The sequence below is a fragment of the Leucopleurus acutus genome, assembly GCF_964270905.1.
Source record: "Leucopleurus acutus genome assembly, chromosome: 2".
NCBI lineage: Eukaryota > Metazoa > Chordata > Mammalia > Artiodactyla > Delphinidae > Leucopleurus > Leucopleurus acutus.
In genome coordinates this window covers 147,804,132-147,945,919 of record NC_139143.1, presented here as the reverse complement: position 1 = coordinate 147,945,919, position 141,788 = coordinate 147,804,132, and the positions used below count along the sequence as shown (strand labels likewise).

Here is a 141,788-nt window from a genome sequence, read left to right as displayed (position 1 = left end):
TGCATGTACACAAACACACACACACCAATAATTCAAACATCCCACGATGAAGGTACGCAAAGCTAGGAAACTGGATGGCAGAGGAGGAGTTCATTAACTGCATCAGAGATAATCTGAGAAGCCCTCATAGACAAGGTGGTCCTTGAACTGTGTCGTAAAGATGGGTGAGTTTTAAAAAGCAGGAGATATTGGGAAGAGGCAGGGCAGCCTAGGCCTGCGGCATGGCATGAGGAAAGGCATGGAGGCTGCTATCTTCTGCTGCCTGTGCAAAGGCAGTAGCCCCCTTCCAGGTCTTCAGACCCCAGACTCCTCACCGTTCTACGCATAAACCATACCACTGCCAGAGTGAGTGCTCTGAAATACGACCCTTAGTATATGCCACTGTCCTGCTCAAAGCCCATCAGTAGCTCTCCACTGTCCTCTGGATAATGTCCTGTCATCATAGAACTTGAGTGCTAGAGGTCACTTCAGGCACCCTGTGTCCACTCACACCCATTTTACAGAGAAGTAAACTAAGGCCCAGAGAAGATCACGAGCAAGTCAGGGCCCAAGCCGGAACTAAAATAGTGCCCTTCTAAACCCTAGGCAGGGCTCTTTCCCTGTCACCTCACCCTCTTCGCTTCCCCTACCACCCAGCCGACACTTAAGGAACCTAAGAAAGTTTCGGCAACCTCATCACTGACGAAAGCCTCAGAATATCCTATCAAAGCTGGGAGAGACCCTAGCTAGCACTTAACTCAGGCCCGCATTTTACAGATGAGCAAATTGAGGCCAGGAAGGCAAGAATTGAATCATTGTGACTCATCAGCTTCGCGGTTCATAAAGTCTTGCATAAAGATTCTCACTTAACTCTCACAACTCCGGAGAGTAGACTGGGTTAAAAAGTTATCGTGCCCATCTGATAGACGAGGGAATTGAGTCCCAGAGAGCCAAGCAAAGGCTCACGGTCACATGGTGGCTTCATCTGTTCATTCTGCATGTATACACTGTGCACTCGCTCTGTGGTAGACCCGATGCTGGGGACAAGCAGGCTCAGGACCATTCTGTTCTCTGGGTGCTCACAGCCTACTTGGTGATTCCAGCAGGCTGCAGCTGCGGTACCCTGCAATGAACACCAGCATAGGAAGCCCGGGACCTGGGAAGCCCACGGCAAGACTTTGGGGGCGGGGGCAGGTGGGAGGTAGTCTTTCGGGGGAATTCAGGGTGGGAGCAGAGAGAGAGGGAGTTCCAGGCAGGGCCCTGGCCAGCCTCATGCTTCCCTCCTGCCAACTCCAGCTCCTTCCTGGAGGATTTAAGACTGTGTAGAGCAGTTGTTTTAAATTTCCGGGCAGGGGTCTGTAGGGGGGGAGGGGGCTGCAGGCTGTCTGGGGTGCCGGCTGCTATTTCCCAGGGCCCTTTGTGGGATGCAGCTCTCCAGGCTGGAGGCTCCCACAATTGCTTCCAGCTGGGCTGTCAGCCAGCCTAGAGGAGCTAGAGGTAGGTGAAGGGGAGGGGGCAAGAGAGGAGCACTGCAGCATGAGGGCTCTCCTCCAGCCCCGTGTCCCCTCGCCTCCCTGGGTGGCTGCAGGGGTCTCAGGCCTGGCTGGGCATCCTAGAACATAACTGTATCTATAAACCGGGAATCCATCCAGCCTGGACGTTTCTGAGCCTTATGGCCTTTATGCGCTTAATCTTTCATTTCCTCTCCCCTGCTTCATCTCCCCACTCACTTCCCCTCTTTCCCGGGAGGAATTGCTCCATTCCCCCTCCCCCCTGGCGTGTTGAGGCTCCTTGGGCCCCTTTGTCAGAAGGTACCTGTGTGTGCAGCTGTCCCTTGGTCTCTGTCTGGGCCCCCACCATTCATTCCCTTTACTACAGCAGTGGTGAGCAAATACCTCCGGGTATAAAATCCCCCCTTAGCTACTCAGCACCCAGAGGACAAACTCCTAAGCCGGGCAGCCAAGCCCCCCCAGCCTCCTCTTTCTGCTCTCCTCCGGCAAACCCCAAGCTCCAGCCAAAGGAACCGCAGCAACTTGTGTCAGTGCCTCTCCCTTGCTCATCGGGTCCCTCGACCAGGATATCCATCGCCCATCTCTCCCCACTGGGCTCCGTGCTCAGGCATCACTTCCAGACACCAGCTCCCAGGGCGGGTCAGGGCCTGTCCTCTGTGTGCCTTATTTTCTGTAAGAGGAGAACACTATTCGGTTTGTCTCTCAAGCCTATTGATAGATGAAGGGGCGGGGGTAGCTTGGGAGGTCTTTACAGGACTGTATCAGTTTGAGGGAAGGGAGGCTAGTTCTCCTCTACCATTTGGCAGTGGGGATGAGGGGGTGGGTGGTCCTATTTTCATGGAAACATATTGCTTTTACCTTAAAAGTCATTTTGTGACTCTTGCCGCTGGAATCCTAGGACTAGATTCTGGGGGCATGACTTGTCTTTGGTATTCCAGCACCTGGCCAGGGTCTGGCTAAGGAAATCTCTCATGTGAGAGATCCTCCAGTTCCTTCTCTTCTTTTATACAAGGGAGACCAAGGCCCAGAGAGGGAAAGGAACTCACCCAAGGTCACACAGCAAATCAAGGCAGGGTTGGGACCATTTCCTTTCAAAGATACTAAAAAAAACTGTTTAATGGAAAGAGCCCTTGGGTGGGAGCCAGGAGAAGAGTAGGTTTTAGCCCCAGGTTAGGCCCCTCTCCAATCCCAAACAAGTCACATGCCAGTAATCTCCTTGGACACCTCTCCTGTCCCCCTCCCCCACTTGGTTTCCTTCCTGCCAGTTCTGATGGTGGGGGTGGGGAATACTTTCTGAGAGCAGACTGCTCCTTTAAGGACCCTCCCTCCCTCCCTCCCTCTCCTCTAGACTCTTGGGAGAGCTGGGCCAGGACTGGGGGGGAGGGGGGGTACTTGGGGGAAGTGGGGAGGCGGCAGGTCCCAGCTGCAAGGCCTGGTAGGTCCTACACTCAGAGAATGAGTCTGCACAGGACAAAGAATGTCAAATGTCCCTTTTGTTCTGGGGGTAGGGTGGGACTAGAGCCTGGGCCAGCATGGGGAAGGACAGAGCAGGATGGATGTGTACAGGCCAGGACTGCGTAAGTTCTCTGAGGGTCCAAGAGCATGAAAGGTCAGACAAATGAGTCTCTAGTCTGCCCTCCCAGGTCCAAGAGCGCTTTGGCCTCTTGTGGGGGGAAAGCCACTTGCCTGGTCCCATAGCAAGGAGGTGGGAACTTGGTAGGCCTGGGTCCCACACATCACAGTCACTAGGCTTTCTCACTGGGTTCTCTCCACCCCTCGCCCACCAGCTGAGGAGCCCTCAAAGGTGCTGAGCACTGTGCTCTCCCAATGTTCCCAAAACCCATGCAATGGTCTCATCACTCCATCTCACAGGGGTGGGCAGTGATGGTCAAGGAGGGCAGTGACTTGTCCCTGGCCACTCAACCAGGAAAGAGCAGAACCAGGATTTGAAATCAAGTCCAGTTCCAAAGCCCAGGAACCTATCCCCTTTCCCTTGAGGGCAAAGGTCACTCCAGGACAGATTTTAAATGGACAAAGGGATCTTCCGAAATGTGAAGTAACTTGCCTCAGGTCACCGAGCCTGTTTGGGACAGGGACTGGCCAGTCCAGCCCTCCTGCCTGCTCAGACTGGCTTCAGACCCGAAAGACCTAAGCCTCACAGCCTCAGGATGTGGGAGCTTCTCTTCTTCCTTGGGGTCAGTTGAAGCACCTGGGTTTCACCTTGGAAACCTAGGCTGAAGGCTGGCTCCTTTTCAGCTGTGTGTCTGTCACAACGTTGAGGCTCTTGGAGGCTGAGTTTGCTCCCCTGTACGATAGGTTCTGCCATGTTGGGTGGTTGGAGCCCTAGGAGACGGTGGCGGCAATGGTGAGCTGCGTTGACCGGGGTTCCCTGGAGGCCAACTCCCTCCTTCCCTTCCTTTCTTCCTCCCTCCCTCCCTGCCTCCTCTTGCCTCTTTGGTCTTGAGATCAGATCAGGCCTGACTGATGGGCCACAGGAAGCTAGTTCAGCAGAGGCTGGGAGAGACGGGCCGGGGAGCAGGAACTGGAGGAGAAGGAGGTGGCATGAGAGAGCCTTGTCTTCAGATTCCTGTTCAGAGGCAAGAATTCATTTCATGGCGGCTCATAGCTCTTGAGTTACTCACCGCTGTCTCACCCCCCAGAACCCCAGACTGTCCTGGAAGGGAGCGTCCCTCTCCTTGCCCCAAAGTGTCCTTGGGAAGGCCCTGTCCAAGCACTAGGAGAGCGGGTCCTAGAGCTGGGTGGCCCCGGGGCCTGCCAGGAATTCCCCACCTCTTGAGTCCACCGCTCAAAAGGGGACTGGAATGGCGGTGGGGGGTGAGCTTGTCTTGAAGCCAGTGAGCACCCTGTTCTCACTCAAGCTGCATGTTTATTTGGGGTGGCCTGGGGAGTCCAGAGGAGATTGAGGGAGCTCTAAGGCTGCGAAAGCCCCCCACCTTGGTGTCTGCCTGGACCCAGGTCTCCCAAGTCTGCTCCCCCTACACCCACATGTTCCCTGCCTTCCACTTAGGCTGAAAAATTCCCCTTACCCCCTACCCACAAAGGAGTGGGAGATTGATTGACTTCCACTTGGCCCCCTCTGCTGGGCTGGATTGATTTCTGAGTCTTTCAGGGAAGATGCTCAGGCCCTTTAAAAATAAATAAATAAATAAATTGAAGACCAGATTTAAAGTCTTGCCTGAATGCTCCCAGCCCAGCTTCTCCCTCCCTCCTCCCCCTGGAGCTCCTGCGGCCCCCACTGCTTGAGTCCCTCCTGGGCATTTAGGCCTTCCAACTGAATGGGAAGAGCAGATAGGAACCTGGTGTTCTTTGAGGGCCTCCAAAGTGCCGGCTTTGGCTCTGTGCTGCAGGCCTTACCTCTCTGACCTCTCTGACTTCAACCTCCTAACAACCCTACAGGCAGGCGGCGTGATCTCCACCCCCCCCCCCCTCCTCCATAGAGCCTGGCAGAGGAGAAAAGTCAGGCTGAGAGAGGGTGGGGAACTTGCCTGAGGCGGCAAACAGGCAGAGATGGGGCTGGTCTTCAGGTCTTCCCAGCTGAGTCCAGAGTTGCCCCCTACGCCACCCCTGCCCATGATCTCCAGGGTCAAAGTGCAGGGTGGCCGAAATGGACAGGCATCAGAGCTGGGAGGAGCCTCACAGGCCGTTTTAGAGGAACTTGTCTCATCTGGCTCGAGAGACTGAGGCCCAGAGAAGGCAGTGGGCTTAGCCAGGGTTCCACAGCAGTTATTCTTGGGGCCACACATGGTGCTAGAGGCTGGGGAACACCGTGAACAAAAGGACAAGGTGCTGGTCTCATGGACCTCTTACTGATGGGAGACAGCAGTGCACTTAGGGCTCTGATAAGGGAAGTATGGGGGCCTCTAATTGCACAGAGCAGCCCCTACAACTCTTTGGAAGGCTTCCTGGAGGAGGTGACTTCTGAAAATTGAAAGGTAGCTGAAGGTTGGCAGAGAAGGACCAGTGCGGAAAAAATGCTCCAAACATGGGAGTTTTCTCCATTCTCTGCCCCCAGGACACAACTGGAGAGTTTTAAGTGGTGAAGTACACGCTGGCTTAGGGTTGGCAGGTAAAATACAAGATGCCTGGTAAATTGCAGAATTTCAGATAAGCGACAAATAGTTTGTTTCTAGTATAAATAGGTCCCATGCCATATTTGCGACAACCTTATACTAAAAACATTATTCATTGTTTATCTGAAACTCTAAGTTCACTGAGAGTCCTATATTTTTATTTTCTATATCTGGCAAGTCTGCACTGACTGCCACAGGGAGATGGGTTGGAGGGTCTGAGACTGGAGGCCAGAGTCAGTAAGGAGAGGGTAGAGACGTTAGGAGATTGAGTTTGGATGGAGTGAGGAGGAGAAGGGAGAGGCAAGGCTAGCACCCTGACGTCTGAGCAACCAAGTTGGGGCAGGGAGGTGGCATTCCCAGGGAGGATGGTGGGAAGAAGTCAAGGAGCACAGTGAGTTTATGGCTGAGATTCCCCAGGGCCCTCCAAGTAGAAATGCTTAGGTGACAGTTGGGGACACGGTTAGAGGCATAGCGACTGAGGTGTCATTGGCAAAGTAGGAGAAAGGAGATTCCAACTGAGGTCACAGCAGGGGCAGGGGTATGGCAGTGTCCCCCATCATATGCCCCAGTTGTAACTACTGGCTCAGGGGGCCAGTGCCCGGCTGCAGCTGGCCCTGGTCCCTGGCAGTACCACCCCAGCTCTCCCAGCTCTGCCTCTGCTGGTCTCCTGAGTGCTGGAATTCGACTTTATCTCCCCAGAGGTCACTTTGCCCAGGGCCTGGACCTGGGGGTGGACATTCCTCACATTCCGTGGCCCTCACAGGAGCCTGCAGGCCCAGGTTTCCAGTCAACCTTAGCTCCTCGTGGCAAGACTTACTGAAGGCCTACTATGTATCCCTGGGTCTGGGCTCGGGGGTCTGACCAGTTTGAGTCTGAATTCTCACTCTGCCTCCTACCAACTGGGTGACCCTGGGCTGGTTACCTCTCTTTCCCGAGCCACAGTGTCCTCTCCTGTAAACCGGGGATAATTCTGACAGGGGCATTGGGTGGTCATGTCTTTAAAACACCTACCTCACGCTTGGCATTCAGTAGGTGCTCTATAATACTAGTTGCTCCTTTGCCTTCTCTGATCCTCTGTTTCCTCATTTTTAAAGGAGAACAGGGACTTCCCTGGTGCTTCAGTGGTTAAGCATCCACCTTCCAATGCCAGGGACAAGGGTTTGATCCCTGGTTGGGGAACTAAGATCCCACATGCTGCGGGGCAACTAAGCCCGCGCACCGTAACTACTGAGCCCGTGCGCTTTAGAGCCCAAGTGCCACAACTAGAGAAGTGTGCACACTGCAACGAAGAGCCCACGCACCGCAACTTGAAAAGATCCCACAGGCCACAACGAAGATCCCTTGTGCCACAACTAAAGCCCGACGCAGCCAAATAAATAAAAATAAAAAAAAAAATTTATTTTAATAAAGGAGAACAATAATAGAACCTCCCATGACAAGCCAGGGACTGGTCATGTATAGGCTGTGATGGCCCACAAGGTAGCTATGTGGGAGGCCTCAGAACCCCATACTTCTCAGGGTCAGCAGAGGCTGGAAGCAAAGTCTGAGGGGACCTCAGCTGGGCAGGGAGCAGGCAGATGGACAAATGACTGTAGCCTCCATGATCTGGCTGTTGGGAACCACTGGGCTGGCCAGAGGGCCTTGGTGGGAAAGGTTGATAGAAACTGAGGCAGGGGAGCCCACAGACCTGGGCAGCTGGGCCTCTGCTCTGAACTCTGTTATATAGGGCTCCCCTCTGCCTTCCTCCAGCCCCACTCCTCCCTGCAAGGTGAGGTGTACTTGGGGCCAAGGGGACATGCCCACTTGGGATCTGGAATTCCCTGCCTGAAACATCCTGAGCCCACTCCCAGGACCTGGGTCTGTCCTCCCAGTGGACCGTGCTGCAGGTGTATGCAACCCTAGGCCTGAGGGGTGGACAAGGAACCTGTTTGTGGGGGTGGAGGGGAGGTGCCCCTGCGAGCTTGGACATGGGGCTGAGTCCCCAGGTCTGAACACAAGGACTCTTGCAGAAGGGAGGAAGCAGGTGGGGAGAGGAGGAGGAACGTGGCAGGTGGCCTGCCATTTGAGCTCTTGTCCCAGGCCGCAAGTGTTAGGGGTGGACTGCCCTATGGAGGGACCATTGCCAAGGATGTCCCGGGGTGGTAGTTAGAAGCTTTGACCCAATGATGGGCCAGTTTTGCCTGCCGATTCCCAGACCCAACCCCCCCTCCCCCATAGAAATTCATATTCCTGGGTCTTAGAGAAGTTCCTGGAATTTGCATGTTTAACAAGGATGGCCAGAGGCCACGCTGGGAGCTTTACGTCCAGAAACCTGTTTAGTTCTCACAATAACCCTGCAAGGGAGGTAGCTAGGAGGAAACCCAGCTGGCAAGGAGACTTGCCTAAGACCTCACAGCTGCTATACGACAGAGCTGGGACAGCTCAGCACAACATGCTATCTCCTTGGACTCTCTTGCCCCTCCCAAACCCCACAACCTCAGAAAGAGATAATGGCACACATAGAATTTGGGTCAAAATTCTGAATTTCTTTTGGTCAGATTCTACTTGGTCCCAGGGAAACAAAGCTTAGAATTCAATCATGAAGCGAAAGTCCTCTTCTCTGTGCAAGAGGATGTGGCCTGGTGAGGGTCCTTACCCCCTGCTGCCTCTTTGTTACCATCCAGGCACTGGTGTCTCCTACGCTGGTCTCTCCAGCCCAGGTGTCTTGGCTCCCAAGTCAAATGTTCTCAAGCTCGGCAGTACCTCCTGCGCCCTTGTTCCACACTCACAGCCCATCATCTTCCTCCCCAACCCCAGACCTGCCCCTCTTCTGGCCCTGCTGCCCTCCCAGTGCCCAAAGCAACTGCCTGAGTGTCCATGGCCATCCTTAACTCTGCCCTGTCTAGCCACATCAGTCCACAGGTCACCATCCTGCCATGTCTACTTCCTTAACAGCCATGAATCGGTCCCCACCTTCCATTGACCTTGCATCTCCCCTTGTTCAGGCCTCACCATCTCTCAAAAGGACCACTGGCCCCTCCAAGCCATTGAATGTATGGCAGCCAGAGTGATGTCTAAGAAAACAAGGGACATGTCATGCCTCTGTTCAGACTCCTCAGTGGCTCCTGTCTTAGTGCCCCTAAGACTAAAAGCCAAGCCCCCACCCCAGGCTGGGTTAGGTCCCTTACCCTGGGCTCCAGCTCTCTCTTGCTGTGCTTGCTACCTGCAGTAATAACAACAGCTGATAGTTACTGAGTGCTAACTCCATGTATTTTTCTTTATTGAACCATTTAACCCTCAACACCACGCTCTGAGGCAGGTTCTATGATCACCTCCATTTTTCAGATGGGGAAAAGGTTCAGTAAATTGCTTAGGGTCACACTACTGGGGGATCTGAGCCCAGGGTGGCTGGCTCCAGAAAGCCGTCCTCTAATCCCGTGGCTGTCTCTCCTGCCACACTGGGTGGATATTTTGGGGAGGGTTCTCTCTGGAACGTGAGGTCCTGCAGGGCAGAGTGGCTTCTGACCCATCAGGATGAACCCAGCAGCCAGCCCAGGTGCTGGCATGGGTGGTATGAGTGCTGTCGCTCCAGCCCTGGTCTCCGGCCCCTGGGGTGTTGTGAGGATCCCCGGGCGGCCGAGGCCTCAGGCGACCCAGCTGGGGAAGGCTTGGGGCCAGATGGGCTGCGCCGCGGCAAGGAGGCCAGGGCGGTCGGCCCCGGGGCGCGTGTTGCCATGGGGACGGGGGGAGGGCGGCAGCCCCTCCCGTCGGGCGGGGGAGCAGGTGGCAGGACGGTGCGCAGGCTGGGGGAGGGGCCGGAAGGGGCCCGCGGGGCCGGGGCGGCTGGGCGGCACCCCCAGCTGTTCCTCCTCCTCCGGACCTCCCGACCTCCCGGCTCCTGCTGCCTCTTTGGCGACTCGGGCTCAGCGGAGTAGCTGGAGGAACCCCCTTTGACCAGAGGACCAGGGCTCCAGTCCTGGCTTGGGCTCCCAGTCCCTGTACATCTCGGGCAAATCATTACCTTCATCCTCCACCTCCCAGCCTCAGTTTCCTCCCCTGTGAAATGGAGGAGGTGGACCAGGAAACTTTCAAGGGCACTTAAGTGCACCCTACTTTTTTGTGGTTCTGGGATAGGGCCAGGAGGATTCAGGGCTGGGTAATTTCTGATCCTCTTCCAATGGAGACATGTTCTCATCGCATGATGCCCGTCATAGGACCCAGAACCAGGGAATGTTAGAGCCAGAAGAGCTGGTAGATTCTCTGAACCCAATGTCTGCATTACACAGAGCAGGCAGCGGCTGCCCAGAGAGGGTAGGGGACCTGTCCAGGGTCAGGCAGGGAGTCGGAGGCCAAGGCAGAAACCAGGTCTTAGCCTCTCAATGCTCCACCCATCACCTCCTGCCTTGGAGCCAAAACCCTGTGTGAGCATGGGGGGGAGGGGCAGGTTGCTGTGGGAAGAAAACAAACACCCCTGCTCTTGGTTCTGCACACTCCAGCCGCCAAGATGGCAGGAAGGCTGCCTGACCTGAGAGGGGGCCTTCTCTCCTGCCCTCGAGGGTGTCCTGCCACCACCCATACGCCATGGTCTCCATCCGGGACTGCTGCACAGTTCTGTTAGGAGTCCCCGGCCTGTGAGAGAGTGTGGAGGTTGTGGCCTCCTTCCACCCACCCCACCCTTAGTAAGTGAAGAGCTGGGACCCTTAACCAGGCAGTCTTGGCCCAGAGCTGGGCCTCCTGCCCACACCAGCGCCCCGTGCTCTGGGAGGCCTCCTTTCCTTGGGGATAAAGCCCCTCTCCTCTTCCTCCTGGAGGACCCGTGTCTGAGCTCTCGAAGCCTCAGCCAGGGAGCGGGGCTTGCTTCCCTTCTCTCCGCAGGAGTCACTAGGGACTGGCCGGCTCTGGTTCCCGGCTGATGGTGGTGGGAGGTGTTTCTGGCTGGGGTGGAGGTGGAGTGGAGCAGGGCAGAGGCAGGGTCTGTGCCTTTAAGGTACAGCCTGCTGCTGGAGTGACACACACACACACACAGACACACACACACACACACACACACACACACACACACACACACACACCCTGTCTCTCTTGCACGTAGTCACGCAGTCACACAGCCACACACACACTCCCAGGCTCTGTTCTCTCTCCCTCCCTCTCCCTCTCTCCACACAGACATACACACTCAGTCACACACACAAAAGCATCCACACTCTCCCCTCTCCCTTTCTCCCCAAGGTCTAGTTTTGAAAAACATGGGCTGGGGGAGGAAGGGCAAGGACAAGGCGTTCTGACCTAGAAAATGGGCCCTGCCTCCTTCTGTCCCTCCCTGGCCCAGGAGAGGGGGCTTATTTTCCAATTTGGTATCACTGCCCTGGATCAAGGCTGCAGGGAGAAATGAAGGAGCTAGGCAGTGTGGGGATCAGGCTCTTGGAGAGGGAGGGAAGGGGGCTGCTTGGCCCTGGGCCCAGACTGTTGGCTATAAACCCAGGAATCAGAGGGGAGCCTCCTTCTTCCCCTCCTCACTTAAGGAGGGACTCCCTTCTAGCACAAAGGAAGCAGGTTTAGGGACAAAGTAATTGGGTGGCTTAGCCATAGGGGGATGGACAAGTTGGCCTTTGACTTATGATGAAGGGGCCCTTGACCCTTCTTGGGCCACTTTACACCTTTAGTCAAATCTGGACTAGAATTGTCCCCAAGCTCTGGAGTGAGAAGTCCTTTCTTCTTCTTAACTAAAATTTTTCTTGCTGTAGTTCCATGTAGAGGCTGGGAGTGCTCTCCCTATGTGACACTTTGCCTTTTCATCTCCATTTCCTCTGTTTATGGGGGACTCGTATTCATCCTTCAAAGCCCAACTCAAAAGTCCCCTCAAGTAGAGAGCTTTCCCTGCTTCAGTCCCTTGGGCAGAATGAGTTCCTCCAGATGTCTGGACTTTCTGCACTTTCTACAGTTCTAACACTTCCATGTTTTAATAAGCAAGTGTGTCCCTGACCCGTGGATGTTGCTCTTCTCACATTGTTTCCTGTATTCATCATGCCCGATCTTCCTCTGTGGTAGGGATTAGGATCCCCTCTAACAATACGCTGGTTCAGCTAAATCAGTTGAACAGCAAAGCAGGATTTCAACGCACATCTATCTGATGTTAGATCTTGACCTTTCCCCTGCCTCTCACTACTCTTCACAGGCAGCTTTCCCTTCAGGAGACTCAAGAGAGGAAAAGTAATCCCGTGAAAGGTCCCAGAGAGATTGGAACTAATGTCAGCACCGTGCACACTAAAAAGTGCCCTCTTGGGCTTCCCTGGTGGCGCAGTGGTTGGGAGTCGGCCTGCCGATGCAGGGGATGCGGGTTCGTGCCCCGGTCTGGGAGGATCCCGCGTGCCGCGGAGCGGCTGGGCCCGTGAGCCGTGGCCGCTGGGCCCGCGCGTCTGGAGCCTGTGCTCCGCAGCGGGAGAGGCCGCAGCGGTGAGAGGCCCGCGTACCGCAAAAAAAAAAAAAAAAAAAAAAAAAAAAAGTGCCCTCTTCAATTCAGCAAAGCTTTATTGAGCATCTGCTCTTCCAGACCTTGTGCTGGGCGCTGGAATGTAGAGACAACATAGGCACTGTCTCCCCCCCTATGGGACAGTAGGCACACACACAGGCAATGATGACTTAGGGTGCCTGGGATGCTAAGGAAGCTGGAGTCCCACAGGAGGCCCTGACTCAGGTTGGGGGATACTGGGGGGATTGAGAAAGGGCTCCCCAGCAGGGGAGTGGGAATCAGCCAGGTAGATGGGACACACAGAAAGACAGTTCCCTCCTTAGACCACCCCCAGAATCATGAGAAGGACATTGACAATGGCTCAGGATTGGCTACCTTCCTCATCCCCACCTTCACGGAGGGCATGGTCAGAGTGTTGCAGCTGGCATTGAAGTGTGCTGAGGGAAATTCCTCGGTAAATAGAGTTAATTCCATTGTGAAATGCCCAGTGAAATTCCTACCTTCTCCTTTTTATATTTTTAATTTTTTTTTGGCCGCACACACGTCATGCGGGATCTTAATTCCCTGATCAGGAATCGAACCTGTGCCCCCTGCATTGGGGGTATGGAGTCTTAACCACTGGACCTGCAGGAAAGTCCCATTCTCCCCCTTTTTAAGAAAGATGGGGACTTCCCTGGTGGTCCAGTGGTTGAGAATCCGCCTTCCAGTGAGGGGAACGCGGGTTCAATCCCTGGTCAGGGAACTAAGATCCCACATGCCGTGCGCCACAACTACTGAGCCTGCAATCTGGAGCCCGTGCACCACAACTAGAGAGAAACCTGCGCACTGCAATGAAGAGCCTGCACACTGCAACGAAAGATCCCGCGTGCTGCAACCGAGACCCGACACAGCCAAATAGATAGATAGATAAATAAATAAAATAAAAAGTAAAAAAGATGAACAGGGCTTCCCTGGTGGCGCAGTGGTTGGGAGTCCGCCTGCCGATGCAGGGGACGCAGTTTCGTGCCCCGGTCCGGGAAGATCTCGCGTGCCGCCGAGCGGCTGGGCCCGTGAACCATGGCCACTGAGCCTGCGCGTCCGGAGCCTGTGCTCCGCAACGGGAGAGGCCACAACAGTGAGAGGCCCGCGTACCGCAAAAAAAAAAAAAAAAAAAAAAGATGAACAGGGGACTTCCCTGGTGGTCCAGTGGTTAAGACTGTGCTCTTCCACTGCAGGGGGCGCGGTTTCGATCCGTGGTCCATGATCCCGCATACTGCATGTACCTGAACTTTAAGTTTCCTAGAAAAATGGCTGATGTCAGAACTGAAGAGTCAGAGGTGCCCCAGACAGGATGTCCCTAAAGCCTGGTCATTAGTACCGCCTCCATGACTTTTGCTGTATCTTCTTACCTCATCTGCTTAAATTAACTCACTTTTACCAAACTTTAACAAAAGAAACTATTTGTACTGTTTTGGCTTTCCAAAAACAGAAGGTAAATACAAGAATTAATTCAATGAAAACAAAGCAGTTCTAGCTTAGATAACTTTTGCTTGCTAGGTAGCCTCTCTCTTTGCTATGAAGGGAATTAGCAAGCATCAGGGAGGCGTTAAAGACATTCCAGCCTCAAAATGGGCTTTTCTCCTTCTCCTTGACTTAGTCAGGAGCAAGAATCAAAAAGGAGTAGCTTTCCTGAAACGAGCTGAGGTTCCGTGGTCTGTGGCCAGGTCTGTGTCCTCCCTGACCTCATCCCCCATCCCGCTGGGTGGACCTGACCCACACTTTGGAAGACTCCACGTTAGTCCAAGCCCTTTGGTCCAGAGAGAGGAGGAGAGGTACCCAGAAAGGGAGTTAGCCAACTGCAGCCAGAGACCCAGGATTTTGACTGAGGGTGGGGCTGGACTGGGGGAGAGCTGAGAGACCTGGTACAGGAGGCTGAGCCCTGGGTTGTGGGACTCCAGAGGCCCGGCTCTGCTCCTGCCTACCTAGCTGTCCGTGAGCAAGTGCCAGCAGAGCTCAGAGCCTCAGCCTCCGCATCTGCATGGTAGGACTCCTCCCATGCTCTAGTCCTATATTACCATGATTTCTTCCAGAAGATATCAACCTCCTCAGGGCCCCGCCCCCACCCCGCCCATACCTCACAGGGCAGAGTCCTGACTCCCTTACAAAACACACAAGCCCACCCCCACTCCTACCACTGTGGTCTGGCCCCTGCCTCCTCCTACAGCTCATCCCCTTCCAGTCTGGCCACAGCCATCTGCAGAGCACAATGCCTGGACCGTCACAGGCGCACCATCAATATTTGTTTTTTTTTTTTAACATCTTTATTGGAGTATAATTGCTTTACAATGGTGTGTTAGTTTCTGCTGTATAACAAAGTGAATCAGCTATACATACATGTATATCCCCATATCTCCTCCCTCTTGCGTCTCCCTCCCACCCTCCCTATCCCACCCCTCTAGGTGGACACAAGGCACCGAGCTGATCTCCCTGTGCTATGCGGCTGCTTCCCACTAGCTATCTATTTTACACTTGGTAGTGTATATATGTCCATGCCACTCTCTCACTTCGTCCCAGCTTACCCTTCCCCCTCCCCGTGTCCTCAAGTCCATTCTCTACGTCTGTGTCTTTACTCCTGTCCTGTCCCTAGGTTCTTCAGAGCCATTATTTATTTGTTTGTTTGTTTATTTTAGATTCCATATATATGTGTTAGCATACGGTATTTGTTTTTCTCTTTCTGACTTACTCACTCTGTATGACAGACTCTAGGTCCATCCACATCAATATATATATATATATATTTTTTAAAGAGTCACATATTTATTTATTTATGGCTGCGTTGGGTCTTTTTTGTTGCACGCGGGCTTTCTCTAGTTGCAGCGAGCAGGGGCCCCTCTTCGTTGTGCGCCGGCTTCTCATCGCAGGGGCTTCTCTTTGTTGTGGAGCGTGGCCTCTAGGTGCGCGGGCTTCAGTAGTTGTGTCACACGGGCTCAGCTGCTCCGTGGCATGTGGGATCTTCCTGGACTAGGGCTCAAAGCCGTGTCCCTTGCATTGGCAGGCGGATTCTTAACCACTGTGCCACCAGGGAAGCCCTAATATTTGTTGAATGAGTGAATCAATGAACACTTTGCCACGTGCTCCCTGCTGCCTCATCTCTGCATCAACTATTTCCTTTGCTTGGAATGCCCTTTTTCCCTTTCTTGGACTCCAAGCTTTGATTCATTTCTTAAAACCCTGCTTAGATACATTCCTCTTCTAAGAAGCTTTCCCTGAAATTTCCCAGAACAGTTCATCCATGAATTCAATGACTATCTATTGGGTGCTTTCTCTGTGCCAGACATGATGCTAGGGGCCGGGGACACCAGCATAAACAGGACAGATGAGGCTCTTTCCCTCTTGGATCTTCCATTCTCCTCTGAGCCTCCAGAGCCTTGCTTTTGGTGCTGTTCTGATGTTGGCCACGTGGCACGGCAGTTATGTGTACCCGTCGCTCCTGGACTGTGCACGAGCTCTCAGCTTCAGTCATCTGGGGGCCCCAGGGCCCAGCCCTCAGCTTGCCACGCAGCAGATTGCATCGTCAACCACCGGGCACCCTTCCCCACGCCCAGAGGTGGAACGTGGAGAACAGTGTAAGCATGAACAGAAGCTCTGCTGGCCCCCACTTCCTGGGCCCACAAGAGCCTACTGGGTGCCAGGCACCTGCCCCATGTTCTCCACACCCCTGACAGCACACTGCAAGTTGGCAACCATGAACTGGGACCTCAACCGGGCCCTGGAGGCCAGGCTTCTTCCCCAGCGGGCCCCTCACCCTAAGGGAGCCTCTTCCTACGGCCAGATTCCAGGGGCCTCCTCATTCTGAGCCCTGCTCTGAGCACCCCCCGCCCCCAGCACTGGCCTGGCTTCCTGGAATTTGTCCTCCTAATTGAAACCAAACACCGGGGCTCCTCAGGGCTGTGCCCCAGAGGCCCCGGTGGGTTTCTCTTTCTTTCCCTCCTCCCTTCCTCGGCTGGGGGCGGGGTGCTCAGCCCCGGGCGGCCTTTGGGGGGAGGCATTTCCCCTGCACAGGGTGTGGGGTAGGGGCCCTCCCTACGGCTGGCGTGTGCATTAAACACAGCCTTCTCACAGGCTGGAGACACAGAGGGAAAAGGAGGAGAAAGCAAGTAAAGGGAGGGGGTGAAGAGCAGCCTACTGGGATAGTACCAGGAAAACCCTGCATGAGCCCTGTCTTAGGCCGTAGGCCTGGGGATTGGAGGGTGGATTTGTGAAAGTCAGCTCCGTCCAGACCTACTAGGTGACCTTGGTCTTAGGCAAGTCACCTCACTTCTCTAAGCTTCAAGTTCCTCACCTGTACAAAAATGGGGATATAGGGAATCTATCTCACAGGATTATAGAGAAAATGAAACAGGATAACCTACATAAGTACTGTAACCATGGTCGGTGCTCAGTGAAACCCAGCACCGTCACTGTTCTGGGCAGCAACGTGGGTTCATACGGTTGGTTGGTGGAAGGCACGTTTCAGGATGTGTGGGGTTGTGGAAGGATGTAGTTGGAAAGGTCGCTCAGGGTCAATGGATGTTTGTTGAACGAAGGAATTCATTCAACTTTCAACAAACATTCACTGAGGTCCCCCCCCACCCCTGTGCCAAGCCCTGGGACACCACTGTGAGGATGTGAGGTGCCGCCCGCCCTCAGGCCTGAGTGGGGAGGGTGGGCAGATGGTCACACGCATCAAAGGTGATGACAGCGCAGACTGCTCAGTGCTGTGACCGGGAAGGAAGCAGAGGGGCTGTGGGAGCGCTCAGGAGCACTCACCCAGGCTGGGGCACGGGACAGGGGGGTCAGGGATGGCTTCCAGCGAAGGTGCCTGGGTGGGAGCTGAGTGAGCTCTGAATGTACTCCTTACCTCCCTTTCTGCACTTGCTTCTGCCAGCACTTGTCCTTGTGTGCCAGCTGGACCAGGTGCTGTCTGAGGACACGGCCGTGCTGGCAAGCCTAAACTCACCACCATCGGATGGGGGGCGCTGCCTTCACCTTGGCCTCTAGCACTCTGTGTTTCCCCCCATCGTCACTCCCCAACATCATCATTCGAACCACTGGTTTCCACGTCTGTACTGCTGGCTGCACTGTCTCGCAGACATACCCCTCAAGTCACAAACGGGAGGCGCACCGGTACTTTAGTAGCCACGCTGTAAAAAGTAAAAAGAAACAGATGGAATTACTTTTACTAATATATTTTATTAAGCCCCAAATATCAAAAATATGATAAACATGGAATCAACATAAATTATTAACAGAAAATATTGACATTGCTATTATTATTTTGTAATACGACTTTGAAATCTGGTGTGTATTTTGCACCTACTGCCCACCTCCGTCTGAATTAGCCGCATCTCATAGGCTCAATCGGTCCGCATGGTGAGTGGGTATCATAGCGGAGAGTGCAGCTCTAGAATGTGGGTTCCTCTAGGGCAGGGACCCTGTACTTTTCATCTCTTTCTTCAATGCCGAGAGCGGTGTCCTAGGTGGAGGGCACTGCATGGACAGAGACACCGGCATGCAAGAACAAAGTGTGTTCAGGGAACAGCGCGCCATTCGGTGTGGCTGCGTTGTGAGGTTAATTTGCCGGGAGGAGTGGGTGATGGGATCTCACTGTGTCTGTACCACATCGAGAAAGGCCTTGAATACTGTGCTAAGGAATTTTGGAGTTTGGTCATGTGGGCAACTCAAGTCATCATTTATTTATAAGCAGAGGAGTGTCACATTCAGGTTAAGGGTTTAGAAAGAGCCCGCTGGTAGGCAGCATGGAGGGTAATTTGGATGGGACTAAACAGGAGACAGGGAGACCAGCTGGGAAGCAGGTGCTACCATACAGGTGAGTGATAAGGAGGCAGTGGGGATGAGGAGGTGGGACTGACTGGAGAGACAGTAAGAAGGCTGAATGTCAAGACTTGGGGACTGACTAATTGGAGGGGGAATGAGAAATCAGGAAGAAGTCCTAAGTTTTTAGTTTGTGGTGCCAGTTGCCTGTGCCAGGATACGTGGGAGGAAGTGGAAGAGGACCAGGTCTATCGAGGACAACATCAAGAGTTCAATCCTGGTAACTGCTGGCTGTGAAATACTAGCAGGACCTTGTGGTGGACAGGAGCAGTACGTGGTACACTGTGCTGGGGTTCATAAGTGATAGTGCGTTCCTTGTCACGCGAGGCATTCAAGCAGGGGCTGGACAAACACAACTAGCCTGGGATGTTGTAGAGGGCTTATGTGCAGCCCAGGTGAGCTGGGCTTGGTGACCTATCAGCCTAGATGGTGTCTGAACCTAGGGTTTTGCTGCATCTGCGTGTGGGAGACAGTGTCTATTGGAGCTTGGGCATGTCTACAATTTGGGAACCTTTGTGGTCTCAAGGTGGTTTGTGTTTTTGGACCTTGGCCCACAACTGGAACTGAGGGCAGGATACAGGCATGTTGACTGCATGGAGGCAGAGGTTCCATCCCAACAGACCATGAGAGAAGATAGCCCTGAGGTCCTGTTGGACCCATATCTTGGAAGCAGAGAGCGAGAAGGATCCTTAATCTTCAACCAACCTCCTTTCCCTTCCTCAACTTAATTTGTGGGAAAACTGAGAGCCTTGCTCCAGGTCACACAGCAGGTCATGACACATCCGGTCCAGGGGTATGGGTGGGAAGTGGTGGGGTGGGTTCATGCTGGATCCGGGTACCCCCTCCCCAAATCTCAAGTGCCCATAGCATCTGCATCTCCCCGCCTTTCCTTGGCGCAAGAGACGTCCTTTCACACGTGTGGTGAGGGATCCTGGTTCCTTTTAATTAGGAGGATACAAAGAGAGGAGTCAGACAGCCGCCCCCACCCACAGTTGGGAGAGTCAGTGCTCCCCAAATTACACAGCAGATGCCAGGACTCCGGGAACAAGACCCAGCTTGGTAGCTTTGTGGTAACCTCAGCCAGCACAATTTTATTTTTATGTTTTAACTCCTTGGTGATATATAGACCTCTCACAGACAGGAGAAATGGCATCCAGAACTTCTCCCTTGAAAATAAAATATTTTTGAACTTGCGCAACACACACCCAGTTTAATTAACCCTTTTGTCGCGAAGCTTGGTCTGCCCTGGGCTGGGTGAGAAAACTGTTTCTCTCCTATGAGGTGCGGGTAGTGCAAATTACTTGAGAAGGAGACAAAAAACGTGGAGTGATATGATAGCTGGGCTACGGTCTTGCTGTGGGACCCCCGACTAGCCCCTGATCCTCTTGGGGTCGCTGCGTCCCAAATGGTAATTCCCTGGACAAACAACCTGATGGGCAATTAATTATATGTGCCTCCTCTGGGGTCTCTATTTTTTTCTGTTTTTAAAATTTCAGTCTAAGGTGACTCTTCTATAGCAGTCCTTGCATTTCATCTCTGCACCCTTCAAATCTCTCCTTCTATACAGACTTGCTGTTTAGAACTGGAACCAGAATGTTTTGAATCAAAGCTCACCTCTGATCCCTCCCAGTCCCTCATCTCCATGTGCTAAAGGTAGGAAGCTACCCCCGTATCCTTTTCTCTCTAGCCATACTGACTCTGCCTAATGACGCCTGTATCTTTGCACCTCTCTCTGGTCTCCCTCGCTCAGATCAGTTTTTTAATGCTCAGCTCTGCTCTGTCACTTCCTGGACCAGAAATCTGGAGGGGCAAGCCCGTCCCCCATTGTCTGAGGACTAAAGCCCCAACTTTTATGCCTTCAAGGCATACTGCCCCAAGACCTAGCCCCTGGCCACTGTGCAACCATTCCCCACCCGGGTATGTTCTCCAAGCTCCATTTGTTCAACATGCAAATATTTGTTGAGCCCTTACTATGTGCCAGGAATTGCGCTGGGCACCCAGGAAAAAACTGATGCACAAGTGCGCAGAAACCCAATGTGTTTTGAGAGCTCAGGGGTTTGGGGGCTCTGAGGTGGGGCACGGATTTGGGAGAGGGACTGGGCTGCAGCCAGCTCTCTTCTTGCTGGTTTCCTGTTTACTATTAACAGCTGCCCATCCAGCCTAGCACACAAACGCCCAGGCGAACCCTGGTATGTTTTCAGACCAGCAGCTCAATCACAAACATGAGCAGGCTACTTGAAATTCGCCTTCAGCTGCCTTGAAAATCTGCAAAGGGACCCCCTTTAATCCCTCCCTTTCTTACCCCATGCACTCCCCAACTTCTGCCTTCCTCTCCCCTCCTTGGAGGACATATGGCCCCTTGAAGTTTTTGCTTGCAGGGAGGAAAAAAAAAAAAAAAACCACCAAAATACCCAGCTTCAGTGTGGAGGGTTTTTCCTTTTAAAAAAAAAATATTATTAAGCATCAAGAGACAGAGCAATCTGCTTGCAGATACTATACGTGCATAATTAATAAAATCTCATTATTTATTTATAAAGAGACACGCGAGGAACTGGAGAATTAGGGCTATCCCCATTATATATGAAGAGAGGGAGACAGTCAGTGGGGGAGAGAGGCAAATACTTTTTAAGCGTTAGAGCCTTCCAGAGAAGTGAATCTCTCAGCAGGCAATGAATAAGAAGGCATCTTCTCCTCATCCGAGTGCTGCTCCGAGCTCAGGAGGCACCAGAAAGCAGAAACCTGGTTCAGTTTAAAAAAGGAACGGGACCAGCTCGGTGCTCGTAGTGCCCAGGATACCGGCTTTGGGTAGCTGGCAGGAGAGCAGGAGGCACCGCAGAGGGCCTGGCGGCGGGGAGAGAGGCTCGGGAGCCAGCCCGGGGCTTCTAAAGGAGGGGGACTTGGGCACAGACTCCCTCTGGTAGATGGGGGGAGAAGCGGGCACGGTCGCCTCATGGGCACCACATAAATAACCCAGACGCCGGCCGAGAAGAGCCCCTGGTTCCTCTGGTCCAGTATAAAGCAGGTAACAGTAATTGGAGGGCGACTTTTCTAAATGCCAGCCTTGCCCTTGGACCTCTGCATGCCAGATGCCCGGCCAGGGCCGCCAATATCAATAACCCAACTTATGTAACAGCCCCTGCGGCCAGGCAGGCAGGGGTCAGAGCCTCCCAGGCTTCTTGAGTTGGGGTGGATCTTCGCTCTCCCCGTTCTCTCTCTCTCCTTTCTCCCTCTCTCATTTTTTCTTTTCTATGCTTTAAAATAGAAAACAGGCTTGTGCAGGAACCAACCCCACAGAAAGGGGTAGTTTGGAGGGATTTTTTCCCCCCACCTCCCTCAGCGGCAAGCAACTCAAGCAGCGGAACGCTCAGTCTTCCCGGGGCGGTGGGCTCCGGGAGGGGGGCGGGGAGAAGGGCTGGGGAGGGGGTCGGCCTGGGCAGCAGCCCCCGCAGGGTTACCCGGGCGCGTGCAGGGAAACGTCTCAGCAATTCCAGCGCCCGAGCGGAGCGCGCGGGGGGGTGGGGTGGGAGGGGAGTGGGAGGGGGTGGGGGCGCGCGGCGCGGGGCACCTTGAAACCGCCGGCGGCCGCGCGCTGATTGGCCGAGCCGCCGCCTCGGCGTTCCAGCCAGGCGCCCCTCCCCCCGCGCCGTCCACCCCGGAAGGAATTTCCTCCTCTGGCGGCCGCTATTGTTGTCCGCCTTCGCTGTTTGGGTCGGATCGCGTAACCATAGTATCCAAACTGTGTCCGTGCGGGGCCCCAGCCTGGGACCCCGGTGCCCCCAGCCCCTCCAAGCCACCCCCCCACTTTTTTTTTTGCAGCCTACTTATCATGACTTCATCGGACTCCGGGGAGCAGGAGAGGGGGATGGGGCGGGGGGGGGAGCTGGCCCGCTCCTGGCGGCCCTTACTTCGAGATGTTTTCAATTATAATTTTTTAAAAAGTCTGTTTCGTGGGTTCGGGGCTTTTAAATTCTTCCTACTCCCCCCCCCCCACCTCCATTAAACCGTTGGACCAAACTTGAATGGGGTTTTCCCTGCGTTTCCCCTTTACCGTCTTCACTCCAGACCCTGACTTTGCTGCTCACAGCTGGGGCTGGGGGGTGGGGGTACTTAGCAGCAGAAGTCACCCCCCCCCAAACCAAGCCCCTCAGATGCGGGGGCTGTGTCCCGGCCCCTGGCCCTGGGCTTGAGCTGGGGAAGGCGAAGCTAGTGGTGGGGTCGGGCACATCGGACCCTGCAGCCCCGACCCTCCGCCTCGGGCAGCTTCCTGGCGGGGTTGGGGGATCCTTGCAGAAGAATCTGGGGGAGGAGGTGGATGCCCGCCAACCCCTTATCAAAGGGATACGTGGTTGATGGGGGAAGCAGCTGACAGGTTCTTAGGAGAACAAGCCCCCTCTCCCCACAAATTTCTCCTTCGGATCTCTGAGCAGAGAGACATCCTAGTCCGTGCGAGCAGCCTGAGACCAATACCTGCCCCCCCCCCCCATTCCTGCGAGAAAACAAAAATAAAAGCCCTGTTCTTGCGAAGTGTATTCTGCTGGGAGAGCCAGCAGCTAGTCCGCACCGGGGCTGCAAGCGGCGCGGGAGCCCCCGGGGCTGGGGCTGGCAGCGGGGGGCGGTGTGTGTGCTGGGGGGTGTCAAACATTCCCAGAACTCAAGTATTCTCCCGGCGCCCGTTGGGGCGGGGGCAGCAGCCGCGGCGGCCGAAGTTCGGGGCAACACTGCCCCCTAGGGGCCACCGCTGTAGGCTTGCAGCCGGGGTGGCGAGGGGCCTTGAGGACGGACCCAGTAGTACCTGAGCAGGGGTGGCAGTGATTCCCCCGGTGACCCGTGACAGGCCTGAAGTGGGCTTCCAAGCGCCAGTCTGCGGTCGTGAGGTTTTATGTTGGCTCTAGAATTTTAAACTTCGGCAGACAGTGGGTGCGTCCTACCGGCTTCCAGTGATGGATTGGACCTTTAAGATCAATGAATCTAGCACCCTTTTGAGCAGTTGGGGAAAGTGAGTCCAGGAGAGGGGAGCGACTTGCTAAGGGACATGGCTTTTTGCCCAATCCTCCTGGGGTTCTGTGCTTTTTTGGATTCACAAAGTCTTCCTTCATCCCTCAGTGGCTCCTTGTAGAGAGGTTTATCAGAAGCAGTATAGGGCGTTTTACAGATGAGAAATCAGTCCTACAGCAGAGTGAGAACTCAAGCCCCCTGTCTTTCAGTCCAGCCCTCTATACCATGGGGACTTCAGGGGGACTGAATCATAGGCTCAGCTAGCTGGCCAGCCCTCCACTTGAGGGGTTGGCTGTGGTGCTCTATACCCAGACTAGGGTGGAGGTGGCTGCTCCAGGCTGAGGGATTCCAACAGAAGAGTGTGGGTCTGCTGAAACTTGAGGTCTAGGCTCCTAAACTGTTGCCATCTCTGGGCCTCAGTTTCCCCATCTCTAAAATGGGGGGTGGGCAAGAGGATCAGGAAGGCATCTAGGTGTTTGGTGCTGCTGTACTGCTCCTCCTCTTCTGTCTGTCACGCCCTCTCTTCTTGGCTATTCCTTGCTCCTCAGTTGGGGGTCTGCTGGGCTGGTTTCCTCAGCTCACCCGTCCTCCCTCCCAGCAGGGCCTCTGCAGCCGCCCCTCCCCTCCAGGCAGGCACAGAGCAGACTGCGGGAGGGAACGGTGGGCAAGGAGCCAGCAGAGCGTCCAGTCAACCCCTTGGGAAAATGGGGGGGGGACACTGTCAGAGGCTGCAGCTCGGCGCAGCGGGGGCAGGGTCCCTGGGGGTTATTTGTGTCCAAGGTGACTGGTGTCAGAGCTGGCTGCTAGCCTCCTTCCTCTCTCCCTAGAGATGAGGGGAGCTGCACCAGCAGTCATTGCCACTCCTTCCTCTCCCTTGTCGCCCATCAACAATCAGGCACCAAGTCTGGTCCTTTCTCCCAGTTGTTCTCTCTCCCCGTCCCTCAGCCACCACCTTAATCTACCGGCCTGCTGGTCTACAGGGAGCTCTAAACTGGCCCCTCTGAGCCTTCCTCCACACTGTCCCCTGCACGAAGCCTTCTGAGCCACAAAGCACATCCTCCCCTGCTTTAGTCCATGCCCTGCCTTCCGTTGCCCTGGGGATCAACCCCAGGCTGGTGAGACCCTCTGTGATCTGGGCCTTCCCACCTTGACAGTCTCATTTTGAGCATCTTTTGTGTCCTAGCAATACTGCATGTGACTTCCGGAGCCTGCCCCGCTCCTTGGACTTGCACAGGCTGTCACTGTCAGGTCCTGCCAGGCGTTGGGGATACTGAGGTGAACAAGACCACCCTTCCCTGCAGAAAGCACACAGAAGCACAGTGGTATAATGACTGTTGGGGTCTTAAGAGGACCCTCACCCAACCTGGAGGGAAATCAGGGAAAGCTCCCTGAAGGAGGTGATGCTTGTGCTAAGTCCTAAGGGAGAAGTAGGAATTGGTCAGATACACAGAGGCAAAGGGAGAAGACAGTCCAGGGAGAGGCATGAACAGGCAACAGCATGGGCAAGCACAAGTCTTTTTATTTATTTATTTATTTATTTATTTTGGCTGTGCTGGGTCTCAGTTGCGGCATGTGGACTCTCAGTTGCGCCATACATGTGGGCTGTAGTTCCCTGACCAGGGATTGAACCCAGGCCCCCTGCATTGGGAGCGTGGAGTCTTACCCACCGGACCACCAGGGAAGTCCCAGGCAAGCACGAGTCCTGAGAGAGCATGACCCTTAATGAAACTGAAGATGGTGTAGCTGAAATGTAAGGGGAGAGGGCAGTGGGGAGAGATGTGGCTGGAGAGGAAGCCAGATCCAGGTGGTCCTTGTGTGCTGGCCTAAGGAGCCGTGATTTCCACGTGCAGTCTCTGGGGAGCCCCAAGAGGCTTCTGAGCCCTGGGCTGGACTGCACGTTGCGAACACCCTCCCTCTTGAAACCAGGCCCTGGGAATGCAGAAATGACTACTTTTATTTACCTGCCTCATTCTAGAAAGGATCTAAAGAAAAATCAGATATGGTTCTTGCCTTCAAGGAGTTTGTAGACTGAGGTAGATAAAGAATAAACCGGGGCTTCCCTGGTGGCGCAGTGGTTGGGAGTCCGCCTGCCGATGCAGGGGACACGGGTTCGTGCCCCGGTCCGGGAAGATCCCACATGCCGCGGAGCAGCTGGGCCTGTGAGCCATGGCCGCTGAGCCTGTGCGTCCGGAGCCTGTTGCTCCGCAACGGGAGAGGCCACAACAGTGAGAGGCGCGCATACTGCAAAAAAAAAAGAATAAACCGGGTCAAGGCAGAATGAAGACGGCACAGTGAGGACTTCCTAAAATACACACTTAGTGGCCCTGCTCTTAACCTCTATGTTGGCTCCTGGGTGTCCTGAGGGGCAAGCCCTCTCCTTTGCGTGGCATTCAAGGCCTTTGCTGGCCTCTCCAACTCATCTCAGCCCAACCCTCACACTCCCATTACTCCAGCCCATTGAGTTATTTGCAGTCCCCTCAGTACACTGTGTTCCGTCCAACCATCAGAGCAGTGCCCATACCATTGGCTCTGCCTGGAATCCTATCTTCGTTCAACTGTTAACTTTTTCTTTTTTTGGCCATGCGGCATGCAGGATCCTAGTTCCCTGACCAGGGATCAAACCCATGCCCCCTGCAGTGGAAGCGTGGAGTCTTAACCACTGGACCGCCAGGGAAGTCCAACTGTTAACTTTTTCAAGAGGCCACTCAGGCATTACTCCATCTGGGAAGCCCTATTTGATCCCCCAAACTGAACTGGGTTCCTCCTTTCAAACCCCATTGTCCCTTGTGCTTTTTTTTTTTTTTTGGTGCTTTTTTTTTAATCACAGCACCCATCTCAGGATAGTTTAATAATCCATAGGAGGCTGGTAGCCTCCATTTCTGATTTCCACTGGGTCTCTAGGTCATACATCCCCAGGGCACAGAGTAGATGCTCATTTAAGTTTTTGTGGTTGAAGACTGGGTACAAGCTGCTTGTGAAGAATAGTAGTAACAGACATTTACTGACTGCCTGCTGTGTGCCAGGTACTGTGCTGGCCACTTGTCATATTACTGTTCCCTCTTATTACAACCCTATAAGGTTGACATTACCTCATTTTGTAGATGGGGAAACTGTGCCTCAGGGAGGGAAATATCAAACTGATGAAGGTATTTGTCAAAACTCACTGAATTTTTTGAAGTTAAAATCTGTACATGTAAGTTACACATCAACTTTTAAAAATAAAAAAGAAAGCAGCCAGAGCACATATTTGTCATGTCTGAAAAGACTCTGAGAAATGTTTTGTTGTTGTTGTTGTTATTACCAAAGAGATAGAGGGAGGACACAGTTGGTGAGAGGCAGGGCCATGTGGTCTCTCTCTAAGCCCTGTTGGTCTGCCATCACTCTAGTCCACTAAGCCATCAGGAGGCCCCAGGAAGGCTTACCAGGAGAAGGTGGTTCCTACAGATGGCAGGGTCCCCCTGGCAGAGAAGGGCTGAGCGAAGGCATTGAACGTGGGTGTGAAAGGCCATGGCACGTCAAGGTCAGAAGCTTGGTCCAATGTGGAACCAGCGTCAGAAGCATGTAGGGGAATAATGGGGGATGAGGCTCCCACGTGAGCGGGGTCCGACTGTGGAGGGCTTTGAACACCCGGATAGAGCTGGACTCAGTGTACAGGCAGTAGGAGCCATTGGCTTCTAGAGAGTGCTGACCTGAGCTTTTCTTGGAGGAATGAATACATTCTTGGGGGAGGGGGGCGAGGGGTGTTGTTTGCCGGCTCATGTGAGGCTGGATTTGGAGGGGCCAGAGCTGGAGGGAGGGGGAGTCCCAGGGTATGGAGACACACAGAAGAAAGGCAGGGTCTGAAGGAAGCTGGGGTTTGAATGCCAGCGACCTAGTGCACACCCCCAGGCCACAGCACCAGGTGGAGGAGCAGGGCCGGGCTCATGGAGCTGAATTCAGAGTTCAGCAGAGCGTGGACTGGGGTGAAGGCAGGCAGGGCAGGGAGGAGGTGAACACTATGGCCAAGGCCTGGGGTCCAAACCTGGCCCTTCTACTCGCTTCCACAGCGGTGTGACCTTGGACAATGTAACGATCTCTCTAAGCCTCAGTTTTCCCATCTGAAAAAAATGGTGCTATTAATAGTGCCTATCTCATAGAATATTCCAAAGATAAAATGAGATGATACGTACACAGCTCTGAATACTGGGCCCGGCTCACAGTAAATACAGAACATGTGTTGGGTTTTTCCCTTCTTATCACCCTCTATTCTCAGTCCCCTCCCCCAGACTCTTCTTTCCATGAGCACCCACTCCAGTGAATTCCATATATGACCCTAAATATATATGTATCTTTGTAAAATTTGTAGAGTTGTTTTGGGTGCCAGAGGTCTCATTCTGTGTCTTTCCTTCCCCCCCCCGCCCCCGCACATACTCAACACTACATGTTTGAAGAGCTCTTTGTTGCCTCCTGTTACTCTATAGCTTTCTGAGCATAAATCCACCCCATTTTACTCATTCATTACCCCCTGGTGATGGGCACCTACATTGCCTTGAATTTCTCCCTCTTATAAATAATTCCTTGACAAACACCCTTGCATACATCATGGATGAGTCCCTTGTGGACCTGTGTGAGCATTTCCCTGGCATACCCGGGGGTGCACCAGGGGTGCAGTTGCTACCTTATGGGACACACGCCTACTTAACTTTACTAACTATTGTCAGGCTGCTTTCTAGGATGACCCAGCAGCAGCATGTGAGAGCATCTACCTCCTGCATGCCTGCCAGCACTTGGTATTACCCACCATTCTAATTTTTGCCTCTATGATGAATGTAAGGTGCCCACACTTTAATTTGTGTTTCTTGCGTTGTTAGCGAGGATAAGCAGCTCTTCACGCACTTGTCGGCCATTTGGGCTTCTCCTTCTGGAAATTACTTGTGTCCTTTGCACATGTTTCTGCTGGGTTTCCCGGTCTGTCTTCCTGTCAGGGGCTCCACAACCAGCATTGAGGACAGCCTACAGCACTTGCCTCAGAGCCGGTCTGTCCTCTGGGGATGGGGAGGTCAGGTTGGCGTGAAGGGCCTGAGCTCTGGCAAACCATTGCCCTTGGTCCTGGGTGGCATTGCCATCCAGTTGCTGTCATTTCATAAGTCTTCCTTGAGTGCTTACCCTGTTTGGGCTCCAAGGACCCAAGCAACTTGTGCTGCTCTTGCTTCTAAGGACTCATGGTACAGTGAGGGAAGCAGACTAGGCAGGAGAGACTTATTCCAAAGATTAAATGAGGTGCTGCATATAAAGTCCTTCCCTGTTAGAGCCCCTGTCCCGCTTGATGGTCCTGGCTTGCGTAATGGAGGAAAAATTCATCACTGCGTCATGGAATCCACAGCTACCTTCTAGGGAAGGCAGCTCTGAAAATGGAAGGCCCTTTGGGCCTCCAAAAGGATGCCTGGGGCCAAGTTTAGGGCAAGGGGTCTTGGAGAACGGCTTAGCTTACCTGGGGAAAACTTGGGAGAGGGATGGAGTTGTGAGGAAGGGCTGAGGAAGAGAGAAGAGGGGAGAGGAGAAGGGAAGTCCCTGGTGGCCTAGTGGTTAGGATTCTGGCCTTTCACTGCTGTGACCCAGGTTCAGTCCCTGGTCCGGGAACTAAGATCCTGCAAGCTGCGCGGTGTGGCAGAAAAAAAAAAAAAAGGGAGGAGAGGAGATAAGAGATAGGGTGAGGTCTGTAGAGTGAAGAGGCCCAAGCATAAACCTCAGTTATGCGCAGGGATGTCTAATGTTCAATTTCAAGTCACTGGAACTACTCCTCGGTTTCCTTAACCCTTAGCAAAGCCCACCATGTCCTCATTTGCTGTGGCTGAGTGTTTTGTGGAAATGGAGGCAGCAGGTGAGTTTCTGGCCAAGTTTCATGGCTTATGACAAAAGTCTGCACCCACAGGCCAGTGAGATAGTCCAAAAATTAAGCAAATAGAGCCAAAGCAAGAATTTGGAATCGGGTGATCACGGAAATACAAGTCAGTCCCTGGGTAATGCGCAGAAATGTGAAATGTGGAGGAGTTAACTTCCAAGGGTGAACGGAGGGTGGGAGGCGATCTTATTTAATTCAAAGAGGGTTTTGTAGCAGAGTATTTTCCAGAAATGATTCCAATAATATAATCCCCTCCCATATGCTCCTCTTTTAATATGACTTTGACCCTCCTAATATCAAATCAAGAGATGGGGTCGTCCGCGTGTCCTTTCTTTGAACCTGCGTGGACCTTGATGACTGCCTCGACCTACAGAGTGTGGCAGAAGTGACACTATTGGGGACTTCCCTGGTGGCGTAGTGGATAAGAATCTGCCTGCCAATGCAGGGGACACGGATTCGATCCCTGGTCCGGGATCGAACTAAGTTGCCACGGAGCAACTAAGCCTGTGCGCTACATCTACTGAGCCTGCGCTCTAGAGCTTGCATGCTGCAACCACTGAGCCCACTACTGAAGCCCACGTGCGTAGAGCCCATGCTCCGCAACAAGAGAAGCCACTGCAAGAAGACCGCGCACTGCAACAAAGAGTAGCCCTTGCTCGCCACAACTAGAGAAAGCCCGTGCGTGGCAATGAAAACCCAATGCAGCCAAAAATGAATAAATTTTAAATATTAAAAAAACAAAAAAGTGACACTATTTTTATGACTAAGTCTAGGTCATAAAAATGCCAAGCATGTCTGCTTTGTTCTCTTGGAGAATTCATTGTGGTGCAAGCCAGCTACCATGACTGCCCTAAAACTGCCATGTTGTGAGGAAGCCCAAACTCTTTACGTGGAGGGATCATGTGGAGAAGTCCAGAGAAGGGTGCGTGGCTATCCCCCAGCTGCTCAGCCCTCTGCTCTTCCGTCTTCAGCTGCTGTCTAACTACATCACATGGGGGACCCTGAGCTAGAACAGCCCAGCTGTACCCTTTCCAAATTCCTTGCCCACAGAAGTCACGAGAGGGAAGCCAACGATTGCTGTTATTTTAAGCCAGGAAGGTTTGATATGATTGGTTACACAGCAATAGATAATCCAAATGGGTTTATACTTATTTTATTATCAGTCTTTCCTGGTAGACTGTAGTTTCTGTTTTCTGCTCTATCCCCAGCAGTTAGCCCGTAATGTACTATGCTCCACAGATATTTGTTGTATAAATGAAAGTTAACAGACCATATCAGCATGGTGTTGGGGGAACCAAAGGGGTGTGGGAGCCCAGGGGGGCTCCTAACCCAGACTGGGAGATCTGGGAAGGCTCCCTGGAGGAAGCGATACTGCTCTGAGTCCCTGGGCAGGGCTTGACACACAGGAATATTATTCCTCATCTCTGGTGCTGCTTGTTTGTTCTTGGCCCAAATGAGGCTTCCTGGCTTGATGTGCATCAACTAGGCCGATCCCTGTGTCCATTTGCGGGCTTCCTCTTCCCCCTCCCTGTTGCAGTTGCAGTTCTCTTTTCTCCCTCCCTTGTTGGGCCTGTGGGCTCACTCCTTCTGCCTCCTCTGACTCTGGGTCTGGCTGGAGAAAATTAAGTCAATGGGGAGGGAGGAGTTGACAAATAGGTGGTCTAGTAATTGAATTTTTTTTTTTTTCGGCTCTAGCCCTTTCTCCACCCCACAGAGAGCAGGAGGAATTAGCTCTCTAGACAGTGGTTTTTCCTTGCTGTGGAGCTCTGGTGTTGCCTTCTCTGCCTAGACCAGCAGGGAAGAGAGGGGAGTGGCAAGCAGGAGCCTTCTTAGGGTCGTCTAGGCTAAGCCTTGCACGGAGAAGGAAACTGAGGTCCAGGGAGGGGAGGGATTCTCTGAAGGCCCTAAGTGGGTTAACATCTGAGCTAGGACTAGAAGGGAAGGCAACTGGGGCCAGCCCTTGAACTGCCCCAGGATCGTGGCGGGGAGCAGAGACTGCAAAGGCCTTGGTGCGTAGCAGGGACACAGGGGCAGCAGGCTACAGGAAACCTGGGGCTCCTGGTCCCTGGCAGTCCCTATACCATTGGTTGGGGTTTCCTTGTCTGGGAGGGCGTGGAGTTAGTAGGGTGGTCAGGCTGCTGGGCACCCAGGAGGTGATGCCTGTTGCCCTGCAGGTCCAGCCACCCTGCAGGACCTGGCTACCTTGCAGGGCTCTCTTCATTGTAGAGTACCCTCTATGGGCAGAGGTGGGTGCCAGGGGGTCGGTAGTGACCTTGGGCAGAGGGTTGGCAGGACTGGAAATAACCCGGCCACGTGCTCTAAATCTCACCATTCTGGAAAATGAAATGGCCTCTTGGATCTCACGCAGCTGCAGTGAGTTATGGAGGGCACTGCTCATAGAAGCCCTCCGTCAATAGGGCCCGTTACTGCCTCATTGTCCAGATGATGACACTGAGGCTCCAGGAGGCCCTCCCTGGCTCTGGGTTGCAGGCTACCAAGTGGCAGCCCTGGAATTCAAACCCAGGACTGCCGAGCTCCCAAGCCCTCTGCTCACCCAGGATTCTCAGCTCCTCATCCTCCAACCCTGCGGGGGTGGGCGGCGGGTGGTGGGGTGGGGTGGGGTGGAGGGGGATGGGGGGAGGGCGGGGGGCCCGCCTTGCCCTGCGGCGGCTGCCGGGCTCCGAAGAGCTTGATTTATTAAGCTAATGTTCTAGCGCGTTTACCCCATCCCGTAATGAGCTGTTTCCACCAGGGGGTGTCTGCAGAGCGACTGCAGGATTCCAGCCGCTCCAGGAGGGAGGCAGGGGTGGCTGGCGGTGGGCTGTGCGGGTGTGGGCGTCTGGCAGCCCGGGGAGGGGTGAGATTGGAAAGTCCGGGTTGAAAAATCACCCCGGGGTGCGGGGCGTGCTGAGGGGAGGCGGGAGGCTGGTGCAGTCCGGGAGCAATCCAACATTTCTCCCTGGGTCAGCCTGGTGCACCTCCCAGCGACCCAGGGGCCTGGGAGGGAACCCTGGCCCCAGCATTCTGGCCTGGCTCCTCCCTGCCTGCCCCTCTTCCTCAAACTTCTGAGGATTCTGAGGTTAGCCTGCCTACTGTCTGCTTGTCATCCCTACAGAGCTGGCATTTCTGTGACTCGATGTGACAGTTATGTACTTTGCAGCCAGACAGATCTAGGTTCAAATTTAAGCCCCCCTGTGCCCTTGGGGGGGAATCCCTGACCTCTCTGAGCCTCAATTTCCCATTTTAATATAGGGATAAGAAGCTGTGTTTTGTGGGGTTATCACTAAGGATCAGTGCTAATGCACAAAGAGCTGTGTACAGGGTGATAAACCCTGCCTTGGCCACCTGGCCTGCTGACAGCGGGGCAGACCTACTGGGCCACATAACCCGGACCCGGTATGCCCCGTGCACAGCAGATGCCATGATCCTGAGATGGGCCCCTCACACGCAGCAAATGCCTGCTGACAAGCCCATGCTGCAGGCAGCTCAGAGGCTTTGCTTTCCTCAAGCAGGGCAAGCAGTGCTTGGTATTTGGCTTTAAAAAACCTCATTCCTGGACTTCCCTGGTGGCGCAGTAGTTGAGAATCTGCCTGCCAATGCAGGCGACATGGGTTCGAGCCCCGGTCCGGGAAGATCCCACATGCCAGAGAGCAACAAAGCCCATGTGCCACAACTAATGAGCCCACGTGCCACAACTACTGAAGCCTGTTCACCTACAGCCCGTGCTCGACAAGAGAAGCCACCACAATGAGAAGCCCGTGCACTGCAACGAAGAGTAGTCCACACTCGCTACAACTAGAGAAAGCCCGTGCGCAGCAACGAAGACCCAACACAGCCAAAAATAAATAAATTTATTTTTTAAAAAAAACCCCAAATACCTGATTTGTTTCTCCTTCACCAAAGTCGCAATCCCTCAGAGCCTGGACTCTGTGCCAGATTGGGTGACCCGCTCAGTGGTAAAACTTCCACTTGGCACTCATTCTTTTTTTTTTTCTTTAACGTGTTTATTGCTATTTTTTTTCTTTATCATGTGCCTGGTATCCAGAAGGCACTCATCAACGGGTAGCTATCACTGCTCTTCAGATTGGAGAAGATGCTGTCCCACTGACTCTGTCCCCTAGGAGGGAAAATAGGACGACTAGCATGGGTCTTTTTAGGTGGATACCTTCTGGCATGGTGTGCAAGGCCCGCTCTTCTTCCCCAGGAACTGTCACCCCAATTTTCCACAGCAGGGCAGTTGAGAGACTTGCCCAGGCATCTGGCACACAAGTGGCCAAGCAAAGACTGACACCCAGTCTGCTGGACTCCCAAACCAGTGCCCCTGCCTCTCCTCACTAGAGGTCACTGAGGGAGCAGACCTGCTGAAAACAGGACAAAGGTGAGTTCTCTCAGCTTCTTTCTTTCTTTTTTTTTTGGTGTACACGGGCCTCTCACTGTTGTGGTCTCTCCCATTGCGGAGCACAGGCTCCGGACGCGCAGGCTCAGTGGCCGTGGCTCACGGGCCCAGCCGCCCCGCGGCATGTGGGATCTTCCCGGACCGGGGTACGAACCCGTGTCCCCCGCATCAGCAGGCGGACTCTCAACCACTGCGCCACCAGGGAAGCCCTCAGCTTCTTTCTTGCAGCAGGTTAACCAGACTTGGGCTCTGGGTGAATATGGGATTTTGTGGAGCCTTTTTAGGAAGGGCTGAGTTTGGAGGAAGAGAGTCTTGGAGGGCCCTGCCCCGCTACTGGGTACCTTGCCCCTGTTGCCTTGGTTTCTGTCCCTCGCTCAATTCAGAACCTCCCCTATTTCCTGAAAGAGAACTGAACTGCCCAAAACTGTTCATAAGCAAGTGGGATGGACTGAAGTTTAAGGCAGAGATGGACGAGGCTGTTTCTGTTCCTGCTTTATAGCAAAGAGCCTAACAGAAGCCATACTAGATGTTCTGCTCCCCATGCCCCTGCCCGGCCGCCTGCCCGGGGGCTCTGCCCCGTCTTGCCCTCTCACAGATGGCCTGCTCACCTTCACCAGCCTTGGTACTGCTGTTCCCTCCTTGCCGGCTTCCCTCTTCATGGCCGGTGCCTGGAGTGGTTAGTCCTTTTTCAGTCCCGGCCTGATCCAGGGAAGCCCTCCAGCCACCCAGCTCTAGCCACCCCCCCCCCCCCCCCCACCGCCTTCCTGGCTTCTGTTGTCTTTGTAGTTTTCATCTGCAGGGCCTTTGTTGATTGCCTGTCCCCTTCTAGAATGGAAGCTCTGTGAGAGCAGGGACTTGGGCTGCTCTGTGCGCAGGACACCCCCAGGAACGCAGTGGTGAATAATCCACTTTAAGCTCTTTTTTCCTCAAACTCACCTGTGCCCCAGATCCTGGCTTAAATTTGCACACCTGAGTTTACCTCAGGACTCCAGGCACTTTATAGCCACACCTTCTCCCACTTTTGCTAACACTTGGTGTTTGCCCTAAACAGACACTACCATGTGCTTTCCACATATTAACTTAATTCTCACAAAACCCCCTTGAGGTAGGCACTGTTATTATCAGCACGCCCGTTTTACAGATGAGGAAACTGAAGCTAGAGAGAGCTGGTCCAGTCCTACACCGTGAGTGAGTGGCGGGGCTGGGGTTGAAATGGAGATGGTTGGTTCTCCGGAACCCCTACTGCAGACTGCATCTAGAAGCAGCAAGATGCTCTCACCTGCCGCTCAGGGGGCAGCATCCCCACCACCCCTATCCCTACTGCTCCCTAGATGGCTTTTCAGAGTATTTCTTCCAAATACATAGGATGTTTGTTCCACACTGTACATGTCTGGATGAGCAAACTTTCCTCCATCTTTTACACATTTAACAGAAACCAGCGTGAGAAAAAAGGACAGTGCTTAAGGAGATGGGAGCCTCTGCTGGAACCCAATGGAACTGGGTCTGGGGGAGGGATGGGCGTGGTCTACAAAGCCTCCTGGAATCTTTTTGTGTCTCTGAACCCCTCATCTGCCCCTTCCTCATGCTCCTCCCTTTCATTTGTCCTCTCTGGGCTCCAAGTGGACGATAACCTCCCCATGGCTCTGAAGCACTTATATACCTTTCAGTTCCCAGGGGAAGAGAGAGAATCTAATTGGCTGAGTTTGGACCAGGTAGGTCCAGTGGGGCCCTGTCACCTGTGACTGGGGGAGAGGGTGTGAGGGACACACATGGTGGTCATGGCCTTGGCCTGTGTGTGGAGGTGTAGTCTTCAGAGGAGAGGGGCGGCAGTGAGCTGTTCAGGCAGCACTAAAAGTACCTGCTATGGCCCTGAAGATCCTTGAAGGCTAAACTAAGGGACTTATCCTCCAGGGGTTGTTGAAGCCAAGGAGCAGCAGGCCAGATTCACAGCTGAAGGCTTGCTTTGGTTGCTGGAGGTGGAGGTGGGCTACGGGGAGACCAGGGAGGGGCCCATTACTCCTGCGTTAGGTGGTGAGGGCCTGGGCGTGGGCACAGCACCCCCGAAGAGGAAGCCGTGGCACATGCTGCCTCCTTCTCTGGGCCATTTTTATTTCCTCCCTCCTGGGCCAGCTCTAAGACCCACCCATTGATTCTGAGCCCTCACTCCACGCCAGGCCCTGTGCTGGGTGCTGAGGCCCTGCCCTGAGGTGCTCACTGCTGTGGGAGAGACAGGACATGGACACATACCTCACTTACACTGGGGAGTCGATGTGTGGGAAAGGAGGGTCAGGCGAAGTGCTTCTGAAGATCCCAGGAGGCCAAAATTACTTGGGGTTGGGGCCTGGGGCGGGAGGGAGGATCTGGACCATATCCTGCAGAGTTAGCATGAGGCAGGCCCGGAAGAACAGGAGCAATTGAATGCATGGAGCCATGGGTGAAGGACTTTCTGGGTGGAAGGGACAGCGTGGGCAAAGGCCTGGGGTTGGCAAAGTATGCGGTGTGGCTGACACTTCTATGAGTGGGGTGTGTGGAGCTGAGTAATGGGAGGAAGGCAGGAACCTTCCTTCGTGGAACATTTTAAATGCCAAGCTAAGGGGTTTAGACTTTATGCTGCGGCAGTGAGGAGCCCTTGACCACGAGCAGATAGTGATGTGGTCAGTGTTTCCCTTCAGGACTCTGATAAATTATACCGGTGAGGAAGGCACTCAGGCCTTCGGAGTGCCAGGGTCTGGGGGACACGTTGGTGCCTTGAAATCCTCCTCTGAAATGCCCATCCCCACATCCCAGGGCCTTTGGGAACACAGCAGGGTGGTCGATGAGGCCAGGAGAGGTTTGTGCAGGCACAGGGTGGCCGTGGTAGCCGCCGCATGGCCGAGGGCCTGCAGAAGCTGCTGATGGCTGGAAGGTAATTAACAATTGTAATCACTCCTGTCATGACATCATTAAACTCCGATTGCACCGGCCGCGCAGCTGATGGATGGACTCAGGAGTCACAGCTCGTGGGAAGGGCAGGATCATTTGTCAGTCGGCAGAAGATCAGCAGTGGGGCCCAGGTCTGTGCATGTGAGGTGCTGGTGGGGCCCCGAGGTTCTGGCTGCCATCCTGGGCCAGGTCAGGGCAGGTGAGGCTGGGCCCAGACCCCGAGCAGGTCCAGATTCTAGCATTTGACGTTAGGTGTGAGCTGGGGGATCTTGAGCCATCAGGCAGTGGAGGTGCCCCAAGGCCCTGTGATGGGGGCTGAGTCGGGGCACAGGCTGCGGGGTTCTGGGCGTCCCACTCCTTTTGCTTCAAAGCTTTTCTCTCTCTAAATGGAAGTGTTATTTTTGTTGATTATACATGAGTACTGAGAAAGAAATCCAAACAATATGGAGGAAGTCTGTCTTCCACGATTCTGTTCCCCAGACATCCTCATTCTTAAAAGATTGGCTTACGTTCTGGTTCGAGGCCCCTGCCAAGAGTCTACCTGCTCCGTGGGCTATCCTGGTGACCTCCCAAGAAATCCCCATTTGGGCTTAAAAATAGTTTGATGCTATTCCTTCCAGGTGTGGTCAAACTCAAGGAATAGAAAATTCCTACCCCCTCCCCACCAACCTGCGGCCCCCCCCTCCACAGCCTATCCCCCTCACCCCACTGCCAGGGCTGGTTCCTAGGGTGGTCTGCCACTTTCATTCAGTAAGCTCAGGAACAAGCTGTAATGTCCCAGCTTCTGCTGGTTCGTTGTGTGGCCCAGAGCAGAAGCTGCATGGAAGGCTCTCGTTTAGCCAGGCCCTGCGTATTTGCAGATGCTGTCTCGAGGCCTGGGGCGAGGGTGGAGGGGAGAGGAGGAAGGGCTCAATTGCTTGAAAAAGCAACAGGAATTGGGGTTGTGCATGGGCAGCTGGGCACAGGGGTGGAGAAAAACAAGGCCCAGGTGTGTGGGCGTGGGCTGTAGGAGCGTCTCCTCCTGTCTGCACTTCCCCTTGCAGCTGAGGTTGAAGGTGTGTTGGAACGAACACTCTTGGCCTCCCTCTCCACTCCTCTTGCTTGTTGCACATTGCATGGGAGGAGGGGTGCTCCATCTGAATGATACGATTGCGGGGAGCCTGACATGTGTGGACCTGGTTAGCCTGGGGCAGAATCACCGCTTTAAAATGCAGTGTCTTTGGAGACAGGGGGAGTGGGCTGTTTGACGCTGCATATCAAATTATCCCATAACTAAGTGGCATTAAGCAACCCTGTATTCTGCTCACAGGTTCTCTGCATCACATTCTGGGACGTTCTTGTTCAGGATCTCCTCAGGTGGAACGCAGGCAGCCTCTGGGGCAGATTCTCTCCTTTTTTCCGGTGGTTGTTAGGGGGATGGGAGGGGGATCATCTTGTCAACAAGTAGGGGAAGGTAGAAGCCCCCCCCCCGTTCCCCAATCTTGCCTCCCCAGCAGTAAACTGAGTCTTGCTTCTGGCCCTCCTGGGGCTTCTGGTCCCCACAGGGCAGCAGGTGATAACAGGGCTCCCCTCCCTGCCCCCAGGAGGCCAGTGGGCGTGTAGGAGGAGCACGGGCCCGAGGGAGGAACGCCGAGGGGAGCGGCTGATGAGTGTCAGGACAGCGATGCCTGTCGTGGGCTTTGGAGCCGTTTCCTGCTCTGGCCCGTGTGCCTCTGCTGCCTGAGTACACATTCCTAGACATCACTGTCTCGTGGTCCGGGGACTCGGGGTGCTGGCTGTGGAGGGAGGGGTGCATTGGGGTGGGACCAGAACTCAGGGAGCAGGCAGTGTAGACCGCCTGGGGGTGGATAGGCCTCCAGTGAAGCATCCTGTGGTGGCCAGCCTCCAAGATGGCCTGCTGACCCGTACCTCCTGTGCAGTTCTTTCCACACTGAATCCGGGCTGGCCCCATGTGGCCAACAGAATAAGATGAAAGTGACCATGTGGCTCCCGAGACTGGATCTCAGCAGGCATTGCACCTTCTGCCTTGGGTTCTTGGCTCTTCTGCTCTGGGGAAGCCAGCTGCCGGGCCGTGAGAACACTCGAGCAGCCTGGGGAGAAGCCCACATGGGGCAGAGCTGAGGCCGGGGGCCAACAGCCAGCACTCCCCGCCAGCTGCGGGAGCAGCTCAACTCCAAAGTGGATCCTTGGGCCTGGTCAAGCCTTCAGATGACTGCAGCCACGTGGGAGACCCCAGTGAGCATGGCCCAGCGCCCCAAAATCTTAACCCAGAGAGTCTGGGAGCATAATAAAGTATTGCGTTGGGTCACTAAGTGTGGTGTGATTGGCTACACGGCATATGATAACGGATAACTTCTATCTCCAAATACTCCCTAGGAAGATAGGAAGATGATCCTTGAGAGGGAGAGGGTGGGGAGGCCGATTAAACGAGACAGAAAGATAGAGCTCTCCCATCCCCTCAGGAAGATGGGGGAGAAACCAGCCTGGACCCTTCAGCATGGCGCTCTCTGGGGTAATGTAAGAGGATTTTGTACAGGTTTCCACAGTGAGTGGCACGAGAGTTATTGTAGCATACTTAGGCCAGAGTTATGTTATCAGAAAGAATATGTAGACACAGCGAGGGTTTTCGACAAGAAGCCAATCTACTAAAAACATATTTGACAATCATTGATTTAGCCAAACCCCCTCAGGCGTCCTGTACCCTAATTTTATAGAAGATTGGGGGTACCTTAAGTTGTATTTTCCTGTAAGCAGATCCTGAGACCAGGGTTCGAAGGCAAGCCTGTTTGAGAGGTGACCCCAGGAAGCAGGGAGGGGAGCAGGGGAGTGAGACAGGGTGGGGAAGGCAGCCAGGAAAGGGCATGTTCTGGCCAGAACAGGCCCCACTTTGTCGTGCCCTCCTGGACTGTCCCCTACCACACCTGGGTGGAGAGAAGCCTGGGGAGAGTTGCGCTGAGGCTTTCCGCCTGTCCTGGAGTGAGTGCAAAGGGGCATGGGCGGGGCCCCCATGGATGGAGCAGGTGCCTCTCACGGAGTCCCCAGCCTGGGAGGCCTTTCCCAGGCAGTCGGGAGGCTCTGGTGGCCCAGACTCCTGATTGGTGGACAGCAGAACAGAGGAAGGTGATTCATTGTAGATTGGATGCCTGGAGAGTGCTGCCGCGCGCCTGTTTGTGGGGGAAGGGCTCAAGGAGGAAGTGAGAGGAATTGGTTCAAATCCTGGCTCAATCCCTTACTCACTGGATAATGTTTGTTAGGCTTATCTCCTTTCTCAGCCTCAGTTTCCTTAGCTCCAAAACGAGGCTGATACTTCCTACCCTTCCGACCTTGAATGCTTAGAACGGCGGTCCCCAGCCTTTTTGGCACCGGGGACTGGTTTCGTGGAAGACCATTTTTCCACTGAGGAGGGGTGGGGGATGGTTTCAGGATGATTCAAGTGCATTACATTTATTGTGCGCTTTATTTCTACTATTATTACATTATAATATATAATGAAATAATTATACAACTTACCATAATATTGACTTGAGGTGGAGCTCAGGCAGTAATGCGAGCGATGGGGAGCAGCTGTAAATACAGATGAAGCTCTGCTTGCTTGCCCGCCGCTTACCTCCCGCTGTGTGGCCCCGTTTCCTAACAGGCCATGGACTGGTACCGGTCTGTGGCCCAGGGGCTGGGGACCCTTGGCTTAGAAGAACATTGTAGTGGGTATTGGTAGCTTGCCTCCTAGTCCTCTGTCCATTCCCCCTTCTTCTGACAACATTTGGGGCTCTACCTGTCCCTACTCTGTTCAAGAGGTTTGGCTGGAGCTCCACCCCTGGATCCAGTCAATCTGAGCATGGCATCCCCCTGGCTGTGGAGACTGGTTCAGAGATGGGCATGTGCCTGAGCCCATCCAAGCACAGCCAATCCCAGTGCTTCTGTAGGAGCTCTTGGAAAAGCTTCTCTTTCGTGGAGGACTAGAATCTAAGAGGAAGAGAAGCTTATCACCAAGTGCAGCTTTAGAACAAAGCCAACACAAATGGGAGAGACTAAGAACAAGAGACAAAGAGAGGCAGGTCCTAACGATGTTGCTTGAACCCCTGAATCAAGCTGTGCCTGAAGCTGCGTTACCCCTTGCCTTCTCTGTATCCGAGACAATATATTCCCTCTGCTGAAATTTGTTTGTGTTGGATTTTCTGTCACTTGCAACAGAAAGAGTCTTTTTTAACCATTAAAAAAATATATTTTATTTTATTTATTTATTTTTGTCTGCGTTGGGTCTTCGTTGCTGCGTGTGGGTTTTCTCTAGTTGCGGCGAGCGGGGGATACTCTTTGTTGCAGTGTGCGGGCTTCTCATTGCAGTGGCTTCTCTTGTTGCAAAGCACGGGCTCTAGGAGCTTGGGCTTCAGTAGTTGTGGCGCACAGGCTCAGTGGTTGTGGTGCACGGGCTTAGTTGCTCCGCGGCATGCGGGATCTTCCCAGACCAGGGCTCGAACCCATGTCCCTTGCCTTGGCAGGCAGATTCTTAACCACTGTACCACCGGGGAAGCCTTAACAGAAAGACTTTTAACTGATAGAAATTGCAGAAGCTGCAAGTTTTTGTTTGTTTGTTGGCTTAAAAGAGTGTTTGAAACCATACAGTCCTAGCCCAGAGGAATTCTCTGAAGTGTTTATCGAATAGGTGGATAAATGAATCACCTAACTGTGGTCTCCTATTATTACTTTGGTCAATGGACATCAGAATTGGTAAACGGAGATGCTGGAAGAGGGGTGTTGGAGAATTTTCTTGTTTTTCCCTAAAATTGGAGAAACTTTCATTCTTGTTTTGTGGGGTAGGCCAAACCCTGCCATTATTATGAGGATGACGAAGGGTGTGAAGGGCCAGGGCAGGACCTCAGGGAGAAGGCCTGAGAGAGGAGGCGAGAGTCCTTTGCAGGGAGTCAAGGGGCTCATCTCACGCTTTGGGGCCCAGCCCCTGGAATGCAGGAAGAAAGAGGGAGCGTGGAACATGGGGAAAGCTTGGGCTCTCGATCCAGACAGCCAGGTTGAATGCTTGCTCTTCTGCTGAGAGCCTATGTCCCTCTGTCTGCCTCACCGAGCTGCGAGCTCAGATCTTTACCTTGTGTCCCGAATGCCAGGCTGGGCACAGAGGTGGCCTCAGAGCAGACTCACGGGACGAAGCCGAGGATGACAGGAGATCCCTGTCCCAGTGAGAATGACATTTGTCGTAGAGTCCCAAGCGTGTGCCTCCCTCTCCTCCCATCAATGCTCTTTCTCATCAGTGTTCAATTTTTCTTCTCATCTTTGTGGCACAAACGTTCTCCTCACTCCTTAAGCAGTTGGTCCCCCTAAAAGAGATTGTTTTCCCAAGAAACAATTGGTTGTTTCTACCAACTGCAAACAGATGAAAACCCCCCTTGCCTGGGACTTCCCTGATGGTCCAGTAAGACTCGGCGCTCCCAGTGCAGGGGGGCCAGGGTTCAGTCCCTGGTCAGGGAACTAGATCCAGCATGCATGCCACAACTAAGAAGTCCGCATGCCACAGCTGAAAGATCCTGCGTGCCACAACTAAAGACCCACATGCTGCAACTAAGACACGGAGCAGCCCAAATAAATAAATAAATAAAATTTTAAAAATAAATAAATTTAAAAAATATATGTTAAAAAGAAAGAAAACCCCCCTTTCCCTTCCCCTGACCCCTGCTGCATGTGGTCATGGAGGTGTAGGGATTAGCCTCACCTTTGCTACTTACCAGCTGTGTGGCCTTGGGCAAGTGTCTTGGCTTCTCTGAGCCTCAGTTTCCTCATATGTGAAGTAAAGATAACTCACTCTTTGTGGGGTTATGTGAAGATTAAATGAAATAACTTATGTGGAAGGGCTGAGCACAGTGCTTTCCATTAAAGTTGGGTGCAGTAAGAGAGAATTCCCACCCTCCAGCCTCCAATGAAGGCAGGACTTGAAGAAAATGTCTGTCCATTGATTCCACATGATCCCGAGTGTCCGTGTGTCCACGTGTGTGCATGTGTACTGTGCTTATGGGTATGTGCATGCTGTGTTTGTGAGCACGTAAGTGTGTGTGTAAACAGAAATGTGCATATACGAACGTGTGCTTCTCTGTGCGCATGAGTGTGTGTGGGTGTGCGCATGTGTTTTCCCAGCACTATTAGTGGAAAGTCGTAAGTATGCTTTATGGCAGCGGCAGCAGCAGCTCCGTCCCCCCAGCCATTAAGCTGCCTCCCTCCTCTCATCTGGGGGTGGGGAGCTGCTGCAGCCTTGGTGCCCTCCCTCCCCCACCCCTGCATGCTGAGTGAGCACCGTCGCCCCCCTCTCTCACCATATGCCTGTCTTTTACAGTTCTTTGGTGCGTGGTGCCCATCGAGTGGGTAATTAGCTAAATGAATTAATTGACATCCATACACGTAATTAGCAAATGGTTATAAGCAGCTATTCTCCTTGGGATGTCTAAAATTTCTAGGGGTCAGACGCTGGGGTGGGGGAGGGGAAGGGTTTGTGATGTTTTAAGGAGGAATAAAAGCAGCCAGTGTGAGTGCCAAGGACCAGGACGGGCCTGGGGTGCTCTCCAGGCTCAGTGGCCTGGCTGTGGTGGGAGAGAGGGACCAGGAAGGAGGGGAGAGGGGTCCATGAACTTGGTCAGGGGAAACTGACTCCTAAGGCATTGGGAGTCAGGAGGCCTGGGTTCCCACCCCATCCATGTGACTTTCTCTGTGACCTTGGGTAAGTCTCTTCCCTCTGGGCCACAGTCTCCACTTCCAAGAGAAATGGATGGGACCAGCTGTCTCTTAGGACTCTCCCAGTTCTGACATTCTTCTCTACTTTAAGCCAAACTTTCTAACAGCAAACAGGGTTTTGCAAAGATGGAGCCATGTGCCCCCTTCTTCATTCCAGAGCACGGCGTCACCATGCTCTCTCTCACCTGTAGGTTTGGGTACATGCTGTGCCCTCTGCTCCAAATGCCCTTGTCCACCTTCTCTGCCTTTAAGGTCGTCCAGAGCAGCGCGGTCCAATAGAACTTGCTGAAATGATGGAAATACCCCATACAGTAGCCACGAGCCACATGTAGAGATTGAGCACTTGAAATGTGACTAGTGCAACTGAGGAATTGGATTTTAAATTTATTCACTTTTAATTTATTTACATTTAAATAGCCACAAGCGGTTCGTGGCTATTGTATTGGACAGCACAGCTCTAGGTCTTTTAAGATCTAGTTGATTCATAAGTCATTCATTCATCCAACAAATATTTATTGAGTGCCTGCTGTAGCTAGGCACGGAGGAGACTACCAAGAATAGGCAGTCACGACCCCTGCCCTCATGACGCATTTGTAATGGGAAGGAATAGGAGGGAGAGAAGAGAGAAAAACAAATGGACAAAATAATTGGAAATTATAATAAGAGCTATGAAAGAAATCAACTAGGGGTTGAGACAGAGACTAGAAAGCCCAGGGAAGACCTTCTTTAGTTGGGGTGGTCAGAAAACGTGTTTTGGAGGAGGTGTCATTTAAGCTGGGACCCAAGGGATGAGAATGAGCCCTCCAGGGAGAGAGTGGAGGAGGGATGCTGTAGGCACTGAGGTCAGGAGGCAGGAAGAGCTGGTGAGTCTGCAAAAAATCAGTGGGGTTGGGGTGTGAAGAGTGTCAGGGTGAGGCCAGGAAGTGGGGGCAGGTGCCTGACGGAGAGGCCACAGGAGGGCTGTGGATTTTGTGGTAACAGTGGTGGAGGTCCCTGAGGGGGCCTAGGCAGAGACGTGGCACCACGAATGAGCATCTTCAGAAGCTGACATTGCTGCTCCAAAGGGGCCAGTGGAGGGGGCCCTAAGGGAAGCCAGGGGATGGTCATCTAGAGGAGGGCACCTGGCCAGGGTTGTACAAGGACAGCTCATAGTCACTTCCACCAGGAAGCTTTCCCTGGCTCCCCCAGGCTAGACCAGGCACCTCTCTGTGGTTATGTCACCCCCAGGCCTCACTCTGCCACGGCACTTTCACCACTTGTCATCACCTGTTATGGCCGGACCTCCCCACCATGGGATCACATCTGATTCTGCATCCCCACCTCAACAGAGGGCCTGGTGCAGAGTGGGTGCTCAGGCAGGACAGCCCCTCCCCAGCTCAGCCGGGGTGTCCTCCATCTCCTGGGAAGAGGCCACCTGGGAAGGTGACAGTGGTGGTGGGAGAGATGCCTGAGCCCCTGCCTTCTCTACTACCCCTGCTGCCTCATGTGCTGCATTTTGCGGTTTACAGAGCCTCTTTCCCATCCATGGCCTCAGCTGTCTTTCCAAACAGCCCTGAGAAGTAGGTGGAGCAGTAACCCTCATCTACCCATTTTATAGATGGACAGACAGGAGCCCAGGGGGACCAAGTACCTTAGCCTGGAGCAGAAGTCCTCAACCTCTTTGGAAGTTACAGATTACGGAGGTTCAGTGTATAGCTTTCGGGTCAGACAGCCTGGGTTTGAATGCTGGCCATTAATTTCTTAGCTGTGTGACTTCAGGCAAAGTACTTAACCTCTCTGAGAATTAGTGTCCTTATCCGTAAAATGGGGGAATAACAGCATCTATTTCCCAGGGTGGTTGTGGGACTTGTAAAGTGCTCAGGGGAGTGCCTGGCACGTAAGAAGCATTTAGAACTCTTCGCAATGGTTGTTTGGGAATCTGATGGAAGTTATGTACATCCACAAAATGCATGTACAGTTTCAGAAGTTTCACAGAGCTCCTGGAGCTCAGCCATGCATGCCTTGGTGACCATGGACCCCAGGTTAAGAAAATGTAATAAGAAAGACCCTAGTAGCAAGAGAGATATCTAAGGAATAAAGTGTCTAAGGAAAAAAAGATATGTAAGACTAACATGGAAAAGATTTTTAACACTTAACCAAGGGACATATAAGACTACTTAAATGCAAAGACTTAACATTGATAAGGGTATCAGTTGTCCCCAAATCAATATATTAATATATAAATATATTTAATGCAACTCTAATGTTCAAACAGGGATTTCTATGGAATTATATCTATCTATATCTATCTATCTATATATATATCTCCCTATATATAGATAGATATAGATATAGATATAGATATAGATATAGAAGATCCAAAAAACAGCCAAGCCCTTTCTGAAGAAAAATAAGGGGGTAGACTTGCCCTACCAGGTATCAGTATTTGTTATAAAGCTCTAATAGTTAAAACAGTGTGGGTAGGCTCAGGAATGGACAAATTGACCAGTGAAATAGAATTGAGAGCCTGACATAGAACTCCTCTGCATTTAGTGTGCATGACGGAAGCAAAAGGCAGTTACCAGCGTGGTTCAGACTATGGCAGATTCCAGAGCCAGACTGCCTGGCTTTGAATCCTGGCTTTGACACTTACTAGCTGTGTGATCTTGGGCAAATTGCTGAATCTCTCTGGCCTCAGTTTTCCCAGGGGGGAAAGAGGGGCTATTCAATAAGTGGAAGTGGACAACTTAGTTGTAGATATGGAAAAATGAAACAATTCATACCCAACTTCTTACCAAAATGTCAATTTCAAATGAGTTAAGTACTTAAAGGTCCAAAGCAACACATTGAAACATTGAGAAGAAAATGTAAGTGAACATCATTCTGACTTTGGGGTAGTTTTTTAAAGAGACCTCAAAAGCACTAACCATGGGACTTCCCTGGTGGTGCAGTGGTTAAGAATCCACCTGCCAAAGCAGGGGACATGGGTTCGAGCCCTGGTCTGGGAAGATCCCACATGCCGTGGTGCAACTAAGCCCGTGTGCCACAACTACTGAGCCTGCGTGCCACAACTACTAAAGCCCGCACACCTAGAGCCTGTGCTCCGCAACAAGAGAAGCCACCACAATGAGAAGCCTGTGCACTGCAACAAAGGGTAGCCCCCGCTCGCCGCAACTAGAGAAAGCCTGCACGCAGCAACAAAGACCCAATGCAGTAAAATAAATAAACAAATAAAATTTAAAAAATAAATTAATTAAATAAATTAAAAAAATAATAAATTAAAATTTTTTTTTAAAAAAAAACTAACCATAAAACACTGATGTATTTGGCTATATTAAAACCCAGAACTCCTTTTTCTCAAAAGAAATCTTAAAGGAAGTAAAGTACTACAAACACAAAAACATATTTTCAATACATATAGTAGCTAAAAGATAAGTATTAAGGACATGCAAAATTGGTAAGAAAGAGAAGCAAGACCAATCAAAAAATGGGAAAGAAACACATGCCGCGGAGCAGCTGGGCTCGTGAGCCATGGCTGCTGAGCCTGCGCGTCCGGAGCCTGTGCTCCGCAACGGGAGTGGCCACAGCAGTGATAGGCCCGCGTACCGCAAAAAAAAAAAAAAAAAAGCGAAAGAAATATATGGCTAGGTATTTCTTAGAGAAGGAAACATGTATGGCCAATAAACAACTGAAGAGATGCTCAACTTACTAGTAATCATGGAAACAAAAGTCAAGACAACAACAAAATGTCGTTTTACAACATTTGATTGGCCAAAATCAGAAGTCTGACGATTGGAGTGAGTGTGGATCATGGGATTGCTTACGTGTCACTTGTGAGTACACAAATTGATACAACCACTTTGAAAAACAAGTTATTATTATTTTGTAACTTTGGACATTTTCATACCCTATACCCCAGCAATTCTAGTAGGTGTATACCCACTCCTAGGTATATACTCCTTGTATTGCACCAGGAGTCATGTAGGAGAATATTCATAAAAGCAATCTGTAATAGAAAAACAACAACAAACCTCCTCCCCCAAGCAAGGGAAGGATAAATACAAAATTCAGGGTAGGGACTTCCCTGGTGGTGCAGTGGTTAAGAATCCGCCTGCCAATGCTGGGGACACAGGTTTGATCCCTGGGTCCGGGAAGATCCCCCATGCCACAGAGCAACTAAGCCCGTGAGCCACAACTACTGAGCCACGTGACACAACTACTGAAGCCCGCGTGCCTAGAGCCCATGCTCCACAACAAGAGAAGCCACCGCAATGAGAAGCCTGCACACTGCAACGAAGAGTAGCTCCCACTCGGCCCAACTAGAGAAAGCCTGCGTGCAGCACCAGTGCAGCTAAAAAATAAATTAATTAATTAATAAAAAAAAATTCAGGATAGTGATTCCCTGAGCTGGGGAGGGACATGGGATGAGGAAGACAATATAGATAGATGAAAGTTATCACTAATGTCCTAAAATTTGGGTGGTGGGTTCACAGGTCTTGATTATGTTATTAAAAATAAATTGGTGAGAATTAGAAGGCAAGCCACAGACTGGGAGAAAATATTTGCCAAAGACACATCTGATAAAGGACTTATCCAAAATATACAAAGAGTTCTTAAAATTCAACAATAAGAAAACAATCTCATTATAAAATGGGACAAAGGCCTTAACAGACATCTCACGAAAGAAGAAATACAGATGGCAAATAAGCATGTGAAAAGAATCTCCACATCATATGTCATCAGGGAAATGCAAATTAAAACAACAAGATACTACTGCACATCTATTAGAATGGCAAATCCAAAGACTTTTTTTGATTTGGCAAAATCCAAAACACTGACAACATCAAATATTGGGGAGGATGTGGAGCAACAGGAACTCTCATCAATTGCTGGTGGGAATGCAAAATGGTACAGCCACTGTGGAAGACAGTTTGGTTTCTTACAATACTAAACATACTCTTACTGCATAATTCAGCAATCATGCTCCTTGGTATTTGCTCAAAGGAGCTGAAAACTTATGTTCACACAAAAACCTTCACATTGATGTTTATAGCAGCTTTATTCATAATAGCCAAAACTTGGAAGCAGCCAAGATGTCCCTCAGTAGGTGAGTGGATAAATAAACTGGTACATCAAGACAATGGAATATTATTTAGCACTGAAAAGAAATGAGCTATCAAGTCATGAAGGACATGAAGAATCTTAAATGCACATTACTAACCGAAAGAAGCCAATCTGAAAAGGCTACGTACTGTATGGTTCCAACTATATGACGTTCTAGGAAAGGCAAAACTATGGAGGCAATAAAAAACAGTGGCTGCCAGGGCTGGGGAGTAGGGAGATGAACAGGCAGAGTACAGAGGATTTTTAGGATAGTGAAAATATTCTGTATGATATTTTAATGATGGATATATGTCATCATACTTTTGTCCAAACCCATAGAATGTAAAACACCAAGAGTGAACCCTAAGGTAAACAATGGACTTTGGGTGATTATGATATGTCATTGTAGGTTCATCCTTGGTAAAAATGGTACATTACTAGAATGGTACATTCTGGTGAGTGATGTTGATAATGGAGGGGGCTATGCATGTGTGGGGATAGGGGTGTATGGGAAATCTCTGTACCTCCCTCTCAATTTTGTTGTAAACCTAAAACTGCTCTTAAGAAGTCTTTTTATTTATTTATTTGGTTGAGCCGGGTCTTAGTTGCGGCAGGTGGGCTCCTTAGTTGCGGCTTGCCAGCTCCTTAGTTGTGGCATGCATGTGGGATCTAGTTCCCTGACCAGGGATCGAACCCAGGCCCCCTGCATTGGGAGTGCAGAGCCTTATCCACTGCGCCACCAGGGAAGTTCCCAAGAAGTCTTAAAGTAAATAAATAAGTAAACAAACAGACAAATGGTTGTTTGTCAAAACCCACAGAATGTACAACACAAAGAGTGACCCCTAATGTAAACTGTGGAATTTAGTCAATAATAATTTATCAGTATTAGCTCATCAACTTGTTCTGCTAATGCAGGATGTTAGTAACGGGGGAAAAAAACTGAGGGAGGGAGGGGGCAGGTGGGAATTCTTTGTACTTTTTGCTCAATATTTTTGTAAATCTGAAACTGCTCAAAAAATAGTCTATTAATTAAAAAATAAATAAATGGATGAACAAATGAAGAATAAATGAATAATAAATACGTATAAAAGATAGCCATGGTGTCTTGAGCCAAGTATTATCATTAATCCAGTTCTGCACATCTGAGAGTTATTAAAAAACAAACAAGTTAATCAAAGACAAATAGGTCCTGGACTAGAACCCAGACAAATCCAACATGATGAAATAAAAGTAAAGTCCTATGGTCTGTGCCCAGCTATCAACCTTATAAACAGAATGCAGAGATTAATAGGAATTCAGATAGGGCTAGGAGTTTCTGTTCAAATGGAAACAACAGTGTAATGCCATGTTCTTTTAAGACAACAAAAACATAATCTTAGGATATTTAAATAATATTATTACTAACTCAGGGTTTGAGATGGCGGACTGACCATTTTAATTTATTTTTAAAATGTCCCCTCGTTAACAAGAGTCCATTAAAATGCCAGTAAAGGAAATAAAAAGGTACAAACCCACAATAATGAAAAGGCTGGAAAGAAGGAGCATCAGCACATGTGAAATTTTAGCAATAGACCGATATGAAAGACAATTGACAATATGGTCCTCCTCAGTATCCTCAGAGGACTGGTTCCAGGACTCCTGCGGATAACAAGATTTGTGGATGCTCAGGTCCCTTATATACAATGGCGTAGGATTTTACATTTCGGCACATCCCCCCATATACTTTATAAATTTATTCATTTATTTATTTATTTTTGGCTGTGTTGGGTCTTCGTTTCTGTGCGAGGGCTTTCTCTAGTTGTGGCAAGTGGGGGCCACTCTTCATCGCGGTGCGCGGGCCTCTCACTGTCGCGGCCTCTCTTGCTGCGGAGCACAGGCTCCAGACGCGCAGGCTCAGTAGTTGTGGCTCACGGGCCCAGTTGCTCCGCGGCATGTGGGATCTTCCCGGACCAGGGCTTGAACCAGTGTCCGCTGCATTGGCAGGCAGACTCTCAACCACTGCGCCACCAGGGAAGCCCCCCCCCCATATACTTTAAATCATCTTTAGATTACTTATAATACCTAATACAATATAAATGCTACGTAAATAGCTGTCAGCAGGCAGCAAATTCAAGTTTTGCTTTTTGGAACTTTCTGGAATTTTTTTTGAATATTTTTGATCTGCAGTTGGTTGAGTCTTCAGGTGCAGAATTCACAGATACGGAGCAGCTGACTGTATTTATTAGATATGTGAATAACTCTTATTTAAAACATTTTTTTAACTGTGGTAAAATATACATAACAAAATCTACCAACTTCATGATTTTGTGTTTTTTTGGCCACACCATGCTGTTTGCGTGATCTTAGTTCCCTGACCAGGGATTGAGCCCCCAACCTTGGCAGTGAAAGTGCAGAGTCCTAACCACTGGACGGCCAGGGAATTCCCCAGCTTCACAATTTTTTTTTTTTGCTGTACTTGGGCCTCTCACTGCTGTGGCCTCTCCCGCTGCGGAGCACAGGCTCCGGACGCGCAGGCCCAGCGGCCATGGCTCACGGGCCCAGCCGCTCCGCGGCATGTGGGATCTTCCCGGACTGGGGGACAAACCCGTGTCCCCTGCATCGGCAGGCGGACTCTCAACCACTGCGCCACCAGGGAAGCCCTCACAATTTTTAAGTGTTCAGTTCAGTAGCGTTAATTATATTCACATTGTTGTGCAACCAATCTCCAGAACTTTTCTTCTTGCAAACCTGAAACACTATACTCAGTAAAACAACTCATTTCCCCCTTCCCCAGCCCTTGGCAACCACCATTCTATTTTGCTTCTATGGATTTGACTACTCTAGGTAACTCATAGAGTGGAATCATACAGTATTTGTCTTTTTGTGTCTGGCTTATTTCATAATGTCTTTGTGTCTGGCTTATTTCATAATGTCTTCAAGGTTCATCCATGTTGCAGCATGTGTCGAATTTCCTTCCTTTTTAAGGCTGATTAATATTTCATTGTACGTATATACCACTTCTTGTTTATCCATTCATCAGCTGATGGATATTTGGGTTGCTTCTACATTTTGCTTGTTGTGAATAATGCTGCTGTGAACACGGGTGTACAAGTATCTTTTGGAGAGCCTACTTTCAATTCTTTTGGATATACAAAGAACTCCTATGACTCAATAATAAGACAAGCAATCCAATTTTTTAAAAGGGGGAAAGATTTGAATAGACATTTTACCAAAGAAGATACAAAGATCATGGCGAATACAAATACAGAAAGATCCTTAACAACATCAATGAACAGGAAAATTGAACTCAAACCCACAGTGATACTGCTATGGATCCACTGAAATGACTAAGATTAAACCGACTGACCAAATCAATGCTGGTGAAGACATAGAGGAACTGGAATTCTCATACACTACTGGTGGGAATGTGAAATGATACCACTGTTTTGGAAAAATTTTGGCAGTTTAAAAAAATGTGAAACCTACATCTATCATGTGACCTGGCTATTCCACTCCTAGGTAAATACCTAAGAGAAATGAAAGTATACGTGCACACCTAGATTTGAACATGAATGTCCATACCAGCTTTATCTGTATAATAGTCAGTACCTAGAGACAACTCAAAGTCCATCAATAAGTAAATGAATAACCAAATTGTGGTACATCCATAAGATAATATTCTACTCAGCAATAAGAAGGAACAAATTACTGATGTGTGCAACAGTATATATTCACTGCAAAATAATTATGCCAAGTGAATGAAGCCAGACAAAAAAGAATAGTATATGATTCCATTTATACAGAATTCTGGAAAATGCAAACTAATCTAGAGTGACAGAGGCAGATTATTTGGTGCCTGGGGGGTGTGGGGGAGGGGCAGTGCGGGGCAGAAGGGAGAGATTATAAAGGGTCATCAGGAAACTTCGGGGGTGATGAATATGTTCATTACCTTGATTGTAGTGACGTTGTCATAAATATATATATATTACATATATGACAAAACTCATCAAGTTGTATACTTTAAATATACGCAGTTTATTGTACGTAATATTTCAATAAAGCTTACAAAGCAAGCAGGAAGAGATTAGTTAAATAAATTTGAGTAGGGACTTCCCTGGTGGCGCAGTGATTAAGAATCTGCCTGCCAATGCAGGGGATGCAGGTTCGAGCCCTGGTCTGGGAAGATCCCACATGCCGCAGAGCAACTAAGCCCCTGAGCCACAACTACCGAGCCTGCGTTCTAGAGCCCAAGAGCCACGACTACTGGAGCCCCCGCACCTAGAGCCTGTGCTCTGCAACAAGAGAAGCCACCGCAATGAGAAGCCCGTGCGCCGCAACGAAGAGTAGCCCCCACTTGACGCAACTAGAGAAAGCCCGTGCGCAGCAGTGAAGACCCAACGCAGCCAAAAAAAAAAAAAAAAAAAAAAAAAAAAAACTTAAAAGTGATTAAAAACAATAAATTTGAGTAGACCCATAAGGAAAGAAATACTATGTAGCAATAAAAATTATGGAAAGATGTTTACGATAATTGTTGAAAGAAAAAAAAGCAGATTACAAAACAGTATATCCAGTATGGTCACTTTTTATTTTAGATAACCTGAATATCTACAGGATTCATCATTTGGTTACGAATAATGTCTCATTAAAATTAAACCACGCGGGCTTCCCTGGTGGTGAAGTAGTTAAGAATCTGCCTGCCAATGCAAGGGACATGGGTTCGAGCCCTGGCCTGGGAAGATTCCCACATGCCGCGGAGCAACTAAGCCCGTGCACTACAACTACTGAGCCTGAGCTCTAGAGCCCGCAAGTCACAACTACTGAGCCCATGTGCCACAACTACTGAAGCCTGCGTGCCTAGAGCCCGTGCTCCGCAACAAGAGAAGCCACAACAATGAGAGGCCCGCGCACTGCAACGAAGAGTAGCCCCCACTCACCGCAACTAAAGCAAGCTTGTGCACAGCAATGAAGACCCAACACAGACAGAAAAAAAAAAAATTAAACCACGGTTTATGTCAGCCCAGAGCCATCTTGCCTGTGTGGGAATTCCCTCTCCCTGCAAAGTCCACCTGTCCCATATGTTTCTGGGTGTTCCCTAATGTGTCTCACTGCACTTGGAAAGCAGTCTCGAAGTCATTTGCTGTTGTTGGCACCTGGGGCCCCTGCTGAGTTGAGGCTGCTGCATTAATGCCGCTAGCAGAGCCAGAGGTTGGCCTGTGTTATTGCCCAGGCTGCTGCCAAAGCCCCATGCATGGGGTGCCCACCATTCCTGTCCTGACACTCACACCTCAGGGTGCTCCAAGAGCAGAATGATGAGGGAAGTCCCCCATCTTGTTACCCAGCCAGGGGTCCCCACCAGAGGTCTGCTTGGGCCCCAGGTGTGGTGAGCTCAGCATGACAACTCTCTTTGTTGAGAGAGTCTGGGGCAGGGTGAGTTCAACCACCAGCCCCTGTGAGGTGTCTGGAATGACTGATCCCTCCCACTTTCTGGTCCTGGTGTGGACCAAGTTCCTCTTCCTGTGACAGTTGTCTTTCAGGGACCACCAGCATCCTCTGTCAGGTCTCTTCCAAGTCTGCCAATGAGCCTGTATCCCAAATGTGATTACCGACGGAGATTCTTCTAGGCGGCTCCTTCATGCCTGTGATCACATCATATATCACATCATATTATATAACATAACATATGTACTTACACATGGGGGAGGGGGAGGGGAGTCCCCATCTCTCCCTGTCAGCATATTTTCCTCTTTCAGCTCTAATGTAGCTGGAAGCACATACCCGGAAAATACTAACAGTGATTCTCTCTGAGTGAAGAGATCATCGGTGGTATTCATTTTCTTTGCTCTCTTCTGAACTGTCCATTCTTATTTTTTTCTACCACTGTCCATAGGCCAGGGCCAGTGTGTCCTGCTCAAAACCTCATCCCAGCACCCAGCTCTGTGTTTGGCACACGACAGGTGCTCAATAAGGTGTGAACGACTAGCAGGTATTACTTTTCAAAACTGTGAGGGGCTGGTTTAGCAATGACAGGGAGACGGGTTTTGCACCCCGCCGCCCGCCTGGCTCCACCTCTAGCCTGTCAGGTCCCGCCACCGGCGTTTCCGCCTCTGCCGCCTCGCGGCGCGGAGTGTCTGGCGCCCGTCCTGCAGCCCTGGCGTTCTGCTCGGCAGCCCGGGGCCGCCTCACCCGCACTGGCGAGGGGAGGGGAGGGGACCAGACTCGTCTGGGAACTGGCCTGGGCCGCTCCTGCCTGGGCCTCTGCCCGCTTCCTGCGCCTCCCTCCAGCCTCCCGCAGCCTCCCCCATCAGGGTCTGCTCTGGGACCTCGGATGCCCAGTCGCTGAGCCTCGCCCCACGGACCTGCTTCTCCGACGTCCCCAGCAGGCTCCCCGGCCGCGGCTCTGCGAGCCGTTGGGTCCTGAGCGCCCCACCACTTGGGTAAGACCCGTGCCGCCCGCAGGTCCGCCCCCACCTCCCCATCTCGGAAGGGCCCAATTCCTTGAGATCCTCCTGCTGCTGGCTCTTCCTCGACTCCAGCGCCCTCTCCAGGCAGATCTGCCTCTACTCCAGGGGCGGGCTCCGGATAAGCCAGGTGGTGCCTGGGAGCGCTCTTGCGTGGGCAGGCTGGGGCATGAGGCATCCTGGGATTTGAGCTGGGATGGGCAGGCCTCTCACGAGGATGAGGAGGCTGGCCCTTGGCAGTGCCTAGGGCCACAAGACTCACAGTCCAGAGGGTGCAGCCAATGCTGACTCACTCAGGCCAGGCGTGGGGGTGGGGGGAGCACCAGCCCGTGGGTGAGCCACTCCCTGGCAAGGGTCCAATCCTGGAAGTCGGACTGGGTTCAGACCCGCAGCAGCTGGGCCAAGGAGGGGGTTCAGCTCCTGCAGGAGGAGGTGGTGAGAGAGAGAGAGGGAGAGCACACTCGAGCAGCTAGGCAGGAGAGAGTTCAGGGCTGGCTGGGCAAGTCCAGTGCTCTGCTCACACATCCTGAATCTGGCCTCCACGACTTGTAGGCATTCCCTCCTCTCCATCCCCACCATGCTGTATCTTCTCCCCTCTGGACCATTCACTGGGCTTCTCACTGCTCTCCTTGCCCGGCTTCTCCATAAATGGCTGTGGTTCTAAGGGGGGGTCCTGGCCTTGAAGCAACGATGAAGTCATCTCTACTTCCTCTCTTGCTGGTATCACTACCTACTTCCTTTGTTCCTCCCTTCTGCCCCCTCCCCATTTATCCCACAGCTTCCTTTATTCTGCCATGCCAAGCCCAAGGGGGCCCCCAGAAGGAACTGAGAGTCTTAGCTTGGAGAACAGGAGAGCATGACATTCTTTCATTCACTCATTTGATCATTCATTTACACATGGATTTACTTCCATTCACTCACACATTCCCTTGTTCTTTCCCATTCCATTACTCACTCCCTCATTCTGTAGACGCTTACTGAGCATCTACTGTGTTCCAGTAACTGAGTGTTTGGTGGAAGAGGGGCAGGATGCTCTGAGGAACCAACACCATCCCTTCTACCTGCTTGTTCAAGGTCAAGAAGGAGAAATGGGCACAAGTCAATCCAATTTAAGAGAAAAAGCAATGTGAGAGAGAAATAAAGAGCTGTGAACTGCGGCTGTGTGTTTATGTGTGGGGAATGAAGATACAGAGGCGGAGGATGTAATTTCCACTTAGGAGGAGCCCAGAAGACTTCCTGGAGGTGATGCCATTTGAGTCGGGCCTTGACTGGGGGGAGGGTTTGGATGTTGAGTTATTAGAGGGCATCAGAGTAGATGGAATAGCAGGAACAAGGGAAAATCCAGATGTGTGAGGGAACAGTGGGAAGCTTTGTTCATGACTTGAGAGGATTAGAAGAAATAAGTCTGGGACTTCCTGGCGATTCAGTGGTTCAGACTCCATGCTTCCACTGCAGGGGACTCGAGTTCGATCCCTGGTTACAGAGCTGAGATCCCACATGCTGTGTGGTGCAGCCAAAAATTTTTTAAAAAATTTTAAAGATTAAAAAAAAAAAAGAAGAGGGGCTTCCCTGGTGGCGCAGTGGTTGAGAGTCCGCCTGCCGATGCAGGGGACACGGGTTCGTGCCCCGGTCCGGGAAGATCCCACATGCCGTGGAGTGGCTGGGCCCGTGAGCCATGGCCACTGAGCCTGCGCGTCCGGAGCCTGCTGCTCCGCAACGGGAGAGGCCACAACAGTGAGAGGCCCTTGTACCACAAACAAACAAACAAAAAAAAACAACAAAAAAAGAAGAAATATGAACAGGGAGACTAGGGCCAGTAGAGGATAGGCCATGTGCTCCCATGTCTCTGCCAGCTGTCACAGGCTAGGGGAGCAGCCTTGTTCTGGGTGACACAGAGCCTTGGTCATGAGGTAATGGCCTTATCCTCATGGCTAAGGATAATGGTAACATCCTTGTGGATATTAGAGCTCTTTAATCGTCCAGGCAACCTTAGATGGAGTGAGCTCTTCAATCTTAGAGGTGTGTAAATGGAGGCTGGGACACTTGGCCTGTGTGTGGAGATGGGAGGGCTGCAGGTTCTGGCCCCTGGAGGGGTTCGGCTAGGGCAGTGCTGAAAGTGGGAGTTGGAGTGGATGATGTCAGAGGTCCCCTCCCACCTAGAGAGTCTGTGGTCCTATCTGGGAAGGCTAGAAGGTCCAGCAGAGGGAATTCCTGGGAGTTTGGTCATTTATTCACTCATTTATTCCCTCATTTGCCCCTATACCCAATCATCCATTCATTCATTCATTCATCACTTAGTCGCTAAACCCTTGGTCTGGGCAGATCCTGTGCTGAGGACTCAGATGAGGTCTCTGCCCCTGTGAGTTCCCAGTCTGATGGGGGAGCAGACCCACACTTGACAGTGACAACACAGTATCATCGTAGGAATGGAGATTGTTTTATTGTGTTTTGTCACTGAGTGGGAGGTAGAGCTGGGACATGGACCTGAAGAATTAATGCAGATGTTTGTCCTCCAGCCAGGAAGGCCCCATCAGTGGGGCCAGATGAAGGATGTAATGTGGGAAAAGAAGTGTTTGAGGGAGAAAATACTCTGGGTTCATGGGGCTTAGGAGGCAATCTTCCTCCAGTCACGGGCCACTCGAGAACCAGGCCTTTGGGCTGAGGGCACCACAACCTCATCCCTCACCGGAAATGAGCCTGCTGGATTTGAGAACCTCTAGATAATTCCTTGGTCAGCATAAGCTGTAAGCAGGTTATGTAGAGTGGTGGTTAAGCTTCTGAGCTCTGGACCTAGATCAGAGTGCAAGTTGTGGTGCTAGCTATTATCAATTGTGTGACTTTGGACAGATGACTCTGCCTCTGTTCTTTCCTTTGCAGGAGAATATGAATCATAATATTGTCCTCTTAGAGTGAGGCCCAGAGATGGTAACAAACATGAAGTGCTTGTCCAGTGCTGGGCAGGTGAGAAGGGCTATAATGACAGGGCTAAAATGACAATGATGACGATGACAGTGATTATGATGATGATGATAGTGATATACAGTATAGTGATATACTGTCAACTGCTGCCTTTAAAACCTCTGGGCCTCATTTTCCCCAGCTTAAAGTGGGAGGACTGGCCTAGCTCACTGGTTCTCAAAGTGTGGTCCCCGGACCAGCAGCATCAGTATCACTTGGGATCTTGTTGCAAATTCTTGGGCTCTACTGCAGCTCTGCTGGAGGTAGGTCCTAGAAATCTGTATTTTATTTTTTATTTATTTATTTTTGCGGTACGCGGGCCTCTCACCGTTGTGGCCTCTCCCGTTGCGGAGCACAGGCTCCGGACGCGCAGGCTCAGCGGCCGTGGCTCACGGGCCCAGCCACTCCGCGGCATGCGGGATCTTCCCAGACCGGGGCACGAACCTGCGTCCCCTGCATCGGCAGGCGGACTCTCAACCACTGCGCCACCAGGGAAGCCCTAGAAATCTGTATTTTAATAAGCCCTCTGGGGACTTCCCTGTCAGTCCAGTGGTTAAGACTGCGCTTCCACCGCAGGGGGTGCTGGTTTGATGCCTGGTGAGGGAAGTAGGATCCCACACGCCTCTCGGAGTGGCCAAAAAAAAAAAAAAAAAAAAAAAGCCCTCTGGGTGATTCTGATGCAGGCTGAAGTTGGAGAACCATTGACTAGCTATCGCTTAAGACCTCCCTCTTCTGGATTCGCCTTTCCAGGACTATGATTCATCAGGTGTGTTTCATGCCTTCTGCATTTAGGGCCCTGGTCTGGGGGCTCGTGGTATACGCACAGAGATGAGTAAGATGTGATATCAGCCGTCAGGGGGCTCCCAAGTGAGTTGGAAAGGGGAGACAGACACCCTTGGAAATATTCATTGGAGTAACAGACCAAACAGAGCTGCTAAAGAGACACAAGAGTCAATTCTGTAATAAATAGCAAAGGGGAGGGAGACCTTTGTGGGCTGGAGGGGCCTCTTCAGAAAGATCTAGTTCCTGATAGTATCTTGATTCAGCCTTGCTGGAAGTCTTCTCATAAGTCTAACTGAATGATGTCTTTCATATTTTATGCCTTGTTGTGGTGTGGCGTGGACAAGACTCTAGACTTGAGGCCAGGAGTGGTGATTCTAGACAACTTCCTTGCTCTGTGACTTTGGTTGGCTCACTTTTCATCCCTGTGTCTCGATGTGTTCATCTGTAAGACGGGGACACTAGATTGAGTCCAGTGAGTCTGAGTCCAGACAGCTCTGGAGAGAGGGTAGGGTTGGGGACCAGAAGCTCTCTGGGTTTCTATCCTCTCATCTGCATAGTGAAGACCCTGAAATGGTCCTGACTGCATGCCTTACCCAGTGAGATTGGGGATCCAGTGAGTTGAGCTATCCCCTTTCTAGGCCAGTTTTCTTACCTGTCCAGAAAGGTCTCATGACACCTGTCTTCTTCACCTCACATGACTTTTATCACACTGAGCGTGTTCTTCAACCTCAGAGGCTCCTTGATGCCGAAACCTTGTTGCCTGGCATGCAACGCCCTCCACGATAGACTCCCAGCTTTTTCCTGCAAGATGAGGCCCTCACTGCCTATGACTGCATCCTGTTCTGTTCCCATTAGGCCTCCCACCTCACCCCTCTTGTCAGCCTATTCAGTCCTCAGTCCGGCTCTGGCACTACCTCCTCCACAGAGCCTCCAGCTTGCCCCAATCCTCAGTGCCATCCTTGGATCATCTTGCCATTTTTAAGGCGTGACTTTAATTTTGCATTTGTAGACACTGAAGTACTGACAGGCCATAAACTCTTTGAAGGTAAGGCCTGAGCTCATAGTGATGGACATTAGAGTCCTTGACTCCTAGAACAGGGCGGCCCAGAGAGAGGAGAAAACTTGCCCAAAGTCACATAGCACATTAGTAAAAGAAACAGGCCCAGAAACCAGTTGTCTTAGGCCCAAGAGGAGACATTATTAGGGATGTGGTGAGTGGACTAGAGGGGCAGAGGAAAGGGCAGAGACCTCAGAATTGGACTGACCTCTGTTCCAGCACAGCTCTGCACTCAATAGCTGGGCCACCTGGGGCACCTCACCTACCCTCCCCCAGCGACCTTCAGGTGGGGTTGGAACGAGGACATGGTGAGGCCTGGCACACAGCGGGTGCTGGGTTACTGTGAGGTGCTCATTATTATTTGCCAGCCACTTGTCAGTCCCAGCTCCCCTGCCTGCATTCCACTCCCCTCCTTCTTTTCTTAAACACCAAGCACTTGATTTTATTGCCCTGTCGTGAGAAATCCAATGTGAGTGTCAAAGCTGCCTCGCCATGTGCCTTGCAGAAGTGAGAGGGAGAGGGAAAGTCCTGATGGTCTTTTAGGGGCTGGGGTGGGAGCCCAGGGGGATGAACTCCGTGGAGCAGATGGGTAGAATTTGGCAGGTGTCACTTTTAGAAAAGTCACGCCACCTATTTTAAGGAAGTGAGGGGGGTGTGCCCCATCGCTGGCCAGCAGCTGCTGGATGCCGGTGGGCTGGAGCGTTGGGCGGCACCTCAAGGGTGAAGAGTCCTAGCAGGTGGGTCTGGTATCTCTCTGGGAGGCTGCTGGCAGCTCCCCAGACCAGACTCCTGTCACCTTCCAGCCTGACCCCTTGTGGACGGATGGAAAGCCGGTGCCTGTTTTGCCAGTGTCACTGGCTGGGGCCGGGAGCCATCCCAGAGCCAGAGTCCCTGTGGGGAGGATGTCAGGGGGGGCTGGAAGTGGGGGTGATGAAGTTTGGCTGTGGCTGGAGGTGCAGTGAGTGTCCGGCTGGGTGCGCAGTGGGTGGGCATAGGGGCCCCTGACATGGCTGTGGCCCAGCTGGCAGCCTCCCTCCGTGCTCTGCACTGGGCAGGCAGGCGGGCTGGCGCGGAGCCTCCGTGTGGGGCGCTAGGGGAAGGGCAGCCCGAGGGCAGTCTGAGGAAAGGCCGGGACGCGGTGATAACTGATAACGGCTGGCTCAGGAGGGGCGGGAGCCGGGGAGGAGTGCGAGGAGAGGCGGACCGGCTTCATTTGGAGCTGGAGCCGGGCTGTCGCTCAGGTGACCAGTGTCTCTCCGAGGAGGGTGCGAACAGCTAGCGGGGTGTCGCAGCAATGATCCAGAATGTCGGAAATCACCTGCGAAGGGTATGGAGGGTGGGCTGGGGGTGGGTTGGGGGCAGAGGGGAGGGGACTGGAGGCTGGGGATCCCGAAAGAGAACTGAAGTTTCCATTTTAAGTCAGAAGTCCTACATCTTCTCTCTCATTTTCCATGGGCCATTTTCTAGCTGTCTTTGCAAGGAGAAATCACAGAACTCCTGGGCTGGTTTATTATAAGCAACAATCCCCAAACAAGCCCCAGGGGCCGTTAGGAGGGCTGGCTATGTTGAGTGGAATCATCTTCGGCAAGTTCTTTGCGTCTGGAATTCTATTCTGGGGGTGTGTGTCTCTCCCCATGGAGTTCTGTGCCGGTTTCTGCCTGACGGCTGAGCTCTGTGGCTCTGTAGCGTTTAACTCTTAGAGTTCAGGGCTTGAGGGCCACGGAGCTGCTAGAAGATACAGGCTAGGGGTGTGCGTGTGAGTGAGTGTGACAGGCTGAAGCCAGTGTTCTTGGGGACAATTACCTCTTGGGGAGAGCACGTGCAGGATCAAATGAGGGCTGTTGGAAAGGTGTTCTGCAAGGTGACCTCGCAGAGAACGTTTCCCTGGAACCTCCCAACAGGGACTTTGGAGCTGAGATTAGATGCTGAGGCACCAGACAGACCCAAGTGCTCAGCGGTCCCTGTCGGGAGCCTTTGATCTGGGGAATGGAGAAGCGTTCAGGACAGACTGGCAGACGTGCTATGCTGGTGTAGAGCTACCATCCTCTGAAGACATTTTCGAGAAAAGCCTTTTAAAAGGGGCAGGGGCAAATAAAGACATCTCTTCTCCACCCCCTCCTCTATCTGTATAACTGGCCTTGATCACCACCTTTGGATCATTGCCTGCATGGCAGATCTCCTTGGACTCCCCTTGTTTCCTCCTGAATTCTCCAAATTCCCCTGGAATACAGGAGGAGACCATTTTCTGGGTTGTTACCAAAGCTGCTGTTAATGAAAAGCAAGCAAACCCACCCACCAAACTCTTCACTGGGGACAAAGAAAACCGGGTTAAAGGGGGGCCTCAGATAACCCACACGCCCTGCTTTACAGGGTTTGGGGGCCCTTGTCAGTATCCCATGGCACTGCAGACAGTGAGCATTTTGGAGTCGGATGGTTCTTGCTTTCACCCATTACTGGGTGACCCCGCAAGCACTCGGCACATGTGAATGAATGAATGAGGTGGTGAGCCCCCTGCCAGGCTGGGGTGGTTGGAGGAGCATTGAGTGCCTGTGTGGTGGTGCTGGAAGGGTCACCTGTCCTGTTTCTCTCAGTGGAGACCCTTCTTCTTCCCCACGCAAGCTGTCAGAGTCCCGCACTCCTGGGCTGGTACCCTGTGGGAGGCTGGGAACCTCTGCTTGGGTTCTAGCCTGGTCCGGGCAGCTCCCAAGGGGGCCCAGGAACTTCATTTACTCTGGGAATGAGGATGGAGCTGTTTGTCCCAGTTCCCCCTGAGAAGCTCTGCACCCGGGTAGTGCTGCCAACAGGGTGGCTGAAGGTCAGAAACAGACGTGAGTATCTGTGCATGCGTTCACGCACCCACAGACTTCCACATTGTTCCTGACCCCCTGTGGCGATCCCCCTGCTTCACCTTGAACCCGAGGACAGCTGGAGTTGCTGCTCCCCAGCCCCCCGGCGCCAGCCTCAGTCAGGGTCTAGTTCAGAGTGTGGGGAGGCTTAGGGTATACCATTTGGCCACCTCTGGATTAGAATCTCTTCTTCACCCCATCGTTGACATGTAACCTTGGGCCACGCGCTCCCCCTCCCTGGTTGTTCTCTGAGGTCCCCATCAGCCTCGACATCCTGGGGGTCTGGATGTTTGTGAAGGGTTTGTGTGCCACCTTGAGGTTGGTCCTGACAGTGAAAAGTAGGGGCCCAGCTCCCTCAAGGACCCTGCTGTGTGGTGGAGGAAGGGAGACCCTTAGACGTAAAATAGTGTGCCTCTCATATAGCAGGAACGCAAAAACTTGTGAACAAATGAGCGGCCATGGGAGCTCAGAGTGGGCTGAAGGGGTCCCAGCAGCCTTCCTGGAGGAGGAGATGAGACTCAGACACTTAGCTTCAGCCCGTTTGGGAGCCACATTTGAACCCCAGTCTCAGCCATGGGCAGATAGCCTTGGTGTTCTTAGTCTGGAGGACTCATCTTCATCCTTCAAAACCTGTCTCAGCCATCATTCCCCTTCAAACCCCCATCCTGCTGCTCCCAGAATTAATGGTGCTTCCTCGGGATGTTATACTGGCCTCAGTTTTTCCCTCTACAGGGATTAGCCTGTGTCAGCGCTGAGTACTCTGTGATGAGCCCAGGCTATTGTGTGGAGCTGACGGCTAATGAGGGAGACACAGTGAAAAGGTAGTCAAAGAAACATACAATGAAAATCTGCGATAAGAGCTGTGAATAGTAATAATAAATGTCATATAAATGCTAGCTATGTGCCAAGCATGCATTAATTCATATATTCCTTATAACAACTCTGTGAAGTAGATAGTGGTACCGTGCCCAGATTAAAGATGAAACTGAGACAGAGAGGTTAAGTAACTTGCCCAAGGTCAAACAGCTAGTAAGTGGCACTGCTGAGATTAAACTCAGGCTGTCTGGAGAACAGAGAACTGTTAGAGAATAATGAGAGAGGTCACAAGAGAGCTCTGTGACCAGGTGACAACTGAGCGGAGACCCAGCGGCTGAGAAGGAGGCAGCCGTGGGAGGAGATGGGGGAAGAGCGTTCCAGGCAGAGGGAACAGTATTCATTTATGGGCTCCAAGGTGGGGGGAGCTTGGTGCATCTGAGCTGCCGAACGAAGGCTGGCGTGGCTTGGGGTGGAGTGAGCGAGGGCGGGGCAGCTGGAAGGGGCTGAGACATGGCTACGACGTGCTGCAGGCTGGGGGCCTGGACCCCGGAGGCAGGGTTTGGGGTTTGGAGTGCTGTGGGCCCTATGGTTCTGCCCCCTAGACTGTGTCCTCTTTGGGGACTCTCTGGTCCCCAGTCTCGGTGCCAAGGTGTGCAGTCCCTGCACGCTGAGCTCAGCAACCCGGGAGAACACATCATCAGCGTTCCTCTCCTCCAGCGCCATGAAGGTCCCCGCTGCTTTCCCATCCACCTCTGACCCCTCACAATAGGGAGGTGGGCCATAGGATCAGCGCCCTGGTGCAGACAAGGCACAGAGAAGTGAGAGGATGTGCCTGGGCTTGTACCACTGGCGAGAGACTCGGAACCCCTACCTGCTAGGTTGGGACCCCTTTTCCAGCCCTTGTCTTGGCCACCGAGAAAGTGGCCTCGATCTCACACCCAGACTCACCCCATGCCAGCCTCCTCTGCCCACCTTCACACACTGACAATGCAGATTCAGGGCTGACCTCCTGCCTCTACCTCCTAGGGCCTAGGGGAGGCTGCACCCCTGCCCTTCACCTGTGCCTGGTCCAGGTGGGTCCGAGCTGGACAGTGGTAAGAGTCCAGATAACTGCCTTAGAGACCCTCACACACTTCACTCCCTGTAGACCTGTTTCCTCATCTGTGAACCAGGTCTGTTCCTGCAGATCTTGTTAAAGACAGTGGAGGAGTGTAGATCCTGGCACATACCTGGCCACAGTAAATATTGGTTCTTTTATTTCCGTCTCATCGGACTTTAGTTTCCTCAGTGGGTTAATGACAGGGTCCGTGGGTCAGCTGAGATGGTGAATGCTAGCTTTTTGCTGAGCACCTACGGAGTGTCCGGTGTGTTTAAACTTCCCAACAGCTCTGCAGGGCTGCTGGTATCCAGCTAGCTTTACAGCTAAGAAGACCAAGGCTCTGGCACTGAGTCACTCTGAGCTAGTTAGAGAATTGGAAGTCTCGGCTGACCCTGAGCTGCAGCTGGGCCTTGTCCTGGGCTGACCTGGCTGAGCCGAGGAACTGACACCTCTGCCTTGTGCCTGCTCTGTCCTGTGCCTCCAGGGACAGATGGTGCTGCTGGCTGGGTCCTCTGCCAGCTCCCTGGCTGCAGACCTGTGTGTTCCTGCCACTCCCAGAAGCAGCCTCCTTGTGGGTAGGAGGTAGCACAAGGGCAGTGATGGAAAGGACCAGAGTCTGGCATTTTGGGAACACAGGGATGAGTCAGACTGGACCTGTCCTCAGGTTCCCCCAAGCTGATGGGGAGGCAGAGAGTGGTAAACACCAATGATGAGAGCACAGTGTGGCCAGGCTGTGACAGAGGGAAGCCCAGAGGTGGCCCCTCATAGCCTAGGGGACAGGGCAGTCTCCCTGGAAGAGGTGATGGAGTAGCTCAGCCTTGAACACTTTTCCAGGTTAGGAAGCATGGTCCCGGCAGAGGCACCTGTGTGTGAGATGTGGGAAAAGCTCTTTCCGCAAGGAAGAGGGAGAATATTTGGCAGTAACTCCTTGAGGTGTCTCTCCCTGGCCCCCTTGCCCATGTAACACGTGTATCCTGCCTGGGCCTTCTTCAATAGTAATAACCTTCTCTCAGCAAATCAGACATTAATTAATTAATGGCAGTAGACATTAAGTATTAAGCACCTCTTTTGGAGAGGAAGCCTAGTGAAGGAGTAGAAAGAACTGTGGTAGTGAGAAAAGCAAAATCCCAGCTCTACCACCCAGAGCAACGTGGCCCTCAGATAGCCCGGTTTCAGTTCCCTTTTCTGTGCAAGAGGGATGGTTGTCCTCACAGGGTTTGGTGAGGATTAAATGGTATTATGGATACGAAGCCATTATATAATGTATATAAATGCCTGGAACATAGTAGGTGCTCAAAAAAGTATAGTGGGGTGATGGGGGGTGGGAAAAGGGAGATGTTGGTCAAAGGGTACAAACTTTCAGTTATAAGATGAATAAGTTCTGGAGACCTAAAATACAGCATGGTGACTGTAGTTAACAATAATGCCTTATGTACTGGAAATTTGCTAAGAATGTGGATCTCAAGCATCCTCACCACTCTCCCCAAAAAAGGGTAACTGTGAGCTTCCCTGGTGGCGCAGTGGTTGAGAGTCCGCCTGCCGATGCAGAGGACACGGGTTCGTGCCCCAGTCCGGGAAGATCCCGCATGCCACGGAGCGGCTAGGCCCGTGGGCCATGGCTGCTGAGCCTGCGTGTCCGGAGCCTGTGCTCCGCAACGGGAGAGGCCACAGCAGTGAGAGGCCCGCGTACAGCAAAAAAAAAAAAAAAAAAAATGAGGTGATGGATGTGTTGATTAGCTTGATTGTGGTAATCATTTCACGATATATACGTATATCAAAACATTGTGTTTTGCAACCTGAATGTGTACAACTTTTATTTGTCAACCGTATCTCAATAGAGCTGGAAAAAAAAAATAGTGAGGCCCTGGGACTCTAGAGAGACATGGGCCTGGCTCCTGTTTTCAAGGAGTTTATCTCCTCCTATGTACACCCACTTTACAGTCTAGAAAGTGGTTGTATGTGCTTTACCTTGTCTGGTTGTTCAAAAGTCCAGGGAGTCAGCAGGCTGGCTGGCAGCACCTCTGCGGTGCCACACAGAGGCCCATCATTTGGAATGGGATGCTTACTGCTGGTGGCAATGCTGAACTCCACCTCTGGAACAGGCTGTGATCCGCCCTGGGGGTGCGGCCCAGCCAGGTGTGGCCCTGCTCCTAGGCCTGGAATCTGTTCAGAGATCTGGAAGGGGAGTGGCCTTCAAGTCTTCCTAAAGCAGCCTCAGATTTCCAGCACACTCCAGGGCTGAGCCAAACCAGGTGAGTCTCAATTTCCGTTTGATCCCTTAGGGAGGGTATGGAGAGACCCAGCTCCTCTCCTTCTCTGGGGATGCTGCCCCCAGAGCTGTGAGAGGGATGGTGTCTGGAGTCAGAAGTCTCCGGCTCATTCTGGGCTAGTGGCTAGCGGCTCCCTTTTCCCAGCCTCAGTTTCCTCATCCGAAACATGTGGACACGGGGGTAATAATGGCCCCTGTCATTTGAGCCCGCTTTGTGCCAAGGAGGTTAGTGTCATGATGCATTTACATAGAGATTGGACGGCCTGCCTACAGGCTTTGAGAGCAGTGGGGTACGTGGGACACATGGGCCTGGGGAGAGGAGGGGGCCCAAGGACTGAATGACTTTGGGGCAAGGGAAGGGGCACGTACAGCATTGCTTCCTCCACCCCTACCCTGAGGGCCTCTTGGGACTGAGATTACCTGGTCCCCACCTGCCTGCCCTTACTTTGGAAGATAAAAGTAGAGCTTTCAGGCTGCAAGACTAAGAGAAGGTGTGTCTCACCCCTGCTCAGACTGGTTCTCAGGGAGGCAAACAGGAGACTGGGAGGGACTTCTGAGCCTGCTAGGCCCTCTGCAGAGGCATGGGGGGGGATGGTGATGGTGGGTGGTGGTGAGATCCCCACAGCCCAGTGGGGGATGGACTGGCCAGGGACCCCTCCCGTCCAGCTCTTTCTCTGTATCACCTGGAAGGCAGGAGAGCAGGGAGGAAACCGATGGAGGGTCTCCCAAGTGCCAGGCTCTGTCTCATAAGTCCCGTGGGCTGGGGGATCTGATCTCCCTCCAGGACTGGTCCCCCTGCAGCACCCCTGCCAGGCTCTGGAGTCAGAAGAGCCCACGTCCAGTCTCTGCTCTACCTTTTACTGGTCATGTGTCTTTGAGTGGATCTTTCCCTGTTCCCTGAGTTTCCTTTTCCTCAGCCGTAAAATGAGGGCTCCTGCTTCAGGGCGGACTTGAGAATTAAAGGACCCTCAAGAACCAGGCCTGGCACGTAGTATGTGCACAGTAAATGGCAGCCACAGATTTCTAAAAAGGGATTTTCTGAGCTTCTGGGAGAGCAATTCTTGGGCAGTCCCTGTGCTGTAGGCGGTTCTCAGGCACACAACTGGCTCTGTCCCATTAGCAGACAAACGAGCTCTTTGTTCTCCTGCCTCTAGGCAAACAGAACCCCTCCCTTGTCCCCATGTCCCCTCCCAGATACTCCCTTGTTTCTTTGCTCCCCATTCCCACAAGAATCTGAAAGAGTTTTCTGTGGTCCCTGCTTCCACTTCTTTCCTCTCATCCTTTTCCTAATACACTCTAATGGGCTCTTCTCTCGCCCTTCCTCCCGCCCCCTTAGAGCTTCTCTGACCTTGGACCCACAGGCGCCCCTCCTCCTGAAGATCCTCCCACCTCAGGGCTCCTTCTCTGGCTCCCTTGCAGGCTTCTCCTTCCCAGCCGACCTCTTTTGCTCTCTCCTTGGATGATGTCTGTTCTATTACTATGACTGTGTGACAAACTATCCCCAAACTTAGTGGCCTAAAACAAGAACCGTTTTATTTTATCTTGAGATTTTTGTGGGTCAGGGATTTGGGCAGGGCTTGGCTGGGTGACTCTTCTGCTCTATGTGGTGTTGATGGAGGTTACTTGGTGGTGTTCAGCCAGTGGATGGGCTGGACTATGGAGTCCACCATGGCTTCACTGGTATTTGGCCCCTTGGTGGGAATGGCCGGAAGGTTGGTTCTAGCTGGGACTGTCATTCTGAGCCGCCACATGGGGCCTTTTCCATATGAAGGTCTCAGTGGGAAGTCAGACTTCCCACCTGGCAGTGGGCTCCATCAGAGCAAGAGTTCCAAGAGGTCTGGGTGGAAGCTGCCAGGCTTCTCATGGTCTGGTCTCAGAAGTCACCAGTTGAGGACTTCCCTGGTGGCACAGTGGTTAAGAATCCGCCTGCCAATGCAGGGGACACAAGTTCGATCGCTGCTCTGGGAAGATCCCACATGCCACGGAGCAACTAAGCCCATGTGCCACAACTACTGAAGCCCATGTGCTCTAAGACCTGGGTGCTGCAACTACTGAAGCCCGCGTGTCTAGAAGCCACCGCAATAAGCCCGCGCACCGCAACGAAGCGTAGCTCCTGCTTGCCGCAACTAGAAGAAAGCCCACGTGTAGCAACAAAGACCCAACACATATAAAAAAAAAGTCACCAGTTGAAATGTCACTAAGGGGGATCCAGATTCCAGAGGAGGGGATTAGACCCACCCTGGGGTCTAGGGAGGAGTAGGAAAGAATTGCAGCCACCTTTGACCCACCACAAGGTTGCAGAGTCCTGTGGATTCTAAAGCCCAAGCATTCTCATGTCCCCAGGTGCAGCCTTTTCTCCAGCAGACTCCAAACTTGAACATTCATCCTCCTTGACATCTCTCTTTAAGTGTTTCATAGGATCTCAAAAATTTTTGATTCCACCCCTACTTATTTCTCCCCTGGTCTCTCCCAACTCAGTAACCATCACCACCGTCTACCAGCCATTTGTCCAAAGTCTGGATCCTCCCCACGACCTCCTGTTCTCTCGCTCTCACACGGGGAAGGCTTCAGCATGCTGCGCTGGCTCCACCTCCCATACTCCTGGGTCCATCATCTCTCTCCAGACTGCAGGGGCCCACGGAGGAGTCTCGCTGCTTCTCTCTCACCCTGCAATCCGCCCCCGCACAACAGCAGAGTGATCTTTTTTATTTTTTAAAGATATTTTATTTATTTATTTATATTACTATTTCTATTTATTTTTTGGCTGCGTTGGGTCATCATTGCTGCGCGTGGGCTTTCTCTAGTTGCAGCGAGCGGGGGTTACTCTCCGTTGCGGTGCACGGGCTTTGCATTGCTGTGGCTTCTCTTGTCACGGAGCATGGGCTCCAGGGGCGCAGGTTCAGTAGTTGTGGCTTGCAGGGCTCTAGAGCGCAGGATCAGTAGTTGTGGAGCACGGGCTTAGCTGTTTCGTGGCGTGTGGGATCTTCCTGGACCAGGGCTCGAACCCGTGTCCCCTGAATTGGCAGGTGGATTCTTAACCACTGCGCCACCAGGGAAATCCCCGGCAGAGTGATCTTAAAATGCAGGTCAGATCACTCTCCCCACTCATAGACTTCAGTTTTTCCCATCACACCTCGAGTAAAATCCAAACTCCACTGAGACCTTAGGCCTTGGGTGACATAGGACTCTTCCCGGTCTCTTCCCTTCTCCCTGACACTGCCCTGGCTACTCTGGCCCCCCTGCCGGTCCTCTGGCAGCCAAGCTTGTTCCCATTCCTCCTTGCGCTCTTTGCACCCTCTGCTCGCCTGCCTGGGACCCTGTGCCCCCAGAACCTTGCCCAATCTCTCCTGCTTGTCATTCATTCAGATCTTGGCCACGAGTCTCCTTGATTACTCAACCTAAATTAGTTCCTTCAGGTCCACCACCTTCTCTCTCTCTCACATATGCTGTTTTTCTTCTTTCTAAAAAATTCTTTTAAATTGAAGTATAGTTAATTTACAATGTTGTGTTACTTTCAAGTGTACAGCAATGGGATTGTTATACATATATATATATATTCTTTTTCAGATTCTTTTCCATTATAAATTATTACAAGATATTGAATTTAGTTCCCTGTGCTATACAGTAGGACCTTGTTGTTTATTTTATATATAGTAGTGTGTATATGTTAATCCCAAACTCCTAGTTTATCCCCACCCCCTCCCCCATCCCTGTTGGTAACCATAGGTTTGTTTTCTATGTCTGTGAGTCTATTTCTGTTTTGTAAATAAGTTCATTTGTATCATTTTTTTTTTTTAGATTCTACATATAAGTGACATCATATGATATTTGTCCTTCTCTGTCTGACTTACTTCACTTAGTATGATAATCTCTAGGTCCGTCCATGTTGCTGCAGATGGCATTCTTTTTTTCCTTTTTATGGCTAACATTCCATTGTATATATGTACCATATCTTCTTTTTTTTTTTTTTTTTTTTTTTGCTGTACGCGGGCCTCTCACGGTTGTGGCCTCTCCTGTTGCGGAGCACAGGCTCCAGACGTGCAGGCTCAGCGGCCATGGCTCACAGGCCCAGCCGCTCCGCGGCATGTGGGATCTTCCCAGACCGGGGCATGAACCCGTGTCCCCTGCATCGGCAGGCGGACTCTCAACCACTGCGCCACCAAGGAAGCCCCCTTTCTGTTCTTAGGATAAGTCCCACTAAGGATATACAGTCAAAATCATGAGTTTTAAAGTCAGTTTCTTATTTTTCCATGCAGTTATGCCAGTAACTTGAAATATACTTTGATTCATGACTTTCTTTTTCTTTTAGGAAATACTTTGCATTTTCTTTTAAAAAATAATTATGTAAAGTACTTAATTGATTTTTATTGGAGTATAGTTGCTTCACAATGTTTTGTTGGAAAAATATGGAACGCTTCACGAATTTGCATGTCATCCTCGCGCAAGGGCCATGCTAGTCTTCTCTGTATCATTCCAATTTTAGTATATGTGCTGTACCGCAGTACCACATCTTCTTTATCCATTCCTCTGTCGATGGACATTTAGGTTGCTTCCATGTCTTGGCTATTGTGAATAGTGCCACTGTTTTCCTTCTTACAGTACTTCTCACTCTAAAACAATCTCGTTCCTTTGTTTACTGTCTATTCCCGAGTGGAGAGCCTGGGTCTTTAAAAATGTTGATGCTGATCCCGGGCCAGAATTAGCCTCTTTCTAACCTTGTCCACTCCTGTTTGGTCTTGGTTTTATTCCTTACCAGGACCCTCCTGTCCTCTGACCCCGCCAGCCCTCACATTTGCAGCCAGAGGGCTGTCACCCAAGCCACAAGTAGCCTGGCCCCCTCGCTGTCGCCCCTACTCCCTGGCTGTCCATCCTGTGCCACTCCCTGTCCGCTCTGTCTCCCCCTTACAGAGCTGGGCCTCACACTGCCTGCCGTGCCTCAGCTAGAGGCTGTCTCTTCCCTGCCACCCAATCCCTCCTGCCCTAAACACGTCCCCACCGCTCACCTCCTCAGAGGCCTTCAGCAACCACAGGGCGCCCTTTGGATGCAGCAGGAGTTGCCACTGTTGTGCTTGTGGTTAGGGGAAACCATGAGGCCATTTTTGCATAAACAACCATTAAGCTAGAGCCACGCCAGCACACATAGAATGAAGTGATGGCAACAGAAAAACTTGAATGCAGCCTGACAGTGTGAATCGTGTTCATTTTCATCTGCTTGGTTTTATGTTTAAAAGTTACAACCTTTCAGGTGGCCATCCATGACCGGGTGTGTCTTCATTCAAGCCCTCTGACCAAAAGTTGAACAGAGCAGACAAATGTGGGAGACAGCTCCCAGGTTCAATTTAACTCATGTCTACTGAGCACCCGCAATGTTCTGGATCTGTGCAAACGCAAAATATGTCTATTCCTGCCCCAGTGAGCTCTTCCCTTGTGCCTGGAATGCCTTGTTCCCTGTGAACCCGAGCTGGTTTCTTGCGATCACTGCCTTCTATTCCAAGAAGCCATTTCCTTAGTGAGGCGTCTTGAGACTTTCGGGGGCCAGGGAGATGAGAAGTTGCTGAGTCTGGCTAGACTGTGAGTGATCGTCCGTGGGAGGCCTCCTTGGAGTGCCACAGACTCCAGCCTGTTCCACATCTTGATCCATGGATGAAACGAAGCCCTGGTGGCAGACAGTTGGCGTGTTTACCTGCAAGTGTCTGTCCTGGAATTGGGTAGAAAGGCCTGTCTGCCACCACTGGGAGCTTCCCGCAGCTCTCTTGTCCACCCGAAGCCTGGGTCCTCGTCCTCAAGCTTGGCGTGGGCTCTGCCAGGGCCGCCTGGCCAGTCACGGCGGGGACCTCTTACCCCAGGGACCAGTGCAGGCCCTTCCAGGTTAGGATGATTCCCTGTGTCCTTCAACAATGCCTTGGCTTTTTTTTTTTTTTAATTGAAGTATAGTTGATTTACAATGTTGTGTTAGGTTCAGGTGTACAGCAAAGTGACTCAGTGATGTATATATATATATATGTATTCTTGTGTGTATATATATATATATATATATATATATATATATATATATATGTATTCTTTTAGATTCTTTTCCATTATAGGTTATCACAAGGTATTGAATATAGTTCCCTGTGCTATATAGTAGGTCCTTGTTGTTTATCTATTTTATATATAGTAGTGTGTATCTGTTCATCCCAAATTCCTAAGTTATCCCTCCCTCTCCCACCCTTTCCCCTTTGGTAACCATAAGTTTGTTTTCTATGTCTACGAGTCTATTTATGTATTGTATGGAATCTAAAAGAATGATATGAATGTCTCAGCTCTTTTTTTAAAGATTTATTTTTATTTATTTAGGCTGTGCCATGTCTTAGCTGCAGCACACGGGATCTTTGTTGCAGCATGCAGGACTTTTAGTTGTAGCATGTGGGCTTCTTAGTTGCGGCATGCGACTCTTAGTTGCGGCATGCATGCGGGATCTAGTTCCCCAACCAGGAATTGAACCCGGGCCCCTTCCATTGGGAGCGTGGAGACTTACCCACTGGACCAGCAGGGAAGTCCCCATGCCTTGGCTTTTTAACAACATGGAGAGCTGACACTTTTCAAGCATTTTCTATAGGTCAGATCCTGGTCTAAGCACTTTGTATATAATCTCATTGAATACTCACTATGATATTATTATTCCCATGTTACAGATGTGGAAAGTGAGGTTCAGAGTGGCTTAAGTAAGTGACTAAGTTTATCCAGGGAGACAGAGGTGGTGCCAGGATTCCAATGCAGGCTGTGTCCTGCTTGCCAGCCCCCTATGCCTTCCTGTTTTTCTTTCTTCTCTGTCTGCCCTGCTCATCACCTCTTCAACAATCCTTTCTTGCGGGCTCAGATTCCTCTGAGACAGTTTAGGGCACATGGGGGGTGGGAGTGGGACTAGGGCAGGAATGATAAGGCCACCTTGCAGCCAGAGAGCTTGAGGCCGAGGAAGGCCCTGGAACATGGTGAGTGCCCAGCAGAGAACCACTGGCACATCTGCTCAGCTCAGCAGCCCCTGCCAGGGAGCAGGCCAGGCCCAGCTCTGGGTCCCAGCCTTCTACCTGGCAACTCGGGGCCTTAGAAGCAGCCCCTCGAGGGCTGGTTTCCCCTTGCTGGGCCTCCTGAGGCCCACTCTTCCTGTGGAGCAAGGAAATGCGTTCTGTGGGTGAAGTCACACCCACTCTCGCCACTCTGCTCTGCTTAGGAATGATTTCTTGAACACTTTGGAGGAAAGAAGTTGGTGTGTTGTATGAGGGGAGGGGAACTGGGCGAGAGGATGGGAGAACTGGTGACCGGTGACCAGCTGGGGTCTTGGGGGAGTGTGGGGACCAAGCAGGGGACTGAGCCTCTAGGTGCTGCCTGAGGGGTTGGGGCAGGGGCCCCACCTGCTGGGGAGGGCAGACACCGTCCCTCAGTGGAGGGGACTGCAGGGACTGGAGCAGCGACTGGGGCCTCCAAGGGGCCACGGGGCTGCCAGCTTCCTGGGGCAGGAAGTCCCAGCTGTGGCCAGAATCCCAAAGGGCTGAGAGCAGCTCCAACCTGAGGAATGTGAGCAGTGGGGGAGCTTGGGAGGGGGCCCCTTTCCTGCCTCCTCACTTCTCTCTCTCTCTCTCTGGTGTGTGTGTGTGTGTGTGTGTGTGTGTGTGTGTGTGTGTGTGTGTGTGTGTGTGTGTCCTCTTCCACTTGCTCTGTTCCCTACCAGCGTCTATTCTTTGACCTCATGGTTTTTCTATTCCCTTTCTCTCTTTCCCTTCTTTCCCTCTTTCTCTCTCTGTAACCCCTCTCTCCTCCCCCCTCCCCTTTTCTCTTTCTCTCTCCCTCTCCCCTGTGCTCTCCTGTGGTCCCTGTAACTGTTTCTAGCTCCAAGGTAAATGGACTTGCTTGCAGGATGGCCAGACCTGGCCCATCGCCTAGCCACCCGTTGCCATGGTGTCTCAGATGTGGTGTCAGGCAGCAGCCTTGGCTGTCTGGCAGGCAGGGCATGAAGGGCTCTGATGAAGAGAGAGGCTGGCCCTATTCTTCACAGATCCTGAAGGGCTCACCCCACTGCCACGGGCTCGCATGGCGGGGGGTTTCCTGTGAATGTGGGTTCCATGCTGGATACTATCAGAGGGGCTTGCCCGAGGGGCCAGTCACACTTGGGGTCAGACTGCCTGTGTGCAGACCCCTCCTGCCCCTTTCTGGGGTCTGCTGGACGTAGGGGGTGAGAGGTGGCAAACAGCTCCAAGGAAGGAAGCTGCAGGGAGGCAGCTGTCAGTGGTGGAGGGGCAGGGGTAGCTGGACATGCCTGCGTCTGAGAGGGACCTATCTAGCTGTCCATGAGGCTTCCTCCCACTCCCCAAAGTTAAGGATTTAGAAAGTACGGTTTTCCGCTGACAGACAGCTTGCAGTTTCTGCACTGGTGGCGGCACCTCACTCCCTCGCAGGCTGCTGGCCTTGAGCATGCAGTAGGACAAGTGCCCGGACCCTGGACTGTGCTGGGAGGAGCTCCTGATACCATCACTGTTTCCTGCAGAGGATGTGAGGGTCGATGGGGAGGAGAGCTTCCCTGAGGGCCCTGCCTGGCATGTGTGGGTAAGGAAGGGCCTGTGACTGGCACTAATGCCTGGGATGCAGCAATAGCTATCCTGCCGGTCAGACAAGAGAGAGGCAGTTACAGCAAAGTGCCCAAGCAGACTCAGCCCTTGAGGTAAACACACCTGGGTTCAAGTCCCAACTCTGCGCTTTACTGGCTGTGTGTGTGTGTGTGTGTGTGCGCATGGGTGTGGGTGTGTATGTGTGTACGCGCACACGCGCGTGCACCATACCCTTTCTGAGCCTCTGTTTTCCCATCTGTAAAATGGGAATAACAACAACATTTGACTGTTAGGGCTGTGTGAGGATTGAAAGAGAAAAGGCACAGAAAATGCTTAGCACCACACCTGGCACATGTTCAATAATTAAACAAGGGAGCGCGATTGTTTTCATTCTCACTTGCATACCTACCCTTTCAGTTTTATAAAGGAGGAAGCTGGGGCCAGAGACATTTAAAAACTTGCTCACGTCCCATCGGTCACAGTTCTGCAACACTCTGCGGGGACAGTGCCCAAACAATGCAGAGAAGCAGAGCTGAGGATGAGGCTACTTTGAACCCCAGTCCCACACGGCCAGTCCCTGCAGGTTCCGCCTCATTTTCAGGCCCCTGCTGCGCCCGCTCTGCATAGCAGTGTCTCCCAGGTAACCCCTGTCTTGCTCTGTGCGGGGATCCACTCGGGCTGTCCTGTCCCTGTGGGCAGGCCCTTCGCAGACTCAAGAAGTGCTGGAATAAAAGGAGGGCTGAGCCACTGCGGTTTACAAGGCACTTTCCATACACTTCCTCCCATCTCCACATTCTGGTTTCCAGGAGTGAGAAGGCTGCTGGGGGAAAGACAAGTCTGGTCCTGCCCAACTGCTTCGTCATCTCCAGCCTCCCTCACATCTGGCAGCACTTCACAGTTAGTCGGGTGCCCTCAGTTTCGGGATCTCCTTTAACCCTCACAAGTCTTGGATGGAGATGGGATGGGGATTGTCCTCACCTTCTCAATTACTTACTCAAGGTCTGCCCCACTTCAGGCCCTTTCACTTAAGACCTTGGACAGATGGTACCCACTGCCTCAGTTTCCCCGTTCATACCAGCAGGCAGTTGTATTCAATCTCTAAGCCCTTTTCAGTCTTGTGGTGAGGAGGCAAGAGCTACCTTGTAGATGGAAGCAGGAGGCCTGCACTTAAGCCCTGGCTCTGTGGTTTAGAGCTGCGGGACCTTGGACTTGGGACTTCTCTGGGTCCCCTGTGTACCTTGCCAATGATAACACCGCAAATGTTTCCTGTGTATCAGATGAGATAGGAATGGTTAAGCATTCAGGAAATGCCCTCCCTGCCCTCTCTGGCCCCTGGCTGGCTCTTCAGTGGGGCAGGAGGAATTCTCCAGATGACCCAGCTGAGGGCAGGTATCAGATTTCAGACAAGCTATTTTTACCTTCGGGGAGTGGCTGGAGGCAGGTGATGTTCAGACTGTCTGTTCTAGAATGGGGTGAAGGGGGGAAAAAAGAGAGGGAGAAACAGAACTTCTTTGGTGGTCCAGTGGTTGACTCCGTGCATCCACTGCAGGGGCCACAGGTTCGATCCCTGGTCGGGGAACTAAGGTCCCACGTGCCTTGCGGCGTGGCCAAAAAGAGAAAAAAAAAAAAATAGAATGGGGTGAAGGGGCAGGGCCTCTAGTGGAGAACTTCTCCTGACCTCATGGCCTGTATTCTCCCTGCCTACATAGGGTGACATCAGTGGGAATTGGAGACCCTCTGAACAAACTCATTCATTTGGTCCACGGTGAGCCAGGCTCCGTGCTGGGCCTGGTGGACACCAGGTGTAGAGAGAGAAGTGGATCTTCGCATCGATGTCCACCAAATACTCCCACAATTAAATGAATGTTGTCACAATGGAGAGCATTTAGACCAGAGGTTCATGGGGCCAGGAGCATGAGGATGGCGGGAGAGAGAATGGAGCTGAGGGATGAGAAGGCCTTACGGAGGTGGAGAGGAGAGGGAAGACTGCTCCAGGCAGAGGGGATGCCGTGAGAAGAGTCCAGAAGTGGGCAGTGGCCTGATGGGTATGAGGAACTGAGAGACGGCCAGTGTGGCTGGCGGTACGGGTGTGATCAAGACTGGAGGCGTGGCCAGCGATCTGCCGGGGGGCCTCGTGGGTCTTGTCAAGAAAGTCCTCCCATAAGCCAAACACCTTCATGGTTGAAAAGAGTCTTGGAGACTCTCTAGTTAAATGCTCCATTTGACAGATGAGGAAACTGAGGCACAGAAAGGTAAAATAACTCATCCAACGTCTCCTGGGGGTGATGAGCTGATACAAATTCCACTTATATTCAGTTTTATAGGAAGGCACTGAACTGGAAATGCCTCATGAAGCTCTACGTCCAAAGTAGGCAGGCTTAGCTCAGAATTTCAATTATGCCCCCAACCCCACTTCCCTTCTTTAACAGATTTAGGGTCAGGGGCAAGATGAGAAGGTTGGAGACCCTCCCATCCCCCTCTGTCCACACTGGGAGAGCACAAGAGCTGGCTGTCAGAAGGGGAGTGCCCACCGCCTGAGCAGCCTACCCCAGGCTGTGGGCTCTGGGTGGGGACTCAGGGCACTGGCCTCTGTTCTCTCCAACGTCACTGACTGGCTGTGTGACGTGGGGTAGTTTACGTCCCCTCTCTGAGTTTCGGATGGAAGAATTTCTTCCATCTTCTCCATCTCTGAGGCCTATGGAAGTGCTATAGAGATATAAATGTGGGCTTTGGCTGGTAGGTCTGGGATTGTTTGTGGGTTGTTTTGGGTCGTGCTGCGTGGCTTGCAGAATCTCAGTTCTCTGACCGGGGATTGAACCCGGGTGACGGCAGTGAAAGCCCAGAATCCTAACCACTAGGCCACCAGGGAACTGCCCTGGGATTGTCTTAGACTCTGTCACTTCTCAGGTGTTTAGAAGCAATGTACTGGCTCTCAGCCTTGGTTTCCTCATCAGTAAAATGGGTAGAATAACAGTGCGTTGTAGGATAGATATGAGAATTACTGAAATAATACATATGGAAGCTCCTAGCATAGAACTTGGTACATAGTAGGTTTCAATAAGTGCTAACCAAATGAATGGCATACAGGAGGTGCTTAGTAAAAAATAATGGTTTAATTCTCTACCTTCCTCACCCCCAAATCTTGAAAAATGTCAAGTGCCAACACACCCTGTAGCTAGAAGTAGAATGAGGATGTGTGCCTAGGGTGCTGGAGACCATTATTTATCTTCTAGAATGAAGGTATGATCTGATATGTATGACTATCAAAAGCCTATGGAACAGGCCACCGCCGTCCTCCCAGTCCTCTAGCTGGTGTCACGGCCAAGTGCATCCACTACTGTCCTTTATAGCCTTGTCTACTGGGAATCTCAAGGCCGAATGCAGTTCTCTATGGCAGCATCTTTGTGCACCTGGATTCCTAACGTAATTGCTCCTCCCTTATTTTGTTCCTTAGCTCTGTTTGCATTATGGAGCCCTGTGTGTGTGCAGTCTGTGTGCATGCGCAGGCTACCTCAGAGCCTTTTCTGGGAAGAAGACAGGGAATAGACTTGAAGGGGTGTTTAGGAGGTTGACAGATGCTCCTGCCTTGCTGGTGAGAAAACCACTGGGAAGCGGCTGGTCGCTCTGAGAGCCTGGAGCCACCTTTGTGGGGACAGGGCACCAGCTGAGGCAGCTCCCTCATGCTGCAGGAGTGCCTGGTTTTCATGAGGCCTGGCTGGTGGTGGGCCAAGGCACTTCTCCCTGCTGCCTGCCTGCCTTCCAGTCCCCACCCCCTGGGGAGAGGCCAGGCGGGACAGTGGGGCGGGGCAGGGCCCTGCGGGGTCTTGCACCCTGCACCTGAATCCCTGCTCCACTCTTGCTGGCTTTCTGAGTTCTCACAGAACCTCTCAAACCGGCTACCGGTCTTGCCTCCTCATGCATGGGGTTGCCGTGAGCCTCTGGTGAACTCATACATGAGAAAGTACTATGTAGACAGTCTGGTTTGAGCTCTCTTTAGGTGTCTCCCAGCTATATTTCTGTAGGAAGCCCAAACTCAGTTTATAATGCTAACCTAAGTGCTCAATAAACGTTAGCCACGTGGCAGGCATGTGCTAGGAGCTTTGAACACTTGATCTTGTTTAATTTCATCCCCATGATGACCCTGGATGTAGGTATTATAATCCCATTTTTACAGTTGAGGGAACTGTAGGTAGTCCGCAGAGGTAGGCTGAGCAGCCTGCCTGAAGTCACACAAGTTAGTTGTGGAACCGGACTTGGGTCCAGGCCAGGCTGATGCCCAAGAGCAGCCCTGTGTCAGGGTGGGTGAGCTGAGCGGTCACCCAGGCCAGCTTCTCCCCTCCAGGGTAGGTGGGCCTCCTCTGCTCTAGGCCTGCTCTTTGAGATGATTCTTTTTTTTTTTTTTGGTTGCTTTGGGTCTTTGTCGCTGTGTGTGGACCTTCTCTAGTTGTAGTGAGCAGGGCCTACTCTTTGTTGTGGTGCGTTGGCTTCTCATTGCGGTGGCTTCTCTTGTTGTGGAGCACAGGCTCTAGGTGTGCGGGCTTCTGTAGTTGCAGCACGCGGGCTCAGTAGTTGTGGCACGCAGGCCCTAGAGTGTGCGGGCTTCAGTAGTTGCAGTGTGTGGGCTCAATAGTTGTGGCTCACGGGCTCTAGAGCGCAGGCTCGGTACTTGTGACACACGGGCTTAGTTGCTCCGCGGCATGTGGGATCTTCCCGGACCAGGGCTCGAACCCGTGTCCCCTGCACTGGCAGGCGGATTCTTAACCACTGCGCCACCAGGGAAGTCTTTCAAGATGGTTCTTGAAGGCACTAAGATGTCTCTGCTGGCTGGTCTCTACGTTTTCCCACTCATCATTGTAGGCCGCGCCCTTCTCCAGGGGTCTTCCGTGGTTTCTGGGGACTCCTTGGCCCCGTCCTCTGTCTGCACCCAAACAGGTACCTAGTACTTTCCCCACCTGCTTCCCTTTGCCCCGGCCACTCCCGTCACTGGAGCCCCTGCTGTTCCTGCGTCTCCTTTCTGCTGTTCTGCAGTCCTCCCTGTACCTCAGATGGTCCTCGTCATCAAGTCTCAGCTCCTAGGCTGCCCTTGTCATCACCCTTTTCCTCTCCCATAGGCGTTTATTCGGCACCTGCTCTGTGCCAGGCCTGACTCCATCCCTGTCCTGTGGGAATGCCTGTCTGCTGGGGCAGGCGGCTCTGAATCAGTGACTGCACAGCTCGGTCAGTGCCGTGTGGAGACAGTAAGGCTGTGGGGGCCAGGGAGGCCCTAGCTCTCCCTGGGGAAAAGGCAGGGGGAGGTGCTGAAGAGGGAGGAGGAGGAAGCAGTCACTCGGCAGGTGGCGCAGGTGAAGGGATCCTAGGCAGAGGCAGTGCCCATGTGGCAGAGGAACGGAGGTGGGGTGAGAGCGTGCTCTGGGGAACCGAGCGTGGTCTGGAGCTGGGAGAGCAGCTGCGGGGACAGTGGCAGCAGCTACAGAGTAGGGCCTCGATCCTGAGAGCGGCAGGAAGCCATCGAGGAGTCTTGAGCAGGGGAGATGCCTGCTCAGGCTTGCTCTTCAGAAAAGTCTGTGTTGTCCTAAGGCACAGAACGAAGTCCCAGTTGCAAGGACTGGGCCCAGCCTCCCTGCAAGGCAGGACGCTGTAGGTTGTGGTTGTCTAGTTGGTGGCTTTGGGTTTTGGAAAGATTCTTCCGGTGTTGCATAGAGGCCTGGAAGGAGGTGGAGAGCTACTGGAGGCCTGTGGACTGGCTGTGGAAATAACCCAGTGCGTGAGCAGTGCAGGGGCCTGAACACATCAGGGCAGGGGGGCTAGACTGAGAGTTTAAGGAGGTTGGGTCACTGAGACTTGGCTACTTGGGGGAGGGAGGAAATCCAGATTAAGTCTGTAGTGTGGCCTGTTGTTAAATTGCCCAGAAGGAGCCCTGGCCTAGGGGGCTTTACCAGGACCAGCATTTCCCTCTGTGTGCCTCAGTTTCCCCAAAGTGGCCTTTCTTGCTCTGACCCAGCAGTTCTGTCCCATGCCTCTGGCTGAGGAGCAGGGACACAGAGACCACAGTGTAGCCGGCTGGGGCCTAGTCTGGGATTATCAAATCTGGCCGGGTCTGTTGTGGCTGGAAGCCAGCCCCTGGCATGGCTGCCGTCTGAGAGCGCTTGTCCCTGGCCCTTAGATGCCCTCTCCACCTTCGTGCAGGCTCTGTCCTCCCTGTCAGCTGTCTTGGCGCAGCCTGCCTGGCCGCCCCAGGCCCTAACTCTGACCAGGGCCTCTGCTCTCCCTGTGACTGGCCCTGAGAGGAATGGCTCGGCTCTGGGGCCTTATTGGCAAAACCCTGCCTGGGCCACACACGCCCCTGCCTCCCGGGCTGGATGCCTGCCCACCATGGGATTAGGAGGAGGCCTGGCCTTGCCTGCCCTGACGTGGCAGACTGCCTTGGAGCCCAAGGAAGGAGTTGGAGTCTGAGAGGCTGTGCTTTGCCTCCCTGCGCGTGCTCCAGCCCGGGGGCTCTGCACTCCTCTCTTTGAGGGAAGTGGGAGCACAGCACAGTGGGGCTTGTTCCTTAGCTTGCCGGGGGGAGTGGGGTGGGAGCTCAGCCCTGCTCAGAGTACAGTATTTCCTGCCTGACAGGTAACCGGGCTCCTTAGCTTCCTCATTGGAAAGCTCAGCTGGCCATGCCAGAGCCCTGCAGGATTAGATCCCAGAATCCTGGCATCAAGGGTGGGATATCTTGAGGACTGGCAGTCTCCCCCTGCCCCTGCCTGGTGAGTGACAGATGAGGTTCAGGAGGGAGGGGCTTGCTCAGGATCACACAGCACATGAGGGGCAGGGCTAGGATTTGAACTCAAGTCTGCCTCTAGACATTCCTTTACAAACCTTTGATGAGGTCCTACTGTGTGCCAGGTACTTCTTTTTTAAAAAATTTAATTAATTAATTTATTTATTTATTTTCTTCTTCTTTTTTTTTTTTTTGCGGTACGTGGGCCTCTCACTGACGTGACCTCTCCCGTTGCGGAGCACAGGCTCCGGACGCACAGGCCTAGCGGCCATGGCTCACGGGCCCAGCCGCTCCGCGGCATGTGGGATCTTCCCGGACCGGGGCACGAACCCGTGTCCCCTGCATCGGCAGGCGGACTCTCAACCACTGCACCACCAGGGGAGCCCTAAAAATTTAATTTATTGATTGATTGATTTTTGGCTGCGTTGTGTCTTCGCTGCTGCGCACGGGCTTTCTCTAGTTGCGGCGAGCGGGGGCTACACTTTGTTGCGGTGCGTGGGTTCTTACTGCTGTGGCTTCTCTTGTTGCAGAGCACAGGCTCTAGGCACGCGGGCTTCAGTAGTTGCAGCACGTGGGCTCAGTAGTTGTGGCTCACAGGCTCTAGAGCGCGGGCTCAGTATTTGTGGCGCAGGGGCTTAGTTGCTCTGTGGCATGTGGGATCTTCCCAGACCAGGGATCGAACCCGTGTCCCCTGCATTGGCAGGCGGATTCTTAACCACTGCACCACCAGGGAAGTCCCTGTGCCAGGTACTTCTAAGCATAAGCACTAGAGTAGGAGCTTCGCAAAGGATTGGCCCAATTTCTCTTATATGTTCAGTGTTTGGGGGACAGTCCAATACAGAGGAGGTGCTCAGTGAATGAATGAGTGAATGAATAAATGAACAAATGGGTAAGGCAAAGATCCTGCCTCCAGGCATGTAGACTCCAATGGATGGGACTTTGGCTTTGCACAACAGGAAATAGGAGGCTGGTAGGAGTGGGTATGGGCTAGGTGGGAAGCAGAGAGGATTGGAATTCAGATGTCCTGACTGCTGGTCTAGGGCTTTTTCCAGCCTCACTTTCCTCACCTGTAAAATGGGGTAAACGGTTTTCACCCTCTGCCTGCCTCGTGAGGATCCAGTGAGGCAGTAGACGAGAATAGGCTTGTGAAGCAGGGACATTGTGCTGGGGGGGCTTCCCTGTGTGCACATACAGAACCGCCCAGAAACTCCACATGCTCTGCTTTTCTTCTGCCCCCTTACCCGCTGCATTTTGCCTCCCCCATTGCCCTAGCTTTCTCCAGGGCTTCTTTCTGGAATGTTCTGCCCAGAACCTCTAGCCATGGGAGGGGTTGGGAAGAGTGCGGGTGAACGGAGTCTGCCTGCCTCCTTCCTCTACTGTCTCCCACACCCAGAAAGCCAGCCACCCGCATCCACATCCAAGCAGGCCCCCAATGCACACCCGGCCGGAAATGCCTTGGCAGTGGTTACCATGGTGACGGGTCCTGATGCTTGGACTGCAGAGGCCTGGGAGCTGCCTGCAACAGCCTGGCAGCCTGGCACCCGCGGGCCCCCACCCAGGCTGCGAGCTCCTGGCGCAGCTGTCCTCCTCTCTCTCCTTTTGGTGCCTAGCACTGAGCCTGGTACCCAGGGACTCTTGGGAATGAGCTGCCTGTCTGGGAACCCACAAGCTGTTCTGGGTCAGACTGGCTTGGTTCAAATCCCAGTTCTGCCTCTTAGGGGGTCAGTGACCTAAACAAGTTAACTCGGTGTGTTTTGAATTGACTGAATTAGCTACGGGATCCTTGTGAAGGGAGTTATCCAAAGGGTATAGACTCCCAGAATGAGACCCATCCTTGCCCCGAGCCGTCACTGCCCCCATCCTGCAGCAGTGGCAGGGTCAACATCGGGTCACAGCACTCTTTGCTGCTGAATCCGCATCCAGGGCCCTAGATTCCTCATCTCGGACCCCCGGAGGTCCTGCAGGCAGTGTAGTGTGATGGGTAGGACCTCAGACTCTGTGGGTCACAGCTGGGCTTGGCACTTACTTGGGCTTCAGTTTCCTCATCTATTTTTTTTTTTAATCGAATTTGTTACAATATTGCTTCTGTTTTATGTTTTGGTTTTTTGGCCACGAGCCCCGTCCCCCCCCACACCCCGACCAGGGATTGAACCCGCACCCCCTGCATTGGAAGGTGAAGTCTTAACCACTGGACCGCCAGGGAAGTCCCAGTTTCCTCATCTTTGAAATGAAGATAATAATGTACCTCTTTCAGAGGTTTGTTGTATGGATAACATTTGACTTAGTACTTGTAAAGTGCTTAGACGAGTATCTGATACTTAATAAGCACTTTATAAACGTTAGCGGTGACTTATCGTCACCACAATTGGCATTGGCCATGAAAATCGGAACCCCTATGCCCGTCCCTCCTGTCATTTTTCTCATGCAGGCAGGCGTCCCCACCTCTGTTCACAGTGTCATGAGAGAGATAGGACGGCACTTTGGCTGCCCTTCCTCATCCCGCCCCATCTAGGGGACTGCTAGGCACTCCCCACCTCTGCCGCCTGGCGAGTGAGACAAGCTGGGCCCTGGGCAGAAACTCCTCCTCTAACTCATGCGTTTGAGGACTTTCTCTGCTGGTTCTCCAGCTGGCGGCTGTTCCAGCCCTGGTCGGGATTAGCCAGCTGGTCAGTGACCGCCCAGAGCCCTCCCAGTCAGTAGAGCTGATGACGGATGAGCACCCAGCAGAGATGCTGCTACTGACGTCATCTGAAGAGGGGCCCGAGGAAGGGGCTCTTATAGGATGAACTAGGAGCAAGTCCCCAGGCGTGACTGCTGTAGGGCTCACTGGGCCTCCCTGAAGAGTGAGGGGGAATCTTTCCAGAATGAAGGAGAATCTGAGGCAGAATTTGAATAAGCTGGCCCACCAGCTGAATGAGTTCTCTGCTGCATCCCTCTCTCCCAGCCCCCTCCTTCGGGTCCAAGGTTATGTTAACACAGAATTGTTGGCCAAAAGGAAGCTGGGCATAAGGGCATCCAGAGAGCCCCTGGGGGTCTGAGACCCTGGGCTGGAAGGTGGTGGCCACTCTTGGAGTTGGGGTCTTATGGCGGGTGGCCCTGGGGTCTCAGGGACTGGCAGATCTGGGAGACCCTGCTGTAAGCTGACCGCCTCTTCTGTTTCCCAGGGCCTGGCCTCCGTGTTCTCCAACCGTGCATCCCGGAAGTCGGCCTCACGCGCTGAGAGCAACATGGCAGAGGACGAGGGCTACCGGAACCCCACGGAGGTGCAGATGAGCCAGCTGGTGCTGCCCTGCCACACCAACCAGCGCGGCGAGCTGAGCGTCGGGCAGCTGCTCAAATGGATTGACACCACCGCCTGCCTGTCCGGTGAGGCCGCGCCCGGCACAGCTGCCCTCCCAGCCCTGGTACCACACACCCAGAGGAGAGGCCCCAGTTTTCAGAGACGGTTGCCGTCCCCGAGTGCCACCCTCCTCCCTCCTCCCAGCCTTTGCTCAGGCTGCTCCACCTGCCTGCGATGCCCTCTTCAAGTTCTCCATGCTCTGCTCGGGCCCAGCCTCTTGCCCGGAGGCGCCCAGAGGTCTGGGTACTATAACCTAAGGTCCCTGCTCTGACACAGCGCGACCTTCAATGTGGCTGCTCTGAGACTGGCTGTGAGCAAAGCCTGTGGCATTGAGTAGAGTTGAGTGGAGCTGGATTGAGCTCATTTCGTTGCCTTTGGTGCCCCAGTATTCTCCAGCCCACAGGGAGTTCACAGTCTGATGGGGGGCCAGACAGGAGACTGACTGCCCCCCAGCACTGTCTGATGGGAGCTGGGAAAGGGAGGTGGAAGCAGGGCTCTGGGAGAACAGACCAGAGGCTCTGCCCCAGCCCTGGGGGCAGAGAAGGGATTCTAGAAGGACTAAGGCCTGGGAGCACAGTCCTCAGAGGAAGAATGACTCAGGCAAGGAGACAAAGGTGGGTGAGGTTGACTGGACAGGGGTACGGGCACTCCAGGAGGTCAGGAAGTGGGATAGCATGGCGGCATCACTCATTCATTTGACAGCTGCTCATTGAGTATCTCCTGCGTACCAGGCGCTGCTCCAGGACTGGGGTACAGCAGTGAACAAGACAGGCAAAAATCCTTGCCCTCAAGTGACATGCAGTCTAGCAGGAGGGAGAGGCACTAAGACAGACGAAACCCAGATATGCAAGACAGGGTCAGGGTGTCGTAATCACGGTGAGGAAAGTAAAGAAGGGTGGGAGCACGGGCAAGGAGGCAGGCCTTAGCTAGGCGGTCTGACGTTTGATCAGAGGCCTGGGTCATGGGGAGGCTGCTAACGCGTGCTTTCTTCTCCTGACGCCAGCGGAGAGGCATGCTGGCTGCCCCTGCGTCACAGCCTCCATGGACGATATCTATTTTGAGCACACCATTAGGTAAGCGGCCCCTCCTGCCCTTCCTTCTGGTCTCCCCATCACGAGCCCAGAGCCCTTCCCCCATCTACTGCCTGCTCAGCCTGTGTGCTGCCTGGAACCTGCCTCAGCTGACTGAGGGCCTCTGCAGATGGAGAGGGGGCAGCCTTTGGTGAGCAGTGACCCGTCTCGTCTGCAAGGTCTCTGGGACGGCGGTGGGCTGGAAGCTGCCCTGTGGCTGGCAGCTCCCTCAGCCAGGCTTGGAGTTGGGTGCTGCTGAGGCAGTATCATGGGGTGCTGTGTGACTTTGGGGAAGGCAGTCTCTTTCTCTGGTCCTCAGTTTTCTTATCTTCAAAGTGGAAGGGGTTAGACTTAATCAGTGAATGCCTTTTTGAGCTTGGACATTCTCTGTGGGTCATTGGTCATCAGACTGTAGGGAGGTCCCTGGATAAGGTGCCTTGGCAGAGTCTGACCCAGAAGTTTGGACCATTCAGCCTCTGCTCATGTACCCCCAGGGATGAGGAACTCATTACCTCCTGGTTTTTTGGGTTTTCGGGTTTTTTATTTTTTTTAACTGTCTGTACTGGTTAGAAGACTCCTCATTACACTGTGCTGAGCTTTGTCTCTGCACAGCTTTGCTGGGACCCAAGGAGCATGCTGAGCCCTCTGCCCAGGACAGGCTGCAGGGCTGCATACAGTGCTTTGGCCCCCAGGTCTGCTTTAAACTCTCTCAGTGCCTAGGACGTCAAGTGCCAAGGACTCATTCAGGACTTCCTGGTGCCCCACGAGTTGTGGTTAAGGAAAAAGTTTGGCTAGTCCCTGTATCCACTTATGTAGTCATTCATCACTGCTTGTGGACCAGGGCCCGTGCTGGGTTTGGGGTCCACAAATTCAACTGGAACATAGTCCCTGTGCCCCAGGAGCTCCCAGAATGCAGGGAGGCAGATAGAGAAACATAATTTCAATTCAAAGCAGTGAATTCCAGGGTAATAATGATCTCTGCATATGGGTGCTTTGTAATACTTTTTCTAAATGTCTTTTATTTTAGAATAGTTTTTGATTTGCAAAAACACTGTAGATAGTACAGAGTTCCCATATACCCCACACCGAGATTCCCTGTTACTAACGTCTTACATTCATATGGTACCTCTGTCACCATGAGCCAATATTGATGCGTTTTTGGTAATGTCTTTTTAATTAACTTAAGTCCTCAGAACAACCCTATGAGGTCGTGGCTATTAGTACCCTCATTTTACAGGTGAGAAAACGGAGGCACAGAGAAGTGAAGTAACTTGCTTCAAGTCATACAGCTGGTGGAGAACCCAGGACATACAACAAGCCAGGCAGTCTGGCCCCAGAGCCCTTGTTCTTAACAAACAGGCCTCATTGCCTATATGTCTGGGGGTGGGTATAGTGAGTGGCACAGAGGGTAGTCAAGGGTGGCTTCCTGGAGGAGGTGTTTGAACTGGGTCCAGTACTGTGTGTAGTGACAATTTGTAGGCCAGTGGAGCCGTGTCCGGGCCAGCTCTGGGTCTCTGTTGCCAACACGAGATCTGGCAGTTGGAGGAGCAAGGGATAGAGAAGGCTGGGGTGGGGTGTGTACATGATGGATGGACACGCTGCGGGACCCAGTGGAGTGGAGGTGAGTCTGGGAAGAGAAGGGTGTGGGTGGGGGGAAAAGCTGGAGAGGATCCTGGGAAGGAGGGTAAGCTGGGGAGAGGCCTGGAGCATGATTGGTGGCCAGGAAAGGCCTGACCATACCTGAGGAAAGCTGGGGAAGGTTTTTTTGTTTGTTTTTGCTTTTGCCATTTAAAAATATCTCAAAGGACTTCCCTTGTGGCTCAGTGGTTAAGAATCCTCCTGCCAATGCAGGGGACACGGGTTTGAGCCCTGGTCTGGGAAGATCCCACATGCCGCAGAGCAACTAAGCCCGTGCACAACAACTACTAAGCCTGCGCTCTAGAACCTGTGTGCCACAACTACTGAGCCTGCGTGCCACAACTACTGAAGCCTGCACGCCTAGAGTCTGCGCTCCGCAACAAGAGGAACCACTGCAGTGAGAAGCCTGTGCACCACAACCAAGAGTAACCCCTGTTCACCGCAACTAGAGAAAGCCCACACGCCACAACGAAGACCCAACGTAGCCAAAACATAACAAATAAATTAATTTAATTTAATTAAAATTCTAAAAAAAAATTAAAATATCACAAAATGTATCTCTAATGGATAAGAACTTTTTAAAACATAATTTCAATACCACTACCACACCTAAAGAAAATGAACAGTTTCTCACTAACATCAAATATCCAGTCAGCATTCATTTGCCCACAATGTCTCATGAATTTGTTTTTTAATTTTGTTTTGCTTTACAGTTATTTTTGTTGCTCAAGTCAGGATGCAAATCAGGTTGCAATTGGTTGCTAGGTCTCTTAAATGTTTTTTTTTTTGGCCATGCCTTGCAGGATCTTAGTTCCCCGCCCAGGGATCGAACCCAGGCCCTGGCAATGAAAGTGCCGAGTCCTAACCACTGGACCACCAGGGACTTCCCTCTTAAGTCTTTTTTTTTTTTTTTTTTTTTGTGGTACGCAGGCCTCTCACTGTTGTGGCCTCTCCCGTTGCGGAGCACAGGCTCCCGACACGCAGGCTCAGCGGCCTAGCCGCCCTGCGGCATGTGGGATCTTCCCGGACCGGGGCAGGAACCCGTGTCCCCTGCATCGGCAGGCGAACTCTCAGCCACTGCACCACCAGGGAAGCCCCCTCTTAAGTCTTTTTTTTAACCCTTAGGTCCTACATCTCCCCACAACACCCTCTCCAACTACCCTCTCCTCCCTGCTTCCTCTCCCTCTGTCTTCTCTTGAAGTTTGTTTTTTTAAATAAATAGATTTATTTGTTTATTTTTGTCTGCGTTGGCTCTTCGTTGCTGTGCGCGGGCTTTCTCTAGTTGCGGCAAGTGGGGGCTACTCTTTGTTGTGGTGCGTGGGCTTCTCATTGTGGTGGCTTCTCTTTGTTGCTGAGCACGGGCTCTAGGTGTGTGGGCTTCAGTAGTTGTGGTTCATGGGCTCTAGAGCACAAGCTCAGTAGTTGTGGCCCACGGGCTTAGTTGCTTCATGGCATGTGGGATCTTCCCGGACCAGGGCTCAAACCCGTGTCCCCTGCACTGGCAGGTGGATTCTTAACCACTGCGCCACCAGGGAAGCCCAAAGTTTATTTGTTGAAGAAACCTGGTTATTTGTTCTCTAGAGTTCTTCATCATCTGGGTTTTGCTGTTAGCATCACTGTGGTGTCATTTAACATGTTCCTCTGTCCCCTGCTAGTAAATTGGTCTTGGGGAAGGGCTTGAACAGGGGTCACATTTGTTTGTTGGAGCTGCCTCTGGAGGGGTGTTGGGAAATCAGCAGCCTGAAGGGGGCCCCAAGGAGGCTGGGCACTGACCCTGGGGATGGAGCCAGTTTGGGCCTGAGCTGTGAGATGGAGGACAGTCAGGAAGGAAGAGAAGCTTGGGAGTCCAAATGGGTTACTGCTTGGCTTTGAGGGGGGGCTAGAGAGGGGGAGGGGAGGAGGAGGAAGGGGAAGGGTCATACACTTCTTTCTCTTTTTTTTAGTACTGCAAAAAATAGACTTATTTTTACTTGGGGGATGAGGGAAGTTTTTTTTTCCTACTTTTTTATTATGAAAACTTTCAAAATTATAGAAAGTTGAATAGTGCTGTGATCATCCCTACTGAGAGTTAATAATGAACACTTTGCTAAATTTGCTTTATCTGTATGTGGATAAATACAAGCGTACCTCATTTTATTGCACTTTGCAGGTATTGCATTTTTTTACAAATTGAAGGTTTGTGGCAATCCTGCATCAGGCAAATCTATTGACCTCATTTATCCAACGACATTGGCTCATTTAGTGTCTCTGTGTCACATTTTGGTAATTTTTGCAATATTTCAGACTTTTTCATTATTATTATATTTTTTATGGTGATCTGTGATCAGTGATCTTTGATGTTACTGTTGCAAAAAGATTACAACTGGCTGAAGGCTCAGATGATGGTTAGCATTTTTTAGCAAGAAAGTTTTTTTTTTTTAATAAGTTTATTTATTTATTATTTATTTTTGGCTGCATTGGGGCTTAATTGCTACACGCAGGTTTTCTCTAGTTGCACGAGCAGGGGCTACTCTTTGTTGTGGTGCGCAGGCTTCTCATTGCGGTGGCTTCTCTTGTAGTGGAGCACGGGCTCTAGGCACACGGGGTTCAGTAGCTGTGGCATGCGGGCTCAGTAGTTGTGGCTCGCGGGCTCTAGGGCACAGGCTCAGTAGTTGTGACGCACAGGCTTAGTTGCTACGTGGCATGTGGAATCTTCCCAGAACAGGGCTCGAACCTGTGTCCCCTCAATTGGCAGGCGGATTCTTAACCACTGTGCTACCAGGGAAGTCCCAAGAAGGTATTTTTAAATTAAGGTATGTATATTGCTTTTTAGACATATTTCAATTGCATACTTAATACACTACAGTGTAGTGTAAACATATCTTTTATATGCACCAGGAAACCAAAAAAATTGTGTGACTCGCTTTATTGCGATATTTGCTTTACTGCCATGGTCTGGAACGGAATCCACAGTATCACTGTTGTGTGAACTATTTGAAAGTAAGTTGCAGACATCATGACACTTCATCCCTCCATATGTCAGCATGCATCTCCTAAAAGTGATAGTCCCCTACCTGACTATTAGAACTACTAAAAAAAAAATAATAATAACAGAAATGAACAAGTCAGGGCTTCCCTGGTGGCTCAGTGGTTAAGAATCTGCCTGCCAATGCAGGGGACATGGGTTTGAGCCCTGGTCCGGGAAGATCCCACATGCCACGGAGCAACTAAGCCCGTGCGCCACAACTATTGAAGCCCACGTGCCTAGAGCCCGTGCTCCACAACAAAGAGAAGCCACCATAAGAAGAAGCCCGTGCACCGCAACGACACGTAGTAGCTCTGCTGGACGCAACTAGAGGAAGCCTGCGCGCTGCAATGAAGACCCAACGCAGCCAAAAATAAATAAATAAATAAATAAATAATAATAATAAAAAAAGTCAGCACAGGGCAGCAAAGTGGCTCGCTCGGGGATTCTGATGTTCATCTGGACCTGGGAGTCATTCCAGAGGGACAGTTGCAGCCGGAAAGAGCAGGGTGCTCAGTAGAATCAGTCTAGAATCCTGGCTCTGTCCATATTTAGCTGGGTGACCATAGGCAAATGGCTCACCCTCTCTGATACTCAGTCCCCCCTAAACCTACCTGCCGAACCTGTTCTGAGGTTCAAATGAGGTCGTGCAAAGTACCTGGCACGTAGTAGGTATTCTTTCCCTTCCTACCCTGTGTTTATAGTTATCTTGTGCTTAGTAGGCATTCAATAATTGTGGAATTCATTAATTCAGTAGGCCACTATTCATGGCTTACCTTGTGCCATGTGCAAGGACTTGAAGATTCAGTGGTGAGCAAAACAGACATGATCCTTGCCCCAGCAGAGCTTAAGGACTGTGGGGGAGACAGAGGTCAATCTGTTGGAAGAAGTGTTAGGAGGGTGAACCTTATGGGGCTCCAGGAGGGTAGGGAGAGCTTTCCTTAGGAAGGACTGTTGAGCTGAGAGCAAGGAGAAGCTTGAGCATTCATTGGACAAGGGGAAGCGGGAGAAAGGGGGAGATGAATGACATCATGCCACTTCTCTTGCCCCAGCTTCCCCACCTGTAGAATGAGGTGCTAACACTGTCTTGCCGGTTTGCTTTGAGGACTCAGTGACATGGTAGATGTGAATATGCTCCATATGCCATGATGTTCTCCTGCCAGTTCCTCTCAGCAGAGACACCTCTTCTCTCCCTCTGTCCCCACTTGGAAAGCTGACCTCCTGCTTTTCTCTCCTCAGTGTTGGACAAGTGGTGAATATCAAGGCCAAGGTGAACCGGGCCTTCAACTCCAGTATGGAGGTGAGCAGGTGGGTGGGTGGGTTTCTACCTCCTCTTCATTCTCAGCCGCCAGCTCGGGCACACTCACATTCACACTCACAGTGCCCCGATTGAGGCAGCAGAGTTCTGAAACAGCTGACAGGGTTGGGGGGATCCTAGGGCAATGTCCAATATCCATAATACAGAAGGGAAAACTGAGGCTAGGGAGGGGAAGGGATTTGCCCCAGGTCACCAAGCCATGTAGATTCCGATGTGAGCCTTGACTTCCAGCCTTCTGGGTCTTCACACCTAGTCTCAGACCCTCTCTTCAGCAGCCAGGTGGTCTCAGAAATACAGGGAAGATAGCCACTGTGCCTGACCCTGAAGGCAGTGGTCTGGAGGAGGGCGCTGGACTTCCGTCCATTAGCTTACCTCCCACAGCCTCTGTCTGCACATTGTAGAATGGGAACATGATTCCTATGCAGCAGGGTTGTTAAAGGTTTAATGGGAGGACTCTTTGGGGATGCACGGGGCTCTGTGAGCTCTGGAAGAGGGCCTCATCATTCCCATTTTACAGATGAGGAAACTGAGGCCCAGAGAAAGGAAGTGACTTGCTCAAGGTGTCCCCGGGAGCCAGGGGCAGAATCAGAACCTACCCCAGGTCTCTAGCCCCCTGGACTTGGTAGGTGACACAGAAGCACCAGAGGCCAGGCCTGGGGTGGAACTTGCTGTCTCCACCTGCGGGCCCTCGGGTTGGTGAGCTCTGTTTCCTCCCTCCTCAGTCGTCCACCTTGCTCTTCCTCTCCAGGTGGGCATCCAGGTGGCCTCTGAGGACCTGTGCTCTGACAAGCAGTGGAGCGTGTGCAAGGCCTTGGCCACCTTTGTGGCCCACCGGGAGGTCACCAAGGTAGGTGGCTACACCTGACCACCCGATGCTGCCGGACCACCTGGGTGCCTGTCTACGTGGTGATTCTGGGGGTTGGTGGAGGGGTAGAGGTGGAGGCACAGCGGGGAATCCCCAGAAGAAGGCCTCCCCCCCACCGTGCTGTGGTTGAACCCCAGGCGCCTCCCCGCTCTGCTTTTCCCCACCTCTCCCTGTGCACCTCGCACCCAGGATCCTCCAGTTCTCTCCATTGCCTCCCATGTCCTGCGTCAACACCCCCCATCCACAGTGCCTTTGCCCAAGGATGGGGACAGGGACACTGGAGGATGAAAGTGATGTATCAGTCAACAGGGAGATGGAAGATGGGGACAAAGAGGGGGCAAGACTTGTAACCATCCAGCAGCCCCAGGCGTGAGATGGCCGTTTGGGGGACAGGCTCTCACGCTATTCCAGGAAACTTGTCCCGAGCACCCCCCACCTCATCCCCTGCCACAGGTGAAGCTGAAGCAGATCACGCCGCGGACCGAGGAGGAGAAGACAGAGCACAGCGTGGCAGCCGAGCGCCGGCGCATGCGGCTGGTCTACACAGACACCATCAAGGACCTCCTGGCCAACTGCGTCATTCAGGATGGTGAGCGCCGTGCATGGGAGGGCAGCCCGTGTCCTGCATGGCCCCCTCTGTCCTGGGCCCTTACTGAGCAGAGGGAGGAAGGGAGTCTTCTTGGGGTGTCCACCCATGGGTGGCCTCAGGCCTGGATGGCCCTCTTGCCTCAAGGTTCCTTTGGGGAAAAGGGAGCGTTTGGACATCTCGCCCAGCTCCCAGGAGCCATGAAGATGGACCTGGGACATACAGAAAACCCTTTTAATCCGCTAAATGCATTTGGGTCTCTAGGAGTCAAGGTATCTGGGAAGGTCGTGTTGAGCTTGGCCTTGAAACCCTAGGACTTTTCAAAAAACAGATAGGTAGCTAGGTAGGTAGGTAGATAGAGATAGGGGTAGGCATAGAGATAGAGGAAAAAGCAAGACTCTCTTCTACCCCAGAACCAAGGCTCCCTCCAGAGGCAGCTACTGTTCGTCGTTTGGGGGCATCTTTCCAGAAGTATTCTCTGCGTATTTAAGCACACTACCTACCAGTTTGCCCTCTCTTTTTACCCAAAAGTAAACATACAGTACATACTGTTCTGTATCTTGCTTCTCTCCCCTTAAAGCATATCTTGGAGAGTGTCCTGTACCAGCACACAAAGGTCCACTTTGGACTGGGAGGATTTTGACAGGTGGAGAGGTGAGGCAGGGTTTTCTGACAGAGGACACAGGCTGGGCAAAGGCCTAGAGGGGTGACCTTGGATTTGTTCACTGATGTCCAGAACACTAGAATGCAGAGTCATCCTTGAAACCTAAAGGAGGCAATTTTAGGACCAACCAAGGGTAGTTCAGCTGCCCAGAGTGGAGAGAGAGCAGGCGGAAGTAGCAAACACCAGTGAAGGCAGTGAGCTGTGCTCTGAATTCCGTGTGCTGTTATTTATGCTGGGCCCGGAGCCCGTGGCTGGGCAGGCCCAGCTCTTTCTACAGTTGTCAAGGCCCACGGGAACCATCCATCCCACTGCAGCCCCTGTAGATCCCTCCTGTCTTGACAGCCCTTCTACCCAAGCGTCAGTCCAAATGCCTGAGCCTGGCATCCAGGCCCTTGGCTGGCCACTCAGCCTCATCGGGTGCTGTCCCTTTACTTGCCCTCAGCTCCAGCTAAGCCAAAGCCTCGTTGCTCCCTGTGACTGTCCTGCCTGTCTGGTCTCCAGAACTTGGCTCAGGCCTTCAACCTCCCCTCCTCCCTGCCTGTGGCATCTCTGAGCAGCCTGAAAGGCTACCTCTTTCACAGGCCTTCCCTGATGAGCTCTCCCCCCCCGCACCCCCGCCCCAGGAGATGGGAGATGCACGGCACCTCCTTGGTGCTGAATAAATAAAAGAATCTGTGTGGGGTGGACTGGTGGGCATGGGGGTCCTGGGCTGCGCATGGGGAGGGTCTGCCCTTGGGAATTTTCTCACCTCCCCGCCTCCCTCCCTCTGCGCCTCTCTGGTCAGATCTGGAGAGCAGAGACTGTAGTCGCATGGTGCCAGCCGAGAAGACCCGAGTGGAGAGTGTGGAGCTGGTCCTGCCCCCACACGCCAATCACCAGGGCAATACTTTCGGGGGCCAGATCATGGCCTGGATGGAGAATGTGGCCACCATTGCAGCCAGGTGAGGGAAGTGGCCTGCCTGTGCCTCCCCTCCTTTCTCTTCCTCCTTCCCTCAGCCAGCTCTCTCTCCGGGAGAAACCCCAGCTTGGTACTGGCATTCAAGGCTTCAGAAGCTTGGCTCTTCTTTCAGACCCAGAGAACCAGAGAGGAATGATTTTCTGTGAGCTCACCATTCCTTCCGTTGTTCCCATCATGGCATGGGAAATGCCAAGCCCCCCGGCTGGCACCAGGGCCTCCCCTTGCCCTGGCCCTGCTCGCTTTTGCTTCCTGGATCTTAACACTTCTTGCAAATCAAGCCATTTGCCTTTCCCCTTCCAATCCTCCATGCTCCCATCCCCCGCCTTCACTCCTGGCTGGCTTCCCACCATGCCAACTCCAGTATTCTTTGTCTGCTAAAATCCTGCCCATCTCCTCCATGAAGCCTCTTTCACTGTTTCCTTCTCCCTAGAGGTGGAAATAATTACTTCCTTTTCCTATAACCTCTGTGCCAGTCCAGGTCTTGTTCTGCTCCAAGTATCGGGGCTTGTTTTCATAGTTACGATAACTGACATTCACTAACTGACACTCTCATACCTCCATGACTTTGTACTTGCTGTTCGCTCTGCCATGAGTGCCCTCCCCAACCCACGTTCTCCTCAGCCAGACACATTCTTCCTCACCCTTTAGAGACCAGCTCCAATGGCCCCTCCTCTGTGTTTAACCTGTGGATGCAGTACATAAGTAATGCTATTTTGGGCAGACCAGGCTATGAGAGTGATAAGATCTCAGAGGAGGGTCAGAGTGTGGATAGTCAGGGAAGGCTTTCTGGAGGAGGAGTACTTCATCTGGGCCTTGAATGACGAGTAGCTTTGGGTAAGGGGAGGGCTTCCAGATAGTAGGAAAAGCAGGCGCTAGGGTGTAAAAGTTAGAAGGAAAAGGTTTACCGCGAGCCCTGCCCTTTCCTATGTCACCTCAAATTCAGCTTTTTTCCAGCTACGCACGTAGACCTCAGTATTCTAAGCTGTGATATTGGACTTTAGTTCTCTTCCTCTGGGCAGAGCTGTCACTGGGTTGGGTGGGAGTGGGTGGGCCAGAGGGTGGTACGTGTGGTTCTGGGCTGGGCCTGGGGATGGGGGCAGCAGGAGAAGGCTGGCCCAAGCCAGTGGCTGAAGAACTGGAAGCCTTTGTCCTGTCCCCCTGACCCCCGCCTCTTCCAGCCGTCTGTGCCATGCCCACCCTACGCTGAAGGCCATTGAGATGTTCCACTTCCGGGGCCCGTCCCAGGTTGGGGACCGTCTGGTGCTGAAGGCCATCGTGAACAACGCTTTCAAGAACAGGTATGGGGCTGGGATGGGTGAGATGGGGCCTCTTGGGGTTGAGGGCTCTTCCTGACATAAGAAGGGACCTTACTGCAAAACTGCAGGAACTGTTTCCCCTGTAGACAAGGTCTATGAGATCTGAACTCTGCCTGGCAGCTGGGTCCCTTTACCATCACCAAGATTCAGCTCTGATGTTCCTTCTCTGGCCTCCCGAGCCCTGTGCCTGCCGCTGTCACAGGTCACACCATGTGCTTGGTGTGTCTCTGTCTCTCTCCCTGGCTCCTGTCTCTGGTCCTGCCACACTGTGGATGCTCAGGTCACAGGGCCACCTCTTGCCAGTGTTCCCTTGTTTATCAAACCCTTTCCTACCCTTTTCCTAAAACAGCAGTTAGTTCCCAGAGCCCTTACCTTTGGAATGAATCCTGATACCCCCATGAAAGCTTTTTGGTGATTTCAAAGATTTGGTCATTTTCAATGACAGCGTAGTTGTTAAAAGTGAGGGATCTGGAGCCAGGCTGCCTGGGTTCAAATTTGGTTCATGGCTTATCAGCTGTGTGACTTTGGGCAAGTTACTTAACCCCTCTGAGTCTCATTTCTTTCACTTGTAAAATGGGGCTCACCACAACTACCTCGTAGCTGTGAGGATTCAATGAGGGGTTACTGGTAGAATGCCAGAGAAAACGTTCAGTGAAGGTCAGCCATTCCTGCTGCTTATTATTAAAATTATTATTATTATTTTACTATTCACAGTCTGACTATCACACATTCTACTGTCATGCAGGGGGAAAGCCCTGAACTAGGTAGGAGCCGTGAGGCCTGGTTCCTAGTGCAGGTTCTCTTCCTTCCTGACTGTTGTGTGACCTTGGGCAAGTTAGCGCCCTGTTCTAGGTCTTGATTTCCCCATCTGCATAATGTCTACATTCTGGGATCATAGACCTTCCTAAGTGAGGGGGAATGGAGGTGGCTGCTCTTTTATTATTCATAAAGACAGTCGGAGATACAGAAACAGCAGCGACCGAGCTGTCAGGGGCATGGCTACGGCTATTAGAGGGCTGGTGAATAGGCGTATGATGAACATTTTCTCAAATTAGCCTCTGCCCCTCCACCTCCTTTCTTACGTCTTTCCATCACCCTTTGCAGCTTACGTGACGTATTTTATATAGACGTTTGTTGCCTCATCCCCTATCTGTTAGCCCGTGAGGACCTGGACTGGACTGGTTTATTCATTTCTGTGACCCCAGTGACAAGCATGGGGCCAGGGGTGCAGTGGGCACTCTGTAAACATTGTTGAAAGGGAACAGTTCTGGGTTTCCTGCCCATCGGACTCTGATCTGGGCTGTGGGAGGAACTGCAGGAGTACGTGTGTGCCTCTGTGCATGTGTGCGTGCGTGTTGGGGAGGGAGTGGCCTCGGGAAGGTCTTTCCAGCTGAGACCAGCCCTCCTTTCCCCTCAGCATGGAGGTGGGCGTGTGTGTGGAGGCCTACCGCCAGGAGGCCGAGACCCAGCGGCGGCACATCAACAGCGCCTTCATGACCTTTGTGGTCCTCGATGCAGATAACCAGCCTCAGATGCTGCCCTGGATTCGGCCCCAGCCTGGGGTGAGTGCCCCACTACCAGCCCCCCTCCCTCTCTGCCCAGGGTGATAGGACTGGGGAGTGGACCCAGCTCTGTCCTTCTGCCGGGGCACAGCCAGCCCCGAGTGCCCCGGTATAACCCGCCCCCGGGGATGCTCCTTGGGCAAGGAAGGCACCCTGTGCTTCCTGGAAGAACTCAGACCACGTGCTGGGTGTTAACAGGCATTCATGAGCCTGCAGAGCTGTAAGAGCACTGGCTTTGGGGTCAGAGGTGGGTTGGAACCCCACCTTGGCCACGTTCTAGCGGGTGCCCTCTGTGAGCTTTCACTCCCCATCTGTAAAGAGGGTGTATCTGCAGTTCCTGCCTCGCAGGGCTGTTGGGGAGATACTGAACTTGCTCCGGGCTGAGTATGTGGCGACTGCTCTGACCATGGTGACAGGGGAGCAAAACGCATAGAACTGAGAGTCAGGGACCCGGGTTCAAGGCTGGCTCTAAACAATGTTCCCTTGTGCCTCCTTTGGGCCCGGCTGGGGCTTGCTTCTGGGGGGCCAGGGGGTGACCTTGGAGAGGTTGCCCCTTCTCTCCAGGAAGGTCACCCACCCAGCCCGCCCACCTTACAAGACTGAGCATGGGCTGTGAAGACCCCCGCTCCAGAGCTGGGCGTTGGGCAGTCAGGATGGGTGGTGGCCGGAGGAGCAGGGAGCCCGGCAGGCGGTGGGACTGTAGACAGTCCACGAGGCCCTTTCAGGCTTCTGCCACTTAATGTTCACGAGTCGGGAGACGTTAGAAGCAGTGGTTCAGAGGGTGGGCTCTGGGTTCAGGCCGTCTGGGCTCTGTTCCCGTCCCCACTCCTTAGCCCTGTGACCTTGACCGAGCCACTTAGCCTTTCCGTGACTCAGTTTCCTCCTCTGTAAAACGGGGATAGTACTGGGAGTTCCCTGGAGGCCTAGTGGTTAGGATTCTGGGCTTTCATTGCCGTGGCCCGGGTTCAGTCCCTGGTGGGGGAACTGAGATCCCGCAAGCCGCACAGTGCAGGCAATTAAAATAATAAAATGAAATGAAATGAAATAAAATAATTGGGGATAGTACTAGTGCCAACCTCAGAGGGTTATCATAATGCTTAGATGCAGTTTTGCATGGAAAACACTTCAGAAGCATGTCTGCCCATAGCAAGTACTCAATAAATGTGGGTTCTAAGCATTGTAAGTGCCCTTTGGGGATCCCCTTTTACGGAGGAGGAAGCAGGTACAGTGAGGGCAGGTGGTGTTCCCAAAGTCACTCAGGGAGCCTCAGGGGAAGCTGGGGCTGGAGCTCAGCGACGGGGCACTGTCCTGTGCAGGCTGCCCCAGTGAGATCTGAACTTCACTTTAGGGCTGCAGGGAGGGTCTCCTTGGGCCCTTTGGGGAAGGGGGCAGGCAGTAATGGGGGCGGGGGCAAGCTGTTTGTCCCTCCTGCACCACAGTCTGTCTCCTCTCCCCAGGATGGTGAGCGGCGGTACCGAGAGGCCAGTGCCAGGAAGAAGATTCGCCTGGACAGGAAAGTGGGGGCCAGGTGGTGGGAGTGGACACAGCTCTAGGGCTTCCCTGTCTGCTCCCTGGCCCTGGGAACTTGTGTTTCTTCGGTGCTTCCCCTGGGCTGGGCCTTTACATCCAGGCAGCCTCTGGTCTTGGCCTCATGACACAGTGGTCTTACTGGCCCCTTGTGCAGGCGAGGACAGAGGGATTAGGTGGCCACGGGCACTCAGATAGGAATGATGGGCAGAATGAGAATTTGAACCTGGCCAGGTGTGACCAAATTTACTTCTTGTGTTCCTCCCATTGACTCTGATGCCCGTTTGGCAGATGAAGAAAGAAAGGCTCTGAGAGGAGATGCAATTGCTTAAGAAGCAAATCCAGGTGTGAATGACTCTGCTGTGAAAGCACTTCACAAACTTGAAAGGGCTGTCAACGCACCAGGATTCACCATCCGATGTTAATAAGAAAAGTGTGCATATGTGGAGGGTTTACCATGTGCCAGGCACTGTTCTCCCTGTGACGACCCCATGAGGAGGCAGGTGTGACCACTGATCCCATTTTACAGCTGAGGACACTGAGGCATAGGGTGAAGTCGCTTAGCAAGGGTGTGGGGGGTCTGCACCTTTCCCCCAGCCCGCCCCCGCCTCTGAGTGTGTATGTCCTCAGCTGCTGTTTTCTGTGTCCCATCCAGTCTCCCTGGCCAGACAGGAGTCTCTCCCACGCCGCTGGGCTGAGCACAGGGCCTGGCACACAGTAAGCCAGCAGTGAAGTCTGTGGAAAGAGATGGGCTCCCAAGGGAACAAGGTTGTTGTTTTCCCTCTCTCCCAGGAAGTACATTGTGTCCTGTAAGCAGGCGGAGATGCCCCTCTCTGTCCCCTGGGACCCTAGCAACCAGGTAAGGCCTTCGGCTCTGAGCGGCCCGTTCTCAGGCCTCTTGGGATCCCCGATCCTCCCCTCTTATGAGCGGGTTTGGAGGTAGGCCCGGAGGGGACAGGATACTGCTGCCGCAAGACTGGCACAGGTAGCCCAGGGCTTTCCTGTGTCCCTTTGCTTGGCAGGAGGGAGCTGGGGCCCCAAGAGGAGGAGGAGTCTGCCAAGCCCCGGCCTCCTTTCCCAAAGCCAACGGCCCCTTCCTTCACGTCCAGTTTCCTCTCCCCGCCCCAGCGCAGCCCGGGCACGGAGCTCCCGAGGAAGGCGGAAGTTGAGGCTTCTCTGTGTGCTCTGTCCAGGTGTACCTGAGCTACAACAACGTCTCCTCCCTGAAGATGCTCGTGGCCAGGGACAACTGGGTGCTGTCCTCAGAGACCAGCCAGGTAGCTGACCCCACCCTCCCAGCTTTCCTTCCTCCTCGGAGCCACCAGAGGTGGCTGACTGTGAGACACAAAAACCCTCTGAAAGCACTCCAGTCAAAGGGAGTTTCCTTAAAAGGAGCTGGATGAGGCCATGAAACCAGCCCAGTTATAGAAGCAAACCTGCCCCGCCAGGGCCTGGAGTGGGGGTCCCCCCTCCGGATCCTCTCCTGCCCACCCACCTTCTTGCCACCCATTTCATCCTCCCCCGCTGCGTCCTCCCTCTCTCTGCTCCTTCTACAGTGACGCGCTGCTGGGATGGGGGCCTGGGGCAAGCGCGGGCTGAGGGAGGACTTGAGCTCTGCCACTTTGGCCTGTGACTTTAGGGGGCTGGACGGCACCTGGCTCTGAGGATTCATTCTGTTGTTGTGTCGGCCCCTGCTTCTTTATCTCCTTTTAACAAAATTTTTCCACATTAAAAAAATTGAGGTATAATTTACATGTAGTAAAATGTCCCCTTTTTACTGTATAATGCTACTAGTTTGGAAAACACATAAAGTTACAGAATCGCTACCATAATCTAGATACAGAGCATTTCCATAATCCCCCCAGTTTCTCTCATTCCCCATGGTGGTCAAGCCTCTTCCCACCCCCAGCCCCAGGAAACCACGGATCAGTTTTCTGTCCCTTTAGTTTTGTCTATTTTGAGAATGTCCAATACGGGGAGTCATACGGTATATAACCTTTCAATCTGACTTCTTTCTCTTGGCACAAGTCATTCACTCGTGTTGAGTGCCTGTTTGAGTTTGTTCCATTTCGTAGTGAGTACCATTCCATCCTGTGCTTATGCATACAGTCACTGCTCCTTCAGACACCTTCCTATCCACTTGTGCTGAATCTCCCCATTTTCATGGGAATGCGACCGAGGCTCAGAGAGGTTGAGTCGCTTGTTCACAGTCACACAGCAATCAGTGGCAGCCCTGAGCTTCCAGCCCCGGTCCCCAGCATAGGCTGAGGAGGAGGCTCAGGAACGAGGCTGCCCTCTGGCCCACGCAGGTCCGCCTGTACACCCTAGAGGAGGACAAGTTCCTCTCCTTCCACATGGAGATGCTGGTGAACGTGGACGCCGCCCAGGCCTTCCTGCTCCTCTCAGACCTCCGTCGGAGGCCCGAATGGGACAAGCACTACCGGTGAGGGCAGCGGGGTGGGGTGCAGAGGTGGGCCCTCAGGTGTCTCCTCCTGAGCCGTCCCCCCACTGTGCTCAGCGCCTGCCGGCCTTTAGCAGGGAGGATGGGGGTGGGGCACTTGGTTATGTGTTAGGTGAGCATCAGAGTCAAGGGTAGTCTGAGCCCTCAGGGAAGAGAGTGAGCCTGGAATTGGAGTCGGGGGCCTGGGTTTAAGTCTTGTTCCTGGCCTAACTTACTGTGACCGTGGCAAGTCATGTCTTTTCTGGACCTCAGTTTCCCTCCTCTTAAAATGGGTACTTGAGGTGTGGGTTGTAGATTTGCACCCAGGGATAGATCAGTGATTTTCAAAGCGTGTTCTATGGAGTTCTGCCTTCCCAGAAGGGGCTCAGGGACTGCTTGGGGAGGTAGTTGGAAGTGGAGGGGGTGGGTGGGAACCCCTCCCAGACTCATGGTAACTCAGAGAACGGCCAATTTGCTGAATTTACCAAGTTTGCCAGTTCTTCGTATGGATATGTACATGAATGTTATTTTTTAATGTAGTGAGTTCCTGAATATAAATGTTATTCCTATAAATGCACTTGTTCCCCAAATTTATTGACTCTCCATGTAAGTTTTTGCTTAGGAAAATAGCCAGAATTTCAGTGTTTAATATGGGAATGTTAAAGTTGAAACTGGTATTTTTTCAAATCCCTTTCAAGTCATTTTCTGTTATGCCAACACCCTCATTTCTCCAATGGCTTATTAAGAGGAGCCTATATTCCTCAGTGTATCCATAAGGGGGATCTGTGCATTTGGAAATTCAGTAAGCAGGTCATTTGGTGAGTTGATATTTGACAAATTGGCCTTCCCCTACCTTTCCCCATCTCTCTTCACCGAAGCAGGCCTGCTTGTAGCTGTTCACACACAGGCTTTCTGCATAAGGTTTCTTTGCAAGAAGGGCTGAGTTGCTTTAAAAAGCCCTGGTCTAGGTTTGCCTCAGGCCTGCTGGCCATGCCATCCTGGAAGCCTGAGAGGTGATTTGGTGGTGGATGTTGGGGAGAAGGGGTTGGGCATGTGGTAGGAAGGCTTCTTGGAGGAGGCGGGCTGGTGTGGGCCTTGAAGGCCCAATCAGATCTTGATGCTTGATGGGATTGGGGGGTGTGTCCTGAGGGGAAGGGAGGCCCTAGCAGCTTTCCTCCACCCTGCCCACAGCTGCCCCGTTCCTGAGGCAGCTTCCAGGGTGGGCGGGAGAGCAGGGAAAAGGTGGCGGGTCTGGACGTGGTTGTGTGTGTCTCTGCGTGGATGTCCTTGTGTGTGTGCGCGTGTTGGTGTAAGCCTACGTGTGTCTACCTGGGCACATGCGTGCAGTGTGCCCGGGCCTGAGGGGCACAGCTCTGGCGCCCAACAGCCCAAGCACGTCCCACACCTGCTTCCTTATTAGCTCTGTGGCCGGAGGTGAGTTATTTCTCTGAGTCTCAGCCCCCTCATCTATAAAATGGGGATACTAAGAGTACCAACTGCATGGGCTGATGTGGGGTTAGGTGAGATAGTACCCATAATGCTCTTAGAACAGTGTCTGGCATGCAGTGGGTGCTCACTGAATATTCAGTACAGCTCCTAAGTCATCACACATCTGTGTAGGGCATGTGCGTCTGCACATAGACAGACACCCATAGTTCTGTGTGTGCATCGGGGGGTGTCTATCTATGCGTCTGTGCGCATGTGTGCCCACGGGTGTGTGTGTTCATTTGCTTGTGTATGTGTCTGTGTGCCCGTGTGTGTGTTTATCTTGACAGCCTTTTCTGCCCTCCTGTGGTCCCTGCTGAGCAGTGTTAGGGGTGAAATATACCCCAAGCATCTGCTCAGGGCAGCTGAAGCACGGGAGGGCCTGGGTCAGACCTGCTCTCACACGAGGAGCTGGTGTGACGCCCGTGGGTTTTGCACAGGAGCGTGGAGCTAGTGCAGCAGGTGGACGAGGATGATGCCATCTACCACATCATCAGCCCCGCCCTCGGTGGTGACCCCAAGCCCCAGGATTTTGTGATCCTGGCCTCTCGGCGGAAGCCTTGTGACAACAGGTGCGTGCCTGCCTTCTAGGGTGGGAGGTGGGCAGGGCTCATCTTCCTCCCCAGGGAGGGGACATCAGCCTAGAGTCAGCCCTCTGCTTCCTACTGGCCGCAGTGGTCTTACTGTGGGTGGAATGGAGGATATGGGGATGCCTGGCCCCTCTAGTCACTCATGCTCTAAAGCGGGGTGGTCTCTGTCCCTGGGATAGTGAGGGCGCCTTGTCCCAGACAACAGACAGGCCAGTTCTCACATGGCTGACTCCTTGGCCTCCAGCCTCTGAAGGCCCTGTGTTGGCTGAAGGGTGGTGAGGCTGTCAGCTGTGCCGTGGTGGGGATGCCAGAGAGACGGCATCACTTCTGCTAGAGACAGGCAAAAAGATGAAGCACAAAAATCCCAAAGAGCAACACTGCTTCCTGAGTGTCTGCAGTGGAGGGGCTTTTCCAGAAAGTCCACAGTGCAGTCACGCTGGCTCCTGGTGAGTTCAGAGCTGCTAACCCACAGGCATCTCCTCTTTCCAGCTTGGCCCAGAGCCAGGCTCTGTGTGCCTCAGATTCTGGAACCAGGCCCTCACCCTCTCCTGTGTCCCCTCCACACCCTTCCTCCATTCCAGGGACCCCTATGTCATTGCGATGAGGTCAGTTACGCTGCCCACGCACCTCGAGACCTCGGAGTACAGGCGTGGGGAGACCATCTGCTCAGGCTTCTGCTTCTGGCACGAGGGGGATCAGTTGACCAAGGTGAGGCTAGGTGTCTCCTTTCCCCCTTCCCACCCAGATTCACCCCAAAGCCACACTTGTGTCCAGAACTCAGCACCGTCCAGCTCAGACAGTTCCCGACTCAGGCTCCCCTGCCTGCCAGCAGTCTCTCTCTTCCAGCTCAGGGGAGCCTAGGAGTGTCAGGGGCTGAACATGAGCCTTCATTAAGACCTGATCTGTGCTAAGCCCGAGGTCACTGCAGGGTCTTGGAAAAAGCACTGGACGCAGAGGGCAGAGGCCCTGGGTTCTGATCTAAAATTCTATCTCCTCGTTTACGTATTGTCTAGGAAGGCTTTAAATGGCTCTCAGCGCCCATAAAACTCAGCAGGGCAGTCAGTGTTGACTAACGCGTAGGGGAGAAGGCTGAGAGTGGCTGGGCTGGGGATGCCCACTGCCCCTTCCTCAGCTCACAGTGGCTCTGAGACTCCCCCCAGGCAGGGACTTGGACAGTGCTAGCTAACGGAACACATCGAAACTGACGAGCTCCTCAGGGCAATCCTTGGGCTTATTCTAACTTGCAGATGGCCCTAGAGCGCCTTCATTTAAAAAAGGGATTCTGTGCTGGGCTCTGGAGACCCAGCCCCGGTCCTCCAGGGCCTCCCGGCTGACAGGGGAGACACGTGATGACAGTAGTGTGTGGTGACAGAGGGAAGCCAGGGCTGTCAGCACCCGGGGTGGGGGTGAGGGGTGGAGGGGGTCACACCCGCCAGTCACGCAGTCTTCTAAGGCCTCAAGTGCCTTCCTAGCAGGCGACAAGGCTGCCTCCCGCCCGCCTCACGTCCACTCAGCTCCCACCCCTCCCACTGCCCAGCCTCCCTGAGTGTGGCTTCCCACCCTGCAGGTGTCCTACTATAACCAGGCCACCCCAGGCTTTCTCAAGTACGTGACCACCAACGTGACTGGCCTCTCGTCTGCGTTCTACACCACCTTCAAGGCTTGTGAGCAGTTCCTCCTGGACAACCGCAACGATCTGGCCCCCAGCCTCCAGACCCTCTAGGCATCTTCAGCGGCCACCTCACGCCCACCTCCCACCCCATGCTGCCCTGAGGACACACACGCAGGGCACCGAGGGAGGCAGAGGCATTTATTCCTTCCTGCCACCCCCGTGGGAAACCTGGACCCAGGGCTCCACCAGCCCAGCTCCCCTGGGTGGTCACTTTCTGCCAACATCCACCAGCAAGTCTTGGTAGGAACTCTGGGGTAGCCTGTAGTAGACTCGGGTCCTCTCCACGGCCCTGGCTGCCAGCAGCACTGCCCGCACAGATGCATAGCTGCCCCAGCCGGGGCTGTGTTCCACTGTGACAGTGGCCCGGGGGGAGGCTGCCAACAGCCTGGCCACGACTCCAGCCGTGCTCTGGCCCAGCGGCCCAGCCTGAAGCTGGAAGGACACGGGTTGCCAGAGGCCCTGGCACAGCTCCAGCATATCTGTGAGCAGCTGTTCCCTGTAGCCACTGCTCAGCACTTCCTCGGGCCAGCCTGGTGCCACCGTCACATGGGGGAAAACCTCGGCCACAGCTGTAAGCAGCTCCCTGCCAGTCACGTAGCCAGGGACCACAAAACTCCCGTGGGAGATTGTGGCCCCGACCCACACAGGCCTAGGCAGGTGGCCAAGGGTGGAGAGGGTGGCCAGTGTGGCCAGGGATGGCCGGAGGGCCGTGGGCTCTGCTATGTGCACGTGGATGCCCCAGCGTCTGGCGCGCGTGGCCAGCTGCAGCAGGCAGAACTCCAGTGTCAGGACACGGCCATCTGGGGCACGTACGATGGGCACGGGGTCCCCAGCTGCAGGCTCCAGGAGGCCAGCTTCCAGCAGGATCATGCCTTCTCTGTCTGGAAGAGGCAATGGAGGCAGCAGCGGGGCAATGGGATCTGTCGATCAGATCTGGGTTCCAGGTGGAAGGGCTGCTTTGTGAATGTGCCCGGGGCTCGTCAGAATGATACAATGAGTCGCTAGCTCGGCTCTGGGCCCTTGCCTGTGGCTCAGCCCTGGGGCCCATGTCCACCTCTCTTGCAGCGTGTTGTGACTGAGGGCTCACGGGTGCTGAAGGCCCAGAGCCCCGCACTTTTGACAGCGCTGTACTCCCTACCTTGCAGCTGTGTTGCTATGGTAACGGAGATCTGAGGCAGCTTCCCCAAGTGTAGGAAACTTGTGGTTGAGCTAGGAGCACAGGGGCTGCAGGTGGACCTTACCTGGGAGTTGCACTGTCGCTGTGCTCCTGTTGCCCTGGATGTCAGGAACCAGCCACTCCACGTTCAGACCCTCATCCCCAGGGAGTTGGAGAAAGGGGATCAGGCTGCCTCCCGTGTAGTAGCTTTGCTTCCGTGAGGCGTTCACTGTGGGGCAAATTGCCAGGATGAAGAGCCCTTCTGTGCACCGCGCATCCTCTCTAAGCCTCACAGCAAGCTTCCTGGGAGCTGTAATTCCCTGTTTTCTAGATTACAGGTGATTTGCCCAAGGTCCTACAGCCAGTAGGCAGGGTTGCTGGGATTGGAACCTGATGGAGCCAGGTCCGTCTGGCCCCAAAGCTGGTATTCCTCCCCCTCACCAAGATGGCTCCCAAGGCAGGAATGTTGGGTCTGATGGGTCCCCTTTGAGATGGCCTAACTGCAGGCTGTCCTAGGTTTGGAGTCAGGGGAGTGAGGTGTTTGGACAAGGTAGTGTCTGCATCACTGATTAGCAGGTACAGTGGAGGGGCCATTCTCTGAAATGCTAGAGTAAACCTTAGAGGAACTGTATTACAAGGGGAAGCGTATGGGGTTTGGAATTTGCTGGTTCCAGTAGGAGCTGTGCCACATTCAAGCAGAATGACTTTGTATAAATTACCTAACTGTTCTGAATCTCAGTTTCCCTATCTGTAAAATGGAATCCCTGCTTCACAGATCTATAAAGCTTAGCATACGGTACCGGGGTCTGGCATACAACTGGCGCTTAAAACGATTCCTTCCTCCCATCCCTCCTAGGATTTTCCCCTTCCAGTGCCCCATCCCACCTAACTCTGCTGCCGTGTCTACCAAGTGCTGCCCTGTGCAGAATCCGGCCCCACCGCCCTTTCCCACGCTGCCCAGACCCCTCCCTACTGGCGAGCTGCTTGAACTGGGACAGGAGAGGCTCGAAGAGGTCATAGTAGACTTGGTGGGTGGCGGTGTTGTCCCGGACGTAGAGGAGATCGTCCACTGACACGGGGTCTGAGGTGGCCTGCCACAGCGTCAGGCTGTACCTGGGGTCCAGAGAGCCAGCTCAGTGCCTGCCTGGGCCCAGCAGCCCTCAGCCCCACTCCTGTGCTCAGAGCCGGACCCGAGCTGGGCAGGGGGGGAACACTACCCTGCTTCCTGGGGGCAGAAGAAGCCACAGAGGCCTCGGGAATGATGACTGAGAGTAGAGGCTGAGAAGGAGGGGAGATAGACTGCCCTGCCTCCTCATTTGGAGTGTCTATTTCTGGGTCCTGTCTTAGGAAGGAGACAAGGACAGAAGAGACGGGCGCAGGGGGTGGGGCTAGAGGTCAGGTATGAAGAGGGGAGGGGGGCGGCCTCCAGTGGGGAGAGGCTGAGGAAGGTGGGGCAGCTGGGGACAGAGTGCAGGGGTGGGGATGGGGCTTCCTCAATCCCTACAGAGCTATCTTGGGGCAGAGGCTATAGGTGCAATCTGGGCAGCCCCAGGGAACAGCTGGCTTCCATGGGAGGAAGCTGTGGGAGGCAAATTGTGTCTCAGTGTAGACACTTTCCAACGGGCAGAGAGTTGTCTGTCAATGGACGGGCTGCCTCAGATGATAGTGAGCTCCCCATTACCGGAGGCATACAAGCAGAAAGCAGGGACATTGTAGAGCATGTGAGCACCAGCAGAGGTTGGACCAGATGATCAATAAGACCCTTCTAGCCATGAGCCTCTGGGATCTTCTGGGGGCATCAGTGCCTGGGAGCGGGTTTGGAGGGAGTGGGAGCTGTGGCAGGGGCCTGGGAGTCCTCACCTCTCAGATTGGCCCAGCAGCCAGCTGAAGTGGGGCCAGGCAGCCCGGACCATGACAGCCCGCACAGGGAAGGTGACCTTCTGTGGCAGTCCTCCCACCAGCCCCTGCATCTTCTCTACCATGGCTCGGGTATATGTCCCGTTTGGGAACAGGGGCAGGTAGAGGGTGGTCCAGCCTGGAGACAGGGTTGCCTTAGAATACTTCTCCTGGACCAAGGCCAGGAACCTGCAGAGAATCAGAGATGCTGGTCTTTCAGAGCCCCTTCCTCATCTCCCAGGTTCCCATCACAGTGCTAAGAAGAGGCAGGATCTCTTGCATCTATGATATAAGGGCACAGTCCTAAAGAACAGAAATGGCTTGCTCAAAGTCCCACAGTAGGGCATGGACTTTGGTGTTGGGGAGGTCTGGGTTTGGGTCCTGATTCTGTGACCTTGGGCAGCTCATCCAGCCCCTTTGATTCTCAAAGATGGCATCCTTTCAGGCAGGACAGGCCTTCGTAAACATACCCACATGGACGGGGGAATCTAAAGCCCCAGGTGTGGGATGTGGGTTCTCCCAGCTGTGAGAGTCTCTGAACTTTCATATTTTATTTAAAAATTTCATTCAGATTTTGCCTTAATGCAAATTTTAATAGGCAAATAATGTTACCCTCTCCCTCTCCCCAAATTATTGAGTAATTTTCTTCACTCCAAGAAGGTGAACCATTATTTATCTTGGGCCACTGACTACATTTTCAAACTGCTGCTTTCCAAATGCACCTCAGTTTGAGAATCGTGATAAATATTGGACAGACGGATTGTTGGCTGACTGGCTGCAAAGATGGATGGATGGATGGATGGACGGTAAAGAGCGTGGAGGTTAGAGTCAGATGGGCCTGGTTTTGAATCTTTCCTCTGCCAATTACTAGATTTAGGCAGGTCATCTAACTTCAGTGAGATATTTCCTGTATTAATAAAATGAAAATAATATTACCTACCTCATTCTCAAGTAAGAGTTAAGTGGTATTCTACAATTAGAGTACTTAAAACAGTGCCTGTGACGCATAATAAACATTCAACAGATTGTGCCTCAATTATTGTCAGCTTTCTCATCTGCAAAATGGTGAGGAAAAAATGCTCCTAACCTGGCATTGCTATGTGAAGATCAACTCAGATGTATGCTCTCCTTTTAAGTGGCCCTTTGTAAACCGGAGCACACCATGAAGCTGGTGTTACATGAGGGCGGTTGGTGGCAGTGCTGGGATTTCATGCGGGGCTAAGGAAGGAGTCAGTGCTTTAGACTTTTCTAGCAGGCCAACTGTTGCCCTTGTCACTGGACCAGGCCCTGTTTGCCCTCCAGGAATAATCACTGTAGTAAGGGTGACAAACCTGTAATCCAACGGTGATAGTCCAACGAAATCAGGACTGTTAGGAGAAAGTGTGAGTGAAGGCCCTCAGCGGCCTTGGATGTCAGGGAAGTTTCTGGGACAGGTAATGACTGGGCAAAGGTTCATCAGGAAATGGGGGAAAGGCATTCGAGGCAGAGGGAATAGCACGTGTGAAGGCTCAGAGGTCAGACTACATGGTGTGACTGGAAGCAAACTCAGCAAAGGTCCCCTGAGCACCTACTGTGCCAGATGTTGACAGAAGAGGATTGAACACAGCTGGGGCAGAGAGGTGAACACTCACTGTGTAGCATTGACTTCTATCGGGATGACCATGTTGGGGCCCCTCAGGATGTCGGCATTGATCCACACAGGCCTCCGAACTCTCCCCTCCTCAGTCAGCCGCCGCAGGAGGTCCAGGGAGGGGCCCACGGCCTTGATGCTCTTGAAGTCTAGTTTGATGCCTGTGGGGAGAGGGCCAAGGGCTTGGGGAACTGGTCCCTCGTGCTCAAGGAAGAAGGAAACAGAGACATGACTTCCTGGGACAGAGAGAGCAGGTATGGTATGTGTGTTGGGGGCAGGGAGGGAAGACAGGGACCAGATTCTCGCTGGGTGTGAAGAAGGGTTTTCAAACAGGCAGAGCTAACCTGGAGAGAAAGGACTTGCCTCTGTAGGAATGAGCTCCCGTCCCCCATCATCAAGGGGAGGAAGCAGATGACGGGTAAAGGCTTGGGACTTGGGGCAGGTTCAGGGGTTGTCAAGCATCGGATGAAAAGGGACTGTGATTCTTGGACAGGCAGGCTCAGAGGGTCCTAAGCCACCTGAGCCTGAACAGCAGGAGATGAGGCTGAGAAGTTAGAGCAGGATGTTGCAAGACAGGCCAAGGAGATCACACTTTGTCCTGAGGACAATGGGGAGCCATGGAGGGTTAAAGCAGGGGAGTGACGTGACAACTGGCATTTTGGAAAGCTCACTCAGGTAGGGGCTGAGTTTGGAAGCAGGAAGCCAGTGAGGAAGGAGGTCCAGGAGAAAGATGATGTGACTGGGACTGGATCAGGGGGTAGGCTTCAGGGTTAGAATTGGCAGGTGCAGCAGCTGAGCGGATGTGGGGGATGAGGGAGAGACATTAGGGTGATGCCTGGATTCTGACTATAACTGGCAAAGAGACATGGGAGGGGAAGGTGGAATTTGGCTTTTGAGCATGTTGTAACCAGTTCCATGGATTCGGGGCCCAAACATGTTTGGCCCTTTGCAGCTTACCCTGCACTTTTATATCCCTCGTCTCACTGATCTTCCCCGAGCCCAGGCCTCTAGAGCGGTGGGCTGGAAAGCCAAGGCAACGAGCAACTCCTGACGAGCACTGGACTAGCTTCCTAGTGGAAGGACCCCTGCACATGCGGCCTGAGGACCAGAGGGCTGGGCAGCTGGGGAGGGGCTGAGAGAGGTCCTTACCCTTCTGGGAAGAAGCCAGCACGGCCTCCAGCCACTGCTGTAGGGTGTTGTCACTGTAGATGGCTGGGGGGTGCGCCATGATGGGGACCCCTGTCTCATTGACTGTGCCGAGCCCTTCTACCGTGACGTCTGCCTCCAGGGCCACAGCGTCACCTGTGCAAGAGGACAAACTCCATCTTGATTGGTTCCTTTTTTTTTTTTTTTTTTTGCTGCACAACTTGTGGGATCCTAGTTCCCCGACCAGGGATTGAACCTGGGCCCCGGCAGTGAGAGGGCCGCGTCCTAACCACTGGACCGCCAGGGAATTCCCAGATCATTTCCTTTTTTAAAGCAATTTTTCTCATCATCAAAGTATTACACATTTATTATAGAATATTTGGAAAATACAGAAAAGCAGAAAGAGAAATATTCGCCCACATTTCTAAATTTTTGCTACGAACAAATAATGATGCATATTTTATTCTGATTTTCTGATTATTTTTTATCCTGACTTGAGGAAAGCATTTCCATCATAGTTCATTTTTTAATGTATTTTCTTCCACTTTTATCTATTTATAGTTTTTACACAGTTGGGAATACTCTGCATTTATAATTTTAATCTTTTTCTTTCAATAGTGACACATTTTTTACAATCTTTTCTATGTTTCATTAAAAAAAAAAAAGCTGCAAAAACCCAATTGAGGGCACTCACCCTGCTTTAGTTAGCCACTCTCCCATTCCTGAGACATCCTAGTAGTTTCTAAATTTTTGCTACTAACAAATAATGATGCATGTTTTATTCTGATTTTCTGATTATTTTTTATCCTGACAAGGAATTTGAGTCAGGGCCATGCAGGGTGTTTTTAAGGCCCATACTAACAAATTACCGTCTAGAAAAATTCTTCTGACTCATGTTCCTGCCAGAAATACGTAAGCTGGCCCATCTCTGGCACACTTACAGCACTGAGCATCGTTATTTTTATCTTTTAAATGCACACAGTTAACTCCATCAGGTGGCTGTGTGATGCCTGTTCCGAGAGTTCAGTCCAGGAGGGAGCTGAGGCCTTTCAGTGAGAAGCAGGCCAGAATAGCCGGCCAGGGTTTCTGTCTAAGGAATGGAGTGGAGGGCAGGCGGGGTCGCTCTCAGCTCCTGCCCCATCACAGACAGTTGGCATCAGAGGGCCTCTTGTGTTTGACACTCACAGCCTCGTGACTTGAGCTCTGCTCCCCTCCAAGTCCATTCTGCACACGGCCACTAGAGTGAGTATTCCAAACACGTACCTGATCGTGTCACTTCTGTTAAAAAATCAAAACGTCCCTGCCCGTTGTCCTAAGAGTCCAAGCTAAATGCCTTACCATAGTCTGTGAGGTCCTGCATGACCAGGCCTGGCAAACTTTCCCATCTCATCTCAAGTCCCTCTCTCCCTCAATCTCTAGCTTCCAGCCACTCCTGTTTCTCCAGCATTAATGTGCACATAAATCACCCAGGAACTGTTAAAATGCAAGTTCTGCTCAGTAGGTCTGGGGTGGGGCCCAAGGTGTCTGACAATCTCCCCCGTGATGCCAATGCTGCGGGTCCGTGGCCCACACTTTGAGTATCGATGCCCAAATATCTTGTCTTCCCTTCTCTGGGCTCTTACACATGGCTGTTGTCTTGGCAACACTTCCCTCCGCAGCTTTACTAGGCCACCTCCAGCTCATCCGTGGGTGTTGGCTTAAAATATCAAGGAGGCCATCCCTAAACCACACATCCAGTCTAAGTTGGGTTGCCAGCTTCTCCTCTGAGTGCTCAGCCCCCATGTAATCACTCATTTAGCACAAGCTTTCCTGAGTGTTAGTGTCAGGGAGCAGGGTCCGGGTCTGTGTTGCCCATCACTTGGATTTCCAGTGCCAAGACAATAATAGGCCTAAAAAAGGAGCTTCAGAAATGTTTGCTGGATGATAAAAGACTGAATGAATGGGTGATAGAAAAGTTAAGGTCAACCAGCGCAGGTTCAGAAAGGTGATAGCGCTTGCCCAAAGTTGCAGAGAATTTTTGCAGATTTCTTTAAAATCTAGGTGTCTGGATTTCCAGGAGGGGGAGGAAGCTGAGTGCCAGGCTGTCCCCAGCGCTGAGCCAGGCACTTTGCATTGTCCCACTTCATCCTCATATTATACCTCCTGCCCAGAGCTCTGGACTTCCTGGAGTCCTCACTGGCAAGATGGAGATGAGCCTCCCTGGACCGTGACTACAGGACATGGACATAAAGGCACATTGTAAACTGTGAAGGGCTATATGAAGGTAGCCTTTATGTTTATGGCTTGAGCACAAAGCACTTTCTTTTCTTAACTTTCGGTTACCTGGGAATGCAAAGAGAGGGGTCCAAAGAGTTTGGGGCCCATCAAGGCCCAGAGAAGCCAGGCCCGAGGGGGCAGCTGGGCAGATAAGAGGGTAGTTCAAGAGAAAGAATACTGGCCTTCCCTGGTGGCGCAGTGGTTGAGAGTCCGCCTGCCGATGCAGGGGACACGGGTTCGTGCCCCGGTCCGGGAAGATCCCACATGCTGCAGAGTGGCTGGGCCTGTGAGCCATGGCCGCTGAGCCTGCGCGTCCGGAGCCTGTGCTCCGCAATGGGAGAGGCCACAACTGTGAGAGGCCCGCGTACCGCAAAAAAAAAAAAAACTGCTTAAAAAAAAGAGAGTGGATACTGAGGGGTCTTCTTCCCCATCTAACGGGAGCCAGTTCCGGTCTGGGGAGGGTGGGGGCACGCTGGGCAGGACCCAGGGCTGGAACCCAGGTCTCTGCGGCCCGGTGAACCTCCGATGCTGCTGCCTTGCTTGACTTTCACCAGCTGCCTTCCTTGAGACACTGTGAGCCCCTTGAACACAGGGCCACCTCTCACTCATTTCTAAACCTCCTCCTGAGCTGGGGGCAGAGTAGGGGCCCAGCAAACGCTCAGTGAAGTGGACTAAAGACTGATGGACCTAACCTGCCTACTTGCGATCGCCACCTGGATCCAGCTTCCTCCCAAAGTCTTCTCCCTTGTCATTTACACCTGTTGTGTGCCTTCCCGATGCTGAATCTGGGGGGCCAACTCGCTTGGTTGGGGGTGTGAAGGAACAGGAGATGAGGAAAGGATCAGGTTTCTGCAGCCACAGTAAGAGTCCTGGTCCTCAGGGGTGCAGTCAGGTGGGAAGGAGTGATGCTCTCCAGAGGGAGCCCACAGGAAGTTACCAGACCCCCCCTTCCCCTCCCCCACATGCCAGGAGCTCTATGCATCACGTCTGGCAGGAGGGCGCTGTGGCTGAGTGTGCAGATCCTGAACCCAAGGCTGCTAGCTTCCAGTCTCAGCTCTAACACCTGCAAGCTGTGTGATCTTGGGCAGGTTACTGGACCTCTCTGTGCTCCCTGTCCCCTCGTTTACTAGAAGTAAATAATAAAATATCCTTTGTTAGGCATTCACTAAGTATTAATTATCATTTACGTGGAGTAGCTCACTTAACTAGGGTGAGCACATGTCCCCATTTGCCTGGGAGAGTCTGGTGTATTCCTGTTGTTTCAGCATAATTATTAAGAATGACCTCTTTCACTATCAAAAGTGCCCTGGTTTGGATGATAGATGATATGGTCACCCTACCAGCCCACATTTTGCAGAGGGAAAAACTGAGCTGCAGATGGGTGAAGTCACCTGTCCCAAATCACTCCTCTGGTAAATGATAAAAGGTAGAATTTGAACCCAGTCTGTCTGCCTCCTAGGCCTTTGCTGTGGCCCCTCCCCTCCACGTGGGTGTCCAATCACGTTCAAGGTGACTTCACCGGCCTAACCCTGGCCTACCATTGGCTCCCCCGGAGGGTCTCCACCTCAGTTGTGGAGCCTCCCTCCTCCCAGAGACCTACCTCAGGGACCTAGCAGGACCCTCAGGGAGAAGACTGGGCCTAGGGCCCTCTGCACCCCTGCAGCTATGCTAAGGGCTGCCTCTGCGCGCTCCATGCTGTTGGGCACTGCCTGGTTGGGGCCCTTAGCTTTCTTCTTGGCCAAGGTCCCAACTTGGTGGGGCCTGATCCCTTACCCGCTGCCCCAGGGCTGACCTGGGATGAGCCTGGGGCTGGCAGATCCTCTTTGCTTTCCCTCAGGCCTTATCTGCCAGATAAGAGCCCTTCCTCTCGCCAGGGAGTTCTCTGGCCTCTTATCACCCAAGTCTGGCCATTAGCCTCTGGATCCTGAAGCAGCAGCAAACTGGCTCCACCCAGCCTGTGGTGGCCTCTCCTCTGCTGACCACCAAGCCTGCCTCCTCCAGGAAGTCTCCCTAAGGACTCATTCATTCATTCAGCAAACCTTTCCCAGATGCTCATTCCCAGGCTCTCTGCTGGTGACTCTGCTGGAGTAAGAGCCAGAGGCCTGGTGCCTACGTCTTGCTCTGCTTCAGACCTACTGTGTGACCTTGGACAAGACCCTCTGGATCTCACTTTCCTAAACTTGAGGGATTTTGGTTGAGTAGTGGTTCTCAAAGTGTGATCCTGGGGCCAGCAACATCAATGTCACCTGGGAACTTATTAGAAATGCAAATTCTCAGGCCCCACCCCGGAACCACTAAATCTGAAACTCCAGGGGTGGGGCTAGCAATGTGTTTTCTGAAGCACGCTCAAATTTGGGGACCCTTCCTTTCATCTCGAATAGTCACTGCTTTAGAGTGTACAAGCACGTACATGAACATGATCTAATGAGCTTCCCCATAGTCCTGGAAGAGTGATCTTCCCTTTTGAACTGGGCCAGGCATAATGCAGTGGTTTAGAGCGTGGGAGCTGACCACTGGGTGCTCCAATGCTGGCTTAGCCACTTTCAAACAGTGTGACCTTAGTGAAGTTAGGTAAGTCACCTAACTTTTCTGAGCCTCCATTTTTCTCCTGTCGAATGGCATCCACAAAACAGGCTGCTGGTAGTCCCAGGAGACCCACGTGGAATGTGAGTGTGTGTCCCCACAGGGAGTGGTTGCCCACTGGCTGCCGTAATCATTCTGAATCAGAGGCTCAGGAGTTACACAACTTGCTCAGGCTTCCACAGCTCGTTTTTGGTAGCGCTGGCCCTCAAACATCTTCTGGCTCTTTAGACTTTGAGGACAAAGGCCTCCTTAGCAGGGAAGCTGTCTCCTGACAAGGCCTGGGAGGAAGGGCAGGATGTGACCTTGGAACCACACATCTCTGCACAACCTGAGCCAGTCACTTAACCCCTGAGCCCCCACTTTCTCAAGTGGAGGATGGCAAGAACGTGGTGATACCCATCCTAATGCCACCTCATAGGTAGTGCTGTCTTAGCCCCACCTCTGCTCTCCCTCCATTGCCTCCACCTCTGCCCCGGCCTGCCCCAGTTCTGGCAACTGGACTTACTGCTGAGGGCAGCCCTCATCTCCTTCTGGCTGTTGGCAGCATGGTACCAGGTGACCAGAAGGCCGTCGTGTTGGCTGATCTGACCCAGGCTCAGCAGGTAGTCCAGCATGTCCGCGTCGGAGCGGCAGACCGCATCCTGCTCACAGCCTGCAATCAAGGCGAAGGGAACTGTCAACATCAGTTCTTGCCCCAGACCAAGACTCTCATCCATACATCCTACTAACCCTCCTTGGGCCCCGGGGAGTGTCTAGCACACCATCTAGCAGAGACAGTGGACCCCTGATTCATCAGAGCTGGGAGAGAGAGAAATACGTGGGGTCCTGGGCACAATGATGCTCTGAACCAGCCTGCAGATGTTGGGAAGTTCACTGATAAGGGAACGTTTAAGGGAGACCTAGAAGGATGGGTGTGTAAGTTTGACCAAAATAAGGGCCTAGGTTATTTCAGACAGAGAGAACAGTATAAGCAAAGGTTTGACCATAGGAAATATATGGTTGCCTAAAGGAATGGCCATTGGCCTGGTACAGAATGCAGAGAAATGGAATAAGGCAAGATGGGAAGAGGGCTGTGATCCCGTTGTAAATGGCTTTGGGTGCCAGCAAAGGAGTTGGGTGTGTGCTGGAGACAGCAAACTAGGTTTATGTTTAGAAAGATCTCCTTACACAGTGGTTAAGAATCTGCCTGCCAATGCAGGGGACACGGGTTCGAGCCCTGGTCCTGGAAGATCCCACATGCCACGGAGCAACAAAGCCTGCGTGCCACAACTGCTGAGCCATGTGCTGCAACTGCTGAGCCCACGTGCTGCAACTACTGAAGTCTGTGTGCCTAGAACCTGTGCTCCACAGCAAGAGAAGCCACTGCAATGAGAAGCCCATACACTGCAATGAAAAATCCATACACTGCAACAAAGAGTAACCCCTGTTCGCCACAACTAGAGACAGCCCACGTGTAGCAATGCAGACCCAACACAGCCAAAAATAAATAAATAAATAAAAATTAAAAAAAAAAAAAGGAAAGATCTCCTTGGTGGCAGACCGAGCATGGGCTGGTGTGAGCAGGCTGGCAGTGGAGACTGTGTGGGAGGGGGAGGGCTGCTGCAGGGGTCCAGCAGGAGACAGAGGCTTGAGAAGTCATGGTGGGCAGGGATGGAGGGTAGAGGATGGGAAGGAAGAGCCTCGAGGCACAGGACTGAAGATACAGGCATGAGGCAGGAGGAAGAGAGGAGGCTGCTCCCAGGTCCCCGTGTGGATGGAGGACCCTTCACCGGGAGAGGACGCAGAGGGGAGAGGGAAAGGTCAGCTCAGTCAGCTGAATATGAGCTGCCTGCATGACCCTCTAAGAAGGAATGTTCATCTGGGGGCACAGAAGGAGGTCTGGGCCGAAGACCAAGGTTCATTGGTCCTCAGGTAACTGAAGCCTGGTAAAGAAGGAAGGGAAAGTTAATGGGACTGTCTGCTGGGAATCAAGTCTTGGTGGGGTTGGTGATGGGAGGGGCAGGTAGAGCTGTGGATGGAGGAGAGTCTTGGTAGGGAGGGGAGAGGAGGCCATCAGGGCTGTCAATGAGGACAGAACCTTCTGGGGGCAAGGAGTGAGGGATGGGGGAAGCCGACCAGATGGCATGACTGGGAAGCTCCTACCTGGCAGGATGCCCTGCTGCAGAGAGAAGAACAGGATCATCCCGATGGTGAACACAAGAGCCACACTGGCACTGCTGACAACGGCCCACTTCGAGCACCCCTTCTTGTAGGCCATGATGACCCTCTCTGGGAAATGCCCCACACTCCTTGCGGTGCAGAGTCTCCTGAGGCTCTCAGAGCTAGGATCAGATGGGAGGCAGGAGCCTTAGCAGCACCTAGTTGTCCCCCAGCGGGCCAGGAAAATGTCCCAGAAGACAGTTCCCGAAGTCCCTCCTACCTTCCCGCCCTCCTCCTCCTCCTCTCTCTCTCCCAGGATCTTAACGGGTCAAGCAGAAAATCCTGCCACCTTCAAAATGACCTTTGAGCACATTAAGAGTCAGCAGAAGATGTTAGACTGAGCCCCACCTGCTGCCTGTCTGCCCCTGCCTGGGAGTTGGGGGACCAGGAATCTAGATCCAGCTTGACTTTGCTTTCCTGAAGACCTGAAGGTTTTCTGCCCCTGCATAAAAGGAGACACCTAGATGGTTCTTCCCTCTTTCTGCCCTGCCCCAGGGAGTCACAAAGGTCAGGCAAGGGTGGGCGACAAGGACAGATTAGATCTGCCTGAGGAATATGAATTTTCCTTCTATCCCAGATAGATTATCTACCTGAGATTTAAAGTGGTAGGCCTGGAGGGCAGGGGGGAAGATGGCAGAGTAGAAGGACGAGCGCTCACTCCCTCTTGTGAGAGCACCGGAATCACAACTAACTGCTGAACAATCATCAATAGGAAGAAACTGGAACTCACCAAAACAGATAGCTCACATCCAAAGACAAAGGAGAAGCCACAAGGAGATGGTAGGAGGGGCGCAATCACAATAAAATCAAATCCCATAACTGCTGGTGGTTGACTCACAAACTGGAGAACACTGATACCACAGAAGTCCACCCACTGGAGTGAAGGTTCTGAGCCCCACATCAAGCTTCGCAACCTGGGGGTCCAGCAACGGGAGGAGGAATTCCTAGAGAATCAGACTATAAAGGCTAGCAGGATTTGATTGCAAATCAACAGGACGGGGGGAAACAGAGACTCCACTCTTGGAGGGCACACACAAAGTAGTGTGCACACTGGGACCCAGGGGAAGGAGCAGTGACTCCATAGGAGACTGAACCAGACCTACCTGCTAGTGTTGGAGGGTCTCCTGCTGAGGCAGGTGTGGCTGTGGCTCACAGTGGGGACAAGGACACTGGCAGCAGAAGTTCTGGGAAGTACTCCTTGGCGTGAGCCCTCCTGGAGTCCACCATTAGCCCCACCAAAGAGCCAGGTAGGTTCCAGTGTTGGGTTGCCTCAGGCCAAACAACCAACAGGGAGGGAACTCAGCCCCACCCATCAGCAGACAAGTGGATTAAAGTTTTACTGAGCTCTGCCCACCAGAGCAACACCCAGCTCTACCCACCACCAGCCCCTCCCATTAGTAAACTTGCACAAGCCTCTTAGGTAGCCTCATCCACCAGAGGGCAGAAAGCAGAAGCAAGAACTACAATCCTGCAGCCTATGGAACAAAAACCACATTCACAGAAAGATAGACAAGATGAAGAGGCAGAGGACTTTGTACCAGATGAAAGAACAAGATAAAGCCCCAGAAAAACAACTAAATGAAGTGGAGATAGGCAACCTTCCAGAAAAAGAATTCAGAATAATGGTAGTGAAGGTGATCCAGGACCTTGGAAAAAGAATGGAGGCAAAGATTGAGAAGATGCAAGAAATGTTTAACAAAGACCTAGAAGAATTAAAGAATAAACACCTAGAAGAATTAAAGAACAAACAAACAGTGGTGAACAATACAATAACTGAAATGAAAAATACACTGGAAGGAATCAAGAGCAGAATAACTGAGGCAGTAGAACGGATAAGTGACCTGGAAGACAGAATGGTGTAATTAACTGCCATGGAACAAAATAAAGAAAAAAGAATGAAAAAAAATGAAGGCAGCCTAAGAGACCTCTGGGACAACATTAAATGCACCAACATTCGCATTATAGGGGTCCCAGAAGGAGAAGAGAGAGAGAAAGGACCTGAGAAAATATTTGAAGAGATTATAGTTGAAAACTTCCCTAACATGGGAAAGGAAGTAACCACCCAAGTACAGGAAGTGCAGAGAGTCCCAGGCAGGATAAACCCAAGGAGAAACAAACTGAGACACATAGTAATCAAATTGACAAAAATTAAAGACAAAGAAAAATTATTGAAAGCAGCAAGGGAAAAACGACAAATAGCATACAAAGGAACTCCCATAAGGTTAACAGCTGATTTCTCAGCAGAAACTTTACAAGCCAGAAGGGAGTGGCATGATATATTTAAAGTGATGAAGGGGAAGAAACTACAACCAAGATTACTCTACCTGGCAAGGATCTCATTCAGATATGACAGAGAAATCAAAAGCTTTACAGACAAGCAAAAACTAAGGGAATTCAGCACCACCAAACCAGCTCTACAACAAATGCTAAAGGAACTTCACTAAGTGGGAAACACAAGAGAAGAAAAGGACCTACAAAAATAAACCCAAGAAAATTAAGAAAATGGTCATAGGAACATACATATCAATAATTACCTTAAATGTGAATGGATTAAATGCTTCAACCAAAAGACCCAGGCTCGCTGAATGGATATAAAAACAAGACCCATCTATATGCTGTCTACAAAAGACCCATTTCAGACCTAGGGAAACATACAGACTGAAAGTGAGGGGACAGAAAAAGATATTCCATGCAAATGGAAATCAAAAGAAAACTGGAGTAGCTATACTCATATCAGATAAAATAGACTTTAAAATAAAGAATGTTACAAGAGACAAGGAGGGATACTACGTAATGATCAAGGGATCAATCCAAGAAGAAGATATAACAATTACAAATATATATGCACCCAACAAAGGAGCACCTCAATACATAAGGCAACTGCTAACAGCTATAAAAGAGGAAATCGACAGCAACACAGTAATAGTGGGGGACTTTTAACACCTCACTTACACTAATGGACAGATCATCCAAACAGAAAATTACTAAGGAAACACAAGCTTTAAATGACACTATAGACCTGATAGATTTAATTGATATTTATAGGACATGCCATCCAAAAACAGCAGATTACACTTTCTTCTCAAGTGCACATGGAACATTCTCCAGGATAGATCACATCTTGGGTCACAAAATCAAGCCTCAGTAAATTTAAGAAAATTGAAACCATATCAAGCATCTTTTCTGACCACAATGGTATGAGATTAGAAATCAATTACAGGGAAAAAAACATAAAATCACAAACACATGGAGGCTAAACAATATGTTACTAAATAACCAAGAGATCACTGAAGAAAACAAAGAGGAAATCAAAAAATACCTAGAGACAAATTACAATGAAAACATGACAATCCAAAACCTATGGGATGCAGCAAAAGCAGTTCTAAGAGGGAAGTTTATAGCAATACAAGCCTACCTCAAGAAACAAGAAAAATCTCAAATAAACAATCTAACTTTACACCTAAAGGAACTAGAGAAAGAAGAACAAAAAAAACCCAAAGTTAGTAGAAGGAAAGAAATCATAAAGATCAGAGCAGAAATAAATGAAATAGAAACAAAGGAAACAATAGCAAAGATCAATAAAACTAAAAGCTGGTTCTTCGAGAAGATAAACAAAATTGATAAACCATTATCCAGACTCATCAAGAAAAAGAGGGAGAGGACTCAAATCAATAAAATTTGGAAAGAAAAAGGAGAAGTTATGACAGACACCACAGAACTACAAAGCATCCTAAGAGACTACTACAAGCAACTCTATGCCAATAAAATAGAAAACCTGGAAGAAATGGACAAATTCTTAGAAAGGTATAACCTTCCAAGACTGAGCCAGGAAGAAATAGAAAATATGGACAGACCACTCACAAGTAATGAAATGGAAACTGCGATTAAAAATCTTTCAACAAACAAAAGTCCAGGACCAGATGGCTTCACAGGTGAATTCTATCAAACATTTAGAGAAGAGCTAACACCTGTCCTTCTCAAACTCTTCCAAAAAATTGCAGAGGAAGGAACACTCTGAAACCCATTCTATGAGGCCACCATTACCCTGATTCCAAAACCAGACAAAGATACTACAAAAAAAGAAAATTACAGAGCAATATCACTGATGAACATAGATGCAAAAATCCTCAACAAAATACTAGCAAACAGATTCCAACAACACATTAAAAGGATTATACACCATGATCAAGTGAGATTTATCCATGGGATGCAAGGATTCTTCAATATATGCAAATCAATCAATGTGATACACCATATTAACAAATTGAAGAATAAAAACTATATGATCATCTCAGATGCAGAAAAAGCTTTTGACAAAATTCAACACCTGTTTATGGTAAAAACTCTCCAGAAAGTGGGCATAGAGGGGACCTACCTCAACATAATAAAGACCATATACGACAAACCCACAGCAAACATCATTCTCAATGGTGAAAAACTGAAAGCATTTCCTCTAAGATCAGGAACAAGACAAGGATGTCCACTCTCACCACTATTATTCAACATAGTGTTGGAAGTCCTAGCCACGGCAATCAGAGAAGAAAAAGAATTAAAGGAATACAAATTGGAAAAGAAGAAGTAAAACTGTCACTGTTTGCAGATGACATGATACTATACATAGAGAATCCTAAAGATGCCACCAGTAAACTACTACAGCTAATCAATGAATTTGGCAAATTTGCAGGATACAAAATTAATGCACAGAGATCTCTTGCATTCTTATACACTAATGATGAAAAATCTGAAAGAGAAATTAAGGAAACACTCCCATTTACCATTGCAACCAAAAGAACAAAATACCTAGGAATAAACCTACCTAGGGAGACAAGAGACCTGTATGCAGAAAAGTATAAGACACTGATGAAAGAAATTAAAGATGATCCAAACAGATGGAGAGATATACCATGTTCTTGGATTGGAAGAGTCAACATTGTGAAAATGACTATACTACCCAAAGCAATCTACAGAATCAATGCACTCCCTATCAAATTACCAATGGCATTTTTTACAGAACTAGAACAAAAAGTCTTAAAATTTGTATGGAGACACAAAAGACCCCGAATAGCCAAAGCAGTCTTGAGGGAAAAAAACAGAGCTGGAGGAATCAGGCTCCCTGACTTCAGACTATACTACAAAGCTACAGTAATCAAGATAATATGATACTGGCACAAAAACAGAAATACAGATCAATGGAACAGGATAGAAAGCCCAGAAATAAACCCATGCACCTATGGTCAACTAATCTATGACAAAGGAGACAAGGATATACAATGGAGAAAAGACAGTCTCTTCAATAAGTGGTGCTGGGGAAACTGGACAGCTACATGTAAAAGAATGAAATTAGAACACTCCCTAACACCATACACAAAAATAAACTCAAAATGGATTTGAGACTTAAATGTAAGACCAGACACTATAAAACTGTTAAAGGAAAACATAGCAAGAACACTCTGACATAAATCACAGCAAGATCTTTTTTGATCCACCTCCTAGAGTAATGGAAATAAAAACAAAAATAAACAAATGGGACCTAATGAAACTTCAAAGCTTTTGCACAGCATAGGAAACTACAAAGAAGACGAAAAGACAGCCCTCAGAATGCGAGAAAATATTTGAAAACGAATCAACGGACAAAGGACTAATCTCCAAAATATATAAACAGCTTATGCAGCTCAATATGAAACAAACAAACAACCCAATCAAAAAATGGGCAGAAGACCTAAATAGACATTTCTCCAAAGAAGACATACACATGGTCAAGAAGCACATGAAAAGCTGCTCAACATCACTAATTAGTAGAGTAGTGCAAATCAAAACTATAATGAGGTATCACCTCACACCAGTTAGAATGGGTATCATCAGAAAATCTACAAACAACAAATGCTGGAGAGGGTGTGGAGAAAAGGGTACCCTCCTGCACTGCTGGTGGGAATGCAAATTGATACAGCCACTATGGAGAACAGTATGGAGGTTCCTTAAAAAACTAAAAATAGAATTACCATATGACACAGCAACCCCACTTCTGGGCATATACCCAGAGAAAACCATAATTCAAAAAGACACATGCATCCCAACGTTCACTGCAGCACTATTTACAATAGCCAGGTCATGGAAGCAACTTGAATGTGCATTGACAGACGAATGGATAAAGAAGATGTGGTACATATATAAAATGGGATATTACTCAGCCATAAAAAGGAACGAAATTGGGTCATTTGTAGAGACGTGGATGGAGCTAGAGTCTGTCATAAGTGAAGTAAGTCAGAAAGAGAAAAACAAATATTGTATATTAACGCATGTATGTGGAACCTAGAAAAATGGTACAGAAGAACTGGTTTGCAGGGCAGAAGTTGAGACACAGATGTAGAGAACAAACGTATGGACACCAAGGGGGGAAAGTGGTGGTAAGGGGGGTGGTGTGATGAATTGGGAGATTGGTATTGACATGTATACACTAATATGTATAAAATAGACAACTAATAAGAACCTGCTGTATAAAAAAATAAATAAAATTCAAAAATTCAAAAAAAAAAAAAGAAAAAAGGCAGGGGAAGTTGGTAGGAAAATAAAATGAAAAGAAAGGGATAGGCCTGGCATGCTGGCCTGGGTTGCTGCAGGCCACACCTGAGTCCACAGGGAAGGGACTGAGTCACCACCTGGCACAGAGGGTGTCCTGTGGGCCCCAGTGTGGGAAGGCAGTTAGAGACTGTCCCTATTTCAGGGACCCTGGAGTTTAAATGAGTCCAAGAATTATCTGTAATGTGCACAGGGACTTGGGCTTAGAGAGGTGCACAGAGAAGTCCAGCAGGGTCCCTGGTGACTGACTCGAGTGTATGTGTGTAGGAGTGACTGGAAGGATGCCCAGGTGGGCAGATGGAGGGAATCTGGGAAGCAAGCAGCAGGTCAGGAGGGAGTTGGGTTCAGGCCTCCTGGAGTCCTGGGGGCTCTGTGTCATCCCTGAAGAGCTGTCCAGGAAGGAATAAGATATAGAGAGGTCTGGGGCTCTGGACCAAACATGAAGGTGTGAGCACCATTTTCTGCCCAAGGCAAAGAGAGAAGGGGGTGGAGGTAGACCTTTAGAGACCACTGACTTTAGGGACGATGGGGGAAGAGAAATCAGTCAAGCATAGTGGGACAGAACCAGCGAGAGGTTGGGGAGGGGTCCCGGGAGCCAATGGAAAGGTCACTTTGAGAAGAAAGGGGTGGTCATCTGTGCCTGGAGATGGAGGCCCATAAGGACAGCAAGGTACTGCCCGATTCAACGATAAGAAGAGTAACAGTGATATTGGAGAGGGCAGCGTCCACGGACTCCATTTACAACGGGATCGTCACTCTTTTTGATTACAGTATCTAATGCCAATGCTGGACAAATCTCTTTTTCGAAAGAAAAATCCCGAACTTAGCTCTTACAATTGACCAGGGCTCTCCACATACAAACAGCCCTCGTTTTAGAATTGTGTGCTTATTTAGTCTTTGTGACACTCTTATGGGGGAAGCGTCACCCCCACTTCTCAGATAAGGGAGCGGGAGTGGGTCAGCAGAGCTGGGGGATATGAGCCTGGGTCTTTCCGCCCAGCAGGCTGTGTGTTGCCTGCCCCTGGGAAGGATGCTGGTGAGTTCTGAGGCACTGAGCTTTGCTGCCTCTCTCGGCTCTGAGGCCTCTGCAGGCTGCCCTGGAAGAAGAGGAACTTTATCCAGCTCTGGCTTTTGGCAGGAGGAAGAGCTCTGGGATGGACTCCAGGCTGCAAAGGACTCTACTGCCCATGACACTTCTCATAAGACAGATAAAGGATGCCCCACTCTGTGCCCGGCATTGTGCTAGCTCTGGAGACCCCCTGGCCCCCCATGACATATAGTAAGAGAGGAGAACCTGAGGGTTGTCAGGGACTCCAGCATCTGAGAGGTGGAGCCGCTGTTCTACAGCTGGCGCTGCAGGAACGGGCTCACAGCCTATAAAGATGTGCTATTAATAGCAGGGCCTCCAAGGCGGGGCATGATGGATCAGGAGACACAAGGGGATTGGGAGCACAGCAGAGGAGCCCCGACCTCCTGGGTGGGCCAGGCGGTTTTCAGGGGAGGCGTGGAGAACTTGGAGAGCCATGCGGGACCGGGGCTAGGGAACGATGTCCTAGACAAGGGGGTAGCGTGTGCGGAGCGAGCAAGCCATGTGGGAGAGGGACTTGCTTGGGAGGGCAGTAGTGCAGTGGGACTGGATCCCGCCAGGTGGGAGACAGGGGTGCTCGGGAGGGGAGGCTGGGGAGGCGAGCAGGTCTGGGTCACTGATAAAGAGCTTGGCACCTGGAGGGCACCTGTGGGACAAGCATGAGAAAGACACGCTCAGCTTTGATTTCAGAGAATGATTCTGGAAGTTGGTATTGAGATATGGCTGAAGAAGGCCTGACTGTCCCTAGCACCGGAGACATCCAGTTTTAGCACCCCCTATACCTCCCCATCCCTCCATTCCCTGCATGGAGCCACAAAACTTCCCATGCCATTCTCCTCAGAACAACCACAGGCCCACAGAGGCCCAGCCTCTGTTACCTGGGTTACTTCAATCCTCCTGCCCTTACCTGAAAACTGGGTTCACCTCTTGTCGGTGTCAAGTCAAAAGACACAACCAAGCCAAACATCTGTAGAAGGAAGGATTTATTACTTGCAGCAAGGAGAACACTTGCTTTCCCAAAGGAGTGTTAAGCTAAGGGTACATGCATATTCATGAGGGGCTTGAGCAGAGGAGAATTCAGCATTGAACTGGGGCAAAGGTCAACAGAGTCCAAGCTTAAACTGTTTGAAGTCATGAAGGTCAGGAAAGGTCAACATCATCCCATCCTCCACCTGGGTGGGGGCCTTAGTTCCTGCAGAACTCAAAGATTGTTACTGTATCCCTTGAGGAGGAACTAGGATTCTGTTTTATCTGAACTACTGTTTCTTTTTTTTTTTTTTAACTTTTTATTTTACATTGGAGTCTAGCCGATTAACAACGCTGTGATAGTTTCAGGTACGCAGCAAAGCGACCCAGCCTGTTTCCTGACTGCTTTTCCTTTGTCCCTGCATTCCCTTACTTCCCTTAAGATTGTTAATTACTGAGACCTGTTCTAGAGCAAGCATTGTGGCCAGGCTTAGATCACAAAATGGCTTAGGCCAAAATGGCTTCTCTTATGTCAAGAAAGCCGTGCCTGGGATTCCCTGGTGGCGCAGAGGCTGAGAGTCCGCCTGCCAATGCAGGGGACGCAGGTTCGTGCCCCGGACCGGGAGGATCCCACATGCCGCGGAGCAGCTGGGCCCGTGAGCCATGGCCGCTGAGCCTGCGCATCCGGAGCCTCTGCTCCGCAGCGGGAGAGCGCACAACCGTGAGAGGCCCGCGTACCGCAAAAAAAAAAAAAGAAAAGAAAAAGAAAGCCATGCCTGGTTCTGTTTCTCTGGGGCTGCCCTCACCTATCTGCTTATATCCTCCACCTATATGATAGGGAGAAAAAATAGAGGTTATTAGGAAGCACCCACATTTCAGATATATGGAGCAGCGGTCTTTAGAATCTTTAGAGCTGGTGCTGCAGGAAGTTCTGCCCACTGTGCCCTAAGAGCTTCTGTGAGGCCGTGTCGCCCCACACAACCCCACCCTCCCCACCCAGAATTCCATCAGAGTGTTGGGAAATACAGCCTTGAAGTACCTCAGTCAGGAAAAATGATTGATTGTTCCTGAATTCAGGGCCCCCCTAGCACTAGCCAGGGCCCCTGAGCTCAGGGGAGAATCCCACCTGAGGCATTTAGAATCCAGATGTAGTGTTAAGGCCATGGGAGAAGAGATGCCACCCCTAACCATGGGTAAAGCATCTGGGAGGCTTCCTGGGGGAGGCGGCATTTGACCTGGACCTTGAAGGATGGGTATGATTACTTAGGGAGAGTTTTCCCCTTATAAAAATGGTACAAAAAAGATATTGGAAAATTTGGAAATATGGAAAAAGAAATTATCATTCTTTAAAAATAAACAAAGAGATTCACCAACCAGATATAACTGATTGTTTTCATTCTATTGAAGACCTGTCCAATCTTTTTCAACACACATTTATTACTGGAACTTTTGCTTTGCTTTGCTTTTTTGGTGGGCGTGTTTTCTATTGCTGCTGTAACAAATTACCGCAAATTTAGTGGCTTAAACAACACATCTTTAATCTTACAGTTCTGGAGGTCAGAAGTCTGAGATAGGTTTCTCTGGGCCAAAATCAACATGTTGGTACGGCTGGAGGCTGGAGGCTCTGGGGGAGAATCTGTTTCCCGGCCTTTTCCAGCTTCTAGAGTTGGCCTGCATCCCGTGGCTCCTGCCCTCATTCCTCCATCTCCATAGCCAGCAAGGTTGGGCATATTATCATCTCTCGGTCTCACTTTCTTCTGCTTCCCTCTTCCACTTATAAGGAACCCTGTGATTACATTGGACCTACCCAGATAATCCAGAATAATCTCCCCATTTTAAGGTCGGCTAGTTATTAATGTTAATTCCATCTGCAATCGTAATTCCTTTGCATATAAAGTAACATGGTCACAGGTCCGGAGCTTAGGATGTGACTGTCTTTGGGAGGCCATTATTCTACCTACCATGGCAAGGTTTGGCTGTTACTGCCCTTTCAGTCTTTGGGGTTCCACTCCTTGTGGGGGGCAGCATGGCTAAGTGCACAGGCCCTGGGCTGCCTGCACTCCCTTCCAGCCCTGACACCCACCAGCCGTGTGATCTAGGGCTTTCTGTGCCTCAGTTTCTCCATTTATTAGCTTGTAGGACTGTTGTGAAGCTTAAATGAGTAAATCCATGTAAATTACTCGGGACAGTACCCAGTACAAACCAAATGCTTGATAAAGATGAAGTGCTGTTGCACGTGTATATACAATTTAACAAATATGAGTTTGCATTCTGCTTTTTTTCACATATATAATATAGCCTTTCCCTATACGATTGTAATTTTCATTTTCATTTTGTCCCCCCTTTGGTCTGTTGGCCAGACTTTTTTTTTTTTTTAATTACTAGTGTTGTCTAGTATGCAGCCCAGTGTTGTGTTTTGGGCTCAGGAGCTGAATCTGAGTGTCCATCAGCCTTCTCCATTTTTATTTTATTTTTAAATTTTATTTTATTTATTTAGGCTGGGCTATGCGGCACGCAGGGTCTTATTTCCCCGACCAGGGGTCGAACCAGCAACCCATGCACTGGAAGTGCAGAGGCTTAACCGCTGGACTGCTAGGAAAGTCCCTGTAACTTTCATTTTTAATAGATGCATAAAATCTCATTCAGTGGCTGTTTCCATAGTTTGCGGAGCTATTGCCTTCCATGTTGGATACCTGGATTGTTTACAATCTTTTACTAACAGGCAAATGCTCCAGTGAGGATCTCTGGCCACATTCCTGATTATGTTCTTAGGCCAGATCCTCAGAAGTGGAATTGCTTGGTCAGAGAGTAAGCACGTTTTGAAGGCTTTTGGAATCTGCTGTTAAAATTTCATTCCAGGGACTTCCCTGGGGGTCCAGTGGTCAAGACTCCACTCTTCCACTGCATGGGGCGCAGGTTCGATCCCTGGTCAGGGAACTAAGATCCCACACACCGAATGGTGCGGCCAAAAAAAAAAAAAAAGAAAATTTCATTCCGAAAGATTTACGTCAATGTGGAGCCGCAGGGCTGGGTGGGGTTTCCGCTGGAGGAGATGCGAAGAGAAAGTACCATTCCAGATAACGGGCAGGACGACCCAAGGCTCAGAGTGAGAGAGCACAGGATGCCCTAGGGGAGCCGGAAAAAAGACTGGCCATGAGGTCTGAGTGAGCAGTGGTGGGGCATAAGGCTGCAGGGTGGAAAGAGTCATGTGTGATTCACCATTGATGGGCAGGTCGTGGTGTAGGAGGATTCAGGGAAATGTTAATGGAAGCGGGGAACCCAATGAAGAGGCTCTTGTTAGAAGCCAAGCAAGAGAAGAGGAGATCTGAATTAAGTGGGGGTGGTAAGAATGGAAAGGGGGGAGGGTATGGGTATTTTCTTCAAAGAACCTTTTGGACCTGGAAACTGACACCACATGGAGGAGGGGGGGAGAAGGAGGGAGGAGTCAGAGGCCTTGCTGAAAGCTTTCAGCCTGCCTCTAGGAGAATCAGGGACGACTGATAGAAGGACGCTGGGTGGAGGAACATGTTTTGTGGGAAGGAGATTCAGCTGAGACATGCTGAGTTACAGGTGTCCCGTAAGTGGTGGGGCATGCAGATTGTGACCAAGCTGGGGCAGGAAGTATAGGTAGAGGGCTGTGTTAATCTCAGATCCACTCCTGGCTCTTCCCTTGCCCTGCACTGCGTTAACCCCTGCCTCCCTTCTCACTGCCTTCCAGCTGCTTCAGCCAATGGGAGGCACTGGCAGGAGCATGGTGGGTGGAAGGGGAGAGGCAGTGCGTTTTGTCATCTCTCTCCCTCTGCTTCAGAGAACGTGTCCAGCAATGAATTGCTCTGTCTCCCTATGGCACTCACTTCGGCCAGGTGACCCAGGAACCTGGGCTCCTGTGTCCCTTCCTACTGCCCATGTGGCTTCTCAGCTTTCACTGTGGAACCATGTCCCTGGAATAAATTCCCTCTGTTTTAAATACTCAGTATGGTTTCTTGCTTTCCTGGTTGGACCCTGACTGATCTAGGAGCCAACTGCATAGATGCCATAATGAAAGCAAGGAGTGTGGAAGAGGTCCCAAGTGAGAGAGAGGAGACCCAAAGCCAGAATCCTGGGGGACACAGATGTAGGGAGTGGGGGGGGGGGGTGAGGACTCTGAAAAGGACACAGGAGAAAAAGAATCTGGGGCAAGGAGAGAACCAGCAGAGTGAAGTGCCCCAGGGGCCAAGGAAGGAGAAAGTCTTAAGTTTGGATCATCGTAAAGTAGACGTTCCAGAGAAGGCAGAGAATGAAGAGGAAGGACAAGCCTTTCAAGTCAGCCATGGCCTCAGAGGCAGAACCTCAGTGGAGAGGAGGTGGCAGAGATTAAATGTTTAAGAACAGGGCAGGGAGTGAGGTGGAGGACGCCAAAGTGAGAATAAGACATTTCTTCAGGAAATACTTACTGAAGTATTGAAATTCTGACCCAAATATACTTGGTACCAGGTATGGGTCAGGCCTTGGGTACCAGGCATGCAAAGATGAATAAGACATCATCTCTGTTCTTAAAGCATTCTCAGATTAATGGAGGAAATAATCAAGTTACAAGAAATTTATAGCACACTGTAATAAGGTATAGTAAAGCTGCAAGAGTGAGGAGAAAGTCCTAAAACAGCTGTGGGGAGGGGCTCATGACAGACTTCCTAGAGAAGATACCACTGGGTTTTGACAGATGAGTAGGAGTTATGCAGATGAAATGGGGAGGAATGGGAGGGAAACAGCATTCTGCATGGAAGGAACAGCATGAGAAAAGGCACAGAGGCAAGAAACATCACTGTGAGTTCTGGGAAACCACTGTGTTGCTAAAGCAGAAATTGTGTAGGAGGAAATGGTAGGAGATGAGACTGGGGAATGATTCCAGTGGAATAATGAACTAGAAACGTCAATGGGGGCCAGAAAGCAGTGGGATATTCACTTTGATGTGCTAAAATAGAATAACAGACACCCTAGAATTCTACATGCAGTGACAATATTTTCAAGAATGAGGACAAAATTTTTTTTGTAAACAAAAACTAAAAGAGCTTATCACTAGTAAACTCTTATTAAGGAATTTATCAAGGCTATTCTTTTTTTTTTTTTTTTAAGGCTATTCTTTAGGCAGAAGGAAATGGATCCCAGATGGAAGGTCTGAGATTGAATTAAAAAAATGATTGCTACCGAACCAAACATTGGTCCACTTGCTTGCCCGTGTGAAGTAAAGCCAATCTACCGACACCAGGCTGTGATAACGGAAAATGCAGCATTTATTGCTGCGTGCCAAGCAAGGAGTTTACGCAGCTAGTGCTTAAAAGATCCGAACTCCCTGATGGCTTTAAGGAAAGGTTTTTAAGGACAGTGTGAGGGAGGGAGGTTGTGGGGTGTGTGATCAGCTGGTGGACATTCTTCTGATTGGTTGGTGGTGAGGTAATAGGGAGTCAACATCATCAACCTTCTGGTTCCAAGAGGTCTGAGGTCTAAGTGCTGTGGGTGGCATACGGTTAACGTCTTCCACCTGGTGGGACTTTCAGTATCTGAAAAATAGCTCAAAGGACATGACTCAGGATATTATCTATAGCCCTTGAGGAGGAACTAAAGGTTCTTGACTTTGTTTAATGGTTACACTTATTTTGTCTTGCTTAACTCTGACTCTTTTCCTTTGCTTCTGCATTTTCTCACTTCTCTGATTAAATTTATTCTTTAGAACTTGGGGAAGGCCTAGGAGGCTAAAGTTTTTCTACAAACAAGAGACAGGTGGAGGAAAAGGAGGGGTGTTCTGTCTAGGAAGGCCCCATAGAGTCCTGCTCGGTTACATGATCAGACAAAATATTGGTGAGATATTGGTTAAATCTAAACAAACACTGATTGCATAAAACAATGATGTCTAACTGGTAGGATTTAAAAATCAGAACAGGACTAAAACAAAGGATAACAATGGTGTATAAGTTGGCTGATTAGCGTTAAACTCTTCTCAGGTCCTTATGTCTTTTGTGTTTTGATGTTTCTGGAGGAGGATAACAGGATTACTTAATTTTAGATTTTTCTACGTAAAGCATACACATTAAAATGGCTAGAGGAGCCCTAAGGAATAGATACAAAATATGTAAGTTCCATACGGATAGAAAAGGGAAAAAGGGAAAAAGGGAAAAAGGAGTGAGAGAAGAAAGGCAAATTCAGGAATCCTAAAGAAAGGAAAAAGGAAGAAAAATGAGATAAAAATTAAAAAGGAGAGATTCTACTTCTGGTAATGGCAAGGTAGCTCCTATCAGACCAATCCTCCTAGAGATAGCAATTGTGAGCTCTGGACAAAATATGAAGAACAACTAACTTCCTGAAGGCTCTGGAAAGAGATCAAGATCAGGAAGAGACTAGAGGGGAGCCAACGTTTAGAAGAGGGAACAGCCAACACGTGCAAAAATATGTAAAATCTCACAAATGTAATATTGAACCAAAGAAGCCAGAAGCAAGAGTCTGTGCTGGAGAATTCCATTTGTATAAAGTCCAGAAACAGGCAAATCTAAACAGTACTGTTAGAAGTCGGGATAGCACTCACCCTCCGCGGGGCGGAGATAGTGACTGGAGGGTTTCTGGGATCCTGGTGGGTTCCATTTCTAGATCTGGGTGCTGGTTACGTGGGTGCGCCCACTCGGTGAAGAGTCATCAAAATTGACACGGTATGTGCAATGTTCTGTATGTATATGGTGCTTCAGTACACACTTAAAAAATTGAAAAGGGAGCAGAAACAAGGCAGGTAGGTAGGCAAAGGCAGACTGTGAAGGGGCCTCAATTCCAGACCAAGGAGTGTGGATGTGACCTTGTGGGAAGTGGGAGGGCTTAAGGGGAAATGAGTTGTCAGGGATGCTCCCTAGCTGCAGGATGGAGCTGGATTTTATTGAGAAGACTGGCCAGAATCTGGGTTTCCGATGATGGTGAGGACCTCAGCCAGGACGGAGGGTATGGAGTTGGAGGGACAGGACAGAAGGACTTGGTGATTAATTGGGTGCTTGAGGCCAGGGGAGGAGACGGAGGAGTCAGAAAGTGTTCTTGTCACTGCAGGTAAAGAGCGAGTGAGGGGCTGCGGGGAAAGAAGCAAGTTTGCTGGAGGATTTTTTCTGAGAGGCCATGTTGGGAGGCCACGGAAACAAACAGGTGGAGGAGCAGCTAAGCAGCGGGGGGAGTGGGAGGTGCAGGGCCAGGAATGGGGAAGCAGGGGGTGGGGGAGGGGGCCGCAAAGGCGAGATCCCAGGTAGACAGAAGGGGACCCACTCTCCAGAGCTGACACACCTGGGGGTGGGGACTACGTGTGAGGAGTCAGGTTTCCGGGCCGTAGAACTCAGAGCATCACATGACGTACACAGACTCTCCTAGGGTCTAATGATCTGGGTAAGTGGGAATACAGCTTAGTGGACAGTTCCACTACTGTTTTCAAGTCACTGGTTGTCTTAGTTAGCTTAGTTATTGCTCATCGTTAAGCAGCTTGTCTTTAGGAAGATAATAGCATTGCCTTCATTTCCTTATCACAGAATCCAGGTTTCACATTCTGGGTCTCCTGGCCTGCCCCAGCTGCACACTGTTATCTGTGCTTGCGGAAGCAGTGTGGAGCCCGAGAGAGACAAAGGACACATGCAGCGTCCTAGCTCATGACCTTGGGCTAATCTTTTCCTTCTGTGGGTCTCGGTTTCCTCGTTACAGGTTGTCTGATTACAAGCGCTTTGCACACACAGCACTACCCACGAGATTCCATCTCAGGTCTGCTGTGCCCCAAACCTGCCCTGTTCCTTGGAACCAGTCTGTCACCGAAAATAAATGGAGGCATAAGGTCACAGGGTGAGGGGCTTTTATGGGGAGGCTTGAATGCCAGGCAAGGAAGTCAGTCTTCGTTTGAGCTAGCTCATTTCATTTTTTTAAAAAATTAATTTATTTTATTTATTTTTGGCTGCGTTGGGTATTCTTTGCTGCGCGCGGGCTTTTTCTAGTTGCAGCGAGCGGGGGCTACTCATCGTTGCAGTGCGCGGACTTCTCATTGCAGTGGCTTCTCTTGTTGCAGAGCATGGGCTCTAGGCGTGTGGGCTTCAGTAGTTGTGGCATGTGGGCTCAGTAGTTGTGGCACACGGGCTTTAGTTGCTCCACGGCATGTGAGATCTTCCCAGACCAGGGCTCGAACCCGCGCTCCCTGCATTGGCAGGCGGATTCTTAACCACTGTGCCACCAGGGAAGTCCCTGAGCAAGGTTATTTCCAGGCAGTGGTAGAGGGTCAGACGATAGCTCCTTCTTTTTTTTTTTTTTTTTTTTTTGCGTTACGCGGGCCTCTCACTGTTGTGGCCTCTCCCGTTGCGGAGCACAGGCTCTGGACGCCATGGCTCACTGGCCCAGCCACTCCGCGGCATGTGGGATCTTCCTGGACCGGGGCACGAACCCGCACCCCCTGCATCAGCAGGCGGACTCTCAACCACTGCGCCACCAGGGAAGCCCGATAGCTCCTTCTTTGAAAGGACATCTTCCTGCTTCTTCCCACTGTGTAGGCATGAGAAAGGGCCTCATTAGCTGGGAACTCTGAGTCATGGTGACCTCACAAAGACCACGACACTGCCTGGAGTTGGGGGGAGCCTAGGTAAGCTTCACTGTGGCTCTGGGAAAGTCCCAGGGGTGGAGGCAGCCTCCACAAGGCAGTTACCACCTTGACCCCCCCTCCCTGGGTAAAAGTCTTCCCGCTCTGGCTGTAATTCCACAGTTAGAACGTCATATCTTTGACTAACGGCTGAATTTCTGTTACCATGTGGATGCCCCAGGTGGAGGTAACACATTGAACTTTTACATCAGCACTTAAGGCTCATGGACAAAGAGTTTAGGCTATCAAGTTCTGAGAATGCGGTGGATGGGAGTCCGGGGGAGGAGAGGGAGAGTCAGAAGACTCAGGAGGGACTACCACAGCCTGGGGGGAAGAGGAGGCTGAGAAGCTAAAAGCCAGACTTGATCCTTTTCTCACGGCCCCCACCCAGCCATCACCCAGGGCGGGCGAGGAAGGGACGGTGAGGATGGACATTTATGTGGGGAACTGCTGGGGGCCAGACGCTACGATCATCCCTATATGCATTATCACATTTTATTCCCTTCCTTACCTTGTGGATTGAGTATTAATATAGACGTGCAGTGTGGTGAGGCTAACCTTCCCAGGTTCACACCATTGGTGAGAGACAGAGCAGGTTTCAAATTCAAGTCCAGCTGACTCCAAAGCCCTGGATTTGTGCATTATAACTGGGCATCAGGAGAGGCGCGTTGTTTTCACTGGACTTTTCCTCTAGGGTAGAGGCCTAAGAGTGGCAGAGGGAATGGGGGAAACGGGAAGACTTGGCTTCACTGAGTGATTCGTACCTTGGGAATCTCTGGGATCTTGTAGGGAAAACTGTGAGCTAAGAATACCTGGGTTTGAATCGTTCCTCTGCCACTTTCTGGAGACTTTGCAAAAATCTGTTTATGTCCCTGATCAGTCTGAATTAACATGCCAGTAAATGAGGATAATGATACCTGTCTTGAAGAGTAGTCATTCATCCATTCATCCCCTTATTCCGTTAAAATGTTCTGAACCTTCTCTGTGTGCTAGGCACTATGCCATGTCCTGGGAAAACAGGGGTAATAGACACTCACCAAGCTCATTTTCTAAAGTGGAGACATACAAGTAAACAGAGCAATCCTCTGGTACAGGGTGATCACATGAGGTGGGCACCTTACCCACATTTGAGGGTCCCAGGAAGACTTCCAGGAGGAAAAGACACCTAAGCTGGCATCTGGAAAGTGACTAGATGTTAACCAGGGGAAGTGATGGAGGTTTAGCTGAGTAGTCTTGGGGAAGTTTACAAGAAGAGGAAAGAGTATTTGCAAAGGCCCCATTTGAAGCACTAGGAGAAGTTGAAAGTGGCTCAAGCATAGGGCTGGGGAAGGGGATGGATGTAGCTGGAGAGATGGAGGGGCAAGGTCTGTGGGCTGAGGGTCCTGGCAAAAGAAACAGACATCAGACTGAAGATTAGAGGGTCTCCCCTTGTGGCCTGTCCACCAGCTATGTGATGATCACTTTGGGGAGGGTTGGAGGGGGAGAGCTTGATAAAAGGCCCCCTCAGAGCCTCCTCAGGGCTGCAAAGTGGAATTTCTAAGAGTGAGGCCTGGGAATCTGTCTTTTAGGAAATATAATATAACCCACACCCCACAGTCTAAAAAGCCATAAGAAGTCACAGAGAGGTTCTAAGAGGGCATCAGCACGGTTGAATTTGCATATGCATTTTTCCTTCATCTAAGAGTATCTTTTTTTTTTTTTTTTTTTTGGTGGGGGGCACCACACTGTGTGGCACATGTGGGATCTTAGTTCCCTGACCAGGGATTGAACCCATGCCCCCTGCGGTGGAGGCATGGAGTCCTAAACACTGGACCACCAGGGAAGTCCCATCTAAGAGTTTCTTTATTTCTCCTTCACCCCTGAAGAATAACTTTGCCAGTTATAGAATTTGTGGTTGACAGTTCTTTTTTTTCGGCACTTAAACAATGTGTACCACTTCTTTCTGGCCTCCATGGCTTCAGATGAGAAGATTGCTGTGATTTGAATTGGTGTTCTCCTATAGGTAATTCTCTCTGGTTGCTTTTAAGATTTTTTTTCCATTGCCTTTAGTTTTCAGAAGTTTACTCATGATGTATTTTGGTATGGATTTCTTTTTTTTCTTTTAATTTAATTAATTAATTAATTTTATTTATGGCTGCGTTGGGTCTTCGTTGCTACACACGGTCTTTCTTTAGTTGTGGTGAGTGGGGGCTACGCTTCGTTGCAGTGCATGGGCTTCTCATTGTGGTGGCTTCTTTTGTTGCAGAGCATGGGCTCTAGGTGTGTGGGCTTCAGTAGTTGCGGCACACGGGCTCAGTAGTTGTGGCTCGCGGCCTTAGTTGCTCCGTGGCATGTGGGATCTTCCTGGACCAGGGCTCAAACCCGTGTCCCCTGCATTGGCAGGTGGATTCTTAACTGCTGCACCACCAGTGAAGGCCTGTTTGCCCATTTTTAAATTGGGTTGTTTGTCTTTTTGTTGTTAAGTTGTAAGAGTTCTTTATATGTTCTAGATATTTGACTCTTATCAGATACATGATTTACAAATATTTTCTTACATCCTACAAGTTGTGTTTTCACTTCCTAATAGTATCTTTTGATGCACAAGTTTTTAATTTTGCTGATGTTCAGTTTACCTATTTTTTCTTCTGTTGCTTATGCTATTGGTGTCATATCTAAGAAATCATTGCCAAATTCAAGGTCATGAAGATTTATGCCTATGTTTTTGCCTATGTATTTATGCCTCTTATATTTAGGTCTTTAATCCATTTTGAGTTAACTTTTGTATCTGGTGTGAAAAGGGTCCAATTTATTCTTTTAGATATTGATTTCCAGTTGTCCCACCACCATTTGTTGAAGAGACTATTCTTTCCCCACTGAAAGGAGTTGGCATCCTTGTCAAAAATCAATTGACCATAGATGCATGGATGTATTTCTGGACTCTCAGTTCTATTCCATTGGCCTATATGTCTATCCTTTTGCCAATACCACACTATTGAATGTAATTTTAAAGGAAGATCTTTGTGGCTCAATTTGGAAAATGGTTTATTGGGAGCTGCCCTTACACACAGAGACCCTGTTGAGAGGGCAATTCGAAGACAGAGCCCCAAAGCAATGGGAGCTGTACTTGGGTTTAGCAGTGGTGATGGAGATATGGGGAGATACTTGGGAGATTTTCTGGAGCCAGAATTAGCAGAACTTGGCCAAATTTGGATTCAGCAAGTAAAGAAGAGAGTAGTCAAGGACAATATTTTTTCTGGCTTGGGTAATGGTGCCAGTTTCTTGCAACGTAGGAGAATAAGAGGGTCTGATATGGAGGAAAGCTGGCATGTTCTCTTTCGGATTCTCTAGGTCTGAGGTACCTCAGTGTCAGGTGTGTGTGCACACTTACTCACATGAGTGCCTAACACATTCCAGGCCTATACGACTGATAAACATGTTCTCAAAGAGGAACTGGAAGACCCACTGATAGTTCCTCCTCCGGAGAGCTCCAGAAACCCCTGTTAAGGTCCTGGAAAGGTTCACAGAAGTGGAGGAGAGAGGATGGGAATCGGTCCATGGTTCTGTTGGTCTCTGACTGCACTAGGTGTTTTATGGCCTCCCTCTACTCTCCTTATTTGGGGCCCCAGAGCTTGGGGACAAAGGCCAAGAGGTAGCTGTGCAGTGACCTCCTTTAGCTCTCTTGGGTACCACCCAAGCCCCTCAGTAACCGTCACTCTTCCCAGTGTACAACTTCCCTTTGGTGGAGGGTAAGATGTGGGCTACCCCCCACTGTCAGGCAGCTCTGAAGCCTTGCCTGTCTGCTGCAGGGTGGAGGAGGAAGACTGAGGGAACAGGAGAAAGTGGGAGAGATCGCTCTTTTCTCATGGATGAAGGAGGGTCAGCCAGAGCTGGGACATGTGCCTTCCTGCCCAGTGACCAGTATTGTGCATCTGCTGGATCAGAGGGGTAGAAATTATTCTCTTTCACAGGCTAAACCGGTGAGGCCTTACAAAATCCTGCTGACTGCCTCATAGGCTGTACCTGACTCATATTTTTTTCCAGGTTGAAAATGCCTCCCTTTGTTAACTATAGCGTGTGTGTGTGTGTGTGTGTGTGTGTGTGTGTGTGTGTGTGTGTCACGAGGGGAGAATTCGGGTGGGGTGATCCAGGGTTTTTTGGAGCCTGAGGCTTTTTATAATTTGGAGGCTCCTCTTTAAGTAGAAGAAGACAAAACGTGAACACGAAATTAAGGACAGTCCCTTTGGAAAAGAGCTATATGAGCAAGGAGCCTTGATATTTTCAATTTCATTAGCTTCAGGTTAAAATCACCTCTGGTGCTGATGGTAGGTGAACGAAGGCAGACTGCAAAGCTCTGCATGAACTGCGTGCTTGGGGGTGACGGCAGGTCCCTCTGGGCTCTGAGCACCTTACTGTTCTCTGCCCACAGTGCCTCGCAAAGAGTAGCAGAACAAGTACTAACACTTAGAGAAGACCTTCAGTGGGCCACGTGGGCTGCATGCCAGACACTGAGACTTCAACTACTCTTGGGTGGCAGGCTTTATGTTCCCCATATTAGAGATGGGCAAGGTGAGAGCCAGAGCAGGAGTGTCTCTTCCCCAGATTTACTAACACTACTAAGAGGATGAGCTGAGATTTGAACCCAGGACTACATGACTCCAGATCTATGTTTTTCCAAAGCCAAGCCATAAACATGCACAGCAAAATTTATGGGATGAGTAAATGACTTAGTGAATAAGTTAGTGCATAAATGAATAATAAATGAATACGTGTTGAAATGAACTAGTGACAGAATGGATGAATGAATGAAGAGATAAAAAGATGAAATAACAAGCTCACTTATTGAAAATTCACTGTGTGCCAGGTGCTGTGCTATCTTATGGATCTTCTTGTCTAGTGAGGAAACCAGATATTGTGTGCCAAGAAAGGGGACGTGGATAAAATGCCCTGGGAACTTATAAGTGGACCTCACCTGTCTGGGGGACCTGGAAGGCTCATAACATATAAGCTGAAATCTGAAGGGGTGAAGCTGTGGGTGTTAGTCAGGGAATGCGGCTGGAGAAGGGGGTGCCCAGCCTATGGAGGGCCAGAATTAACCTGGGAGCTTGGCTCTTCAGAGAAACTCAAAGGAGCTGAGGGATGTTGGAATGAAGAGGTGGGGTATAGAGGGAGTATGGAGGGGCAAGAAGGGAGAAAAGGGAGTTGGGGCCAGACACAGAAGGGCCTTTTATGTCCTGCTAAGGATTGGGGATGCTGTCCTGAAGACAATGGGAAGCCATTGAGGGTAGGAAGTCAGGTGGCATAAAGAGGTGGTCTTGGCTGCCCTGAGGGCCAGTGGGGTGGGTCATCTTCCTCCCCTTGACCTCCACTTCCTTAAGTATATAATGCAGTAGTCATACCTAACTTCTGGGACCGTGTGTGTGTGTGCAGGGAGATTTTGTTAGCAGATGTGCATGCCTGGACTTTAGACTTTGCTCAGTAAGTGTTGGAAAAGCCACTCTTGCCTGACTTGCTCTCCTTTTGCATCTCCTCCCAGGGACCAACTCCTGCTTAAGAACACCATGCATGCAGGTGAGCTGTCCCTACAATTCCCGTAGGAAGGGTGGCCCAGGTGTGGGGGCAGGATAGAGTGGGAGGATTGGGGAGTTCACCCAGCAGTCAGATTGCTGGGCTGAGACAGGCTCTGTTTTGGTTGATTGCCCCAGGTGCCTGCTGCACCCAGAGCAAACTGCTAAGGGCCGTGGGCAGCTCTGTCAAGGCTGCTTTGGGAATCTAGAACCACAGTCATTCACAGAATAGTTCTAGGAACTTAGGGGTTGGCTGGAAGTAGGGTAAGTAAGGAGGCTCCCCCTTCCCTTTTTCTGCCTTAAGGGGGATCCTCATTGGTCTAGTATTTGTGGACTTCTTACTGTGGACCTGGCATTGTGTTAGGTGCTGGGGATGCCCCTGGCACTAAGATGTGCATAGTTCTCTCCAGTGGGGAGCTCATCTCTAGCAGGGGCTGGACCACTAAACAAGTCATTGGAATAAAGTGCCATGAATCATTTGCTCAGAAGAGTGGGATCGGCAAGGACAGTAGGAGGAGGTTCCAGGACAAGGCAATTGCATGTAAGGGCCGTGAGCTGCAAGGGAGCAGGGTGTGGTCAAAGAAGGGAACACAGGCGAGAG

At 51.5% G+C, this 141,788-nt stretch overlaps 2 protein-coding genes across 3 annotated transcripts; one reads left to right on the top strand and one right to left on the bottom strand.

Annotated features, from left to right (window-relative positions):
* Positions 1 to 53,886: 53,886 nt before the first annotated feature.
* On the top strand, positions 53,887 to 105,600 carry ACOT11 (acyl-CoA thioesterase 11; the record flags this gene model as incomplete). Of its 2 annotated transcripts, none has more annotated exons than XM_082864803.1 (16): positions 53,887 to 54,300; positions 84,668 to 84,869; positions 85,847 to 85,916; positions 91,795 to 91,855; positions 92,622 to 92,720; positions 93,192 to 93,327; positions 94,773 to 94,929; positions 96,125 to 96,244; positions 97,680 to 97,824; positions 99,282 to 99,341; positions 100,148 to 100,210; positions 100,545 to 100,628; positions 101,661 to 101,794; positions 103,717 to 103,848; positions 104,448 to 104,574; positions 105,434 to 105,600. In XM_082864803.1, 16 exons carry the CDS (start codon positions 53,887 to 53,889, stop codon positions 105,587 to 105,589), a joined length of 2,160 nt encoding a protein of 719 aa, XP_082720929.1. In that variant the 3' UTR covers positions 105,590 to 105,600. The 2 variants fall into 2 exon arrangements, with proteins under 2 accessions (XP_082720929.1, XP_082720930.1); XM_082864804.1 differs by lacking the exon at positions 53,887 to 54,300 and adding an exon at positions 60,368 to 60,449.
* Positions 105,601 to 105,745: 145 nt separating this feature from the next.
* FAM151A (family with sequence similarity 151 member A) lies at positions 105,746 to 118,462 on the bottom strand (the record flags this gene model as incomplete). Its single annotated transcript, XM_082859336.1, has 8 exons — positions 105,746 to 106,419; positions 106,780 to 106,923; positions 107,668 to 107,807; positions 108,555 to 108,779; positions 110,222 to 110,381; positions 111,370 to 111,522; positions 116,711 to 116,857; positions 118,348 to 118,462. 8 exons carry the CDS (start codon positions 118,460 to 118,462, stop codon positions 105,746 to 105,748), a joined length of 1,758 nt encoding a protein of 585 aa, XP_082715462.1.
* Positions 118,463 to 141,788: the final 23,326 nt, after the last annotated feature.